Genomic DNA, 134,944 nt, shown 5'->3' on the forward strand with positions numbered 1-134,944 from the left:
ATCTTTAGTGCATTTAATGGCTCGCTGAAAACAGAGTCGTACTGCTTCCTCAGTAACTCGCTCATTTCTTTGTTGTCATCGGTGAAAGTTCCATCTCCCTTTCGCAGGGGCCCGATACTAGATGTGGTTTTTAATCTTGATTTTGCATAGGAGAAAAAATATTTCGGATTTCTCTCTATTTCACTGATGGCCTTTTGCTCTCTTTGCCTCTCCTGGGTTTTGTATGATTCTTGTAGCTTGAGTTCAATTGTTTCTGTTTCTCTACCTAACCTTCTTCGCCGTTCTTGAGATAGGGTGCGACTCTTAAGTTGTTCCGCGATTCGTTTTCTTCGCCTATATAGGGAACGACGTTCCCGTTCCAATCTGCATCTCTTTCTCTTTTTTCTTAGGGATATGCGGTTTGAACATATTTCTAGTGCTACTGAGCTTATTTTTTCCAGGCACTGGTTCATGTTTGCATTTTCTAGCTGTTCTTCCTAGTTTAGTTCTGTGAAGTCCTGGTATATTTGCTCCCAGTTTATCTGTTTATTATTGAAGTTGAATTTGCTGAAATCTCCGCCACCGGGAATCTGGACTGGTTTTGAAGGTCCATTCCCCATGGTTGTCAGAACTTCAATTAAGTTGTGATCTGAGTAACAGGTATTTGTAATCATTATGTTCCCGATCAATTCATCATTATTAGTGAAAATGAGATCCAGCGTGTTCTCCTTCCTAGTTGGTTCTACTATTTGCTGGTTTACGGCAAACCTATCGCACATCCGTTGCAGGTCATTTGCATGTGCCTGTTCATTTAGGTTACTTCCTGGTATTCTTTCTGATATTACTGTATTAGCCAGGTGCTTCCATTTCAGGTGCCGTAGGTTGAAGTCCCAAAGCAGGATGATGTTCGGAGCTGGATTTGTGAGGTTTTCCAAGCAGTGTTCTATTTTCATTAGTTGGTCTTTAAACTGCTGAGGGTTTGCCTCCGGTGACTTATATACAAGGACAACAACTACATTTAGGATCTCTATTTTCACTATCAGCACTTCCACCATATCATTTGAGGTGTTTAGCAGCTCAGTACAGATGAGTGTCTTTGATGGCTTCAGGGTGGCTGACCCCACCCTGAAGCCGGTGTTTCCTATCGCATCTTAAGAGATTGTACTCTGAGATCCATATTTCACCATCAAGGAAGTCCTTTGTGTGAGTTTCCGTTAGGGCTGCAAACACTGCATTTGCCTCATGAAGGAGACCATCTATAAAGTGAACTTTGTTGGATTTGCGTGTTTTTATACCCTGGATGTTGGCAAATATAAATGATGTTATCGTGTTAGTGGAAGTGCTGGATGCTGTACTTGGTGCTAGTATCTGAGGCTCTGGTAAGGTGGCCACTGTGTTTGCGTCCTCTCTAGCATTTGACCGAGTTGGTGGTAGAGTCTGGTCATTTTTAGCCAATCTTCTCCTCCTCTTGCTAAAAAATTATCCCGGTCGATGGAGTAGTGGCTGTTTTCATAGTGGTAGTCTGTCAGTTTTATTCGCCTCGTACCTCTTATATGAAAAGCTGGACATTCAGCATTAAAGCACTCTTTCCTGCCCAAAGAGTTCTTGCAAATTTCTGGGTGAAAGAATTCACAGCTTTTGGTACATTTACCTGTATTGAGGAGGTTTCTGCACTTTCTGGGGTGATCGTATGTACATGTTCCATTTGTTCTTCCCGATTCCCCATGCTTACAGGTTGCCCATTTGTAATACCAACAGATTTTGGGGCCTTGTTTTGTTTGTTTCCCTTTGCCAGGGACCGCACTCTGCTGCGGCGTCCCCGACACTGTGCCCTGCTCCGGTGCCTGTGACACCGCGTTTTGCTCCGGTGCCTGTGACACCGCGATCTGCTCCGGGGCCTGTGACACCGCGCTCTGCTCAGGGGTCCCCGACTTCGCGCCGTGCTCAGGTGTCCCCGACTCCGCGCCGTACTCAGGAGTCCTCGACTCCGCGCCCTTTTCAGACGTCCCCGACTCCGCGCCCTGCTCAGGCGTCCTCGACTCCGCGCTCTGCTCAGGCGTCCCCGACTCCGCGCCCTGGGTTCAGGGAGGGTAAATCTTGCCTTACATGCTTAATAGAACTCTACGATCAGGTGACAAAGATTAAGTAAGAAAGAGAAAGATGGGCGAACTGCATTTTTTTGGACTGACGGACAGCCTTTGACACAGTACCCCATAAATGGATGATGCATAAGCTGGAGAAACAGGCAGGAGTAAGTGGTAGGGCGCTCCAGTGGATGAGGGAGTACCTAACAAATAGGAAGCAGAGAGTTACAGTGAGGGATGAAACCTCAGATTGGTGTGAAGTCACCAGAGGAGTCCCCACATGGCTCTGTACTCGATCCTATCTTGTTTTTGATATATGTAAATGATATCCCGGAGGGTATAAATTCATTTCTCTCAATGCTTGCTGACGATGCCAAAATTATGAGAAGGATTTGGACAGAGGAGGACTGCTTGAGCCTTCAAGAAGACCTAGACAAGCTGAAGGAATGGTCGAACAAATGGTTGTTAGAGTTTAACCCAAGCAAATGTAATGTAATGAAGATAGATGTAGGGAGCAGGAGACCAGATACAAGGTATCATTTGGGAGATGAAATACTTCAAGAGTTAGAGAGAGAGAAAGACCTGGGGTTGATATCACGCCAGACCTGTCCCCTGAAGTCCATATCAAGAGGATAACATCAGCGGCATATGCCAGGTTGGCTAACATAAGAACAGCCTTTAGAAACTTGTGTAAGGAATCTTTCAGAACATTATATACCACATATGTCAGACCAATCCTGGAGTATATAGCTCCAGCATGGAGTCCATATCTAGTCAAGCATAAGACTAAACTGGAAAAGGTTCAAAGGTTTGCTACCAGACTAGTATCCGAGCTAAGAGGTATGAGCTACAAGGAGAGACTACGGAAATTAAACCTCACTTCGCTGGAAGACAGAAGAGTTAAGGGGACATGATCACCACATTCAAGACTCTCAAGGGAATTGATAGGGTAGATAAAGACAGGTTATATAACACAAGGGGCACACGCACTAGAGGACACAGGTGGAAACTGATTGCCCAAATGAGCCGCAGAGATATTAGAAAGAACTTTTTTTGTGTCAGAGTGGTTGATAAATGGAATGCATTAGAAAGTGATGTGGTGGAGGCTGACTCCATACACAGTTTCAAGTGTAGATATGATAGAGCCCAATAAACTCAAGAACCTGTACACCTGTTGATTGACAGTTGAGAGGCGGGACCAAAGAGCCAGAGCTCAACCCCCGCAAACACAACTAGGTGAGTACACACTCACACACACTCACAGGCAGCCAGGGAAGACACAAGTGTAGGACAGCGGTTCGTGAATTAGTTCAGTATTCTCGGGATATTTAAGTACCAGTGATCACAAAACATGGTTTTGGTCATATGAAGGGTACAGCAACGAAGTGATAGCGTATCATAATGAATTCTTTTAACGTTAAATAAGATTTTATTTTTTAAAAGAACGAGTTTGTGGCAAGACAGTGGCACCAGCGGGCTGAGAAGGGAAGAATTTGGACCTCTATAATAATAATAATAATAATAATAATAATAATCTTTATTTAGGTAAGGTACATACATAAAGAGATTTAGAGGAGAGGTCTATGTGGAGAGGAGCTCTGGCCTACAGGGACGTCAACAAATATTGCGGACATCGCTGCATAAATCACCTAGTTGTGCTTTGGGATGCTTACTTGGAGGTGAGTGCCTCTCAAAGTCAGCCATTCACGGTGTACAGTGTTCTTTATATAAGAATTAGCTTTGGATTTAAGTTAAAAACGAAAAAGTAGCTCGAGAATCTCAGCTTGGTACTAGTTTTTTCACACCTGTGTATTACATTACACCGCCACCGACTAGCCTAACCCCCCGTCCTCTCCATAACACGCTAATGTAAACACACACACACACACACACACACACACACACACACACACACACACACACACACACACACACACACACACACACACACGCACGCACGCACGTACGTACGCACGCACACACACACACACACACACACACACACACACACACACACACACACACACACACACACACACACACACACAAACACACACAAAGATTAAGATGACAAAGATTAAGATGACAAACATTAAGCAAGAAAGAGAGGGCTGGGCGGACTGCATTTTCTTGGATTGTCGGAAAGCCTTTGACACAGTACCGCATAAGAGGCTGGTACATAAGCTGGAGAGACAGGCAGGTGTAGCTGGTAAGGTACGCCAGTGGGTAAGGGAGTATCTAAGCAATAGGAAGCAGAGAGTTACGGTGAGGGGTGAGACCTCCGATTGGCGTGAAGTCACCAGTGGAGTCCCACAGGGCTCTGTACTCGGTTCTATCTTGTTTATGATATATGTAAATGATCTCCCAGAGGGTATCGATTCATTTCTCTCAATGTTTGCGGACGATGCTAAAATTATGAGAAGGATTAAAACAGAAGAGGACTGTTTGAGGCTTCAAGAAGACCTAGAGAAGCTGAAGGAATGGTCGAACAAATGGTTGTTAGAGTTTAACCCAACCAAATGTAATGTAATGAAGATAGGTGTAGGGAGCAGGAGGCCAGATACAAGGTATCATCTGGGAGAGGAAATTCTTCAGGAGTCAGAGAAGGAAAAAGACTTGGGGGTTGATATCACGCCAGACCTGTCTCCTGCTGCACATATCAAGCGGATAACATCAGCGGCATATGCCAGGCTGGCCAACATATGAACGGCATTCAGAAACTTGTGTAAAGAATCATTCAGAACTTTGTATACCACATATGTCAGGCCAATCCTGGAGTATGCAGCCCCAGCATGGAGTCCATATCTAGTCAAGGATAAGACTAAACTGGAAAAGGTTCAAAGGTTTGCCACCAGACTAGTACCCGAGCTGAGAGGTATGAGCTACGAGGAGAGACTACGGGAATTAAACCTCAATTCGCTGGAAGACAGAAGAGTTAGGGTGGACATGATCACCACATTCAAGATTCTGAAGGGAATTGATAGGGTAGATAAAGACAGTCTATTTAACACAAGGGGAACACGTTCAAGGGGACACAGGTGGAAACTGAGTGCCCAAATGAGCCACAGAGATATTAGAAAGAACTTTTTTAGTGTCAGAGTGGTTGACAAATGGAATGCATTAGGAAGTGATGTGGTGGAGGCTGACTCCATACACAGTTTCAAGTGTAGATATGATAGAGCCCGATAGGCTCAGGAATCTGTACACCTGTTGATTGACAGTTGAGAGGCGGGACCAAAGAGCCAGAGCTCAACCCCCGCAAACACAACTAGGTGAGTACAACTAGGTGAGTACACACACACACACACACACAGTTGACAGTTGACAACACTGGATGCAAATAAAGCTGTTGGACCAGACAAAGTATCACCGTGGATACTTAAAGAGGCAGCGCAGGCTCTCAGCATGCCTCTGGCAATGATTTTTAATGAGTCACTGATGTCGGGAGAATTGCCCAATTGCTGGAAGGAGGCAAATGTCGTACCGATTTTCAAGAAAGGTGATAGGGAGGAGGCACTTAACTACAGACCCGTATCACTGACAAGCATCCCCTGCAAAATACTTGAAAGAATAATTAGGCTAAGACTTGTTGAGCACCTGGAGAGCATTGGGTTTGTAAACAAGCACCAACATGGGTTCTGGACAGGGAAATCATGCCTAACAAACCTTTTAGAATTCTATGATAAAGTAACAAGGATAAGGCAGGACAGAGAAGGCTGGGCAGACTGCATATTTCTTGACTGCCAAAAGGCCTTTGATACAGTACCGCACATGAGACTGCTATACAAACTTGAGAGGCAGGCAGGAGTAAGCGGAAAGGCCCTAGTATGGGTGAAGAACTACCTAACAGGAAGGAGCCAGAGGGTAATGGTAAGGGGCAAGAAGTCGGACTGGCTAACAGTAACAAGTGGAGTACCTCAAGGATCGGTGCTGGGACCAATCCTCTTTCTAATTTACGTAAATGATATGTTTACAGGAGTGGAATCATACATGTCAATGTTTGCGGATGACGCAAAATTAATGAGAAGAGTTGTAACAGACGAGGATTGTAGGATCCTCCAAGAGGACTTAAACAGGTTGCAGAGATGGTCAGGGAAATGGCTACTGGAGTTTATCACCAGTAAATGTAAAGTTATGGAAATGGGATCAGGTGACAGGAGACCAAAGGGACAGTACACAATGAAGGGGAACAGCCTACCTGTAACGATTCGAGAAAGAGACCTGGGAGTGGATGTGACACCTAATCTAACTCCTGAGGCACATATAAATAGGATAACGACAGCAGCGTACTCTACACTGGCGAAAATTAGAACTTCATTCAGAAACCTAAATGAGGAGGCTTTTAGGGCGCTTTACACTGCCTACGTGAGACCCGTCTTAGAGTATGCCGAGCCATCATGGAGCCCCCACCTGAAGAAACGCATAAAGAAACTGGAGAAGGTTCAGAGGTTTGCGACGAGGCTTGTCCCAGAGTTACGAGGGATGGGATATGAAGAGCGTCTGAAGGAACTGAACCTTACGACACTAGAGAAAAGAAGGGAGAAAGGAGATATGATAGGGACATATACAATACTCAGGGGAATTGACAAAGTGGAAATAGATGAAATGTTCTCACGTAATAATAACAGAACGAGGGGACATGGGTGGAAACTGGAAACTCAGATGAGTCACAGAGATGTTAGGAAGTTTTCTTTTAGCGTGAGAGTAGTGGAAAAATGGAATGCACTTGTGGAACAGGTTGTGGAAGCAAATACTATTCATACTTTTAAAACTAGGTATGATAGGGAAATGGGACAGGAGTCATTGCTGTAAACAACCGATAGCTGGAAAGGCGGGATCCAAGAGTCAATGCTCGATCCTGCCAGCACAAATAGGTAAGTACAAATAGGTGAGTACACACACACACAAACCAGCCTACCGCCAACCTCACCCCACACCCCCGTGACTGACCCTCCGTCCACAAGCCTCCTTATTGCCCTCCTTCCTCTCTCCCTCGCTCTCCCTCTATCCCTAGCCCCCTGGCTCTCCCTCTCACTCCCTCTCCCTCTCTCCCCTCACTCCTTCTCTCTCACTCCCTTTCACTCCCTCTCCCTCCATCCCTCCACCGGTTAACCCCACCCCCTTACCGTGCCACCCCCCACAATAAACACAAACACACACACAGAGGTCAAGCGGGATGGTAAGACAACAGAATGAAGCTGGAGGAGAGGGACTGGACGAGTCACACATGGAGATGATTGCTAAGGCATGGAAAGAAATCAGTGGGGAATTGAAGGACCTGAGGGAAATTATATGTAAGCTGCAGATAGAACTAAGTGCAGCACAAGAGGAGACAAAGAGCCTAAAAACAGGCCCTCCTCAGACTCTGGCCCAGGAAACCAACCTCCAGGTACCAGGAGATGTAGCAATGGCAGGGACTCCTACAACTGGTCCAACCTTTGCTGAAATGCTGAAGAGCCCAGATGCTATGAGCACAGTCAGGGAAGTTGTAATGAAAGCAGTAACTTCACAGGAGGAAGCTAGGTGCACAAGCCAGCTAATGGAAAGGAAAAGAGCTGTAGTAGTGGTAGGTGTGAAGGAACAAGAGGGCTCCACAAGGGAGGAATGGAGGACTAAAGACAAAGCTGCAGTGGCAGTGATATTAAAGGAGATAGGAATGGAAGGGGCTGAACGAGACATAGAACAGTTTTTCCAGATTGGTCAGTACAACAGACAAAAAGAGAGTACTCAAGGTAGTATTCAAGAGCGAGGTCATCAAAGAGGACATCCTAGTAAGGAAGAGCAAACTGAGATAAGTAAGGAACTACAAAGAAGTATATCTCCAGAGGGACATGACCAGGGAAGAGGTAGTAAGGGCAGCAGATGCAAGGAAAAGGCGCAAGGAGAAGGAAGGGAGACAGGGAACCTCAGCCTCCAACCCAACAATCCCAGAAGGGAGTGGGTAACCCCAATCCAGCAACTCAGGAACCCCAGAGGGAACTGCAACACCCCAGCCCACGTCCCAATAGGGTCCCCCTTAACCCCCAGCACAAACCCTTCCCTGCCCCTGCACAATGCCCATCATATCACCCAAATCCTCAATCTCCCCTTACCCCGAGTATCCCCTGCTTTCCCAACCCCTGGTCTTCTTCCTGCTCCATGCAGGCCCAGGCAAGACCTAAGCCCTCCATCCCCCACTACACCTCCCCCTGAATCCCTGGCAACTACCTCACAAGAGGATAAGCCTACCCAAGTAGCAATGACCATGGAACAACTTCCTACACTTGTAAGCAGAGAGGGTGAAACTGGATATAAGAAAGTGAGCTTCAAGGTAATGTACTCAAACATTGATGGGATTACCAATAAAGCAAGTGATCTGGCAGAAAGGGTGCAAGAAGAAAACCCTGATGTAATAGGACTCATGGAAACAAAACTGTCAGGAGTCATAACAGATGCTGTGTTTTCAAAGGAATACTATACAGTAAGTAAAGAGAGGGAAGGGAGAGGAGATGGACGGGTGGCCCTGCTGATAAGGAAGGACTGGAGTTTTGATGAGATGGAAATTCCGGGCTGTGACGGGTTCAGAGAATACATAACAGGAACTATAACAATGGGTGGACCTAAGATAATATTGGCAGTCATTTACAACCCTCCCCTAAATGACAGAAGACCCAGACAGGAGTCTGATAGGAACAACATGGCAACCATTAATATAATAGAGAGAGCAATTTCAGTTGCCTGCAGGAATGGCTCAAGACTCTTAATCATGGGCGATTTCAACCATGGAAAGATAGACTGGGAGAATGGGGACCCACATGGTGGTGATGATACATGGAGAGCTGAACTCGTGGAAGTGGCAACAAGGAACTTTCTGAGCCAGCATGTCAGGAAACCCACAAGAGTGAGAGGCAATGATAAACCAGCTAGACTCGACCTGATATTCACGCTGAATGAGTCAGAAATAAGGAAAGTCAAAGTTGAAGCCCCCATAGGAATGAGTGACCACAGTGTACTGACTTTTGAGTACTTGGTGAAGGTAGGGATAACTTATCCAAGGATGGGATCGGAGGGGAAAAGACTAAATTTCCGAAGAGGAAAATATGATGAGATGAGGAACTTCCTAAGGGGAATACCATGGGAAACAGAACTTAGAGACAAGAATGTGCAGGACATGATGGATTTTGTCACCCAGAAGTGCCAGGAAGCTGCAGACAGGTTTATCCCGATCCAAAAGGAGATAAACGAAAAAAAAACAGAAAAACCCATGGTTCAACCAGGCATGTAAGGCAGCGAAGCAACTGAGTAAAAGAACATGGAGAAACTACAGAAATAACAGAGCACCGGAGAGCAGGGAGAGATACCAGAGGGCCAGAAATGAGTACCTCAGAGTGAGGAGGGAAGCAGAGAGACAGTATGAAAATGACATAGCAAGTAAAGCCAAGACCCAACCAAAGCTGCTCCACAGTCACATTAGGAGGAAAACAGCAGTGAAGGTTATCTTGAGGTTATCTTGAGATGATTTCGGGCCTTTAGTGTCCCCGCGGCCCGGTCCTCGACCAGGCCTCCACCCCCAGGAAGCAGCCCGTGACAGCGGACTAACACCCAGGTACCTATTTTACTGCTAGGTAACAGAGGCATAGGGTGAAAGAAACTCTGCCCATTGTTTCTCGCCGGCACCTGGGATCGAACCCCGGACCACAAGATCACAAGTCCAGCGTGCTATCCGCTCGACAGACCGGCTCCCTGAAGGAACAAGTGATGAAATTGAAAAAAGGGGAGAACAGATACACAGAGAATGACAAGGAGGTGTGTGAAGAACTCAACAAGAGATTCCAGGAGGTCTTCACAATAGAACAAGAAGCCCCTGCACTAAATGAGGAGGCAAACCAAGCAACCTTGGAGGAATTTGACCTCACCAGTGATGAGGTCAAAAGGTGGCTGATGGAGCTGAATGTGACAAAGACTGTTAGGCCTGACAGAAACTCACCGTGGATACTTTTGAAGAAGAAGGTGCACCTTCTTTTAGAAGGTGCAGAGGCACTAAATGAGCCACTCTCTATGTTGTATAACAGGTCACTTAAAAGAGGAGACCAACTGGAAAGTTGAAAGACATCTATTGTAGTCCCAATATACAAAAAGGGTGACAAGCAAGAGGCACTGAACTACAGGCCAGTTTCCATAACTTGTATACCATGCAAGGTGATGGAAAAGATCGTGAGAAATAGGCTCATAGGTTTAATAGAATTCTATGACCAAGCAAGAAAGAGAAGGGTGGGCAAACTGAATTTTCTTGGACTGTCAAGAAACCTTTGACACAGTACCCCATAAAAGGCTGTTACAAAAGTTGGAGCAACAGGCAGGAGTAAAAGGTAAGATGCTCTAGTGGATAAGGGAGTATCTAAGCAACAGGAAACTGTGAGTAACTGTGAGGGGAGAGACATCAAAGTGGCGAGATGTCACCAGCGGAGTCCCACAGGGCTCTGTACTTGGACCCATCCTGTTTCTAATATATGTAAATGATCTTCCAGAGGGTATAGACTCATTCCTCTCAATGTTTGCTGATGATGCAAAAATTATGAGAAGAATCAAGACAGGTGAAGATAGACAGAGACTACAGGATGACCTCGACAAACTGGAGGAATGGGCTTGAAAATGGCTGTTAAAGTTCAACTCTGGAAAGTGTAAAGTAATGAAATTAGGCGAAGGGAGCAGGAGGCTGAACACAAGGTACCATCTGGGAGGTGAAATCCTGCAAGAGTCAAATAGAGAGAAAGATCTGGGGGTTGATATCACACCGAACCTGTCCCCAGAGGCCCACATCAAAAGGATATCATCAGCGGCATATGCTAGACTGGCCAACATAAGAACTGCCTTTAGAAACTTGTGTAAGGAAGGGTGAAAGAAACTCTGCCCATTTATTTTCCGTCATCGTCGGGGATCGAACGCAGGTCCCCAGGATTACGAGTCCTGAGTGCTGTCCACTCAGCCACCAGGCGCCGCTTGTGAATGGAAGGTAATTATCGAGAGAAAAAGCCAAGCCATTACGACTATATAGCACTTGGAAAGGATCAGAATAAGGATATGGGATGGGACGAGGGGGAAAGGAATGGTGCCCAATCACTTGGACGGTCAGTAGGGGATTGAACGCCGACCTGCATGAAGCGAGACCGTCGCTCTACCGTCCAGGTCAACCTTGTGAAGGGAAACATAGTAAACGCTAACAGATAGTGACAGCTGCCAGAGACTGCCTCGCATATAAGTGCAGTTGACCCAGTTTATAACTCTTTTAATACAGCAGACATCACATGAGTCTGCTGGCGAGTGTCTGCTGCCACTGGAAAAATCCACTTTAACAGTTAATAAGATTTTCAGTGGTATAATTAAGGAAGCTACGTGTTTCTGTGTCCTGGTTACTGAGTGAAGCGTTACTAGTAGAAGGTCTGGAAATATTATATATTGTTACTAGTAGAAGGTCTGGAAATATTATATATTGTTACTAGTAGAAGGTCTGGAAATATTATATATTGTTACTAGTAGAAGGTCTGGAAATATTATATATTGTTACTAGTAGAAGGTCTGGAAATATTATATATTGTTACTAGTAGAAGGTCTGGAAATATTATATATTGTTACTAGTAGAAGGTCTGGAAATATTATATATTGTTACTAGTAGAAGGTCTGGAAATATTATATATTGTTACTAGTAGAAGGTCTGGAAATATTATATATTGTTACTAGTAGAAGGTCTGGAAATATTATATATTGTTACTAGTAGAAGGTCTGGAAATATTATATATTGTTACTAGTAGAAGGTCTGGAAATATTATATATTCATACACTTATGCTTGTGTGGAGTTGTCCCAAGCGTGGAGTGTTTATTTTTGTACTTTGTGAATAATAATAACGTATCGAGCAGCTTTTATGGTTAACTGAAGGGATTTTGTTTATTATGAGACTTAGAGTGAATATTAGATTAGTGACAATTAGAACAAGCCACTGATCACAGTGACTTGTTCACAGTAACAAAACCACTGTTCACAGTGGTTTGTTCACAGTAACAAGCCACTGTGAACAGTACTGTTAAAAATATATGTTCAGAAGGAGGTTGATAGTTCAGAGTAGCTTATCAACGATAACGTTGGAACGAGATACATTTTATACAACGAGATACATTGCGTGACAGTACTTATGTCATGCAACTTACAGGGAACATTCACTCATGGACCATCCCAAGTTCCTCAGTAATCAAGAGACTGATGACATCACCAGGTGTTACTGACGACACCAAACAACAGGTTGGTACGGCTCTTTACGTCGTAGAGTCACTAATTAACACATTGTGGAAGTGGGACGAGGACAACAATAGGACCACCAGTCCCATGGAGGAACGACACCCAGACGATGGCTGCTGCTGACACAAGGAGCATTAGGTTTCTCAGCTGGAATATTCGCAGTATCAACAAAACACTGAATGATCTAATTACACATGTTACCAGTAACAACATAGATATAATTGCTATACAGGAGCCCTACACGTCCAACATGATAAACAAAACCCCACCAAAGATCAGAGGGTATGCATCCTATAATAACAGTAACGCCACAGGCCTATTAACATACATCGGAAGTGATATACCGCACATTCTTGTGAGCACGTCACACAATGTACACACACAGTACCATCACTTTCATGTACAAACTACAGCAGGCCACTTCTCATTCCTCAACGTATATGCCAGAAGCCAGAAACTCAATGTAACATTGTTCCCAGATCTAGACAATCATGGGACAATATACATGGGAGATTTTAATGCTAGACATATTACGCTAGGAGACATTACTAACAACGATAATGGATGCAAATTTATCAAACAGATTAACTGTGTACACTACGGATACCCAAACTCCTTTATTGGGAGGCAGACTTGATTACGTAATGGGTAGAAACCTTGTGCAAGATAGGATGGAATGTTCGTTGGTAAATCACTTGGTTAGTGATCACTATGCAGTTTCTGCTTCCTATGAGGTACAGTGTGATGTACCTAATAGACATCAGAGACGGAAAATGAATATTCCATATGGTTTGCATGACCACTTTATTAGGTTTATTTCAAAATGGTATCAAGATTACACAATAACGAATGTACAACCTTTGTCCAGAGATCTCGTTGATGATCTACCACCTACTACGACACTTTTTTTTATTTATAAAAGAAACCACAATATACAAACAGAAAACCACATACAAATAAAAACAAGAGTACATACAGGATACGCAGAATACAATAATACAACATGTAAAGAACCTAAACACAAGAAGAAACAAAAGTTAGATACACATGATACAAAGCATACAGCTAACCCCAACACGGACACATAATACAGAACAAAAATCAGAACAGGACACATAACCAGGACAACAGAACCACACAGGGAACCGTAAGTATAAAAACAAAGTGTATAAAAAAAACACATGCAAACGACCCGAAGGCCGTAAGGACGCAAGTACATAATGTAAACTATCCCCACGCCAACCACACCAATATAGCAGCACAACCAGCCACGCAAAAGACACACAGGGCCGGAAGTATAAAACCACACAGAACATATACAGAAAGACACAGACACACACGCAAACCCACAAACAAAAAACCGGAACACGCAAGAACCGGAAAACCAAACCCGCCCCACCCCACAACCACGCACCCATCCGCAAGCACCACCACAACACACAGTAATCAATTTGGAAGATATTTCTCAGGGAACTTCCGCTTCTAAGCCACCCATATCAAATACTCCTGTTCGGCAGGGGAATGGCCCTCACGACACCGAGGGTACGTCATATACTCAGGGACCACCAAATCCGGCGGAAGCGTTAACCCCCAACCAGAGGACACTGAAGACGAAGAACTAGTCAGATGAGGCAGGAACACCGCCGTCGAGGAAGCAGGAGATAACGGAACAACGGGCGGAGGTTGCCGAGGCGGCAACACCGCCTCTAACAAAGCAGGAGACACAGAAGAAATGGCCGGAGACGAGTGGGACGGCAACACCGCCGCCGACGAAACAGGGGACGGGGGAAGGGGCACGGAATACTTAGAGCGAGCAATTTTCTTCGGCACCACCACCAGGTCGCCACGCCCACTCTCAACCTCGCAAGGGGAAACCACCCCCTACGAGGAACCGGAACCATCCGATGCCGGCGATGCACCCAAATCAAGAGTCACAGGCCCCACACCGGCCCCCACCCCTACAGCAAGAGCCACACCAGGGCCCCCACCATCCACCGGTAACACACCAGCATCAGATGCACCATCCTCGCACTCCACACTCCGCACAGGTCGCAGCAAATATCAACACATGCTGCATCCTCACATTCCTCTGACCAGGTACGAGAAGGCTAAGTACCCGTATTTGAACGCTTGGGGACAGGCCGTTGATCATCGGAGCTATCACCCTCTGAAGGAGGCACCCGAGAAGAGCCGGCGGCAGACTGCCCCCCAACCGGGGAAGCACGACCCCACAGAATGTCAGCCTCAACGACACGGGGGACGAGACCGCCACCCACAGAGGAGACAGGAGAAGGAACAGGTGCGGCCGGGGAAGGGGGAAGGGATCAACACAGATGAGGGAGCCTGCAGCGACGTCGAAGGCGACAGAGGCGCAGAGGCGGAAACAGGTGCAGAAGTTGTCGGAAGTAAAGAGACAGACTGCGGGGGCGGAGCCGCACACACCACCACCTCGTTGTGTACACCACCATCGACACATGCCGGGCCAGCAGCCGAGGAATGCAGAACCACCACCGGGTCAGCAGGCGGCGGGGAAACCTCCCCACCCACTCTAACCTAACCTAACCTAACCGTGGAGGGAACCAGGGACTTGAGTCTCAAGGCGAGAGTCCGTTTACCATAAGAGACCCCACGCCACCTGCCGGAAGAGACGGAGTTCATACGGAGGGATACCACTGTACCATATTGACCAAAGTATCTCCTAAGCAGGGCCTCCGAAAATTCGAAGGGCACACTATGCAATGCAACATAGGTAACAGAGCCGCAGCGGTCGGAAATGGCGACCGTACCGCCGTCCCCAGGGAGGGTCAATGTTCGTCCATCATAGCAGTCTACGAACTCCTTGTACACCGCCGCAGAGTTAAACTTCACTACTGCTCGGTGGGTCGTCAGGAGATGGAGCCCGTACACCTCGTTCACACGAACACGTAACATGTCCAACAACACAACTTCAAGAGCAAGGTATTAAGCACGTCCTGAAAACTCCAAATCAACGGTCTCCGTCCGGCGAACAGGGGGGTGGGGGGGTCCCCATGGCGCCGACACGCTAAACAGCATCCTCCCTCAGGCAGCTCCAGGCAACAACTCAGTTATTGACTTTTACATTCATTTCAGTTGTGCTACCATCGGGCTGGTAAACAATAACAGTACTTCTCACCCTCCGTTTAACTGAATCAGTGATCCATCGGTGTTAATGGGCTCTAAAGTCAATTTTAGGTGCAAGAGAATGTAATGACCGCAAAGCTATGAGATGTAAAAGTCTAGCAACTCTTAAAGAATTAGTGACTTAAATTTAAAGCCTCAAACTTAGAGCACAATTCAATTCAATTTCTTTATTATGCACCCCCATACCCATCCCATGGGCGGTGGAGTAAAGGGTTACAGAGGCACATAATTGGTTCAGGAACTGAACCCCTTAGTTCGTTTAGCTAAGCAAATAACAGTCTTTTGACGCTAGTTACACAATTATTAATGTTATATATACTCGTTCTCATACTCATACACACTTAGAACACTCCAGGACATTTGGCTACTCTTTTATTCAAACACAAGGTATTATTTGAGCGTTAGATTTACATTTCATCATTAGACAAGCAATACAAGTGCTTAGACAATACTTGTGTTTACAATAGACAAAAAGAACACAGTTTATGGAAAAGTGTTTGTTGAGTAAACAGTCCAATTTAAAATTGATGTTTGTTAGCGAATATGAACCCTCAAACTCACAGCGGTTATAGATAAGGGCATGGAAGGCGACCATGACTATTAAAAAAAAAATGAAAACACTGTTAGTCTATTGGTGTTCGACTTGATCCACACACACTTTATATTTCATTTTGTCTAGATCTCCATACAAGGTGACTGTCAGTGGGACCACATCTGGCTGTGTACTGATTTTGTTACTTGGCTCATACACAGGGGCCTCGTAGCCTGGTGGATAGCGCGCAGGACTCGTAATTCTGTGGCGCGGGTTCGATTCCCGCACGAGGCAGAAACAAATGGGCAAAGTTTCTTTCACCCTGAATGCCCCTGTTACCTAGCAGTAAATAGGTACCTGGGAGTTAGTCAGCTGTCACGGGCTGCTTCCTGGGGTGTGTGTGTGTGGTGTGGAAAAAAAAAGTAGTTAGTAAACAGTTGATTGACAGTTGAGAGGCGGGCCGAAAGAGCAGAGCTCAACCCCCGCAAAAACACAACTAGTAAACACAAGTGTTTTGTTTGATACATTTATGTTTTATATATATAATATCGGCTTGTTTTCTAAACCTATCGGCCTGTTAGCTCAGTTGGTTAGAGCGCCGTGCTAATAACGCGGATGTCGTGGGTTCGATCCCCATACATGCCAGAAGGTTTTCTCAAGGAAGTATTGTTTTACCTGATTAACCGGCTGTGAGTCATACGTCAGGCTGCAAGCAGTAGCCGCGTCAAACATTCTGGTTCACTACTCTAGCAACCATGAGGCCTGGTCGGGGACCAGGCCGCCGGGACGTTGAGCCCCGAAATCATTGCAAGGTAACCGTAAGGTGGTTCCTATTCACACTCCACTGCAGCTTGCTTTGGTTTCGTCTGAGAGTTCTTGTCTATAATGACACTTTATATATTTGATAGTGCAAGATTATGTGCAACATAATAGGGGGCCTCGTAGCCTGGTGGATAGCGCGCAGGACTCGTAATTCTGTGGCGCGGGTTCGATTCCCGCACGAGGCAGAAACAAATGGGCAAAGTTTCTTTCACCCTGAATGCCCTGTTACCTAGCAGTAAATAGGTACCTGGGTGTTAGTCAGCTGTCACGGGCTGCTTCCTGGGGGTGGAGGCCTGGTCAAGGACTGGGCCGCGGGGACACTAAAGCCCCGAAATCAACTCAAGATAACCTCAAGATAAGATAACATGTCTATATTTACTGCAAGCTTGCTTGACAAGAATATCAACTTTATTTTTATGTTCTTTGGATCTCAATCATGTGAGGGGAACCACAACAACTTGACTCTGACCCCTTTAGTTAAGTATGCACATTTCTGAGGTTGAGCGAAAAACAGAATAGGGAAAATAACTTTAATAATTAAGAAAATACGTAGAGTAAATAAGAGCTAATTAAACATATCATAAAATAAACTGCAGTGAAGAACACTAACTTATATGAGTAAATATATAAGTTAATCCTTGGTGACAATAATAAAGTAAAAGTAAACTGTAGTAAGTGGCCACATTAATTAACTTTAAAATAAAAGACTAGAACGTATATCTGTGTCTGGCTTCAAAGACAAGCAAGTTACAGTTTGATTGTAACTTATTAAGAGTTTGTAATGAGAAAAATAGGGAGAGAATTTGAGATAATTAAGCTTTCTACTGCAACATTTTCAGTCATTTTTCACATTAAGAAAAACCAACAGTTTAACGTGTTGGGTGGATGGATACCCAATCATTGACACATTGGTATTTGTGTTACTGTTGCGCTATGTTGCTGGATACTTTAGATTCTTGAAATCACGTCTTGCTTGTGTAATTCTTTATCAATTTTGTGGCCAAAGAATACAATTTAAAATAATATATAAATATAATTTACGCTAATTTTAACTTGTGCTGTAATAGAGTACAAACAGCGCTTCTGTTAATTACAATGCAGTAATTGTTATTCCAGAGCAATTGTACATGAAGTGTAAACTATAACGTAGAAATTGTAGTACTCTGATTTAAATGTTTTCATAAAACAAAGGGGCGCCCGGGATTGAACCAGGGACCTCTCGATCTGCAGTCGAATGCTCTACCACTGAGCTACACCCCCTATGGAGAGTAGTGTGTGTGTTGAGCTCAACGCATATAATAGTTACAAATTTATATATATATATATATATATATATATATATATATATATATATATATACATTTATATATATAAATAGTATATATATATATATATATATATACATATATATATATATATATATATATATATATATATATATATATATATATATATATATATATATATATATATATATATATATATTAGGGGTACCACCTCTAGTGCAATTGCAGGGACCAACATCCTCGAAGAAGAAAACAAAGTGCATTCAGAGAAGATCTTGTGGATTCTCACTGAATACTTTATTCTTTTCCTCTCATACCACCCTTATTATTTTTTTTGTATGTTTTGTTTCATTTTATTGCAGTGCTAGAGTTTACAGAGAACACACACACACACACACACAAATATATACCAATTAAACAATCAGCGTTCGAAGACCTCGTCCAGCTCCTCGGAGGTTGGGTGCGTACCCAGGATACAGCACGCATTTCCACTCTGAACTGCGACACTGAGGCGCTGGAACAGGAAACTAGCTGCTCGTGGGTCTCTAAGTTTTCCCAATGAGTTCCTCACCAACCTCCTTTAAAAACTTGAGTCCACATTTACCCCAGGCGCCCAGAGTCTCAGAGCCAATCGGCACGAACCTGTAATAACGTTCTAGGTCTCTGTACTTGTTGATTTTCTGGGTCTCCCTGAAGGTGGGTGCCCCACCTCCCTCCACTGAGCTGTAACGTAAATAGGTATCATCCAATGTAGATGCACAGGTGTAATCCCATACGACCTGTTTACCTTCCCTTTATGGCTGCAGGGTGACTCCATCTGGGCGTTTTGGGCTGTTGTCAGGTCTGCACAACTGGGGTTCCCTTTGTGCTGGCCACCCAGCTGTAGCCAAATTTCTCTTGATGATGTCATTGACTCCTTCATGTCTGGCAATCTTTCCCTGTGTCTTACGACAGATGAGACCATGGCTGCCGTATTGGTCTGCCCGTGCATGGCCGCAAATACACCGGTGTTCGGTGGAGATAGGGGCGGCAAGGCGCAGAGCAACACTAATACTTAGGGTCCGATGGTCCAGGCGGGTGCCCTAGGCGGAATTAGGGACTGCCAACAGGAAGTCCTCACCATGGGGGCCTTGCACAGCTAGCAGACGCGCTCTGTCCTTCTGAGAAGCTGCGTCCAGCAATGCTTTGGCAATGTTCTCCACTATGGGGCTATCCCATTTGGCCTGTTTACCGTCGTTTAGAAAAGTTGGTCGTATATATATATATATATATATATATATATATATATATATATATATATATATATATATATATATATATATATATATATATATATGTCGTACCTAGTAGCCAGAACTCACTTCTGAGCCTACTATGCAAGGCCCGATTTGCCTAATAAGCCAAGTTTTCATGAATTAATTGCTTTTCGACTACCTAACCTACCTAACCTAACCTAACCTAACTTTTTCGGCTACCTAACCTAACCTAACCTATAGAGATAGGTTAGGTTAGGTTAGGTAGGGTTGGTTAGGTTCGGTCATATATCTACGTTAATTTTAACTCCAATAAAAAAAAATTGACCTCTTACATAATGAAATGGGTTGCTTTATCATTTCATAAGAAAAAAATTAGAGAAAATATATTAATTCATGGAAACTTGGCTTATTAGGCAAATCGGGCCTTGCATTGTAGGCTGAAAAGTGAGTTCTGGCTACTAGGTACGACATATATATATATATATATATATATATATATATATATATATATATATATATATATATATATATATATATGAATGAAAACTCACACCCCAGAAGTGACTCGAACCCATACTCCCAGAAGCAACGCAACTGGTAACTACAGGGCGCCTTAATCCGCTTGACCATCACGGCCGTCAAAAGGAAGTGATAGCCGAGGCTATTTGAGCCACTTCCCCGACGGCAACTCGGATGGTAATCTTGGGCATAGCATTTCACCAAATCACCTCATTCTTTGGGGCACACGTGAGGAACATCATCATTATTCCGAGTTGCCGTCGGGGAAGTGGCTCAAATAGCCTCGGCTATCACTTCCTTTTGACGGCCGTGATGGTCAAGCGGATTAAGGCGCCCTGTAGTTACCAGTTGCGTTGCTTCTGGGAGTATGGGTTCGAGTCACTTCTGGGGTGTGAGTTTTCATTCGCATATAGTCCTGGGGACCATTCAGGCTTGTTCGCATATATATATATATATATGTCGTATCTAGTAGCCAGAACGCACTTCTCAGCCTACTATGCAAGGCCCGATTTGCCTAATAAGCTAAGTTTTCCTGAATTAATAGATTTCTCTCATTTTTTTCTTATGAAATGATAAAGCTACCCATTTCATTTTGTTTGAGGTCAATTTTTTTTTATTGGAGTTAAAATTAACGTAGATATATGACAGAACCTAACCAATCCTACCTAACCTAACCTAACCTATCTTTATAGGTTAGGTTAGGTTAGGTAACCGAAAAAGTTAGGTTAGGTTAGGTTAGGTACGTTAGGTAGTCGAAAAACAATTAATTCATGAAAACTTGGCTTATTAGGCAAATTGGGCCTTGCATAGTAGGCTTAGAAGTGCGTTCTGGCTATTAGGTACGACATATATATATATATATATATATATATATATATATATATATATATATATATATATATATATATATATATATATATATATATATATATATAACTGCATATATATATATATATATATATAACTGCATATATATATATAACTGGAGATGCATCATTATGTCCGGTCGTGATGGTCAAGTGGATTAAGGCGTCTTGTACATACCAGTTGCGTTGCTTCTGGGAGTATGGGTTCGAGTCACTTCTGGGGTGTGAGTTTTCAGTTGCATATTGTCCTGGGGACCATTCAGGCTTGTTCGCATATATATATATATATATATATATATATATATATATATATATATATATATATATATATATATATATATATATATATATATATATATATATTAGTATATTTTGGTAGCAGTCTTTCCTGTAGACATATATTATTAAATATGACCGAAAAAGTAAGATTAATAATTCTAACACGAATTTTCTCTATCTTTCTTACGTTTCTTTTCACTGTTGATGGTAATTCAAAGATCAATTCTCCAAAATTCATTTTTATTTCTAGTCTGACGCGACACTTGAGCGCGTTTCGTAAAATTTATTACATTTTCAAAGACTTTAGTTTACAAACTCACAACTGAAACTGTATTGTTACGCTAATCTCTTGAAGGAGATTAGATTTGGGAGAGAGATTTGGCCTATGAGAGCAAGGGCACCTGGTGTAACAACGACATGAGAGCAAGGGCCCCTTGTGTAACAACGACATGAGAGAATGGGGCCCCTTGTGTAACAACGACATGAGAGAATGGGGCCCCTTGTGTAACAACGACATGAGAGTTTGGGGCCCCGTTGTGTACAACGTCATGAGAGCAAGAGCCTCATGTGCAATAACGACATGAGAACAAGGGCCCCTTTTGTAACAAAGACATGAGAGCAAGGGCCCCTTGTGTAACAACGACATGAGAACAAGGGCCCCATTGAGTAACAACGACATGAGAGCAAGGGCCCCTTGTCTAACAACGACATGAGAGTAATTGCCACTTGTCTAACAACGACATGAGAGCAAGGGTCGCCCTTGTGTAACAACGACATGAGAGCCAGGGCCCCTTGTCTAACAACGACATGAGAGCAAGGGCCCCTTGTGTAACAACGACATGAGAGCCAGGGCCCCTTGTCTAACAAGGACATGAGAGCAGGGCCCCTTGTCTAACAACGACATGAGAGCAAGGGCCCCTTGTGTAACAACGACATGAGAGCCAGGGCCCCTTGTCTAACAACGACATGAGAGCAAGGGCCCCTTGTCTAACAACGACATGAGAGCAAGGCCCCTTGTGTAACAACGACATGAGAGCAAGGGTCGCCCTTGTGTAACTAGGACATGAGAGCAAGGGTCGCCCTTGTGTAACTAGGACATGAGAGCAAGGGTCGCCCTTGTGTAACTAGGACATGAGAGCAAGGGTCGCCCTTGTGTAACTAGGACATGAGAGCAAGGGTCGCCCTTGTGTAACTAGGACATGAGAGCAAGGGTCGCCCTTGTGTAACTAGGACATGAGAGCAAGGGTCGCCCTTGTGTAACTAGGACATGAGAGCAAGGGTCGCCCTTGTGTAACTAGGACATGAGAGCAAGGGTCGCCCTTGTGTAACTAGGACATGAGAGCAAGGGTCGCCCTTGTGTAACTAGGACATGAGAGCAAGGGTCGCCCTTGTGTAACTAGGACATGAGAGCAAGGGTCGCCCTTGTGTAACTAGGACATGAGAGCAAGGGTCGCCCTTGTGTAACTAGGACATGAGAGCAAGGGTCGCCCTTGTGTAACTAGGACATGAGAGCAAGGGTCGCCCTTGTGTAACTACGACATGAGAGCAAGAGCCCATTGTGTAACAACGATAAGAGAGCAAGAGCCCATTGTGTAACAACGACATGAGAGCAAGAGCCCATTGTGTAACAACGACATGAGAGCAAGGCCCATTGTCTAACAACGACATGAGAGCAAGGGTCGCCCTTGTGTAACTAGGACATGAGAGCAAGGGTCGCCCTTGTCTAACAACGACATGAGAGCAAGGGTCGCCCTTGTGTAACTAGGACATGAGGGCAAGGGCCTAATACTAATGCTGACTGGCCGAGTATTCGAGCTGATTGGCCGGATACTCAAGCTGACTGGCCGAGAATTCAAGCTAGCTGGCCGGGTACTTAAGCTGACAGGCCGATTACTCAAGCTGTCTGGCCGATTAATCAAGCTGATTGGCAGAGTACTGGAGCTGACTGGCTGAGTACTCAAGCTGAATGGCCGAGTACTCAAGCTGACTGTCCGAGTACTCAAGCTGACTGGCCGAGTACTCGAGCTGACTGGCTGAGTACTCGAGCTGACAGGCCGAGTACTCAAGCTGTCTGGCCGATTAATCAAGCTGACTGGCAGAGTACTGGAGCTGACTGGCTGAGTACTCGAGCTGACTGGCCGAGTACTCAAGCTGACTGGCCGAGTACTCAAGTTGACTGGCCGAGTAAGCGAGCTGTCTGGAAATGTACTCAAACTGACCGGCCGAGTACTCAAGCTGACTGTCCGAGTACTCGAACTGACTGGCCGAGTACTCGAGCTGACTGGCCGAGAACTCAAACTGACTGACCGAGTACTCAAACTGACTGCCCGAGTACTCAAGCTGACTGGCCGAGTACTCAAGCTGACTGGCCGAGTACTTAAACAAACTAGTCGAGTACTCAAGCTGAATGGCCGCGAGTACTCAAGCTGACTGGCCAAGTACTAATGCTGACTGACCGAGTATTCGAGCTGACTGACCGAGTACTCAAGCTGACTGGCAGAGTACTGGAGCTGACTGGCCGAGAACTCAAGCTGACTGTCCGAGTACTCAAGCTGACTGGCCGAGTACTCAAGCTGATTGACCGAGTACTCAAACTGACTGGCCGAATATATTAGGAATAGTACTTAGTTTTTCTCTTAAACTGGTTGAGACAGGTACAGCCGTTGTCATGATTGGGGGAGGTCATTCCACATTTTGGGTCCCTTGATTTGTTGAGTATTTCTAGTTTGATTAAGGTTCGCTCATGGAATATCAAATAGGAATTAGTTTCTGGTGTTGTGCCCATGGGTTCTGTTACAACCTCCTAGGAAACTGTTAAGGTCAGGATTGACATTACAGTTCTGAGTCTTAAATATATAGAGTACACATGAGAGGATGTGCAGTGACTTAATACCTAACATGTTCAAAGATTTGAGTAAGGGTACTGAGTGCTGTCTGGGGCCATAGTTAGATATTGTTCTAATAGCAGCTTTGTGTTGAGTAATTAGAGGACGTAGATGATTTTGTGTAGTAGAACCCGAAGCACAAATACCATAATTGAGATTGGGATAGATGAGAGAGTAATAGAGTAATACTACTGCAAACAGGATGGATATAGGGTCCAAAACGAGTCACACGATGCTCATGGGATCCAGTATACCTCCTAAAAGGATAGGTATTGGGCCATCTGCCACCTTTTGGATAGGTACGGGATCCACTACAACCCGCAGGACGTGTATGGGGCCCACTACCGCCCACAGAATTATTTTGGGGTCCATTACCGCCCACAAGATAGGATCTATGTCCTCACTCAGGATGGGTATGGGGTCCACTACCGCCTACAGTATGGGTATGGGATCACTACCACCCACAGGATGGGTATTGGGTCCATTAGCTACCCCCCCCCATAGGATGGGTATACACGGGACGCCTACTACCACCCACTGGATGGGTATGGGGTCTACTACCACCCACAGTAGGAGTATGGGGTTCACTACCACATACAGGATGGTGTATGGGGTATAGTACCACCCACAAGATGGATATGGGGCCCACTACCATTCGCAGGATGGGTATGGGGTCCAATAGCACCTACAAGATGGGTATGGGATTCACTACCACCCACACGATGGGAATGGGATCCACTACCACCCACAGGATAAGTATGGGTTCCATTATCACCTACAAGATGGGTATGGGGTTCACTACCACCCACAGGAGGGGTATGGGGTTCACTACTACACACAGGATGGGGTATGGGGTCCAGTACCACCCAGAAGATGAATATGGGGCTCACTATTACCCGCAGGATGGGTATGGGGTCCACTAGCACCTACAAGATGGGTATGGGGTACATTACCACCCATACGATGGGTATGAGGTCCACTACCACCCCCAGTATGGGTATAGGGTCCTCTACCACCCACAGAATAAGTATAGGGTCCACTACCACCCACAAAATGGGTATGGAGTCCACTGACGCCCATAGGATGAGTATGGGGTCTTCTACTACCTACAAGTTGGGTATGGGGGTCCACTACTACCTACAAGTTGGGTGTGGGGTCAATTACAGCTCAATGATAGATATATATTCCACTACTTCCTTCGGGGTGTTGATATTGGAAGTGGTGGCGTTGTTGGGAGTGGTTCGGAGTTATAAGTAGACTGTTGGATTTCAGGATAAAACAAGTATATACTATGCCTAAAGCACTAATTCGCACAGCGTTTTGGGGAAGATCTGGGAAAAACCTTAAAAACTAAGACTTAAGACTAACTGCGATAAACAGCATGAACTGAACTGTTTAGGAGATAAGGTAGGTTACAAGAAGTTGATTATGTAGTACTTAGTTGTTTTTCTCTTAAACTGGATGATAAAGAGGCAATCTTTAACGTGATTGGGAATACATATACACACACATACATACATACATACATACATACATACATACATACATACATACATACATACATACATACATACATACATACATACATACACGTCCAGTCAGCATATTGCTATTTCGGAACAAAATCCACTACAATTTATATTGGTGCACTGTGATGAGGAGTTTAAATATCACAGGAACTGTAGGTTAATGTATGACATAAGTGAGGTTAGATGAGGCATCTAGATAGAAGCACAAACCAGTAAATCTGTAAGATGGTACAACATGGTTGCAGCTGGTAATCCCAATCATTATGGACGAAGAGGAGGAGGACGCGAGAGAGAATCAGTAATAGCGAGAATCTGTCTTGGATACAAATATCCATGGAGATACGGAATGGAAACAACAGTTGATCAGCGAAGTTGCAGAATCTGTGATGAGAGTGATGGACACCGCCTTGACCACTATCTATGTGAATGTGAACATCTGAGAGACATTAGAAATATGTTTAAAATAATAAACCCCACATTGTTTGAATTAGGAAAACAATTTGTCAATTATTGATACTGTTCTTCTTTATTTATTTATTTATTATTATTTATTTATTTATCTATATACAAGAAGTTACGTTGGGGGTTAACAGAGGATATAGAAAATAAGGTGAATTAACATTCTTGTAAAGCCACTAGCACGCAGAGCGTTTCTTAAAAGATTTCCCCATTTTACACCCGCAAGATAGCGTAAGCTTTTAAAGGCTTGCAGATGTAAATCTTCTTGTTTGAGGAGCTGTTCACTTGAGACAGTTAAGCAAGTCCCAACTGTGTCCGGGTACAAGTGACAGGATGAACAACCCAGCGGGATTTCTTCCTTTTGGGGAGTGTTGTCCATACTGCTATTGCGATATGTCCACTCACTAGATGAGTGGCGCTGCCCAATAAACTCGCTCCTCGGGGTACAATCTAAAAAAAATGACGCATCTACAAGCATCAGATGTAGGCTGGGGGAGTGTTGTTGTGGAGTTTGCAGGTATTTTGCCCAGATGTTGGAGGGTGGTTTAGACCGTCCCACCACCCACGTTGACCACAGAACGTATTGGGTTACCTTCCATTCTCCCTTACCAAGGGAAAAACACACACACACACACACACGCTCACGCACGCATCAGATTCTTAACTTACAATATTTATGATTTACCAATTTATGTTATTACATAGACTCTCAATTTCATAATATTGTATAAACTTTAGAACTTAAAATTTGTCAATCTGTTTCATAAATTGATAACCTTGTTAATTATCAATTAATCATTAATTTATTCACTTAAATATTTTCACATTAATATTAGCGACTATATAGACTTTTTTGTTACAATATTCCAGCATTGTTAATGGACTCTGAAGCCTTAAGCTAGTACATCTGTGTCTCCAGTCAATATTTGTCTGTTCCAATTGTTTATTTTGCGGTAGTGGACCCCATACCCATCTTGCGGGTGGTAGTGGACCCCATACCCATCTTGTGGGTGGTAGTGGACCCCATACCCATCTTGTGGGTGGTAGTGAACCCCATACCCATCTTGTGGGTGGTAGTGGACCCAATACCCATCTTGTGGGTGGTAGTGGACCCCATACCCATCTTGTGGGTGGTAGTGGACCCCATACCCATCTTGTGGGTGGTAGTGGACCCCATACCCATCTTGTGGGTGGTAGTGGACCCCATACCCATCTTGTGGGTGGTAGTGGACCCAATACCCACCGTATGAGTAGTAGTGGACCCCATACCCATCTTGTAGGTGGTAGCGGACCCCATACCCATCTTGTGGGTGGTAATGGACCCCATACCCATCATGTGGGTAGTAGTGGACCCCATACCCATCATGTGGGTGGTAGTGGACCCAATACCCACCGTATGAGTAGTAGTGGACCCCATACCCATCATGTGGGTGGTAGCGCACCCCATACCCATCTTGTGGGTGGTAATGGACCCCTAACCCATCATGTGGGTAGTAGTGGACCCTATACCCATCATGTGGGTGGTAGCGGACCCCATACCCATCTTGTGGATGGTAGTGGACCCCATACCCATCATGTGTTCATTGCTGTGTTCTTTTATGTGCTAGCCATATGCTGTATTGTGCCTACTAATTTTCGTTAAACTACCTTTCAAGCTGTCATTGCAATCAATCTGAGCTACCAATGTGCTTTAATATACCTACAAATTTCTCTCATCTTTTATTTTTTTCTTGCTATGTACCTGTTATCATTTTAAAAAATTTTGCTAGTATCTACCTACTAAAAATTTTCTTAGATTAAGGACCTGCCCGAAACGCTGCGCGTACTAGTGGCTTTACAAGAATGTAATTATTATGCTATGTATCCTCACAATCCCAATGTACCTTCTTGTATGTATATATATATAAATAAATAAATAAATGTGAGTGGTAGTGGACCCCATACCCATCTTGTGGGTGGTAGTGGACCCCATACCCATCTTGTGGGTGGTAGTGGACCCCATACCCATCTTGTGGGTGGTAGCAGACCCCATACCCATCTTGTGGGTGGTAGTGGACCCCATACCCATCTTGTGGGTGGTAGCAGACCCCATACCCATCTTGTGGGTGGTAGTGGACCCCATACCCATCTTGTGGGTGATAGTGGCCCCCATACCCATCTTGTGGGTGGTAATGGACCCTATACGCATCATGTGGGTGGTAGCAGACCCCATACCCATCTTGTGGGTGGTAGTGGACTCCATACCCATCATGTGGGTGGTAGTGGACCCCATACCCATCTTGTGGGTGGTAGCAGACCCCATACCCATCTTGTGGGGTGGTAATTGTAAAGGGCCCCATACCCATCATGTGGGTGGTAGTGGACCCCATACCCATCTTGTGGGTGGTAGTGGACCCCATACCCATCTTGTGGGTGGTAGTGGACCCCATACCCATCTTGTGGGTGGTAGCAGACCCCATACCCATCTTGTGGGTGGTAGCAGACCCCATACCCATCTTGTGGGTGGTAGTGGACCCCATACCCATCTTGTGGGTGGTAATGGACCCTATACGCATCATGTGGGTGGTAGCAGACCCCATACCCATCTTGTGGGTGGTAGTGGACTCCATACCCATCATGTGGGTGGTAGCAGACCCCATACCCATCTTGTGGGTGGTAGCAGACCCCATACCCATCTTGTGGGTGGTAGTGGACCCCATACCCATCTTATGGGTGGTAGTGGACCCCATACCCATCTTGTGGGTGGTAGCAGACCCCATACCCATCTTGTGGGTGGTAGTGGACCCCATACCCATCTTGTGGGTGGTAGTGGACCCCATACCCATCTTGCGGGTGGTAGTGGACCCCATACCCATCTTGTGGGTGGTAGTGGACCCCATACCCATCTTGTGGGTGGTAGTGGACCCTATACCCATCTTGTGGGTGGTAGTGGACCCAATACCCATCTTGTGGGTGGTAGTGGACCCCATACCCATCTTGTGGGTGGTAGTGGACCCCATACCCATCTTGTGGGTGTTAGTGGACCCCATACCCATCTTGTGGGTGGTAGTGGACCCCATACCCATCTTGTGGGTGGTAGTGGACCCAATACCCACCGTATGAGTAGTAGTGGACCCCATACCCATCTTGTAGGTGGTAGCGGACCCCATACCCATCTTGTGGGTGGTAATGGACCCCATACCCATCATGTGGGTAGTAGTGGACCCTATACCCATCATGTGGGTGGTAGCGGACCCCATACCCACCTTGTGGGTGGTAGTGGACCCCATACCCATCTTGCGGGTGGTAGTGGACCCCATACCCACCGTATGGGTAGTAGTGGACCCCATACCCATCTTGTAGGTGGTAGCGGACCCCATACCCATCTTGTGGGTGGTAATGGACCCCTAACCCATCATGTGGGTAGTAGTGGACCCTATACCCATCATGTGGGTGGTAGCGGACCCCATACCCATCTTGTGGGTGGTAGCAGACCCCATACCCATCTTGTGGGGTGGTAATTGTAAAGGGCCCCATACCCATCATGTGGGTGGTAGTTGACCCCATACCCATCCTGGGGTGGTAATGGACGCCATACCCATCTTATGGATGGTAGTGGACCCCATGCTCATCATGTGGGTGGTAGTGGACTCCATACCCATCATGTGGGTGGTAGTGGACCCCATACCCATCCTGTAGGTGGTAGTGGACCCCATACCCATCTTGTGGGTGGTAATGGACACCATACCCATCATGAGAGTTGTAGTAAACCCCATACCCATCATGTGAGTGGTAGTGGACTTTATACCCATCTTGTGGGTAGTAGTGGACCCCATACCCATCATTTGGGTGGAAGTTGACCCCATACCCATTTTGTGGGTGGTAGTGGACCCCATTCCCATCTTGTGGGTGGTAGTGGATCCCATACCCATTATGTGGGTGGTAGTGAACCCTATACCCATCTTGTGGATGGTAGTGGACCCCCATACCCATCTTGTGGGTGGTAGTGGACTCCATTCCCATCATGTGGGTGGTAGTGGACCCCATACCCAACCTGTGGGTGGTTAGAGGACCCCATACCCATCTTGTGGGTGGTAGTGAATCACATACCCATCTTGTGGGTGGTAGTGGACCCCATACCCATCATGTGGGGTGGTAGTGGACCCCATACCTATCCTGTGGGTGGTAGTGGGGCCCCCCTTGCATACTCATCCTATAGGTGGTAGCTAATGGACCCCATTTCTATCCTATTGGTGGTAGTAATCCCATACCCATCCTGTAGGCGGTAGTGGACCCTATACCCACCCTGTGGGCGGGAATGGACCCAATAATAATTCTGTGGGCGGTAGTAGACCCCATACACATCCTGCAGGTTGTAGTGGACCCTATACCTATCCAAAAGGTGGTAGTGGAACCCATTCCTGTTCAAAAGATGATAGTGGACCCCATTCCTGTCCAAAAGGTGGCAGATGGCCCAATACATATCCTTTTAGGTGGTATAGTGGATCCCATGAGCATCGTGTGACTTGTATCGGACCCTATATCCATCCTGTTTACAGTAGTATTACTCCATTACTCTCTCATCTATCCTTATCTCAATTATGGTATTTGTGCTTGGGGTTCTACTACCCAAAATCACCTACGTCCTCTAATTACTCAACAAAAAGTTGCTATTAGAACAATATCTAACTATGGCCCCAGACAGCACTCGGTACCCCTACTCAAATCTTTGAACATGTTAGGTATTAAGTCACTGCACATCCTCTTATGTGTACTCTATATATTTAAGACTCAGAACTGTAATGTCAATCCTGACCTTAACAGTTTCCTAGAAGGTTGTAACAGAACCCATGGGCACAACACCAGAAACAAATTCCTATTTGACATTCCAAGAGCGCGCCTTAATCAAACTAGAAATGCTCAACAAATCAAGGGACCCAGAATGCGGAATGACCTCCCCCAATCATGTCAAAGACTGTACCTCTCGCAACCAGTTTAAGAGAAAAACTAAGTTCTATTCCTAATAAACACCATGTAACCTTCCTTACCCCCTAAATGTCAACCTATGTCTTGCTATTTTCAAACAATACTGTTTGTTGACCAAGTTGTATAATTGCTGATTTCTGCCTTGTTCCCCCTCCCCCCCCTTTTTGTCCTTATTTCAACACAATTTATACTTTTTTTTTTATTAACACATTAGGTACATCTTTTTTTTTTTGAGATATATACAAGAGTTGTTACATTCTTGTAGAGCCACTAGTACGCGTAGCGTTTCGGGCAAGTCCTTAATCCTATGGTCCCTAGAATACGATCCCCTGCCGCGAAGAATCGTTTTTTCATCCAAGTACTGTCACGTGGGGGTGGGCGGTCCGGGGCTCTGCTAACACTCGGCTGCTAGGGGCTCAAAGGGCCCAAATACTCAGCCCCTCCGACTCCCTGGATTCACCGGAGTCTCCTTGGTCACACAAGATAGGACCAACAATGCCCACCTCCGCAGGTCTTTGCTTCCACCACAAAGGGGTGCCACTGATTCACCCTGGAAGCCCTTCAGTCAACCACGGGGAAACTGCTGTTAACAGTTCCGGCCTAGACCCGTGGGGGAGTGAAGGAAGACTCAGGCTTACCTATAACCATAACCTCCCTGAGTCTTGCCTGCCAGACAAAAAAAGGTTGCAGGAACTCCTTTCCCGCCTGTCTTCTCTATCTTCCTCTTAGCAAGGTCGCCAGCTGGGTTATTATATCTGCACCCCAGCAATGCAGTTCAGTGGGTGTATCATATATCGTTTGTAGCCAGAAATGTATGCTCATAGAGAAATATCACAAATGGAGGCACACTCAAACACAGTAATAAAATGTGTGGATTTACTGACGCAAATTACATGAACACACACACACAATCACAAGTAATACATGAATATGGAATATGGATAATGAGTCTGGAGATCGTCAGCCTCTTCTTCCACGACCTCCAACTCTCCTTCAACTGGGCAGGAAGACAGGAGTCTCACACTCTCACAGGAGGGCCTCTTCACCACGTCGGCACCTCTTCTTCACTGTCCTGCCATCCATACACACTGTCTTCTCTGACAGTCCTGGACACAAGCTGCCTTGCAGCCTACTCTACTATTAAAGTAATAAAGTCTTGCTGCCACATACACGAGTAAATATTGTGGCCTAACTAGCCTACTCATACAAGGGGTAATGGGAGGGAAAAATGATCTACCTTACACTCCTGGCTCACGACGCCTGTCCCTCGATGGTGTGAGGTTCCCACGCTTCCTTGGGTCGATCCTCGACGATCCAGGGCGTTCCACAGGTCCTCAGGTGTCGTGAAGCCTTCGCGTCGTCGCCGTTCCAATCCCTGAGATTCAGCTGCCCCAATCCTGGTTCATCGATGGGCGCTGAGCTAATCACTATCTTTCCCCACACTCGCCTCTCCCACAGGGCGTCGCTCCTTGTCCTAGGCACGGTGTCGTCCTTCCAAGATTCTCAGTGGATGTGACCCCAGTCACAGCTAGCTTGCTCGCCCACCTTCCAGACCTCAACGTCCAGCCAGCGGCGCCGCCCAGCGTCGTCGCCGACTATTTTCCAAGTTTGGGCACTTCTCTGCTCACTGAACTTGGTTCCTCTTTGGCTTCCCAGAAGCGCAGGGTCTCCAATAACTATGGTGGCTGCGACAGCCAGCTCTATCCACTGAACAAGGCTTGCAGAGCCTCCAATCCCTGAGAGCAGACCGAGGCGCGTCCTGTCGCTTCCACGGTCAGTACAACTCTGACGTTGGCGCCGCCCGGGGCACTCGGTGACGTCATGGCGGGCCCTGATTTGTCGCCCGCGACCTACGTCGGCCAATCCGCGATCGGCTTGTCTCCCTTCCAAAAGGTCATATCTGCCGTAGGGGATACTGTTTCATTTTATAACAGGGCGCCAATTTTCCTTTATTTACAACTTATAATATAACCTCCTTCCATAAAATGGCAGCCGGTTTGGTCGCCACATATATCATTAGACTCCCTGAACCTCAGAGAATCAGTAGGGAGAGCTGATATGACTCTTTAAGCCGGCAAACGAAAGAAATAGGAGAGGGCACCGTAACATACCCCTCCCCGTTAAAATAAGTGTCATATCGGAAGAGCAGCACTCAAGAGGGCAATCTATACTCTTGCTCCCTCCGTTCCTGAAGTGTCACTCCTCCAGTTGGTGACGTGGCTCGTACCACCTTGCCAGTCACTTGCCTCATTGTATCTCCACCTCGCATAGTACCGGGTGTGATGGGTGTTCCCTGAACACCTACAAGAAATCCTCTCTCCGTGGCTACGAGTGTACTCCCACGGCTCGTTACCACTGTAAGATTCAGTGCATGCACCGCCTCCACCGCGTCGTGCACTCCGAGATAGTCTTGCATTTCCATTGCGTCCTACAGGTACTCCATGTTTCCTCCCATGATCTCCTCTTCGCCAATCTTCTCTCTTCTCGGTTCCTCTTCTCCCGTAGGTGCGTTGTCTCCTCACAGTGGCACTCGTAACCTGTACTCTATCCAGCAGCTTCCTCTCTTCCACACTAGGCTTTTGCGATGGCCCAATGCCCCTCTGGTTAGGCTGGCGCCTACCCTGGGTGTACCTATTCCCTGCTTTCTTCGTATTGCCTTTCCTATACCACTCGCTCCTTCGTTCCCGACGAACATCTTCACTCCTCCATGAGATTCTCTTCCCTGCAGACGTCTTCTTCGGTTCGTGGTTGGGCTCTTCCACCTCCCTGTGGCTCACCTCACCACGGTGGTTCATCTTGCACCTACCACTATTCATCTGCCCGGCATAGGGTGCCTTGCGTCGTGGCTCCTCCACTCTGCCCCTCACTGCCGTTCGCTCATCCACTGAGCTTACTTTATTCACGTTTCTGTATGGAGGGAGTGCGGTCTGCAGCCTCCTCACCGCCCCAGGCGTTTGTACAGCTGCTCCTCGCCACTCCTCCACACGCATCATCAGGCTTAGTCGGAGGTCCCCGTCGGGGTTTTCCACAACCTCCGACGACCTCTCTGCACTCTCGCCCTCGTTGTCGTCGTCTCTGGCGACGTTTCCCCTGGCGAAGTCGGCTTCCTCACTATTATTTGGAGCGACCGATACCTCACCTGGCAGGGTTGTACCGCTGCTTGCAACATAGGCACTCTTGGCCCAATCGGGTTGTATCCTGCCTCCTCCGAGGTCATTACCCAGCACCATCTGTACATGCTCTAGGGGTAACTTAGGGGCTACAGCTACTATAGCTTTCTCGACTCCGCAGTCGGCAATCAGCTGTACTTCGTGAAGTGGCAACCTGTATTCCTCCCCCACACTGCGTATCCTCACCACTCCCACAGGTGAATCATTAAATTCCTTGGGGAGAATACTCCTGGTCACCATACTTATGTCAGCACCCGTATCTCGAAGCACGGCAACCTCCACTGGGTCTGACTTTCCGAACTTCACGTTGGCCTCGAAAACGAAGGGATGTTCACCCAACTTCATTTCCCAACCATTCACGTTGGGTCCACTATAATATGGGGTGTGAACAAACACTCTCTCCTCTTCCAACATTAATCCTACATTCCTTTGGTGCTCCTCACACTCGCGGGCATAATGTCCTCTCACACCACAGTTGTAGCATCGGCCACCTCCCCTGGGTGACCACTCGCCAGTCACTCTGGCGGTACCACTTGCAGACGTCCCTTGGGTCCTCCTTGGACTCCCTGTCGTCGTATCCGGGACTGCAGCACTTGTTCCCGAGTTAGGTCCACTGCTCACAGCTTGGGGCTTCCTCCCCGCGTCTCTTGAGCTCTTGAACCACGTTACTTCATCGGGCACACTACTCTTGGGAGAGTCCCCACTCGTCCTCGCTCCTCCTGAACTCCTAAAGTTCCCTCCCGACCTGGGGTAAGGCGAGTGTCTGGGCGGCCCCTCCCTCCTGATATGTAGTGCCTCCTCCAGCATGTCGGCTCGGTCCGCTGCAGCCTTCAGGTCCTTAATACCTGCTTCTCTCACCCTCACTCGCAACTCAGGATGGAGCACTGACATAAACTTCTCCATCACTATCAGTCGTTTGATATCATCCACCGACTCCGCTTCCTCCGCCTTCAACCATCGTAGGAATTTCCGTTCCATATCCCTGGCGGTCTCGGCGTAAGTCTTTCCCGACGCTCTTGTACACTCTCTGAACCGCTTCCGGTACATCTCCGGAGTCAGCCGGAATGAGTGGAGAACCGCATTCTTAATCGCGTCATAACTAGTACACTCCTCTAGGTCCAGCATGTTATAGGCTTCCCGGGCCTCACCAGTCAACCTGCCCTGGACCAGAGCAGCCCAATCATCTTCCGGCCACTCCTTCAGAGTCGCTATCCGTTCAAAGTGTTCGAAGAACGCCTCAGCTTCTTGTGGTTCGAACGTAGGTAAGTCACGTTCCCTTACCTTGAGGTCATCCCGCCGTGCAGGTAGTGAGGGCAGACCACGTTCAACGCGACGCAATTCGACTTCTTTCTTTGCCTTTATCTCCTCCAGTCGCAGTTGTCTCTCTCCTTCTTCTCGCTGCAGCCGAGCTTCTCGCTCCTCTCGCTGCAGCTGCAGCCGTGCTTCTCGCTCACCTCGCTGCAGCTCAGCTGCACGTTCCTCTCGCTGCAGCTCAGCTGCACGTTCCTCTCGCTGCAGCTCAGCCGCACGTTCCTCTCGCTGCAGCTCAGCCGCACGTTCCTCTCGCTGCAGCTCAGCCGCACGTTCCTCTCGCTGCATTTGCGCTTCTCTCTCCTCTCGTCGCAGCTGGGCTTCCAGTTGCATCTTCATTATTTCCAGTTGCAGGCTCCTCTTACTACAGCTGGACCTTCCACTGCTCCCATGTTCACTGTGAATTCTCTCCACACTGGTAGGCGCTTGGGGAGGCCCTAGTCGGGACGGTTCACCTTGCGACGGCTCTCCTCGGGACAGCTCCTCTTGAGATGGCTCCTCTCCCGTCGCTTCCTCTCGAGCTGTGAGCTGTGCCATGATCTCTATCCTTCGCTCCGCTACCTTAGTCGTCCTCAACCTGATCCCAAAGTGGTTTGCCACTTGTTGGAGCTGGGCCTTGGTACACTCTTCCAAAATTCTCTCGTCCCTTGTGTCAATAAATTTCTTTACTTTGTCCTCCTCCATCTCTATATCATTGAGCATACACGACAGCACAGACAAGTTAGTAGGCACTAATTTCACCGTTTCAGTCCCTTAGCCGGTTGAGTAACAGTACCACCGAATTCACTGGCCACACTGTATTAGTACCCTGGCAACACTTGTCTTGAAATTTGGTCCACACTGTAGCTTGCTCCACGCTTCCTGGCGAGGTTCCCAGTTCTTGGCTACTGGGGTTCGAATCCTGGCAAGGTCGCCAGTTCTCTTGTCACGTGGGGGTGGGCGGTCCGGGGCTCTGCTAACACTCGGCTGCTAGGGGCTCAAAGGGCCCAAATACTCAGCCCCTCCGACTCCCTGGATTCACCGGAGTCTCCTTGGTCACACAAGATAGGACCAACAATGCCCACCTCCGCAGGTCTTTGCTTCCACCACAAAGGGGTGCCACTGATTCACCCTGGAAGCCCTTCAGTCAACCACGGGGAAACTGCTGTTAACAGTTCCGGCCTAGACCCGTGGGGGAGTGAAGGAAGACTCAGGCTTACCTATAACCATAACCTCCCTGAGTCTTGCCTGCCAGACAAAAAAAGGTTGCAGGAACTCCTTTCCCGCCTGTCTTCTCTATCTTCCTCTTAGCAAGGTCGCCAGCTGGGTTATTATATCTGCACCCCAGCAATGCAGTTCAGTGGGTGTATCATATATCGTTTGTAGCCAGAAATGTATGCTCATAGAGAAATATCACAAATGGAGGCACACTCAAACACAGTAATAAAATGTGTGGATTTACTGACGCAAATTACATGAACACACACACAATCACAAGTAATACATGAATATGGAATATGGATAATGAGTCTGGAGATCGTCAGCCTCTTCTTCCACGACCTCCAACTCTCCTTCAACTGGGCAGGAAGACAGGAGTCTCACACTCTCACAGGAGGGCCTCTTCACCACGTCGGCACCTCTTCTTCACTGTCCTGCCATCCATACACACTGTCCTCTCTGACAGTCCTGGACACAAGCTGCCTTGCAGCCTACTCTACTATTAAAGTAATAAAGTCTTGCTGCCACATACACGAGTAAATATTGTGGCCTAACTAGCCTATTCATACAAGGGGTAATGGGAGGGAAAAATGATCTACCTTACACTCCTGGCTCACGACGCCTGTCCCTCGATGGTGTGAGGTTCCCACGCTTCCTTGGGTCGATCCTCGACGATCCAGGGCGTTCCACAGGTCCTCAGGTGTCGTGAAGCCTTCGCGTCGTCGCCGTTCCAATCCCTGAGATTCAGCTGCCCCAATCCTGGTTCATCGATGGGCGCTGAGCTAATCACTATCTTTCCCCACACTCGCCTCTCCCACAGGGCGTCGCTCCTTGTCCTAGGCACGGTGTCGTCCTTCCAAGATTCTCAGTGGATGTGACCCCAGTCACAGCTAGCTTGCTCGCCCACCTTCCAGACCTCAACGTCCAGCCAGCGGCGCCGCCCAGCGTCGTCGCCGACTATTTTCCAAGTTTGGGCACTTCTCTGCTCACTGAACTTGGTTCCTCTTTGGCTTCCCAGAAGCGCAGGGTCTCCAATAACTATGGTGGCTGCGACAGCCAGCTCTATCCACTGAACAAGGCTTGCAGAGCCTCCAATCCCTGAGAGCAGACCGAGGCGCGTCCTGTCGCTTCCACGGTCAGTACAACTCTGACGTTGGCGCCGCCCGGGGCACTCGGTGACGTCATGGCGGGCCCTGATTTGTCGCCCGCGACCTACGTCGGCCAATCCGCGATCGGCTTGTCTCCCTTCCAAAAGGTCATATCTGCCGTAGGGGATACTGTTTCATTTTATAACAGGGCGCCAATTTTCCTTTATTTACAACTTATAATATAACCTCCTTCCATAAAATGGCAGCCGGTTTGGTCGCCACATATATCATTAGACTCCCTGAACCTCAGAGAATCAGTAGGGAGAGCTGATATGACTCTTTAAGCCGGCAAACGAAAGAAATAGGAGAGGGCACCGTAACAGTACACATTTTACTGTTGCGTTAAACAGAGGCTACAGTTAAGGAATTGCGCCCAGTAAATCCTCCCCGGCCAGGATACGAACCCATGACATAGCGCTCGCGGAACGCCAGGCGAGTGTCTTACCACTACACCACGGAGACTCTGCATTAGTGCAGCTACCCTAGACTATATGAAGTGGAGTATTTGGCCACTAAGCTGACAATAGTGTGTCAAAAAAGCTAACTAGGTGATGCTAAAAAATCCCCATCACACAGGATGGTTAGTCATACAATTTATACTTAATTCCAGAATTAATTTTTAGTCTAAGGGGATTTTCTCCCCACACCTTGCCCGAAACGCTGTGGGTATTAGAGGCTTTAGGGATTATATGTACTAACTTTATCAATATATCCAACATTATATTTGTAACTCGTCTTCTATGTATGTACTTCTACCAGAATAAACATTTTGATTTTGATTTCGATTTTGGTTTGATTTTAGAGTATCCCATAGACTTTCCAATTTAACATCGTTTTCTATTGACGTTCCTGCAATCCATTCTCTTTTTTCTTTTTAAAGCATACACTATTGTATATAATGTTGATTTGGGACGCACCATTATTTTATGTAATAACTATTTATTTATTTACATATATACAAGAATTGGGCCACATACCCATATCCTGACAATTGGGATTGTGAGGATACATAGCATAGTGATAACATTCTTGTAAAGCCACTAGTTCGCACAGCGTTTTGGGCAGGTCCTTAATCCAACAGAAAATTTTATGTACGTAAATATTAGCAAAATTTATAAAATGATAACAGGTACATTGGAAGAATAAAATGAGATGAGAGAGATTTGTATGTATATTAAACCACATAGGTTGCTCAGATGGACTGCGTTGACAGCTTGAATGGTAATTTAACAAAGATTAATAGGCACAATTCAGCATAATGCTAGCACATATAAGAAAACAACAATGATCATAATGGTAAAGTTGATTGGATTAAGTACATAAAGATTGGGAGATTAGGTAACACTAAATACAGAGAAATTTTAAAGCACAGATTAGGAAACTATTAAGATGAAATTAGGTATTTAATTATAATAATTAAGTATTAATAAATAATTTTTTTTTTTGTTTTGAGATATATACAAGAGTTGTTACATTCTTGTACAGCCTCTAGTACGCGTAGCGTTTCGGGCAGGTCCCTGGAATACGATCCCCTGCCGCGAAGAATCGTTGTTACAACCAAGTACACATTTTACTTTTGCGTTAAACAGAGGCTACAGTTAAGGAATTGCGCCCAGTAAATCCTCCCCGGCCAGGATACGAACCCATGACATAGCGCTCGCGGAACGCCAGGCGAGTGTCTTACCACTACACCACGGAGACTGTAAATCATTTACGTGGACCCTTTTTTTATTCAGGTAAGGTACATACATACAAAGTAAGATACAAAAGTTTATGGATTTATAGATAGAGCTAGTACATACAATGCCTAAAGCCACTATTACGCAAAGCGTTTCGGGCAGCTTTGAAGTAGTAACAAAAAACTTTATAAATAATAATAAACCTAATAAACTAATAGTGCTTATTATAATTATAAATCCCATACCCATCCTGTGGGCAGTTGTGGACCCAATATACTCATCCTGTTGGTGGAAGTGGACCCCTTGCCCGTCTTGTGCAGATACTTATCAGATACAGATAAAATTGCTGATATTTTACAACACATGATGTAAACAATGCATTAACACATAATCACAATATCTCTGTAATTAAATGGTGTCAGTCTCCGTGGTGTAGTGGTAAGACACTCGCCTGGCGTTCCGCGAGCGCTATGTCATGGGTTCGTATCCTGGCCGGGGAGGATTTACTGGGCGCAATTCCTTAACTGTAGCCTCTGTTTAACGCAACAGTAAAATGTGTACTTGGATGAAAAAACGATTCTTCGCGGCAGGGGATCGTATTCCAGGGACCATAGGATTAAGGACTTGCCCGAAACGCTACGCGTACTAGTGGCTGTACAAGAATGTAACAACTCTTGTATATATCTCAAAAAAAAAAAAAAAATCATTATATCACAATATCATTATCTCTGTAATGGAATCCTTGGAGTAGGGTGGAAGGAGTCGGGTGGAAGGAGTCGGGTGGGAGGAGTCACTGGAATCGGAGTGGGGGAAGCACTGGAGTCGGATAGGAGGAGTCACTGGAGTCGGGTGGGAGGAGTCACTGGAGTCGGGTGGGAGGAGTAACTGGAGGCGGGTTGGAGGAGTCATTGGAGTTGGGTGGAGGGAGTCATTGGAGTCGGGTGGGAGGAGTCACTGGAGTTGGGTGGGAGGAGTCACTGGAGTCGGGTGGGAGGAGTCACTGGAGTTGGGTGGAGGGAGTCATTGGAGTCGGGTGTAGGGAGTCACTGTAGTCGGGTGGGAGAAATCACTTGAGTCGGGTGGGAAGAGTCACTGGAGTCGGGTGGGAGGAGTCACTGGAGTCGGGAGGGAGGAGTCATTGGAGTCGGGTGGGAAAAGTCACTGGAGTCGGGTAGAAGGGGTCACTGGAGTCGGGAGGGAGGAGTCATTGGAGTCGGGTGGGAAAAGTCACTGGAGTCGGGTGGAAGGGGTCACTGGAGTCGTGTGAGGGAGTCACTGGAGGTGCGTGGAAGGAATCGGGTGCGAGGAGTCGGGTGCTAGGAGTCGGGTGGGAAGAGTCACTGGAGTCGGGTGTGGGGTATTCACTGGAGTCTTGTAGAAGGAGTCACTGTAGTTTGGGGGGGCGGTGTCACTGGAGTCGAGTAGGGGAGACAATGGAGTAGTATGGGAGGAGTCACTAGAGTTGGGTGGGAGGAGCCGGGTGGGAGGAGTCACTTGAGTCGGGTGCGAGGAGTCACTGGAGTCCGGAGAGGAGGAGTAACTGGTGTCGGGTGGGAGGAGTCACTGGAGTCAGGGGAAAGTCACTGAAGTCGGGTGCGAGGAGTCAATGGGGTCGGGTGGGAGAAGTCAATGGAGTCGGTTCGGAGGAGTCACTGGAGTCGGGTGGGAGGAGTCACTGGAGTCGGGTGGGAGGAGTCACTGGAGTTGGGTGGGAGGAGTCACTGGAGTCCGGAGAGGAGGAGTAACTGGTGTCGGGTGGGAGGAGTCACTGGAGTCAGGGGAAAGTCACTGAAGTCGGGTGGGAGGAGTCGGGTGGGAGGAATCACTAGAGTCGGGTGGGAGGAGTCACTGGAGTCATGTGGGAGGAGTCACTGGAGTCGGGTGGGAGGAGTCACTGGAGTCAGGGGGAGTCACTGAAGTCGGGTGTGAGGAGTCGGGTGGGAGGAGTCAGGTGGGAGCAGTCACTGGAGACGGGTGGTAGGAGTCACTGGATTCAGGTGGGAGGAGTCGGGTGTGGGGAGTCACTGGAGTCATAAGGGAGGAGTCACTGTAGTTGGGTGAGGGATGTTACTGGAGTCGGGTGGGGAACACAATGGAGTCGTATGGGAGGAGTCACTAGGGTCGGGTGGGAGTCACTAGAGTTGAGTGGGAGGAATCCTTGGAGTAGGGTGGAAGGAGTCGGGCGGGAGGAGTCACTGGAATCGGAGTGGGGGAAGCACTGGAGTCGGATAGGAGGAGTCACTGGAGGCGGGTTGGAGGAGTCATTGGAGTCGGGTGGGAGGAGTCACTTGAGTTGCGTGGGAGGAGTCACTGGAGTCGGATGGGAGGAGTCTCTGGAATCGGGTGGGACTAATCACTGGAGTCGAGTGGGAGGAGTGGAGGAGTCACTTGAGTCGGTTGGGAGGAAGTCACTGGATTCGGGTGGGAGGAGTCACTGGAGTCGGGTGGGGGGAGTCACTGAAGTCGGGTGGGAGGAGTCACTAGAGTCGGGTGGTAGGAGTCATTAGAGTCGGGTGGGAGGAGTCACTGGAGACGGGTTGAGATGAGTCACAGGAGTCGGGTGGAAGGAGTCACAGGATTCGGGTGGAGAGAGTCACTGGAATGGGGTGGGAGGAGTCGGGTGGGAGGAGTCACTGGATTTGGGTGGAGGGAGTCACTGGAATGGGGTGGGAGGAGTCGTGTGAGAGGAGTCGGATTGGAGTCGTCAGTGGAGTCGGGAGTGGGGAGTCACTGGAGTCGGGAGGGAGTAGTCACTGGAGTCGGTTGGGAGGAGTCACTGGAGTCGGGTGGGGGAATTCACTGGATTCGGGTAGGGGGAGTCACTGGAGTCGGGTGGGAGGAGTCGGATGGAAGGAGTAACTGGAGTCGGGTTGGAGGAGTCACTGGAGTCGGGTGCGAGGAGTCAGATGGAAGGAGTAACTGGAGTCGGGTTGGAGGAGTCACTGGAGTCGGGTGCGAGGAGTAACTGGAGTCGGGTGGGACGAGTAACTGGAGTCGGGTGGGAGAAGTCATTTGAGTCGGGTGGGAGGAGTCACTGGAGTCGGGTGGGAGGAGTCACTGGAGTCGGGTATGAAGTCGTCGGTGACTGTGGTAGCTGGTCTGGAGGTGACTCCTCCACTAAGATATGAGACACTTATCTCGTTTCACTCATATTTTTTCACTTGGTGCATATCTGTGAGGGACGGTTATGAGGGCATTATGTGACAGTATGTGAGTGACGGTTATGAGGGCATTATGTGACAGTGAATGACGGTAATGAGGACATTATGGAACAATATGTTAGTGACGGATATGAGGGCATTATGGGACAATATGTGAGTGACTGTTATGAGGGCATTATGGGACAGTGAATGACGGTAATGAGGACATTATGGAACAATATGTTAGTGACGGATATGAGGGCATTATGGGACAATATGTGAGTGACTGTTATGAGGGCATTATGGGACAGTGAATGACGGTAATGAGGACATTAAGGAACAATATGTTAGTGACGGATATGAGGGCATTATGGGACAATATGTGAGTGACTGTTATGAGGGTATTATGGGACAATATGTGAGTGACTGTTATGAGGGTATTATGGGACAATATGTGAGTGACTGTTATGAGGGTATTATGGGACAATATGTGAGTGACAGTTGTGAGGACATTTTGCAACAATATGTGAGTGACGGTTATAAGGGCATTATAGGACAGTGAGTGACGGTAATGAGGACATTATGGGACAGTCTGAGAGTGACGGTTATGAGGTCATTATGGGACAATATGTGAGTGACGGTGCTTCACAACGGTGTTCCTGGTGCCTCATGCACACAGGCGAGGTAAGTGAGGAGAAACCAGTGACGGTTAGTGAGAGAAGTCACTGTCACCAGTGGAAACAGTGAGGAACCAAGAGGGGAAATCAGTGACAACAATATGGTAATGGAGGGAACCGAGCGATCACAGTGAGGTGACGGGAAAAATAATTTTTTTGTAATAAAAATGTAATAATAATAATAATAATAATGATAAAAATAATAATAATGGCCCTTAAGCAGAAGATCGAAACATGTATGGATGCACCTGAGTGTGTATGTGAATAATACTGTCGGAAATCCGACACATAACACACGTACTAGTGGCTTTACAAGATTGTAATTACTATACTATGTATCCTCACAATCCCAATGTACCTTCTTGTATATATATAAGTAAATAAATAAATAAATAAATAAACTAATATATTAACATAGTTACCGCCATAAGATGTTGTTAATTTACTTTAGTTAGACAATAAATGAAAAGAGAATGGGTTATATGTGACGTCACGTCACAACACATCTCATATCTTTAAAACAACAGTCTAGTGATTAAAAATATTTAAAAAAGTGTTCACTATGACTGGATCTAATATAATTATCAATAAAAGTATAGGTTACCTCTTTATTGTCTTAAACGACAAATTAGGAACCGTATTTTCGGGACGCCTCGGGAGTTTACAAGAGTTTTACATTCTTGTAAAGCCACTATTACGCGTAGCGTTTCGGGCAAGGTCCTTAACCCTAATTTCCCCGGAATACGACCCCGCCGAATCGTTTAACAACCAGGTACCCATTCACTGCTGGGTGAACAGAGGCTACAGTTAAGGATTGGCGCCCGGTCAATCCTCCCCGGCCAGGATTGGGAGGAGGCAGCGAGTCGAGTCATTGAATGTAAACAAACCAAAAGCAACAAGACAGAGTGCAGCTCAAATTGTCACGAGCGGATCTCATACACTTCCCACAGCCCGTCCTCCAAACAAAGATCCAAAAGTGATTCCATCCACCCGCCAAACCCCCTGTTTATGAATGAAAAGCGGTTTACACACGACTCACAACTGATTTCGTTCGAACACTTCCGGAACAAGTGCTTCACTGACGAGTTTTGTTCGAACCACAACGCTATAAATGCTTCACCCACGTACTACAAATGCAAATAATCGCCAACCGAACCTAAACACCTAACCTAACCTAACCTATGCCTATATATGCACAATATCCTAATATATTATAATATTAATTTATATTTGAGAAAATTCTTGTTTTGAATGAACAGCATGTTAAAATTTATGAATGCGTCTGTGGGGACGACCGCTGGATGTAATGGACTTGAGTCGAGGACGGGTTGCTTCCCACGAGCTTCCACAAAGGAACCACTAAGTTTCCGATCAACCGAAGATCTCACTACCTTGGGAAGTATTGTATCCGGTCTACAAATAGAATATAATTTAACATAATATATTTTGGTCATTATAATTATAGTTATATGTCGTGTAGTCCGGTTATGATGAAAGAAAAAACAACCACAAGGGTAAGCCAGGTTTACTAATAACAAGTTGACGCCTTTGCTAAGGTTGCAGTAAATAAAGAAAGTATTGGACGGAATCTTGAGTTATCAAATAAGTCCTTTAAAAGTGTCATTAGACGAGAACTCCTGGATGAATTTGAAGAAAGTAGAACAGTGCAAACTGGAACTGGCAGGTCCATTGTTCATCACAATGAAATGTGTGAAGTAAAACATGTGTATGGGGAAAGTAACAAAGTAAGTAGACTAACAGATGTTGTCACAGTTCGTATAAGACTTGGCCACAAGTATCTCTGGCCGTTCGGCTTGTATAGGGATCTAGATGAAGTAAAGTGTAAAGTATGTGGACAAAGGCAGGGACACTACATCTTGGATTGTAGTAAAAATGAGCCATTTAGAGATAAATCTAAGCTCCCTCTGTATGATATGGCAACCTATCTGGATAATTTACCAGAAATCCTTGCACTGTATCCATATTTCGCTTCCAGTAGATAAACGACATATGAGATGAAGAAACAAGTAGTGTATTGTGAAGACTAATAATAAACAGAAGCTCCCCTATGACTCTGTAATATCTCCATTTGTCAAACTATTATGTATTAGCGATAAGACCTACCATTAATGTATAATGACTTACTGTAAATAACTGCTCTTCAAACAGCGCTTTCTCTGTAACTAGCTGACATTGTAACTATAAGGTGTGAAGGATAGATGAAATTGTTTAATTAATGATCTAAGATGAGGTCTGATAAAGACCTTTTGTGCCCTCGATAATACTTTTTGCACCACCGCTCACGAGTATGGGGTGCACAATAAACTAGTCGCCTCCGGCGGCAACAATCAAACAGAATCAAAATAAAGTTTCCTTGTTATATAACACATTTGTGGATGCAGTTTAGTACTCTATAATGATTTCCTGGTGTGATTCACGGGAGAGAAGTTACGAAGAGCTTTAACATCTACATAATTTGAACAGTCACCAGTAACCCCGCTCCTACCATTATCCCCGGTCCTACCATTAACCCCGGTCCTACCATTAACCCCGGTCCTACCATTAACCTCAGTTCTACCATTATCCCCGGTCCTACCATTAACCCCGGTCCTACCATTAACCCCAGTCCTACCATTAACCCCGGTCCTACCATTAACCCCGGTCCTACCATTAACCCCGGTCCTACCATTAACCCCGGTCCTACCATTAACCTCAGTTCTACCATTATCCCCGGTCCTACCATTAACCCCGGTCCTACCATTAACCCCGGTCCTACCATTAACCCCGGTCCTACCATTAACCTCAGTCCTACCATTAACCCTGGTCCTACCACTAACCTCGCTCCAACCATTAACCCCGGTCCTACCATTAACCCCGGTCCTACCATTAACCCCAGTCCTACCATTAACCCCGGTCCTACCATTATCCCCGGTCCTACCATTATCCCCGGTGCTACCATTAACCTCGGTCCTACCATTAACCCCGGTCCTACCATTATCCCCGGTGCTACCATTATCCCCGGTCCTACCATTAACCCCGGTCCTACCATTAACCCCGGTCCTACCATTAACCCCGCTACTACCATTAACCCCGCTACTACCATTAACCCCGCTCCTACCATTAACCCCGCTCCTACCATTAACCCCGCTCCTACCATTAACCCCGCTACTACCATTATCCCCGGTCCTACCATTAACCCCGGTCCTACCATTAACCCCGGTCCTACCATTAACCCCGGTCCTACCATTAACCCCGCTCCTACCATTAACCCCGCTACTACCATTAACCCCGCTACTACCATTAACCCCGCTCCTACCATTAACCCCGCTCCTACCATTAACCCCGCTCCTACCATTAACCCCGCTACTACCATTATCCCCGGTCCTACCATTAACCCCGGTCCTACCATTAACCCCGGTCCTACCATTAACCCCGCTACTACCATTAACCCCGCTCCTACCATTAACCCCGCTACTACCATTATCCCCGGTCCTACCATTAACCCCGGTCCTACCATTAACCCCGGTCCTACCATTAACCCCGCTACTACCATTAACCCCGCTACTACCATTAACCCCGCTACTACCATTAACCCCGCTCCTACCATTAACCCCGCTCCTACCATTAACCCCGCTACTACCATTAACCCCGCTACTACCATTAACCCCGCTCCTACCATTAACCCCGCTCCTACCATTAACCCCGCTCCTACCATTAACCCCGCTCCTACCATTAACCCCGCTACTACCATTAACCCCGCTACTACCATTAACCCCGCTCCTACCATTAACCCCGGTCCAACCATTAACCCCGGTCCTGGACCACGTGTGGCAACCACATCCTGGTGATGGAGGATCAGCTCTCACACATCTTGAGGTTATCTTGAGATGATTTCGGGGCTTTTTAGTGTCCCCGCGGCCCGGTCCTCGACCAGGCCTCCACCCCCAGGAAGCAGCCCGTGACAGCTGACTAACTCCCAGGTACCTATTTACTGCTAGGTAACAGGGGCATTCAGGGTGAAAGAAACTTTGCCCATTTGTTTCTGCCTCGTGCGGGAATCGAACCCGCGCCACAGAATTACGAGTCCTGCGCGCTATCCACCAGGCTACGAGGCCCCCCTTCCATACAGCCTATGATTAACTTTTACTAATCTAACCTTAACTTTTATACTAACTATAAATATACAATATAACATTATAATGTTACGATAGTACTAACATATTATACTGTAGTTTGCTTATGTCCACCAATTGTGGTATAAACTTTGTACCATTAACCATTAACCTGTAAAGGGAGCCGGTCGGCCGAGCGGACAGCACGCTGGACTTGTGATCCTGTGGTCCTGGGTTCGATCCCAGGCGCCGGCGAGAAACAATGGGTAGAGTTTCTTTCACCCTATGCCCCTGTTACCTAGCAGTAAAATAGGTACCTGGGTGTTAGTCAGCTGTCACGGGCTGCTTCCTGGGGGTGGAGGCCTGGTCGAGGACCGGGCCGCGGGGACACTAAAAGCCCCGAAATCATCTCAAGATAACCTCAAGATAACCTCCCCCCTACTTGTGTTCAGATAAAACACCTAGCAGGATAAATATTAAAATACAGTCCACCTTGAAGTAATAATTCAATATTGAAGAAAGTTCAATAAACTAAAATCAATAATTAAATTAAAAAACACATTACTGTCTGCTAGGAATTACCCCAGAGCTACACAGTATTCAGAAATTTACATCCGTATGAGTGCTGAAGTATGTAAGGAGCCTCACACTCACTCGCAGCTGCCTGACAAGAGACAGTAAGCTTAGCTACAACACACACACACATCGTGTCAGCAAGGCGGTCAGCCCGCCTCCTATCATTACTCTTACTTTATTTCTCATTTCTAAACTTCCCCTCCACCTGTGCCTCACCATCTTCTCTCCCTCCACTACCCTCCCATTGTCAATCCATCTTCCAAACACCACCTGTTGGGCTGTTTCACGTGAGCAGCAATATGTGAATGATATTGGATGAGTACCAGAGATGCAGCCTCACCCCACCACACACGGGGTGGATGAGTACCAGAGACGCAGCCTCACCCCACCTCACACGGGGTGGATGAGTACCAGAGACGCAGCCTTACCCCACCACACACGGGGTGGATGAGTACCAGAGACGCAGCCTCACCCCACCTCACACGGGGTGGATGAGTACCAGAGACGCAGCCTCACCCCACCTCACACGGGGTGGATGAGTACCAGAGACGCAGCCTCACCCCACCACACACGGGGTGGATGAGTACCAGAGACGCAGCCTCACCCCACCTCACACGGGGTGGATGAGTACCAGAGATGCAGCCTCACCCCACCACACACGGGGTGGATGAGTACCAGAGACGCAGCCTCACCCCACCACACACGGGGTGGATGAGTACCAGAGACGCAGCCTCACCCCACCACACACGGGGTGGATGAGTACCAGAGACGCAGCCTCACCCCACCACACACGGGGTGGATGAGTACCAGACACGCAGCCTCACCCCACCACACACGGGGTGGATGAGTACCGGAGACGCAGCCTCACCCCACCACACACAGGGTGGATGAGTACCAGAGACGCAGCCTCACCCCACCACACACGAGAGTGGTTCATACCGCTCCTCAGGAACCAGTTGATGAACTGGTTTACCAGTTTACAGTTCATCGAGAAGCGAAAACATATTTAATCATCAGTCATTACTGTTTTCATTACTTCATTATATACATTGAAGTAGAATAATGAAGAAAAGAAGAAGGGAACACCTGCGTTACCTGTTAATTAAAACCTGTTCCTGGAGGAGGCGAGGCTTGCTGCCAGACGTAAGAAGTCGGGAACTTGGTTCAAGTTGCCAGGACAATGGCCGCTTGCTGCCAGACGTAAGAAGTCGGGAACTTGGTTCAAGTTGCCAGGACAATGGCCGCTTGCTGCCAGACGTAAGAAGTCGGGAACTTGGTTCAAGTTGCCAGGACAATGGCCGCTTGCTGCCAGACGTAAGAAGTCGGGAACTTGGTTCAAGTTGCCAGGACAATGGCCGCTTGCTGCTTGGCTCTTGTCTTCTCCTGCTTCGTCCTCCTCCTCCTCCTCCTCTTCGTCTCCTTCTGTCTACATATTTTGTACCTTATTACTTTTAACTTTTTATTATTTTCTTCATAACCTAATGTTATTTTCGTAAATATTTATTTCACAATCACTACAAATGTACTCACACAACAAACAAACAAACACACACACACACACACACACACACACACACACACTCACACGCACACACACACACACACACACACACACACACACACACACACACACACACACACACACACACACACACGCACACACACACACCGGAGTCATTGCTATAAACAACCGATGTCTAGAAAGGCGGGATCCAAGAGTCAATGCTCGGTCCTACATGCACAAATAGGTGAACACAAATTGGTGAGAACACAATTTTGTTTGTACAAAATGGACGAGTACCGGAGACTCGTTGCTACATAACGGTGCTACCTAACATAGCTAGATTAGTTAATAAATGGAATGCATTAGGCAGTGATGTGGTGGAGGCTAACCCCATACACAGTTTCAAGTGTAGATATGATAGAGCCCAATAGGCTCAGGAATCTGTACACCAGTTGATTGACAGTTGAGAGACGGGCCCAAAGAGCCAGAGCTCATCCTCCGCAAGCACAACTAGGTGAGTACACACACACACACACAGATCCGAAAGGACAGCACTTTGGGGGGGGGGGGGGGGGGTTGTGGTCATCAGGGCCAGGGTTCGATTCCCAGCGGAGGCGGAAACAAATGAGCAGTTTCCTTCACCCTGATTTACCTGTTCACATAGCAGTAAATAGGTACCTAGGACTTAGACAGCAGCTACGGCTGCTTCCTGAGGATGTGTGGGTGCTAGAGAGAACTATATGTGGTGGATATAATAGGAGAAACATTTAGGTCGGGAAACGTAAATGTACGTGTGCGGCAGAGGAGGAAAAAGGGGAGAGAGAGAAAAAGCATTTTGTGTCTTCTAACCAAAGTCGGGCTCTCACCAGCCCTATCAAACCCCCCATACATTACGTCCTCCTATGATGGAGTGATAGACGGCCGACAGGCCTTAATAAAAACTTATACAACTCCTGGTGACATTAGTCCAGTCACCAGGAGTCACCAGGAGGCCTGGTCGACGACCGGGCAGCGGGGATGCTAAGCCCCGGAACTACCTCAAGGTAATGTAGTCAACTGGTGGTTAGAAAGATTACAAGAGTTAGGGGAGACATTATCACCACTTATAAAATTCTCAGATGAATTACCAGAATAGATAAAGATCAATTATTGAGCACTGGTTGTACGCTAACAAGGGGACACAGGTGAAAACTTAGTATCCAAATGAGCCAAAAAACATTAAAAAACTTTTTATGTGTCAGAGTAGTTAACAGATGGAATGCATTAGGAAATGATGTGGTGGAGGCAGACTCCATACACAGTTCCAAATGTAGATATGATAGAGCCCACTATGCTCAGGAACCTGTACACGAGATCATCGACAGTGGAGAGGCGGGACCAAAAAGGCGAAGCTCAACCCCCAGAAGCACAAATAGGTGAGTACAACTATGTGAGCACAAAGATTGACAAGTCAGGTAAGTGGAAAGTAATGAAATTAGGTGAAGGGAGCAGGAGGCTCAACACAAGGTATCATCTGGGAGGTGAAATCCCTGCAATAGTCAATAGAGAGAAAGATCTAGGGGGTTGATATCACACCGAATCTGTCCCCAGAAGTCCACATTAAAAGGATAGCATCAGTGGACATATGCTAGATTGGCCAACATAAGAACTGTCTTTAAAAACTTGAGAAAAGAATCATTCAGCACCTTGCATACCACTCGATGATCTATAATGAATCACGAAGGGAGAGTTTCTCAGTTGCTGGAAGAAGGGAAATGTGGTACCAATTTTCAAAAAAGGAGATAGGGAACCTACCTTGAGGTTACCTTGAGGTGCTTCCGGGGCTTAGCGTCCCCGCGGCCCGGTCGTCGACCAGGCCTCCTGGTTGCCGGACTGATCAACCAGGCTGTTGGACGCGGCTGCTCGCAGCTTGACGTATGAATCACAGCCTGGTTGATCAGGTATCAACCTGATATTAGAGGGGGAGGAGGCACTTAATTACAGACCAGTGTCACCGACAAGCATCCCCCTGTAACGTTCTGAAAGAATAATCAGGTTAAGACTGGTTACACATCTTGAGAACATTAGGTATGTAAACAAACATCAACATGGGTTCAGAGAAGGTAAATCATGCCTAACAAACCTTTTGGAATTATATGATAAAGTACCAAGAATAAAGCAGGACAGAGAAGCATGAGCAGACTGCAAATTTCTGGACTGCCAAAATGCCTTTGACACATTACCGCACAGGAGACTGCTATTCAAACTTAAGAGGCAGGCGGGAGTAAGCGGAAAAGCTCTAGCTTGGGAAAAGAATTACTTAACAGTCAGGGGCGAGAAGTCAGACTGACGCATCGCAACGAGTGGAGTACCTCAAGGATTGGTGCTGGGACCAGTTCTATTTTTAATATACGTGAATGACATCTTTACAGGAGTCGAGTTCTATATCTCGATGTTCGCGGATGACGCGAAATTAATGAGACGAGTTGTGACAGATGAGGATTGTATGATACTCTAAGAGGACTTGAACAAACTGCAGAGAGGGGCACAAAAATGGCTACTGGAGTTCAACACGAGCAAGTGCGAAATTATGGAAATGGGACTAGGTGACAGGAGACCAAAGGATCAGTACACAATAATGGGAAACTACCTTCCTGTGACGATTCGAAAAAGAGACCTGGGAGTGGACGTAACAACAAATCTAACTCCTGAGGCACATATAAATCGGATAAAGACAGCAGGATACTCTACGCTAGCAAAGGTTAGAACGTCATTCAGAAACTTAAGTAAGGAGGCATTCAGAGTGCTTTACACTGCCTACATGAGACCAGCCTAGGGTATGCAGCCCCATCATGACGCCCCCTTGGAAACACAAACGGTAACTGTCACTATTTTCCGCTTGTTACAACTTGTAATAAAGTTGTTCCATCTTGCCTTAACGTGTTTATGACGTATTAGAACGTTGTTACAACTTACTATATTGGTTGTTATAACTGGTTAGGTGTTAAAATTTGTTCGAACGTTGTAGCAACGTCGTAGTTTCGGTGTGTGTGTTTGGCGGGCCCCACCTTAAGAAACACATTAAGGAACTAGAGAAGGCTAAAAAAAAAAATGCGACGAGGCTAGTCTCGGAGTTGCACGGGATGGGTTATGAAGAGCGATTGAAGGAAAACGTTACAACGTTAGAAAAAGGGTGGGAGCGAGAGATATGATAGCAGCATTCTAAATACTTAGGGAGATTGACAGAGTGGAAATAGATTAAATATTCACACGGAATACCAACAGAACACGAGGAGATGGGTGGAAGCTGGAAACTCAGATGAGTCATAGAGATGTTAGATAGTTTTCTTTTAGCGTGAGAGTAGTGGGGCACTGGAATGTACTAGAGGAGCACGTTGTGGAAGCAAACACTATTCATAGCTTTAAAACTAGGTATGATAGAGAGGAAGGACAGGAGTCATTCCTTTAATCAACCGAAGGCTAGAAAGACGGGATCCAAGAGCTAATGCTTGATCCTGCAGGCGCAAGTAGGTGAGTACACACACACACACACACAATTGGAGGACAAAAAATTACAGAAGTAGTCATATATAACCCCCCTCCCCCCCCCCCCCCCACCACCAAATGACAAGACCCAGAAAGGAATATGATAGAAACAACTTGGCCACCATCAATATCATAGAGAGAGAAGCTTCTGTAGCTAGCAGGAACGGATCCAGACTACTAACCATGAGAGACTTCAACAACAGGAAGATAGATTGGGAGAACTGAGACCCACATGGAGGACTAGACACATGGAGAGCTAAGCTGCTGGACGTGGCAACAAGAAACTTTCTAAGCCAACACATCAGGGGGACCCACAAGAATGAGAGGAGAGGATGAACCAGCTATGCTTAATCTGATATTTACCCTAATTGAGTCGGATATAAGGGAAGTTAAGTTGGAAGCCCCCCCTTGGGAATGAATGATCACAGTGTATTGATCTTTGAGTATCTGGTAGAGTTAGGAATTATCTCCCCCAGAAAAGAACTGGGAAACAAAGGGCTGGCGTACCGAAAGGAAAATTATGAGGAGATGAGACAATTCCTAGGGGATATACCATGGATACAGAACTCAGAACTAAGTCCGTACAAGACATGATGGACTATGTCATCCAAAAGTGTCAGGAGGCAGTAAACAGGTTTATCATGGCCCAACAGGAAAAAAAATGAGAAGCAAAAGAAGAATCTGTGATTTAATAGGGCATGCATGACGACAAAGGAACTGAACACAAGGGAGTGGAGGAACTTCCGAAATAACAGAACACCAGACAGTAGAGAGAGAGAGACCAGGGAACCAGGAACGAGTTTGTCAGTGTGAGAAGAGAAGCTGAGAAAAAGTATGAAAATGATGTAGTAAATGAAAGCCAAGACCGAACCAAAGCAACTACACAGTCACATCAGTAGGAAAACAAACAATGAAGGAACAGGTGATGAAACTTAGAACGGGTGAGGACAGGTATAGAGAGAATGACAAAGAGGTGTGTGAAGAACTCAACAAGAGGTTCCAGGAGATCTTCACAATAGAACGAGGAGAGGTGACAGTAAACCCGGCGGCCTTGGAAGGGTTCGAAATTACAAGAGATGAGGTCAAGAGGCACCTGTTGGATCTGGACGTGAGAAAGGCAGTTGGCTCGGACGGAATCTCACCATGGGTATTGAAAGAGTGTGCAGGAGCGCTTTGCTTGCCACTCTCCATAGTGTATAGTAAGGTCACTGGAGACGGGAGACCTACCAGAAATATGGATGACGGCTAATGTAGTCTCAATATACAAAAAGAGTGACAGACGAGAGGCACTGAACTACAGGCCAGTGTCCTTAACTTGTATACCATGCAAGGTGATGGAGAAGATCGTGAGAAAAAAACTAGTAACACATCTGGAGAGAAGGGACTTCGTGACAACACATCAGCATGGGTTCAGGGAGGGTAAATCTTGCCTTACAGGACATAATAGAATGCTACGATCAGGTGACAAAGATTAAGCAAGAAAGAAAAGGATGGGCAGACTGCATTTATTTGGATTGTCAGAAAGCCTTTGACACAGTATCTCATAAAAGACTGATGCATAAGCTGGAGAAACAGGCAAGGGTAACTGGTAGGGCGCTCCAGTGGATAGAGATAGTTACTATCTCTATCCACTGATAGAGGATAGTAACTTCCAGATAGTTACAATGTAACTATCTGGAAGCAGATAGTTACATTGAGGGGTGAGACCTCAGATTGGCGTGAAGTCACCAGTAGAGTCCCACAGGGCTCTGTACTCGGACCTATCCTGTATCTAGATATACGTAAATGATTTCCCAGAGTGTATAGACTCATTCCTCTCAATGTTTGCTGACGACGCCAAAATTATGAGAAGGACTTAAGACAGAGGAGGACAGTTTGAGGCATCAAGAAGACCTGGATAAGCTGCAGCAATGGTCGAACAAATAGTTGTTAGAGTTTAACACAAGCAAATGCAATGTAATGAAGATAGATGTAGGTAGCAGTAGATCAGATACAAGGTATCATTTGGGAGATGAAATACTTCAAGAGTCTGAGAGAGAGAGAAACACCTGGGGGTTGATATCATGCCAGACCTGTCCCCTGAAGCTCATATGAAGAGGATAACATCAGCGGCATATGCCAAGTTGGCTAGCATAGGAACGGCCTTTAGAAACTTGTATAAGGAATCTTTCAGAACTTTGTATACCATATTGTTAGACCATTCCTGGAGTATGCGGCTCCAGCATGGAGTCCATATCTAGTCAAGCATAAGACTAAACTGGAAAAGGTTCAAAGGTTTGCCACCAGACTAGTACCCGAGCTGAGAGGTATGAGCTACGAGGAGAGACTACGGGAATTAAACCTCACTTCGTTGGAAGACAGAAGAGTTAGGGGGGGACATGAACACCACATTCAAGATTCTCAAGGGAATCGACAGGGTTGATAAAGACAGGCTATTTAACACAAGGGGCACACGCACTAGGGGGCACAGGTTAAAACTGAGTGCCCAAATGAGCCATAGAGACGTTAGAAAGAATTTTTTCAGTATCAGAGTAGTAGACAAATGGAATGCTTTAGGAAGTGATGTGGTGGAGGCTGACTCCATACACAGTTTCAAGTGTAGATATGATAGAGCCCAGTATGCTCAGGAACCTGTACTCCAGTTGATTGACAGTTGAGAGGCGGGACCAAAGAGCCAGAGCTTGGCCCCCCGCAAGCACAACTAGGTGAGTACAACTAGGTGAGTACACACACACACACACACACAAAGGTCAAGAACAGTTAAACTACAGAGAAGTATCACTAATAAGCATCTCCTGCAGGTTATAGAGAGACAGATCGGGAGGAGGCGACACGAACACTGAATTAACTCTCATATTATGTCTTAAAACACCAGCACTGTCGTAGTAATGTACAAGCATGCTTTATAAACTTATTGAAGTTCTACAGTAAGACAAAAGAAGACATACAAGAGAGAAAAGGATGGGCAGACTGCACATTCCACTACTATCAGAAAGCATTTAATACTGTCCCTGCTCTGGAAAGAAGGAAAGGGTTTCAACAAGAGCAGAGGTATGAGAATAGAGGTTTCGAATTAAGAACCACAAGAGTCGGTTTTAGAGTCAATTCTGTTTCTAATTTATGTCAACGACCTGACGGGATATTGCCTCCTTCATATAATTGTTTATAAGCGATTCAAAACTAATGAGAATAATCAGGAGAGCGAGAGACTGTGATTCCCTTCAAACTGCTTTGGTAACACTACAAAAATGGTCTCAAAAATTTATGGTACCTACGATAATTATGAGGAGACTGTACTAAGTCAGTGTGACTTTACAGCATTTGTAAGGAATGTGAGTACTTAGAGCCGGGATATTAGAACTTAACATAGCTAAGAGGAGTGGAACTGAGTGATAAGACGGGTATACCATAATAAAGTGAAGGGGGGTGATATTTTTGTATCAGTAAAGGCAAAGGACCAGACCTGACAGAAGGCTGCATGTACCTTATGCGATACCTGTACCTATTATTATTACCATAGTAATGTGAGCAACATTTACCATACTGGCCACAATACGTGCTCCTGTCAGAAACTGGCACATAAAGGCCTTCCGGGTCCTTTACTCCAACATGCGGCCCAGGCGTGCAACTCTCACATGAAAGACAACTAAAAATGTGACATGGAAAGATTGAGGGAACTAGACGTTACCGTAATGTAACAGAGGAGAGATAGAAGGACATGATAACGACGAGTTTGAAAGATAAATTGAAAAAAGTAAACAAAGCAGCAATGTTCAGAGCTAGAAACAACAAAACGAGGATCATAGATGAAAGTTCAATACATTAAATGTTCTGTCAAAATTACAAAAAATGAAATTCGGTGTCAGAGCCGACAAAAGGTGAATGCAAATTGTAGAAATAAATTTTACAAAGACGTGGGACCTTCATCACTGTAAGCACACCTCGGAGAGTACACACAGGGGCCTCGTAGCCTGGTGGATAGCGCGCAGGACTCGTAATTCTGTGGCGCGGGTTCGATTCCCGCACGAGGCAGAAACAAATGGGCAAAGTTTCTTTCACCCTAAGTGCCCCTGTTACCTAGCAGTAAATAGGTACCTGGGAGTTAGTTAGCTGTCACGGGCTGCTTCCTGGGGTGTGTGTGTGTGTGTGTGGTGTGGGGAAAAAAAAAAAAAAAAAAGTAGTAAACAGTTGATTGACAGTTGAGAGGCGGGCCGAAAGAGCAAAGCTCAACCCCCGCAAAAACACAACTAGTAAACACACACACACAGCCAGGAAGACCGTAGCCATCACTGTGGGACGACAAGATGAAGATACCACCACCTGCAGGGGAGCAGGTCGGGGTCCACAGCTACTTGAAGGTCACGAGACCCGGTGCCTCCGCCGGCCTCCTACCACCACCATGGAAAAAAACAGTAGAGTGGCAGAAGCACCAGGAGGACGGTGTGAGTGGACACCGGGAGAGAACATCATCTCAAGGAGAATTGTGGAACACCATTCGAGTAAGTTCTCTTGAACTAAATCACCCCATCATTCATTTATTTCTTGCCTCTGTTATGGCTTATAGTTAGGAAAGTGTCTATTTCTGTTTCTGACAGTGGTGGTGCTGTTGCTGACAGCGGTGGTGCTGTTTCTGACAGTGGTGGTGCTGTTGCTGACAGCGGTGGTGCTGTTGCTGACAGAGGTGGTGCTGTTGCTGACAGTGGTGGTGCTGTTGCTGACAGTGGTGGTGCTGTTGCTGACAGCGGTGGTGCTGTTTCTGACAGTGGTGGTGCTGTTGCTGACAGCGGTGGTGCTGTTGCTGACAGCGGTGGTGCTGTTTCTGACAGTGGTGGTGCTGTTGCTGACAGTGGTGGTGCTGTTGCTGACAGCGGTGGTGCTGTTTCTGACAGTGGTGGTGCTGTTGCTGACAGCGGTGGTGCTGTTTCTGACAGTGGTGGTGCTGTTGCTGACAGTGGTGGTGCTGTTTCTGACAGTGGTGGTGCTGTTGCTGACAGCGGTGGTGCTGTTGCTGACAGTGGTGGTGCTGTTGCTGACAGCGGTGGTGCTGTTTCTGACAGTGGTGGTGCTGTTGCTGACAGCGGTGGTGCTGTTTCTGACAGTGGTGGTGCTGTTGCTGACAGTGGTGGTGCTGTTTCTGACAGTGGTGGTGCTGTTGCTGACAGTGGTGGTGCTGTGTCTGACAGTGGTGGTGCTGTTTCTGACAGTGGTGGTGCTGTTTCTGACAGTGGTGGTGCTGTTTCTGACAGTGGTGGTGCTGTTTCTGACAGTGGTGGTACTGTTTCTGACAGTGGTGGTACTGTTTCTGACAGTGGTGGTACTGTTTCTGACAGTGGTGGTGCTGTTTCTGACAGTGGTGGTGCTGTTTCTGACAGTGGTGGTACTGTTTCTGACAGTGGTGGTACTGTTTCTGACAGTGGTGGTACTGTTTCTGACAGTGGTGGTACTGTTTCTGACAGTGGTGGTACTGTTTCTGACAGTGGTGGTGCTGTTTCTGACAGTGGTGGTACTGTTTCTGACAGTGGTGGTACTGTTTCTGACAGTGGTGGTACTGTTTCTGACAGTGGTGGTACTGTTTCTGACAGTGGTGGTACTGTTTCTGACAGTGGTGGTACTGTTTCTGACAGCGGTGGTGCTGTTTCTGACAGTGGTGGTACTGTTTCTGACAGTGGTGGTACTGTTTCTGACAGTGGTGGTACTGTTTCTGACAGTGGTGGTGCTGTTTCTGACAGTGGTGGTACTGTTTCTGTCAGTGGTGGTACTGTTTCTGACAGTGGTGGTACTGTTTCTGACAGTGGTGGTACTGTTTCTGACAGTGGTGGTACTGTTTCTGTCAGTGGTGGTACTGTTTCTGACAGTGGTGGTGCTGTTTCTGACAGTGGTGGTACTGTTTCTGACAGTGGTGGTACTGTTTCTGACAGTGGTGGTACTGTTTCTGACAGTGGTGGTACTGTTTCTGACAGTGGTGGTGCTGTTTCTGACAGTGGTGGTACTGTTTCTGACAGTGGTGGTACTGTTTCTGACAGTGGTGGTACTGTTTCTGACAGTGGTGGTACTGTTTCTGTCAGTGGTGGTACTGTTTCTGACAGTGGTGGTGCTGTTTCTGACAGTGGTGGTACTGTTTCTGTCAGTGGTGGTACTGTTTCTGACAGTGGTGGTGCTGTTTCTGACAGTGGTGGTACTGTTTCTGACAGTGGTGGTACTGTTTCTGACAGTGGTGGTACTGTTTCTGACAGTGGTGGTGCTGTTTCTGACAGTGGTGGTGCTGTTTCTGACAGTGGTGGTACTGTTTCTGACAGTGGTGGTACTGTTTCTGACAGTGGTGGTACTGTTTCTGTCAGTGGTGGTACTGTTTCTGACAGTGGTGGTACTGTTTCTGTCAGTGGTGGTACTGTTTCTGACAGTGGTGGTACTGTTTCTGACAGCGGTGGTGCTGTTTCTGACAGTGGTGGTACTGTTTCTGTCAGTGGTGGTACTGTTTCTGACAGTGGTGGTGCTGTTGCTGACAGCGGTGGTGCTGTTTCTGTCAGTGGTGGTACTGTTTCTGTCAGTGGTGGTGCTGTTGCTGACAGCGGTGGTGCTGTTTCTGACAGTGGTGGTGCTGTTTCTGTCAGTGGTGGTACTGTTTCTGACAGTGGTGGTGCTGTTGCTGACAGCGGTGGTGCTGTTTCTGACAGTGGTGGTGCTGTTTCTGACAGTGGTGGTACTGTTTCTGACAGTGGTGGTACTGTTTCTGTCAGTGGTGGTACTGTTTCTGACAGCGGTGGTACTGTTTCTGACAGCGGTGGTGCTGTTTCTGACAGCGGTGGTACTGTTTCTGACAGTGGTGGTGCTGTTTCTGACAGTGGTGGTACTGTTTCTGACAGCGGTGGTACTGTTTCTGACAGCGGTGGTGCTGTTTCTGACAGTGGTGGTACTGTTTCTGACAGTGGTGGTACTGTTTCTGACAGCGGTGGTGCTGTTTCTGACAGTGGTGGTACTGTTTCTGACAGTGGTGGTACTGTTTCTGACAGCGGTGGTGCTGTTTCTGACAGCGGTGGTGCTGTTTCTGACAGTGGTGGTACTGTTTCTGACAGTGGTGGTACTGTTTCTGTCAGTGGTGGTACTGTTTCTGTCAGTGGTGGTACTGTTTCTGACAGTGGTGGTACTGTTTCTGTCAGTGGTGGTACTGTTTCTGACAGTGGTGGTACTGTTTCTGTCAGTGGTGGTACTGTTTCTGACAGTGGTGGTGCTGTTTCTGATAGTGGTGGGGGTAATCTGGAGGAGGTGACTGAGGGGTGTCCCTTGTAGGGGAAGTTGGTTGGGGGCGTCTCTTTTGGTTGGTGATGGAGGTGATGGTGTGGGGAGGGATGGAAGGGGTGTCCATGGAGGGGAATGATTAAAAAAGTAACCCATGGTGGGAGGGGGGGAATAGAAAGGGGCACCCATTATGGGGGCAATGGAAGGGATGCCCATATTGGAGGAGGGGGGGGGGGTGATAGACGGGGGCCTTGACCCATGAATTTCCCCCATAGCGGGGGGAAATTCATGAGAAACCCATGGTGGGGGGCCATTTGATAGAGCGCTCATGGCGTGGTTGTTAGAGGGGGGGGGGGGCGCTCGTGTGTGAGGTGTTGGAGGGGGTTATCTTGAGGTTATCTTGAGTTGATTTCGGGGCTTTAGTGTCCCCGCGGCCCGGTCCTCGACCAGGACTCCACCCCCAGGAAGCAGCCCGTGAAGGCTGACTAACTCCCAGGTATCTATTTACTGCTAGTAACAGGAGCATAGGGTGAAAGAAACTCTGCCCATCGTTTCTTGCCGGCGCCCGGGATCGAACCCGGGACCACAGGATCACATGTCCAGCGTGCTTTTCGCTTGGCTGGGCCGGCCGGGGCGCCCATGGCGGGGGTGTTGGAGGGGGTGCCCATGGCGGGGGTGTAGGAGAAGGCGCTATTGGCGGGGGTGATGGAGGGGGCGCCCATGGCGGGGGTGTTGGAGAAGGCGCTATTGGCGTGGGTGTTGGAGGGGCGGCCATGGCCGAGGGGGAGGAGGAAGGGGGTTTGCGTCACTTGCGGTGGGAACACTCCAGCACTGTCATCCGCACCTTGCGCTCCTCCAAGCCAGTTCTGGGAGTCCACAAAGGTGTTCACATTCACCATCATCATTCATCAACAGCAGGAGCGTCTCGCAATATTAATATCATACAACAATTAACAGTTTAGTGAGTCTACCCTGCCACAGGGATGAAGAAAATGTAGAAATTAGCAAAGTGGCAAGTGAGCTGTGTGCTTGAGTGCGTGTAGTCGGCAACACAGTTGATCGAGCACAGCCCTGCAGTGAGGGTCCCGCTGCCTCACTCCCTCACACCTCACCCCTCACACCCTCACCCCTCACACCCTCACCACTAACACCCTCACCCCTCACACCTGCTCACTCCGTGACAATGTTTGACGTGTTCGGCACAATTCGTCAGTTACTGAAGCTGGACAAGGTTAAGATAGACAATGTGATCTTCTCCCTGCACTACAAAGTGACTATGGTGATCCTGGTGTCGTTTAGCTTGTTGGTGACTAACAAGCAATACTTCGGTGACCCCATCGACTGTATGGTGGACGCCCTCGACAGTCACACCATCGACATGTTCTGCTGGATACAGTCGACCTTCACCATACCGTCACTGACAGGTGCCGTGGTGGGGGAGGAGGTGGCCCACCCCGGGGTCGCTAACCGTAAAGCTTCGACGCTAAACGACCACCACCACGACGGAGAAGAGTTCGCCGTCCGCCACCACAAGTACTACCAGTGGGTCGTCCTCTTCCTCTTCCTGCAGGTCCGTCACAACACCTTTCACCATGTCTCAACCTTCTAGAATTGCCTGCATAAAATTTACATCCCAGTGATAACTTTAATATACACATCCAACTGTCGTTACGTCGCTTAGTGTATGTCTCAGACGCTAGTGCTACACTTAATACTAGTCGATCCCCTCCAAGTGTTTCCTGAACCACTGCTCTGAGGCAGGGAAGGACTCGGGTGACGCCGGGTGGTTCAATAACACCTGTTCAAACAAGACTTACATAAGTTGTTAGACAACTGCAGGATTTAAACAGGTTGGTTGATGCTTGACTACTTCTTAGACCCGGGTTAGAATTCCGATGTATATAGAATGTATAGAGACGCTTCCTTTGTCGAGTAGCTTAGAGATGTGGCAGCGTGGGGGAGCTTAGTGATGTGGCAGCGTGGGGGAGCTTAGTGATGTGGCAGCGTGGAGGAGCTTAGTGATGAGGCAGCGTGGGGGAGCTTAGTGATGAGGCAGCGTGGGGGAGCTTAGTGATGAGGCAGCGTGGGGGAGCTTAGTGATGTGGCAGCGTGGGGGAGCTTAGTGATGTGGCAGCGTGGGGGAGCTTAGTGATGTGGCAGCGTGGGGAGCTTAGTGATGTGGCAGCGTGGGGGAGCTTAGTGATGTGGGAGCGTGGGGGAGCTTAGTGATGTGGCAGCGTGGGGGAGCTTAGTGATGTGGCAGCGTGGGGGAGCTTAGTGATGTGGCAGCGTGGGGAGCTTAGTGATGTGGCAGCGTGGGGGAGCTTAGTGATGAGGCAGTGTGGGGGAGCTTAGTGATGAGGCAGCGTGGAGGAGCTTAGTGATGTGGCAGCGTGGGGAGCTTAGTGATGAGGCAGCGTGGGGGAGCTTAGTGATGAGGCAGCGTGGGGAGCTTAGTGATGTGGCAGCGTGGGGGAGCTTAGTGATGTGGCAGCGTGGAGGAGCTTAGTGATGAGGCAGCGTGGGGGAGCTTAGTGATGAGGCAGCGTGGGGGAGCTTAGTGATGAGGCAGCGTGGGGGAGCTTAGTGATGTGGCAGCGTGGGGGAGCTTAGTGATGTGGCAGCGTGGGGGAGCTTAGTGATGTGGCAGCGTGGGGGAGCTTAGTGATGAGGCAGCGTGGGGGAGCTTAGTGATGTGGCAGCGTGGAGGAGCTTAGTGATGTGGCAGCGTGGAGGAGCTCAGACGGATAACTATCCAGGTGCGTCATATAAGAGTGTCACGCATAGGAGCGCCTTGATGGAGCGTCATGCGGGGCGTCATGAGGGTTGTTATGTAGGGGTGTCATGAGGGGTGTTATGTTGGGGCGTCATGAGGGTTGTTATGTAGGGGTGCTATGAGGGGTGTTATGCTGGGGCATCAAGAGGCGGTGTTATGCTGGGGCATCAAGAGGCGGTGTTATGCTGGGGCGTCATGAGGGGTGTTATGCTGGGGCATCAAGAGGCGGTGTTATGCTGGGGCGTCATGAGGGGTGTTATGCTGGGGCGTCATGACGGGTTGTTATGTTGGGGCGTCATGAGGGTTGTTATGTAGGGGTGTCATGAGGGGCGTTATGCTGGGGCGTCATGAGGGGCGTTATGCTGGGGCGTCATGAGGGGCGTTATGCTGGGGCGTCATGAGGGGCGTTGTGCTGGGGCGCCATGACGGGTTGTTATGTTGGGGCGTCATGAGGGTTGTTATGTAGGGGTGTTATGCTGGGGCATCAAGAGGCGGTGTTATGCTGGGGCGTCATAAGGGGTGTTATGCTGGGGCGTCATGAGGCGGTGTTATGCTGGGGCGTCATGAGGCGGTGTTATGCTGGGGCGTCATGAGGGGTGTTATGCTGGGGCGTCATGAGACGGTGTTATGCTGGGGCGTCATGAGGGGGTGTTATGCAAGTGCGTCATGAGGGGTGTTATGCTGGGACGTCATGAGTGGGGTGTTATGCTGGGGCGTCATGAGGGGGTGTTATGCAGGAGGGTCATGAGGGGAGTTATGCTGGGGCGTCCTGAAGGAGTGTTATGAAGGGGCGTCATGGGGGGGGGGGGTGTTATGCTGGGGCATCGTGAGGGAGTGTTGCGAAGGGGCGTCATGAGGGGGGTGTTATGCTGGGGCGTCATGAGGCAGTGTTATGGAGGGGCGTCATGAGTGGTGTTATGCTGGGGCGTCACGAGTGGGGTGTTATGCTGGAGCGTCATGAGGCAGTGTTATGGAAGGGCGTCATGAGGGGTGTTATGCTGGGGCGTCATGAGGGAGTGTTATGAAGGGGCGTCATGAGGGGGTGTTATGCTGGGGCATCGTGAGGGAGTGTTATGAAGGGGCGTCATGAGGGGGGTGTTATGCTGGGGCATCGTGAGGCAGTGTTATGGAGGGGCGTCATGAGGGGTGTTATGCTGGGGCGTCATGAGAGGGTGTTATGCAGGGGCGTCATGAGTGGGTGTTATGCTGGGGAGTCATGAGGGTGTATCATGCTGGGGCGTCATGAGGTGTTATGCTGGGGCGTCATGAGGTGTTATGCTGGGGCGTCATAAGGGAGTGTTATGAAGGGGCGTCATGAGGGGGGGGTGTTATCCTGGGGCGTCATGAAGGGGTGTTATGCTGGGGCGTCATGAGGGAGTGTTATGCTGGGGCGTAATGAGCGTGTGTTATGCAGGGGAGTCATGAGGGGGTGTTATCCTGGAGCGTCATGAGGGGGTGTTATGCTGGGGCGTCATGACGCAGTGTTATGCTGGGGCGTCATGAGGCGGTGTTATGCTGGGGCTTCATGAGGGGATGTTATGCAGGGGGCGTCATGAGTTGTGTTATGCAGGGGCGTTATTAGGGGGTGTTATGCTGGGGCGTCATGAGGGGGTGTTATGCTGGGGCGTAATGAGGCGTTGGTCTGCTGGGGCGTCATGAGGTGGTGTTATGCTGGGGCGTCATGAGGGGTGTTATGCAGGGGCGTCATGAGGGGGTAGTTATGCAGGTGCGTCATAAGGGAGTGGTATGCTGGGACGTCATGAGGGGGTGTTATGCTAGTGAGTCATGAGGGGGTGTTGTGGTGGGGCGTCATGAAGGGGGTGTTTTGCTGGGGCGTCATGAGGGGGGGGTGTTATGCTGGGGCGTCATGAGGGGGGGTGTTATGCTGGGGCGTCATGAAGGGATGTTATGCTGGGGCATCATGAGTGGGGTGTTATGCTGGGGCGTTGTGAGGGGGGTGTTATGCTGGGGCATCATGAGTGGGGTGTTATGCTGGGGCGTCATGAGTGGGGTGTTATGCTGGGGCGTCATGAGGGGATGTTATGCTGGGGCATCATGAGTGGGGTGTTATGCTGGGGCGTCATGAGGGTGTGTTATGTTCGGGCGTCATGAGTGGAGTTATGCTGGGGCGTCATGAGGGGGTGTTATGCTGGTGCGTCATGAGGGGGTGTTATGCTGGTGCGTCATGAGGGGGTGTTATGCTTGGGCGTCATGAAGGGGGTGTTATGCTGGTGCGTCATGAGGGGTGTTATGCTGGGGCGTCATAAGGGTGTGTTATGCTGGTGCGTCATGAGGGGGTGTTATGCTGGTGCGTCATGAGGGGGTGTTATGCTGGTGCGTCATGAGGGGGTGTTATGCTGGTGCGTCATGAGGGGGTGTTATGCTTGAGCGTCATGAAGGGGGTGTTATGCAGTGGCATCATAAGGGTGTGTTATGCTGGGGCGTCATGAGGTGTTATGCTGGGGCCTCATGAGTGGGGTGTTATGCTTGGGCGTCATGAGGTGGGTGTTATGCAGGGGTGTCATGAGATGTTATGCTGATGCGTCATGAGGTTTTATGCTGGGGTGTCATGAGGTGTCATGTTGGGGCGTCATTAGGTGTTATGCTGGGGCGTCATGAGGTGTTATGCTGGGGCGTCATGAGGTGTTATGCAGAGGCGTCATGAGGGAGTGTTATGATCGGGCGTCATGAGCGGGTGTTATGCTGGGGCGTCATGAGGGGGGTGTTATGCAGTGGCGTCATAAGGGGGTGTTTTGCTGGGGCGTCATGAGCGGGTGTTATGCTGGTGCTTCATGAGGGGGTGTTATGCTGGTGCTTCATAAGGGGGTGTTATGCTGGGGCGTCATGACGTGGTGTTACGCTGGGGCGTCATGAGGCGGTGTTATGCTGGGGCGCCAAGAGCGGGTGTTATGCAGGGGCGTCATGAGTTGTGTTATGCAGGGGCGTTATTAGGGGGTGTTATGCAGGGGCGTCATGAGGGGGTGTTATGCTGGAGCGTCATGAGGGGATGTTATGTTGGGGTGTCATGTGGTGTCATGCTCGGGCGTTATGAGGTGTTATGTTCGGGCGTCATGAGGGTGTGGTATACAGGTGTGTCATGAGGGGGTGCTATGCTAAAGCTTCATGAGCGGGTGTTATGCTGGGGCATCATGAGTGGGTGTTATGCTGGGGCGCCAAGAGCGGGTGTTATGCAGGGGCGTCATGAGTTGTGTTATGCAGGGGCGTTATTAGGGGGTGTTATGCTGGGGCGTCATGAAGGGGTGTTATGCTGGGGCGTCATGAAGGGGGTGTTATGCAGGGGCGTCATAAGGGGGTGTTATGCTTCGGCGTCATGAGGGGGTGTTAAGCTTGGGCGTCATGAGTAGGTGTTATGCAGGGGCGTCATGAGGCGGTGTTATGCTGGGGTGTCATGAATCGGTGTTATGTTGGGGCGTTATGAGGGGGTGTTATGCTGGGGCGTCATGAGGGGTGTTATGCAGGGGCATCAGGAGTGGATGTTATGCTGGGGCGTCATGAGGGTGGTGGTATGCTGGGGCGTCATGAGGAGGTGTTATGCTGAGGCGTCATGAGGAGGTGTTATGCTGGGGCTTTATGAGGGGGTGTTATGCTGTGGCGTCATGAGGTGTTATGGTGGGGCGTCATGAAAGGGGTTTTATGCTGGTGCGTCATGAGGGGGTGTTATGCAAGGACATCATGATGGGGTGTTATGTAGAGGCGTCATGAGGTGTTATGAAGGGGCGTCATGAGGTGTTATACTGGGGCGTCATGAGGTTGTGTTATGCTGGGCGTCATGAAAGGGGTGTTACGCTGGTGCGCCATGAGGGTGTGTTATGCTGGTGCGTCATGAGGGGTGTTATGCAGGGGCATCATGAGGGGGTGTTGTGCAAGGGCGTCATGAGGGGGTGTTATGCAGAGGCGCCATGAGGGGGTGTTATGCAGGGGCGTCATGAGGGGGTGTAATGCAGGGACGTCATTAGGGGGTGTAATGCAGGGGCGTCATGAGGGGTGTTATGCAAGGGCGTCATGAGGGGGTTGTTATGCTGTGGTGTCATGTGGGGTTGTTATGCTGGTACGTTATGAGGTGGTGTTATGCTGGGGCGTCATGAGGAGGTTTTATGCTGGGGCGTCATGAGGGTGTGTTATGCAAGGAATTCATGAGGGGTGTTATGCAGTGGCGTCATGAGGGGGTGTGATGCTGGGGCGTCATAAGGGGGTGTTATGCTGGTGCGTTATGAAGGGGGGTTTATGCTGGGGCGTCATGAGGGGTGTTATGCTGGGGCGTCATGAGGGGTGTTATGCTGGGGCTTCATGAGGCGGTGTTATGCTGGGGCGTCAAGAAGGGGTGTTATGCTGGGGCGTCATGAGTGGGGGGTGTTATGCTGGGGCATCATGAGGGGTGTTATGCAAGGACGTCATGAGGGGTGTTATGCTGGGGCGTCATGAGGTGGTGGTATGCTAAGGCGTCATAAAGCTGTGTTATGCTGGAGCGTCATGAGGGTGTGTTATGCTGGGGCGTCATGAGGGTGTGTTATGCAAGGGCGTCATGAGGGTGTGTTATGCTGGGGCGTCATGAGGTGGTGTTATGCAGGGGCATCATGAGGGGGTGTTATGCAAGGGCGTCATGAGGGGGTGTTATGCAGGGGCGTCATGAGGGGGGTGTTATGCAGGGACGTCATGAAGTGTTATGCTAGGGCGTCATTAGGTGTTTTGCTGGGGCGTCATGAGGTGGTGTTATGCAGGGGCATCATGAGGGGGTGTTATGCTGGGGCGTCATGAGGTGGTGTTATGCAGGGGCATCATGAGGGGGTGTTATGCAGGGGCGTCATGAGGGGGTGTTAAGCTGGGGCGTCGATAGGGGGTGTTATGCTGGGGCGTCATGAGATGTTATGCTAGGGCGTCGTTAAGGTGTGTTATGCTGTGGCGTCATGAGGTGTTATGCAGAGGCGTCATGAGGTGTTATGCTGGGGCAACATGAGGGTGTGTTATGCTGGGGCGTCATGACGGGGTGTTATGCAGGGGTGTCATGAGGGGGTGTTATGCTGGGGCGACGTGAGTGGGTGTTATGCTGGGGCGTCATGAGGGAGTGTTATGCTGGGGCGTCATGACGGGGTGTTATGCTGGATCGTCATGAGAGGTGTTATGCTGGGGCCTCATTGGCAGTGTTATGCTAGGGCGTCATGCGGGGGTGTTATGCTCGGGCGTCATGAAGGGATGTTACGCTGGGGCGTCATGAAGGGTGTTATGCAGGGGCGTCATGAAGGGTGTTATGCTGGTGCATCATGAGGGGGTGTTATGCAGGGGTGTCATGAGGGGGTGTAATGCTCGGGCGTCATGATGGGGTGTTATGCAGGGGCGTCATGAGGGGGTGTAATGCTTTGGTGTCATGAGGGGTATGCTGGGCGTCATATGGGGTGTTATGCTGGGGCGTCATAAGGGGGGTGTTATACTGGGGCGTATTGAGGGTGTCTTATGTTTGGGCGTCATGAGATGTTATGCAGGGGCTTCATGAGGTGTTATGCTAGGGCGTCATGAGGTGTTATGCTGGGGCGTCATGAGGTGTTTTGCTAGGGCGTCATGAGGTGTTATGCTGGGGCGTCATGAGGTGTTTTGCTAGGGCGTCATGAGGTGTTATGCTGGGGGCGTCATGAGGTGTTATGCTGGGGCGTCATGAGGTGTTATGCAGGGGCGTCATGAGGTGTTATGCTGGGGCGTCATGAGGTGTTATGCTGGGGCGTCATAAGGTATTATGCTGGGGCGTCATGAGGTGTTTTGCTTGGGCGTCATGAGGTGTTATGCTGGGGGCGTCATGAGGTGTTTTGCTAGGGCGTTATGAGGTGTTATGCTGTGGGCGTCATGAGGTGTTATGCAGATGCGTCATGAGGTGTTATGCTAGAGCGTCATGAGGGGGTGTTATGCTGGGGCGTCATGAGGTGTTATGCTGGGGCGTCATGAAGTGCTATGCTTGGGCGTCATGAGGCGTTATGCTGGGGCGTTATGAGGTGTTATGCTGGGGCGTCATGAAATGTTATACAGAGGCGTCATGAGGTGTTATGCTTTGGCGTCATGAGAGAGTGTTATGCTGGAGCGTCATGAGGGGGTGTTTTGCTGGGGCGTCATGAAGGGGTGTTATGCAGGGGCGTTGTAAGGGGGTGTTATGCTGTGGAGTCATGAGGGGGTGTTATGCTGGTGCGTCATGAGGGTGTGTTATGCAGGGGCGTCATGAGCGGTGTTTTGCAGGGGCGTCATGAGGGTGTGTTATGCAGGGGCGTCATGAGCGGTGTTTTGCTGGGGCGTCATGAGGGGGTGTTATGCAGGGGCGTCATGAGCGGTGTTATGCTGGGACGTCATGGGGGGGTGTTATGCAGGGGCGTCATGAGGGGGTGTTATGCAGGGGCGTCATGAGCGGTGTTATGCTGGGACGTCATGAGGGGGTGTTATGCAGGGGCGTCATGAGGGGGTGTTATGCAGGGGTGTCATGAGGGTGTGTAATGCTTGGGTGTCATGAGGGGGTGATATGCAAGGGCGTCATGAGGTGTTATGCTTTGGCGTCATGAGGTGTTATGCAAGGGCGTCATGATGGGTGTTATGCTGGGGCGTCATGAGGTGTTATGCAGGGGCTTCATAAGGGGGTGTTATGCAGAGGGCGTCATGAGGTGTTTTGCAGGGGCGTCATGAAGTGTTTTGCTGGGGCGTCATGAGGTGTTATGCTGGGGCGTCATGAGGTGGTATGCTAGGGCGTCATGAGGTGTTATGCTAGAGCGTCATGAGGGGGGTGTTATGCAGGGGCGTCATTAGGGGGTGTTATGTTAGGCCGTCATGAGCGGGTGTTATGCTGGGGCTTCATGAGGGGTGTGTTATACTGCGGCGTCATGAGGGGGTGTTTTGCAGGGGAGTCATGAGGGGGTTTTATGCAGGGGAGTTATGAGGGTGTGTTATGCAGGGGCGTCCTGAGGGGGGTGTTATGCAGGGGCGTCATGAGGAGGGTCTTATACTGGGGCGTCATGAGGGGGATGTTATGCATGGGTGTCATGAGGGGGTGTTATGCAGGGGGAGGGTCATGAAGGGGGAGTTATGCTGGTGCGTCATGAGGGGGGTGTTATGCTGGTGCATCATGAGGGGGGTGTTATGCTGGGGCGTCATGAGGGTTTTTTATGCTGGGGCGTCATGAGGGGTGTTATGCTAGGGCGTCATGAAGGGAATGTTATGCTGGGGCGTCACGAGGGGGTGTTATGCTGGGGCGTCATGAGGGGTGTTATGCTGGGGCGTCACGAGGGGGTGTTATGCTGGGGCGTCATGAGGGGTGTTATGCTGGGGCGTCATGAGGGGTGTTATGCTAGGGGGTCATGAAGGGAATGTTATGCTGGGGCGTCACGAGGGGGTGTTATGCTGGGGCGTCATGAGGGGTGTTATGCTGGGGCGTCACGAGGGGGTGTTATGCTGGGGCGTCATGAGAGGTGTTATGCTGGGGCGTCATGAGGGGGTGGTATGCTGGGGCGTCATGAGGGGTGTTATGCTAGGGCGTCATGAAGGGGATGTTATGCTGGGGCGTCACGAGGGGGTGTTATGCTGGGGCGTCACGAGGGGGTGTTATGCTGGGGCTTCATGATGGGGTGTTATGCTGGGGCGTCACGAGGGGGTGTTATGCTGGGGCGTCATGAGGGGTGTTATGCTGGGGCGTCATGAGGGGTGTTATGCTGGGGCGTCACGAGGGGGTGTTATGCTGGGGCGTCATGAAGGGTGTTATGCTGGGGCGTCATGAAGGGTGTTATGCTGGGGCGTCATGAAGGGTGTTATGCTGGGGCTTCATGAAGGGTGTTATGCTGGGGCGTCATGAAGGGTGTTATGCTGGGGCGTCATGAAGGGTGTTATGCTGGGGCGTCATGAAGGGTGTTATGCTGGGGCGTCATGAAGGGTGTTATGCTGGGCCGTCATGAAGGGTGTTATGCTGGGGCGTCATGAAGGGTGTTATGCTGGGGCGTCATGAAGGGTGTTATGCTGGGGCGTCATGAAGGGTGTTATGCTGGGGCGTCATGAAGGGTGTTATGCTGGGGCGTCATGAAGGGTGTTATGCTGGGGCGTCATGAAGGGTGTTATGCTGGGGCGTCATGAAGGGTTTTATGCTCGGGCGTCATGAAGGGTGTTATGCTGGGGCGTCATGAAGGGTGTTATGCTGGGGCGTCATGAAGGGTGTTATGCTGGGGCGTCATGAAGGGTGTTATGCTGGGGCGTCACCGTAGTTTAAGTGTGGATGACTGTGAATATGGTGGAGTAGTATCGGTATTAGTGTGTGTACTTACCTAGTTGTACTTACCTAGTTGTGCTTGCGGGGGTTGAGCTCGGGCTCTTTGGTCCCGCCTCTCAACTGTCAACCAACTAATGTACACGTTCCTAAGCCTACTGGTCTCCTTTATATCTACACCTGAAGCTGTGTATGGAGTCAGCCTCCACCATATCACTTTCTAAATCATTCCATTTGTATGCTATTCTGACACTTAAAAAATCTTTTCAACGTCTCTATGGCTCATTTGGGCACTCAATTTTCCTCGTGTCCCCTAGGGCGTGTGCTTCTTGTCGTAAATAGCCTGTCTTTATATACCCTATCAATTCCTCTGAGAATCTTGTATGTGGTGATTATGTCCCCTCTAACTCTTCTGTCTCCCAGTGGCGTGAGGTTTAATTCCCGAAGTCTCTCCTCGTAGCTCATTCTCCTCAGTTCGGGTACTAGTCTGGTGGCAAATCTTTGAACGTTTTCCAGTTTAGTCTTATGCTTGACTAGATATGGACTTAATGCCGGAGCCACATACTCCAGGATTGGTCTGACATATGTGGTATACAAAGTTTTGAAAGATTCCTTACACAAGTTTCTAAAGGCCGTTCTTATGCTAGCCAACCTGGCATATGCTGCTGATATTTTCCTCTTGATATGAGCTTCAGGGGACAGGACTGGCGTGATATCAACCCCCAGGTCTTTCTCTCTCTCTCTGACTCTTAAAGAATTCCATCTCCCAAATTATACCTTGTATCTGTTTCCTGCTCTCTACACTTATCTTCATTACGTTGCATTTGCTTGGGTTAAATTCTAACAACCATGTGTTCGACCATTCCTGCAGCTTGTCCAGGTCTTCTTGAAGCATCAAGCTGTCCTCCTCTGTCTTAACCCTTCTCATAATTGTGGCGTCGTCAGAAAACAATTTTAGGAATGAGTCTATACCCTCTGGGAGATCATTTACGTATATCAGAAACAGGATAGGTTGGAGTACAGAGCCCTGTGGGACTCCATTAGTGACTTTATGCCAATCCGAGATCTCACCTCTTACTGTAACTCTCTGCTACCTATTTCTTAGGTACTCCCTTATGCACTGGAGCGCCCTACCAGTTACTCTTGCCTGTTTCTCCAGATTATGCATCAGCTTTTTATGGGGACCGTGCCAAAGACTTTCTGACAATCCAAAAATATGCAATCCGCCCATCCTTTTCTCTCTTGCTTAATCTTTGTCACCTAATTGTAGCATTCTATTATGTCTGTAAGGCAAGATTTACCCTCCCTGAACCCATGTTGATGGGTTGTCACGAAGTGTCTTCTTTCCAGATGTGTTACTAGGTTTTTCTCACGATCTTCTCCATCACCTTGCATGGTATACAAGTTAAGGACACTGGCCTGTAGTTCAGTGCATCTTGTCTGTCACTTTTTTGTATATTGGGACTACATTAGCAGTCTTCCATATTTCTGGTAGGTCTCCCATTTCCAGTGACCTACTATACACTATGGAAAGTGGCAAGCAGAGCGATCCTTCACACTTTCAATACCCATGGTGAAATTCCGCCCGGGCCAACTGCCTTTCTCACGTCCAGATCCAACAGATGCCTCTTGACCTCATCTCTTGTAATTACGAATCCTTCCAAGGTCGCCTGGTTTACTGCCACCTCTTCTCGTTCTATTGTGAAGACCTCCTGGAACCTCTTGTTGAGTTCCTCACATACCTCTTTGTCATTCTCTCTGTACCTGTCTTCACCCGTTCTAAGTTTCATCACCTGTTCCTTCACTGTTGTTTTCCTCCTGATATGTGTAGTAGCTTTGGTTCGGTCTTGGCTTTATTATCTATATCATTTTCATACTTTTTCTTAGCTTCACTTCTCACACTAACATACTCGTTCCTGGTTCTTCGGTATCTTCTCTCTGCTTTCTGGTGTTCTGATATTTCGGACGTTCCTCCACGCCCTTTTGTTCAGTTCCTTTGCTTTCATACATGCCCTATTAAACCACGGATTATTTTTGAGATATATACAAGAGTTGTTACATTCTTGTACAGCCACTAGTACGCGTAGCGTTTCGGGCAAGTCCTTAATCCTATGGTCCCTGGAATACGATCCCCTGCCGCGAAGAATCGTTTTTTCATCCAAGTACACATTTTTACTGTTGCGTTAAACAGAGGCTTCAGTTAAGGAATTGCGCCCAGTAAATCCTCCCCGGCCAGGATACGAACCCATGACATAGCGCTCGCGGAACGCCAGGCGAGTGTCTTACCACTACACCACGGAGACTATTCTTTTTGCTTCTCTTTTTTTTTCCTGTCGGGCCGGGATAAACCTGTTTACTGCCTCCTGACACTTTTGAGTGACATATTCCATCATGTCTTGTATGGACTTAGTTGTGAGTTCTGTGTCCCATGGTATATTCCCTAAGAATTTTCTCATCTCCTCATAATTTCCCTTTCGGTACTCCAGCCCTTTGTTTCCCAGTTCTTTTTTTGGGGGGAGATAGTTCCTAGCTCTACCAGGTGCTCAAAGATCAATACACTGTGATCACTCATTCTCAAGGGGGGGCTTCCAACTTAACTTCCCTTATATCCGACTCATTTAGGGTAAATATCAGATCAAGCATAGCTGGTTCATCCTCTCCTCTCATTCTTGTGGGTCCTCAGATGCGGCTTAGAAAGTTTCTTGCTGCTACGTCCAGCAGCTTAGCTCTCCATGTGTCCGGTCCTCCATGTGAGTCTCCGTTCTCCCAATCTATCTTCCCGTGGTTGAAATCCCTCATGATTAGTAGTCTGGATCCATTCCTGCTAGCTACAGAAGCTGCTCTCGCTATTGTATTGATGGTGGCCAAGTTGTTTCTATCATATTCCTGGCTGGGTCTTCTGTCATTTGGTGTGGGGTTATATATGATTACTATTATAATTTTTGTCCTCCAATTGCTCTGGTACCTGTTATGTAGTCACTGAAATCTTCACAGCCCTGAACAACCACCTCTTCAAAACTCCAACCTTTTCTTATCAGCATAGCTACACCACCTCCTCCTCTTCCTTCTCTCTCTTTCCTCACTACATAGTAGTGTGTGTGTGTGTGTGTGTGTGTGTGTGTGTGTGTGTGTGTGTGTGTGTGTGTGTGTGTGTGTGTGTGTGTGTGTGTGTGTGTACTCACCTAGTTGTGTTTGCGGGGGTTGAGCTCTGGCTATTTGGTCCCGCCTCTCTACCGTCAATCAACAGGTGTACAGGTTCCTGAGCCTATTGGGCTCTATCATATCTACACTTGAAACTGTGTATGGAGTCAGCCTCCACCACATTACTTCCTAATGCATTCCATTTCTCAACCACTCTGACACTAAAAAAGTTCTTTCTAATATCTCTGTGGCTCATTTGGGCACTCAGTTTCCACCTGTGTCCCCTTGTGCGTATGCCCCTTGTGTTAAATAGCCTGTCTTTATCAATCCTGTCGATTCCCTTGAAAATCTTGAATGTGGTGATCATGTCCCCCCTAAGTCTTCTGTCTTCCAATGAAGTGAGGTTCAATTCCCGTAGTCTCTCCTCGTAGCTCATACCTCTCAGCTCGGGTACTAGTCTGGTGGCAAACCTTTGAACCTTTTCCAGTTTAATCTTATGCTTGACTAGATATGGTGTGTGTGTGTGTGTACTCATCTATTTGTGCTTGCGGTGGTTGAACTCTGGCTCTTTGGTCCTGCCTCTCAACCGTCAATCAACAGGTGTACAGGTTCCTGAGCCTATTGGTCTCTATCATATCTACACTTGAAACTGTGTATGGAGTCAGCCTCCACCACACTACTTCCTAATGCATTCCATTTGTCAACCACTCTGACACTAAAAAAGTTCTTTCTAATATCTCTGTGGCTCATTTGGGCACTCAGTTTCCACCTTGTGTCCCCTTGTGCGTGTTCCCCTTGTGTTAAATAGCCTGTCTTTATCTACCCTGTCACACCCTGTGTGCGTGTGTGTGTGTTGTATGCACCTAGTTGTATTCACCTAGTTATGCATGCGGAGGTTAAGCTTTGCTTTTTCGGCCCGCCTCTCAACTGTCAATCAACTTTTAATAACTTCTAACTAATAATTCCCCCCCCCCAGGAAGCAGCTCCGTAACAGCTGTCTAACACCCAGGTACTTATTTACTGCTAGGTAACAGGGGCATTCAGGGTGAAAGAAACTTTGCCCATTTGTTTCTGCCTGGTCCGGGAATCGAACCCGGGCCACAGAATTACGAGTCCTGCGTTCTGTCCACTCAGCTACCAGACCCTCGGGCGGGGTAGGGGGGAGTGAGTGTGTATGTGTGTGAACTCACCTCACCTAATTGTGCTTGCGGGGGTTGAGCTATGTCTCTTTGGTCCCGCAGGTGTGTGTGTGTGTGTGTGTGTGTGTGTGCGTGTGTGCGTGTGTGTGTGTGTGTGTGTGTGTGTGTGTGTGTGTGTGTGTGTGTGTGTGTGTGTGTGTGTGTGTGTGTGTGTGTGTGTGTGTGTGCTCTCACCGAGTTGTACTCACCGAGTTGTGCTTGCGGGGGGTTGAGCTTTGGCTCTTTGGTCCCGCCTCTCACCCGTCAATCAACTGGTGTACAGATTTCTGAGCCTACTGCGCTCTATCATATCTACATATGAAACGGTGTATGGAGTCTGCCTCTACCACATCATTGCCTAATGCATTCCACCTGTTAACTTCTCTGACACTGAAAAAGTTCTTTAAAATACGTCCCTGTGGCTCATTTGTATACTCAGTTCCACCTGTGTCCCCTTGTTCGCGTACCACCCACGTTAGTTTATTCTTATCAACCCCTCAATTCCTCTGAGAATTTTGTAGGTGGTGATCATGTCTCCCCTTACTCTTCGGTCTTCCAGTGACGTAAGGTGCATTTCACGCAGCCTTTCCTCGTAACTCATGCCTCTTAGTTCTGGGACTAGCCTAGTAGCATACCTCTGAGCTTTTTCCAGCTTCGTCTTGTGTTTGGCCTCCTGTTTCCACCGCCTAGTTTCATGACCTTGCATTTACTCGGGTTAAACTTTAGTAGCCATTTGTTGGACGATTCATTCAGTCTATCTAGGTCATCTTGTAGGCTCCTACTATCATCTTCAGTTTTAATCCTCCTCATAATTTTAACATCACCAGCGAACAATGAGAGGAACGATTCTATACCCTCTGGGAGATCATTTACATATATCAGAAACAGTATAGTTCCAAGGACTGAACCCTGCGGGACTCCAGTGGTGACGTCTCGCCAATCTGAGGCCTCACTCCTCACAGTGACTTGCTGTCTTCTGTTGCTTAGATACTCCCTTATCCAATGGAGTACCTTCCATTTCACTCCTGCCTGCATCTCCAGCATTTTCCCTAGCCCCTTGTGTGGCACTGTATCAAAGGCTTTCTGGCAATCCAAAAATAGGCATTCTGCTCACCCCTCTCTTTCTTGCCTGGTTTCTGTTGCCTGGTCATAGACTTCAATTAATTCTGTGAGACAAGACGTGCCATCCCTGAATCTATGTTGATGCTGTGTTACAATGTTCTTTCGCTCCAGATGTCCCACAGCTTTTTTCGCACAATCTTCTCCATCAATCAGCTTGCATGGTATGCAAGTTAGGGACACTTGCCTGTAGTTCAGTGCTTCCTGTCTATCCCCCTTCTTATAAATCGGGACTACATTAGCAGTCTTCCAAATTTTTGTCAATTCCCTTGTTACCAGTGATTTGTTATACACTATGGAGAGTGGCAGGTACCGTGCTTCTGCTCCTTCCTTTAGTATCCAAGGGGAGATTCCATCCGGGCCTGTAGCCTTTGTCACATCCAACTCTAGCAAGAGCTTCCTTACTGCCCCACTGTAATCTCAAACTCTTCTAGTGGTGCCTGGTTACTGTGTGTGCTACTTCCTGTGTGTGTGTGTGTGTGTGTGTGTGTGTGTGTGTGTGTGTGTGTGTGTGTGTGTGTGTGTGTGTGTGTGTGTGTGTACTCACCTAGTTGTACTCACCTAGTTGTGTTTGCGGGGATTAAGCTCTGGCTCTTTGGTCCCGCCTCTCAACTGTCAATGAACAGGTGTACAGATTCCTGAGCCTATCGGGCTCTATCATATCTACACTTGAAACTGTGTATGGAGTCAGCCTCCACCACATCACTTCCAAATGCATTCCATTGGCGCCCCCGGGTGGGCGTGTGTGTGTGTGTGTGTGTGTGTGTGTGTGTGTGTGTGTGTGTGTGTGTGTGTGTGTGTGTGTGTGTGTATGTGTGTGTGTGCGCGCGCGCGCGAGCGTACGACAGAGAGGTCCCGTGCAGGAGCGTGAGAGGTGAGGAAGGGCTCAGCCGGAAAGACAGGTACCGACATACCACAAGAAGGTCAAGTGGCAGCCCACGCCCGACCCCCCCCCCCCACGCTCCCCCCCACGCTCCCCCCCCCCCCACGCTCCCCCCCCCACTCCGCACCCACCTTCCCAAGGTGTCACGTCATGATAGCATAAAAGTGTCTAGAATATATATCACGATAACATGTTATTAAAGGTATTGATAATATAATTATTTCTTTTTATTTTATGTTGTGCCTTGTTTTAATTTTGACATTTGAGACGGAAATATTGATAAAGACATTGTTATTATATTGAATTTTTGGTTGAAACTTTTATGTGTACGTAAATACTATAGGCCTACAATAATGTCACCATCGACATAGGTTCTCCAGCCGAACTCGGCTTTAATTTTCGAAGATACCTTGAGGTTACCTTGAGGTGCTTCCGGGGCTTAGCGTCCCCGCTGCCCGGTCGTCGACCAGGCCTCCTGGTTGCTGGACTGATTCATTAAATTATTCATTATTAGAATAATTATATTAGAATATTATTAGAATAATAATATAATTATTCATTATTAAACTGATTCATTATTAGATTCATTAAAATTCACGTCGTCTGAGCAAGGCGGCCTCATTCCTCGTTAATCGATCGGCGGCACCAAACAAATGTTTACAAATGTTACAAATATATCTTCCTGGCCAGCTACATCTTCCTGACCAGGGAGCCGGTCGGCCGAGCGGACAGCACGCGGGACTTGTGATCCTGTGGTCCTGGGTTCGATCCCAGGCGCCGGCGAGAAACAATGGGCAGAGTTTCTTTCACCCTATGCCCCTGTTACCTAGCAGTAAAATAGGTACCTGGGTGTTAGTCAGCTGTCACGGGCTGCTTCCTGGGGGTGGAGGCCTGGTCGAGGACCGGGCCGCGGGGACACTAAAAAAAAAAGCCCCGAAATCATCTCAAGATAACCTCAAGATACTCTCACAACCAACCTACTCTCACTCAAACGGCCAGAAACTCCCAACACCAATCCTCGTCTGAGCCAACACCACTATATAACGGGATCAAAATCTTGGGTAAAACCTCCCACACGGAGGAAACATCGGGCTGCCACCCGCCAAACACACACCGAAACTACGACGTTGGTACAACGTTCGAACAAGTTTTAACACCACCTAACCAATTATAACAACCAATATAGCAAGTTGTAACAACGTTCTAATACGTCATAAACACGTTAAGCCAAGATGTAACAAGTTTATTACAAGTTGTAGCAAGTGGAAAATAGAGACAGTTTGGGTTTGTGTTTCCAGGGCAGTGACCAGCGTCTGGTCCAACTCCTCGCCGGTATATTCTCTTAAAGCATACAATCAAGATTAGCAGGTTAACCACCGAATTAAGAATGTTAAGAGCAAAATTAAGTTAGTTTAGTTCATTTATTATGCACCTCATCCCTATCTAGTGCGCGGTAGCGACCACAGAGGCGCATAATGGGCTCAAGAACCCAGCCCCAAAATTCATTTACCTTAGCAAGTTAGTGTCTCGTTAAGCTAGTTATACATGTTTAATGAATTATATCAACAAGGGGTTCGAGAACGACCACAAGTAGTCTTAAGCTAAGCAACTTATAACTGCGGTGAGGTAGTTTCATAATATGCTGTGTGACGAGCGCTGAAGCTTCCCTGGAAACACAAACCGAAACTGTCTCTATTTTCCGCTTGTTACAACTTGTAATAAAGTTGTTACATCTTGGCTTAACGTGTTTATGACGTATTAGAACGTTGTTACAACTTGATATATTGGTTGTTATAACAGGTTAGGAGGTGTTAAAACTTGTTCGAACGTTGTTGCGACGTCGTAGTTTCGGTGTGTGTTTGGCGGGTTATAATCTCTCTTCAGGTATTGCGCGAGGGAAGATATGATGGAAGTGAATGAAAGGTCTTAATAAAGACTATATAAATATGTTGAAACTTTCAAAACTAAACTCGAAATATCGGTTTCATATTAGACAAATACAGATTTGAAAGGATTTTTTAAGGACATTGCTAAAGAGAGACAACAGGTAACAAAAGTACCACAAACAAGTGGTTTCACCTGACAAAGTACGTCAGCAAAGTAAATAGTTTGGTTGAATCTAAAATCACGAAAATGGGATTTATGAGTGAAATCCCAAAGAAGTAAACTGGGCTTGTTCGCGCGGGCCAGTAGGTCTACACACAGAGATCACACTAACGTGATGCATCAAACGAACAAATCCACAAGGGCCGTGACGAGGATTCGAACCTGCGTCCGGGAGCATCCCAGACACTGCCTTAATCAACTGAGCTACGACAGGGTAAAGGAGTTGAAACCGAAGTTCTACTGAACTTACTAGATCCCGTAGCCTCTCCGAGGCACAAACCTCGGAGTTTGGACACAGGCATCCCGGACGCAGGTTCGAATCCTCGTCACGGCCCTTGTGGATTTGTTCATTTGATGCATCACGTTAGTGTGATCTCTGTGTGTGATGATGTAAGGGCGAAGAGGGAAAACGGCCTATTGACATAGCTCAGGTGCAGGGGGGAGTTGTGTAAAATCCTGGTTTGTGCCTCGGAGAGGCTACGGGATCCAGTAAGTTCAGTAGAACTTCGGTTTCAACTCTTTTTACCCTGTCGTAGCTCAGTCGATTAAGACAGTGTCTGGGATGCTCCCGGACGTAGGCTCGAATCCTCGTCACGGCCCTTGTGGATTTGTTCAGTAGGTCTACCAGTGCGGGCCAGTAGGCCTACCAGTGCGGGCCAGTAGGCCTACCAGTGCGGGCCAGTAGGCGTACCAGTGTTCCCATCGTTGTATACTCTTGTGACTTTAGCCCTGAGTTTGCTATGCTCACATACTAGAGAGTGTATGCGTAATATCAACATAAGATAAACGGCTGTGAATATTTATTGAGAATACACCACACTTGCCTAACTGCAAGTGCAATACTCCAACCCGTTCTCGCAAATTCGTAAAGTCAATATTGACTTATTAACTACGTGCATAGGTGATATACTTAACATAATAGATACCCTTAAAAAGAGTCATAGAAAACACCGACCTTACCTAACCTTGTTAGTATCTTAAGATAAGCATCTTATTGCTTCGTAATTACAATTATTACTTAACCTATACCTATTATAGGTAAGGTAATAATTGTAATTACGAAGCAATAAGATGCTTATCTTAACATACTAAGTAGGTTAGGTAAGGTCTGTGTTTTCTATGAATCTTTTTAAGGGTATCTATTATGTTAAGTATGTCACCTATGCACATATTTAATAAGTCAATATTGACTTATTAAATTTGCGAGAACGGGTTGAATACTCAGACCTCCAAATACTGATATACTGAATGGGGTGAGAATAGCTTGAGCTACCTCATCCCTTTGTGTGTATTTTACCTCAATAAACTTATTTCAATTTCAATTTCAATACTGATATAGAATTAGTCTCAGCAGACATAGCTACAATCACCTTCCATAGTATATCATACTATGCGCATTTGATAAATAATTCTCGTAACTACCAAACTACCTATAATAAATGAGACAAGTAAAAACTCGAGCTTATTTATATAAACCCAATAATTTTAGGTGTCCACTAACAGAAGAACTGATCACTACCCATCCTTCCTGTTCAAGATAACCCCTGACAGAACAACTGATCTGTTCTTCAGCATTTTCCCTGACAGAAAAACTGACCTGTTCTTCAGCATAACCCCTGACAGAACAGTTGACCTTTTCTTCAGCACAACCCCTGACAGAACAACTGGCTTGTTCTTCAGCACAACCCCTGACAGAACAACTGGCTCGTTCTTCAGCACAACCCCTGACAGAACAACTGGCTTGTTATTCAACATAACACCTGACAGAACAACTGGCTTGTTATTCAACATAACACCTGACAGAACAACTGGCTTGTTATTCAACATAACACCTGACAGAACAACTGGCTTGTTATTCAACATAACACCTGACAGAACAACTGGCTTGTTATTCAACATAACCCTTGACAGAACAACTGGCTTGTTATTCAACATAACCCCTGACAGAACAACTGACCTGTTCTTCAGCATAACCCTTGACAGAACAGCTGACCTGTTCTTCAACATAATTCCTGACAGAACAACTGACCTGTTCTTCAGCATAACCCCTGACAGAACAGTTGACCTTTTCTTCAGCATAACCCATGAGAGAACTGACCTGTTCTTCAACATAACCCCTGACAGAACAACTGACCTGCTCTTCAACATAACCCCTGACAGAACAACTGACCTGTTCTTCAGCATAACCAATGACAGAACAACTGACCTGTTCTTCAGCATAACCCCTGATAGAACAACTGACCAGTTCTTCAATATAACCCTTGACAGAACAACTGACCACAACGAAATCTTTTGTTCTTCAACGTGACCAATAACAGAACAACCTCTACTGCAGACTGTAACAACACCCTTACAATACAATTGAAATAACACACCCCACGTACAATATAATAATTATTATACTGTAACGTACCTACTGCCTTAATGGTCCCTTGTACGACTTATGTGACATCAATAACCACACAATATGAGGGTTATCTAAGTTGTGTTATCTTTTAATTAGATAAGATGTTATAACAGTTTTGCTCCGTAACTCAAAATGAATCCTGTTTAGCTGTAAGCTATCAGTGTTCGCAACATTTGAATTTACTGTATCATAGAATTTCATGAAATTCATCGCTAATTCCAACTCTTTAAATATATATATATTTTTTTAATCAGGTCATTGGTGAGGTAAAGTTGTATAGTGTCCAGTGTTGGTGTGGGGAAGAGGTTTGTCACAGAGCCCAACAAACATTCCAAACTGTTCTTGATGTGAGATCTATGGAGTTGAGAAAATCAAAGAATGGAAGATTTGTTCACATGATGACTGGAGAATGGAAATAAACAATCATGTACAGATGCACAATCATTAAGCAATACACGTTCATATACAGATGCACAATCATTAAGCAATACACGTTCATATACAGATGCACAATCATTAAACAATACACGTTCATGTACAGATGCACAATCATCAAGCAATATACAATCAAGTACAGATGCACAATCATCAACCAATACACCAATATGTACCTGCAGACGATGAGTCACAATAACGGGGCTTGAAGATAACTAAATACGTATCTGAATTTACCCGAGGGCCACTATCTCTCCAGTGGCTTCGACGAGGATAGGAAGCCGGCGGATTGTCAAAGGTCCCCCATTTGTCCTGAGCATTTTATCGAGCTGAATTTTGAAATTCTTCAGTGTTTTCACCATTACGGCTTCGGCAGGTAGGCAGCTCCAGGCGTTTAAAACCCTATGGGTGTAAAAGCCTCTCCTGTTTTCTGTCCAACATTGTGGCTTGTTGAACTTCAAACTATTGCTCCTTGTTCGTGCTTCATCTGACCTTTTAAAGAAGTGATTTAGATCAATATTCTCCAAACTGGTCAGTATTATAAAATTCTCGATGATTTCAGCCCTGTCATATCTGGTTATCAACGCCCCTCAGCCGTTCTTGGCATGCATGTCGGCTTAGTCATGGAATTATTTTTCTCGTCCGGTGCTGAACTTTTCCGAAACCGAAACAGAAACAGAAACAGATATGTCTTTCTGAAGATGAGATTTATGTGCTTGGATACAATAATCCAAGTGGGGGCCCACAAGAGATTTATACCTAACTTCTATTCCTTAAAGTCAAATTTTACTAGACTGAAGTCTAGTAAAATGAAGTTCATTTTACTATTCCTAGTGTTTGGTTGGATATTTTATTGCAGCTCCCACATGTGCAACTGACAGATTTTGACTCCAAGTTTCTTTTCTTCATCAATCTGGTACAAGGTAATTTTGATTTGTTAGTTGAGATGAGCATTGTTATGCCTCATATGCAAGGTTTTGCATTTCTCGATTTTGAAACGCATTTTTCAGTCTTCCGACCATTTGTGGAGCTCATGTAGATCTCTTTGTTAGGCCTCAATTTCGTTTTCACCTCCAACTTTATTATAGATATTAAGTGTCATCTTGATCTGATCTTTGTAATATTCTCATCTATGTCACTGACGTATATGACAGAAAGGGTTGGAATCAAAATGGAACCTTGTGGTACCCCCACTCATCACCGCTTCAGTTAGATTCATTTTCGTTTAGGACTCCCCTTTGCTTTCTTCGTTGAATAATCCATTCAAGTATTCTACCATTAATTCGAAATGCTTGTAATTTTCTTGCTAGTCTTTCATGTGGTACCTTATCAAAAACTTTGGTGAACTCCATGTATACACAATCATCAACCGATTCACAGTGATGCACAGATACACAATCATTAACAGATACACTGTCATCATCAGATACACAATCAACACACAAAAAATACAAAAAACAGCAACCATGCACAGATGCACAATAATGCATACACACAATCGACATTATATATGAAATCATGCATAAATACAAGATTATGAAAAGAATATGAGTGGCAAAATACCATATGTGCAAATATGCACTAAAAACAAAAACACCAATTCCAAAAATACATCTCTTCTGACACGAGAACTTATGAGGTAGCGAAGAGAGCATCACACAAACGCTATAAATGGTCTACCTTACAGGCCGGGATGTTCTACGTTCCTCGGTACATGTGGAAGAGCTGGGAGGGCGGGCGAGTTCGAGGCTTGGTCGGGGAGCTCTGCCTGCCCATCTCCAGCCCGGACCTGAGGAAGGAACGCATTAACATGGCCGTCAACTACTTCGACAAGAACCTCCACCACCACAACCTCTACGCTTACCAGTTCTTCGTCTGCGAGCTGCTTAACTTTGTGAACGTGGTGGGCCAGTTTTATTTCACCGACAGGTATGATTACGTGTCATCGCACGAGTATTCTTATTATTTTTTATTTCCAGTCTTAATTTTCCTTTTTTCCAAGGCTTTTTCCTATTTTTAATTATCCTTGTTTCCTTGTGCATTAATTTCATGATTGCATTCTTATAATTTTGATTTGTATTTTACTTGTGATTTGTATTTAATATATATATATATATATATATATATATATATATATATATATATATATATATATATATATATATATATATATATATATATATATATATATATATGTCGTACCTAGTAGCCAGAACGCACTTCTATGCCTACTATGCAAGGCCCGATTTGTCTAATAAGCCAAGTTTTCTTGAATTAATATATTTTCTCTAATTTTTTTCTTATGAAATGATAAAGCTACCCATTTCATTGTGTATGAGGTCAATTTTTTTTATTGGAGTTAAAATTAACATAGATATATGACCGAACCTAACCAACCCTACCTAACCTAACCTAACCTATCTTTATAGGTTAGGTTAGGTTAGGTAGCCGAAAAAGTTAGGTTAGGTTAGGTAGACAAAAAACAATTAATTCATGAAAACTTGGCTTATTAGGCAAATCGGGCCTTGCATATTAGGCTGAGAAGTGCGTTCTGGCTACTAGGTAAAATCATTATATATATATATTATATATATATATATATATATATATATATATATATATATATATATATATATATGTATATGTATATATATGTTATGATCGCCATCTATTTCAGTCCATTCTAACAGCAAGAGTCAATTATTACCATATTAGTGGTAATATTTTAGTGTAAAATTTGGTTTTAAGGCATTGGCTGAAGGGAGGAAGCAGCAAGGGGCTAAATAAAATGGCGCCGGGAGTCGCTACCAGAGGGCGAGTCCCCACCTAGTGCAGTGGCACTGGCCTAGAGACTAATCAGCGAAAGGACTGATTGGGTGGAGGTGCAAAGTTGCAGCCAAAGAGCAGGAGTCTCTCAGTGACGTCACCAGCAAGTCCCAATAGGGACGTCAGACTGGCGAGCTGGGTCACTGACCACGCGGACTTGACTAAGTGTAGACGTATGCGTCAGTGCTCTAAGAGTTTACCACCAGTTCGCGGTCGAGCGACAAGTTGAGCTTACCAGAGGGAGTAAGGATACTTCCCAGCAATGAGAGGAGCAGCTGGTTAGCCTTGCGGACAAGGTGGAAATGCACCTTGACTGTGACTGTGAAGAACACTGTTATTACTCAGACTTAGCAGGGCGCCCACGGTGAAAATAGAGGAGTGATTACGTCACCCTCTGTCGTTGGTGTGTAATAAGAAGAGTGAGAGTCACCCGTCAAATGCCCATGACAGTTCAGACTTAGCAAGTTATCGGTAAGTTGATCCAGAGAAGTTGTCCACAGGAGCAGCCACGATAGGAAGAGGCTTGTGACGGGTAATTGCACTGACAAATAATCCCTTCGCCTAGGAGCAAGGCCCGTGATTACTGTGAGTGTTTTAGCTGCCAGACTGAAAGGACACTAATCTCCAGTGACAGTTCATGTGATAAATGTTTGCCCAACTAGCTGAGGCAGTGGTCCTGTGACTCCAAGCCATCGCAGTTTATCTAAAACCTAAGGAGAGACGCGAGGGCCTGTAGAGCGACAAACACGACCTTATGGGCGTATAGTACAGAAGGAGGCGGTGGAGCACCCGTGAACGAGACCCAACTCGCTCTAGAGTAACTAAGGCAATTGTAAACTTCATATGGGAAGAACCCTCGTGAGAGATCAACGACAACATCGAGGTTATGTGTGAGGAAGAAAAGACGTCCAGGAGACACGTCTGACGTCATAAATCAGCTGGTGGAGAAGTGACGTCATGGAAACAGCAGCAGCAACAGCGAGGTAGAGTGACCGGAGTGAATCCCGACGTTCCTGTTGAATGCATCAGCTGTCTAGCCAAGTAATCTTCCCTACTAATTCCCCTCTTTGGTTAGGCATTCCTTAAGGAACCGTTAGGGTATTACGTTATTATAATTCATGTACTAAGACAAATATATATAAATATAGGGATGTGTGTGAATATATATTATGGTGTGAAGGAATACTTAGTAAAGCATAACTTCCACAGTGAAGGGAAGCCTAGTGCTATCTTGAGGTTATCTTGAGATGATTTCGGGGCTTTAGTGTCCCCGTGGCCCGGTCCTCGACCAGGCCTCCACCCCCAGGAAGCAGCCCGTGACAGCTGACTAACTCCCAGGTACCTATTTACTGCTAGGTAACAGGGGCATTCAGGGTGAAAGAAACTTTGCCCATTTGTTTCTGCCTCGTGCGGGAATCGAACCCGCGCCACAGAATTACGAGTCCTGCGCGCTATCCACCAGGCTACGAGGCCCCTGCTAGGAGATTATTCACCAGTGATTATTATGTAGCAGAATTTAAAATAAGATTTGATTTTCAGGCCTCCTAATTTCTTAACAAAATAAATTAATGTGCCAATGTTAAAGCTGCCAGAATTGTTACAGTAAAGTAACGTTAATCTGGTTAGAGCCGTGAGTGGCCGTTAAGCTTGACAACGGATGACGCTAGTGCTTAAAAGTTATTATTTTAAATTTATATATTATTCTTAAGTAAATGTTGGTATCAGTTTTAAACTCTGTGTTTCCATGCACCTCTATTCGAACTACACCATGACCGGATTTACGTAAAAACTTTACACTTTTGACAAATTTTGGTGTGGACGAAAGTAAGGCTATGTCAACTGAAGGCGGTCGTCAATGACCCGCCCTTCAACACCTGTCTGTACCCCGTCCCACCCGTCCTCCCATGTATAGGACAGCCAGTTTTTAAAACCTTTGCGTAAAACTATGAATATAAGAGGAATCTTGGTCCTATGCTTAACAGTAGTCGTGCCACCTGTACTAATCAGGCAAAACTAAGTCAGAGCGCAGATGGAAGACTTCGGAGTCTGACACTCAAAGTGAAAATGAAAATAAGAGCCTATATGGTGAGAAGTGCCCGAGAAGGAGGTGCTCCATGGTGGCTACGTGTTCCGTCCTCTCCACGTGTCACAATGACACAAAAATATTGTACTGAATTACCCAAACCTAACCTATCTGAGGACCCACCAATAGAAAACGATACAATCCGTCAGTTTTCCGAGCCACTATGTTTTATGGTACTTCATATTTCGTCTAATGATGATTTATACGCCAACATACGACGTATTATTTTAGAGGTCATCGGCAGTGATGATTGTATGTGGTGCCAGCAGGCTCTTATATATTGTGTATACTCTTATTTTAGTGAAAACGGAAATATGTAATGCGTATACTTCCAGAGAAGTTTCATTCAATTGCATCACTGAGTAGAGAATTCTACATATTTTAGATAAATTCTGTGAAACTGCCTCTGATTCTTTCTCATATATGAATGTTCTTTACTAAAGGAAATTCAGAGAGAATAATGACATTATATTTCAAGAAACATTAAAAACCGAGATCGATGAGATTCATATCCAGGCAACCCTTTTTCACAGCTCGTAAAGGCAACTTTTGTTTTATTCCAAAGTCGTATGATATTTTGTAGTTAGCAGGACTCAGCATCTGTTCTGTGATTTCGCAACAAGACAAAACTGCTGTATGGAAGTTCAATATTCTTACATTGCACTGGCTTAAGACCTGACTATTATTTCATATATTTACTCAGTGTTGAGTGACCTAGCTCGAATGAACTAGAGGTTCATTCGGAGTTCAATATATATAATCGAATGATACTCGACCTCGTGCTGTGGATATGTATCGGCCCGTCATCACCACCCAGCCCGTCCTCATCACCCAGCCCGTCCTCATCACCCAGCCCGTCCTCATCACCCAGCCCGTCCTCATCACCCAGCCCGTCCTCATCACCCAGCCCGTCCTCATCAACCAGCCCGTCCTCATCACCCAGCCCGTGCTCATCACCCAGACTGTCCTCATCACCCAGCCCGTCCTCATCACCCAGCCCGTCCTCATCACCCAGCCCGTCCTCATCACCCAGCCCGTCCTCATCACCCAGCCCGTCCTCATCAACCAGCCCGTCCTCATCACCCAGCCCGTGCTCATCACCCAGACCGTCCTCATCACCCAGACCGTCCACATCAACCAGACCGTTCTCATCAACCAGACCGTCCTCATCAACCAGCCCGTCCTCATCAACCAGGCCGTCCTCATCAACCAGGCCATCCTCATCAACCAGCCCGTCCTCATCAACCAGCCCGTCCTCATCAACCAGAGCGTCCTCATCAACCAGAGCGTCCTCATCAACCAGAGCGTCCTCATCAACCAGAGCGTCCTCATCAACCAGCCCGTCCTCATCAACCAGCCCGTCCTCATCAACCAGACCGTCCTCATCAACCAGCCCGTCCTCATCAACCAGACCGTCCTCATCAACCAGACCGTCCTCATCAACCAGAGCGTCCTCATCAACCAGAGCGTCCTCATCATCCAGAGCGTCCTCATCAACCAGAGCGTCCTCATCATCCAGAGCGTCCTCATCAACCAGAGCGTCCTCATCATCCAGAGCGTCCTCATCAACCAGAGCGTCCTCATCATCCAGAGCGTCCTCATCAACCAGCCCGTCCTCATCATCCAGAGCGTCCTCATCAACCAGAGCGTCCTCATCAACCAGAGCGTCCTCATCATCCAGAGCGTCCTCATCAACCAGCCCGTCCTCATCATCCAGAGCGTCCTCATCAACCAGAGCGTCCTCATCAACCAGCCCGTCCTCATCAACCAGCCCGTTGTCGTGACGCTGAACCCCGGTTCATTCCGAACACAGCAATTACACAACACATAACACCTTGCCTCAGCAACCGTTACTACCACCGTGTACTCCTACACACACCAGACCCTTGAGGCGTACCACTAGGTTTGTACTGGAACACAATGAGTGGACATATGGAAGGTATTTAAAGGCCGTCGGGTTTTGTCATTTAATTACAAAGAATAGACTCTGACAAATAATACTATATTAATTAACATACTCTATTAGGTCAATACACTTCCAATACCCATAGACCACTTGACCTCCGCGATCACCCCCCACACTCGTAACTTCCGCCTAAGTCCCTAATACGGAATGATTACTACAACGCTCCACACCCGGTTAGTCTTACATTCAATACTCACATACTGCAGACTTAACTTGGTCACTAAGATCACAACAGGCTCTCGCATAGCTGTCTGCTACACTTCGCTGCTGCCGCAAACGGAGAGGCGGAGGACTCCCCAGTTCCACTCCCACAATCAGACTGACTCCAGTCAGCCATCTCCCTCAACCATTTCACCCCACCTCTCAAGGAAGGTATAATCCGATTAACCTTATCCCTAGAGAGGTAATCTTGTTCCTAGAAGCCTGACGAAGAATAATTCCTCTTTCCAGGAATTAATCATTTGGCTAAACAGCTTCGGTTTTAATCCATTGAGCTTTCTTAGATATGTGATCCATAGTCTGTCTACTTACATGAACTTCCAATCATCATTCGTTAAGTGTTGTAGTAATGATCCTCTAGCTAATAATTCCTACTAACTTGTGGATTACAACACCACTCCCCTCCTTAAACACGCATATGTCCCCATATGCATCATTGCAATGGTTCCATTAGTGTAAGGACCTGGAGGATGCACCCACCATATGTGTACAACTAAAAAATCATCCAATAAGTTCATCATACACACGATGAACTAAATTAAAATTTTCCCCGACATGACTCACAACACTTCTCCAACATATACATTATATTCACATCATAGCACAGGTAAAATAGTCTGTAATAATTTTTCCCATCTCCAACAATGCACATATACCTAAACTGCTGACATATAATTACATACAAACATAACCATAAAATTACATGGACCAGAATGCTGGCACTTAAACAGAAATGACACTAGTCATTAATATATACACAACACATATATATCTAAGGTTCTTCATCCTTAGTAATTATAATTTAACATCTTGCCCTGTACTGTTGACATAAGGGCTTACAATGATCACACAATGTTTCACTGGCCTCCTCCACAATTGGCAGCATCACTTCTCTTGTCTTTGTGTCCCATGGTTGCTAGGTCATAGATCCTCCATGACCCAGACAAAACCCAGGCTGTCCAGCCTGGTGAATGTTGTTAATGTCCCATCGTTGCTCTGAGGTAACGTGATCCTGGCCTCCAGAGCAACGGAGATTCCTACCCCAGGGTCATGTCCCCTTGGGTCTGTGCTGACGTCTCGTTCCAGGGCACCAATCCCAGAACGCTGTAGATCCCTCACAGCTCTCTGGACTAGGCCCATCCGCCCAGAGTGTGTCCACCTGTATTCACACCTTCCCGACCGCTGTACCTGCAAAATATTCCCTCAGAGCCCCCTGGCTCGATCCCATTATTACATAACCCCCTCGGCTCCTTACTCTCTCCCCGTATATAGCCTGAGCGCAGCTGCAAAACCATTGCAGCTGGCCCTTATCCCTGCTTTGATGTCAGGGGGCGAATTTCGCCTATAACGTCACGTTGGCTTCACTTCCACCCCCCTTTTTTTCTAGAATAACTGAGTGTAGCCTCATAGCTTCCCTTCTACTCTACCTGAAGCTCTGTGACATGATCCCGGGGGACCTTCTCAAGCCTAACACTCAGTAATGGTGCCGATGAGGAATATACAGTATATACATACACATACATTATCACAATAAATACCTCATTAAAATAATTTCACACTTATGTCACTAAAACATCATACTGCCACTGGCTCGCCTCCAGCGAGATTCCTGTAACAACTTAATACGAAATTAGTATATCTACTTCGCTCGTCCACTGCAACCACCAACACCTGAAATTTTGAAATTCTACATTGTAATCTTATCCCTAAGACTTACCCACTCCGACACAATTAATGAAAATTTTAATGAGAATAATGAATTTTTATTAGTCTTTTATGAGTGTTGCTAGATATATCGACTTGGCTCGCCTAGTGCAGCCACCAACTCCTGCAATTATCCACATTTCATCTTATCCATAAGACTTACCCACTCCGACACACCATTACCACTGGTCATTCCAACCACTGATGACCTCAATATAACGCCACACATCCCCACAACCACTTCCTGCGTCCTAACGCACCGACCTTGCTACGCCAATACTCACCTTACCGACCACTACCTGGCGCCCCTGCGCCACCATATACTCCACAACACCACACTCCATACCAGGCATCCAAACGCCACTACACTACACCACCCAATGGCGTCCCCAACGCCCTCAACACAACACACGGCGTCCCCAACGCCCTCAACACAACACACGGCGTCCCCAACGCCCTCAACACAACACACGGCGTCCCCAACGCCCTCAACACAACACCCGGCGTCACCAACGCCATCAACACACCACCCGGCGTCCCCAACGCCATCAACACAACACCCGGCGTCCCCAACGCCATCAACACACCACCCGGCGTCACCAACGCCATCAACACAACACCCGGCGTCCCCAACGCCATCAACACACCACCCGGCGTCCCCAACGCCATCAACACAACACCCGGCGTCACCAACGCCATCAACACACCACCCGGCGTCCCCAACGCCATTACCACCACAGGCATATGCCTTGCGCCAGAGCGCATCAAAACACCACGAGACGTCACCACCAATATCACCACCAATAAGTAACCAGACGCCACACACACTCCCTTCTCTCTCGTAATCCGTTAATTACCTGACCAACACTCGTCAGGCATAATTTCTTGTGTAGTGGCCACCCGCCACACACTACCACCTGCGTTAACATACTTCAACGCTAATGTCTACAATACACCCGGTGTTACAACAACCAGTTATGCTACACATGCTACACCTTGGCGCTACAATGCCAACAATGTCATGCACTATACTACATCCATGATATCCACAGTGAAAACATGCACATTTCACTACAGTAAATACTATGCATTACGCTGGCGTCTAATAAGCCACTACACATGCATTACACTACACACCACATGCATTACACTACACACCACATGCATTACACTACACACCCCGGCGTACAAACACCAATACACAACCATGCACTACACCCGGCGCCACACACCCCCACCAACGGGACACGCTCCCCGTGTCCCACGGTAACACTCTCCATAATGCTACCTGCACCCACAAAAAAATCTCCATGGCCCTCTCCAGGGTACAGTAGACGGCGAACCCCAGACGTCAAATTACGCGTCGCTCGCTATGCCAAGGCGTCCATAATTCACTGCGCCTATTTTCTGTATCTACACCTGACAACGCCGGAACTCGCACAGTACTTTAGGTAATATTTCATTATCCTTAAAATATTCGATTTACACGTTATATGAAATTTAATTAACTTTAAATTACGTAGTTTACACGATTAATTTCACCTTAGCAACGGTTTCTCACTATTTCCGCCTTACCAACGATATAAAACAAGCTCCAAGGTGCGGCTCGCTTGGCCCACCCATCGCTTGGCCCGCACATGGCCCACGTTCACCCGCGCTAGTTTACCTCGCAACACTGTATAATCCGCACTACGAACACTGCGCTTGTTTTGGATCGCGATGCTTCAGTGGTCCAGACTTGCCTCTTAGCCGTCTCTCGTTGCGGGAATCTGGAAAGAAAGAAATAAACCCCACATGTGCCCCACAATTACCTAGTCCCTTTAATTAACTAACTCCTCTGGCCTGGTCTCACCTGACCCTTCTTTCCTCCGTCTAGTAACCACCATTCTCACCACAACCCGACGTCTACCATTTCCCGAACATTCCCTCACCAACTAAACCAGTAACACACTTCCTTCATCTCGCAAAGTGTTCCAAAACCTGTTTGCGCTGCCACCAAATATGTCGTCTACCAATTCCCTAACATCCCCTCACCAACCAAACCAGGAACACTATGAAGGGACATATCGAAAGGTCTTTAAAGGCCGTCGGGTTTTGTCATTTAATTACAAAGAATAGACTCTGACAAATAATACTATATTAATTAACATACTCTATTAGGTCAATACACTTCCAATACCCATAGACCACTTGACCTCCGCGATCACCCCCCCACACTCGTAACTTCCGCCTAAGTCCCTAATACGGAATGATTACTACAACGCTCCACACCCGGTTAGTCTTACATTCAATACTCACATACTGCAGACTTAACTTGGTCACTAAGATCACAACAGGCTCTCGCATAGCTGTCTGCTACACTTCGCTGCTGCCGCAAACGGAGAGGCGGAGGACTCCCCAGTTCCACTCCCACAATCAGACTGACTCCAGTCAGCCATCTCCCTCAACCATTTCACCCCACCTCTCAAGGAAGGTATAATCCGATTAACCTTATCCCTAGAGAGGTAATCTTGTTCCTAGAAGCCTGACGAAGAATAATTCCTCTTTCCAGGAATTAATCATTTGGCTAAACAGCTTCGGTCTTAATCCATTGAGCTTTCTTAGATATGTGATCCATAGTCTGTCTACTTACATGAACTTCCAATCATCATTCGTTAAGTGTTGTAGTAATGATCCTCTAGCTAATAATTCCTACTAACTTGTGGATTACAACACCGTCCTCATCAACCAGCCCGTCCTCATCAACCAGCCCGTCCTCATCAACCAGCCCATCCTCATCAACCAGCCCGTCCTTATTAACCAGCCCATCCTCATCAACCAGCCCGTCCTCATCAACCAGCCCGTCCTCATCAACCAGTGTCCTCATCAACCAGAGCGTCCTCATCAACCAGAGCGTCCTCATCAACCAGCGTGTCCTCATCAACCAGAGCGTCCTCATCAACCAGCCCGTCCTCATCAACCAGCGTGTCCTCATCAACCAGCGCGTCCTCATCAACCAGCGCGTTCTCATCAACCAGCCCGTCCTCACCAACCAGCCCATCCTCATCAACCAGCCCGTCCTCATCAACCAGCCCGTCCTCATCAACCAGAGCGTCCTCATCAACCAGCCCGTCCTCATCAACCAGCGTGTCCTCATCAACCAGCGCGTCCTCATCAACCAGCGCGTTCTCATCAACCAGCCCGTCCTCACCAACCAGCCCATCCTCATCAACCAGCCCGTCCTCATCAACCAGCCCGTCCTCATCAACCAGCCCATCCTTATTAACCAGCCCATCCTCATCAACCAGCCCATCCTCATCAACCAGCCCGTCCTTATTAACCAGCCCATCCTCATCAACCAGCCCGTCCTCATCAACCAGCCCGTCCTCATCAACCAGCCCGTCCTCATCAACCAGCCCGTTCTCATCAACCAGCCCGTCCTCATCAACCAGCGCGTCCTCACCAACCAGCGCGTTCTCATCAACCAGCCCGTCCTCATCAACCAGCCCATCCTTATTAACCAGCCCGTCCTAACCAGCAAAGGCCAAATGAAAAGTAATCCTGCCACCAAACCCTCCCCCCCCCCCACTGGTTTATGAATGAAAATATGTTTACACGCTACTCACAACTGATGACGTCCCAACACTTCCGGTGTAACTAACTAGGTTTTGTTGTAAGAAATTATTCAATATAGATTCTCAGTCATAGACATGGGAACTGCGTGGTCTTGACAGTTTGGAGTAAGAGGGTAGTCGACCTGACTCTGGAGAGAAAGGTCATCCCTCCAGGGATTAAAGGGATTAGCGTTTAAGATTACAAGATGGTTGTTCTCTGTATTAATGGAACATATAATGAATATTTCAACAAAACACAGTAAATACAGTAATTAACTATTTTGGCTTATGTATGTATGTAAGGTTTACATGTATGTAGTGTGGGAAAAACCTGTCGAGATTGATATGAGAGGAGACTACCAGGGACTTGTACTGAACTAAATTAAAAATAACTGTCTGCAAATTAATTCAACTAAAATCTCTAGCTAGGGTCGTAAATCCTAGCTACTCTTTTCCTAATGACAGATTGTGGGCTGTAAGGGCCAGGAGGGGTGAATGAATTAGTTGATAGGTTGATTGAAGATCCACAGTCCACCTGCCAACAGGTATCTCACATCAGCTTGTATTTTATATAAGGATAAGATTTAATAAATTCAGTTATATGACTGAACACTGGCTCTGTTTAAATCAGAGATTTAAACATGTACATAGTCTAGCCTAGCACCATAACTGTTAACAGCCAATATATTCTTATACTATAAACAACAATTTAAATTGTAAAAGTATAATAAATTACTTTAAATGTAGTCTAAGTACTGTTACTAAGTACAAGAAATTATATTCAATTAAATGAACTTATATGATAACTTAAAAAATAACTAAGCAAGCAATTGTTAACTTAATTCATATATTCAAGTATATATGCAATGTATTTATATTTAATTTATATGATTAGGTACAGTCAGCCTGACTGAATCTTTTCCCACACCATAGACACTTATGAGATTTTGGTTATTTATCGTGACTGAATCTTTTCTTACACAATGGACACTCATGAGTTCTAGTGCTTGGATAAGATTCTACTGCTGCACTACAATATTAATAAACTTACTGAGATATGAGGTGTTGCCTCGCTTTATAACCGACAGACAGACTTATAGGATATTAAAGTCATACAAGCATACAATTGGCCAATTAATACTCAATAACCCTCAATATACTTCTCTGAAAGCCGGGTGCCTGTCTGACAATGTGCCAGACTGGATAACTCTTGTTGCGAGTTTAGGCACGATATTTTATATAACAGCTTTGCTGTAGATTGTTGTTGTAGCGTTGCTACATGATTTTACTTTAACTGCGTTGCAGAAGGATGATAGTGGTGAAGGTGGAGACAAGAGTCACTGTGTGCTCCACTCTACACTTATAGATATAAATGTTCTAGGGATTTTCCTTGTAGATATATTGTCCAGGTACTCCCCCAGTTGTAGAAAGTGTTCACTGGTGATAAAATTAATTAGATAAGGTGTCCTAAGCCAAGTAATGTTTGCTAAGGATCCGTCACTGTTCACTTAGTTGTAAACAAACGCGAAGTGCCGCTGGGTATGGGCGCTTCTTATTCCCGAGATGCTCCTCCCTCTTCCTTGAGAGGGGTAACTTTCAATGAATATTGATTGATTATTTTTACTGTCTAGACTTATGATTGAGATAAGATGTGATTATAATATAATTAGATATAGGATTTAAAGATTATAAGTAGTACTTGATAGTACCACTGATTCTTATTAAGGATTCGATTTATAATCCCTACCGGAAGCGATTAATGTTCCAATAGTTTTTTAATTAAGAAATCCTTCTAGAAGCTTCTGGATCCTTGAGAGATCATGCACAAAGTCACGTAGGCACCTATAGGGCCCTATGGCATATGTGATCATAGTGGCATTGTCATTTAGGATCAAGATGTATAATGAATCTATAATGATTTTGATATATAGATATGATATAGAAATAATATAGAAATTATACATTTCTTAGATGATAATATAGGTAGGTGGGTGAAATTTTCCATATGTAGAATGAAGGTTGAGATCAGGGTTGTATACTGTCACAGAAAAAGGGCGTCATGTGGAGGGGCTAGTTTGTGGTCCGGATGACTCCCCATGTCAAGGTCACGTGGCCCAGAGAGTGACCACATTAGTAATTCATAAAATTATAAAAGCAGGTCACTAGACAATGTGGTAATTGGAAATAGCTTTTCCCTAAGATGCCTGTACAATTACCATTAGTTTAATAGGAGTTTAACTATTTCAGTTGTTCAGTAAATTTAAGATTAGTTTGTTAAATTGAACCTTGCATGGTAATTGATAACTAGGTGGAGGAATACTAGGACAGCTCTCTCGGCTTGAGAGAGGAGTAGAAACAGTGGTTTTGGGCAACAGGTGAAGAGGTCAACCATTCTCACCTTTCCAGAGACCAGAACTCCATCGGCTGGTTTTGTAGTTCAAGGTAAAAGTTGCTGAGTTTTGGTATAGGAAAATAATTTCATTCTTGCCTCAGTAGGGAATAATTAAGTTTTAGGAAACTAAGTCATTTAGGGAGTGCTAAGTCAGGGATTGATTTTTTATTAGCTGCTTTTTATAGATTTGCATAAATAAACTGATTAGATTGTTCCTCTGTATTTTATTATTTCCATGAAAGATTTTACATGTGATGGTCCAATAGTTAATTAATTGGCCCAAACCCTGATTAATTTTCTTTTAAATTCGTTTGGTGGTGGCAGGCAGAAGTTCTTTGAGTTTGCTAGAAAGCCTGGTGTCAACATCACGTGTCTGTAGAATCTTAGACGATCGAACGTCTAAGACCACATGGCGTGGGATTTAGCTGAGAGTTAGCTCTGGGATCTTGGAGTTGAAGTTTTAATTACGAGCAGGGTAAAAGACAAAAGAGAGCCGAAAACTCCGTCCCATGTTACACCGGAACAAGTGCTTCGCTGACGACTTATATTCGAACCACAACGCTGTAATTGCTTCACCCACGTACTACAAATAATCGCCAATAGAACCTAAACACCGAACCTAACCAGTACTTAAATATGCAGAATATGCTAATTGTATTATTAATTTATATATGAGAAAAATTCCTGTTTTGAATGAACAGCATATTAAAATTGATGAATGCGTCTTTCGGGTCGACCACTGGACGGAATAGACTTGGTCAGAGGTCGGGTTAGTTGACGAGGTCTATACGAATCGAATCGCAACTCTGTTAATGCTTCATTCACATACTTCAAAGACAAATAAATGCGACTGAATCTAAACACTTAACCTATGCCTAACTATACATTGAACTTTAATATATATACTAATATTAATGTATCTATGAGAAAAGCTTATTTTTAATGCACAATAGGCAAAAATTTGTGAATGTCTCTAACGAGCCTGGCCTGAGGACAGGTTGCAGCGCAATGTATTCTGTAAAGTCATTAAAGGTTTTGAATGAGATCCTGTCAAAATTGTCTGACATTCACATATTCTATGAATAGCCCATACGTGTATCTCTAGGTGCTTCGGACTCTTAAAATAAGGTTCGCTGGCCACTTTTCAGAGCTACTTGGATTTCAAGGAACTCCACTTAAAATCAATTTTTTTCCCCGCAGGTTCCTGGATTTCGGGTTCACTAAGTACGGCCCGCGAGTACTGGACTACAGCCAGGACTCGAGCAGCGGCCATGACCCCATGGACGAGATCTTCCCCAAGGTGGCCAAGTGCACCTTCCACAGATTCGGTCCATCAGGGACCATCATGCGACACGACGCTCTCTGCGTCCTCCCGCTCAACATCCTCAACCAGAAGATCTTCGTCTTTCTCTGGTTCTGGTGAGTGGTGAAGGGTTGTGGTTGGTGTGACCTGATAGGTGTACAGCGTAGTGCAGCCGAGGACCCAGTGGGCTGCTTCCCCAAGGATCTGTCCTGGCACCACTACTGTTCCTAATTAATGTCATTGTTCTACCCAATAGAGTGAGCTCGTACATGTCAAATGTTTGCAGACGATGCCAAGATAATGAGCAAAAGTAAAAACAGAGGTGGACTTCAAGAACCTAATAAACTCTAGGAGTGGACAAACAAATGGCTGCTGGAGTTCAGTCCTAATAAGTGTAAGGTAATGAAGATAAGCAAAGGAGAAAGACGACCAGAAGGTATCTACACCATTAATGGATAGTAATTGCAGGAATCTGTGAGAGATTAACTAACACTTGAAGAACACCAATCGGTCCTCTTTATAGCACGTCGCATTTTGACGTTTACTTTACCTAAGGTCAAAAACTATCGTACTAGAAAACGTTAGCTGCTCGCGAAATTTACATAATGTCAGGTTTTCTGTTCGTGGGTCCTGTGGTAGGTTAAAATAGGGCTTTTTAGTACGACAGTTTCTTAACGTTGGGGAAGCTAGCGAGAACGGGTTGGGAACATACAGGCGGGGGTGAGGTATGCATCACAGGGGACGCTGGCAAACATTAGAACATCGTTTAGAAACCTGAGTGAGGACGCTCTCAGGGGAACTTGCACAGGTTGTGTTACAACAATACTGGAGTATGCAGCACCTGCTTGGAATCCATACCTTGCAAAATACAAAACAAAAACAGAAAAAAGTGCAGAGGTTTGAAGCTAGATTAGTGCCAGAGTTCAGAGGGTTACGTTAGGTAGATAGGCTGAAGGAACTGGACCTTACAGCATTGGATGACAGAAAAAATAAAGGAGATATGATAACAACGTACCAAATACTGAGGGGGAATACACAAGGTGGACAAGGACAGCCTCTTTAAGTTGAGAGAGAGTAGGACAAGAGGACACAAGTGGAAACAGGAATCGCAAATGAGCTAAAGAAGTGTGAGGTAATACTCGTACCTTGTACGGGTGGTCAACTAGAAGAATGCACTAAGAGAAGAACTTGTGGAAGCTTTTACACAACTTTAAGGAAACTTTCGATAATGATTTTGAACGTTAGAATAGGGAAGCTTTAACGCAACAGGTACAACATTGGTAGTAGGCGGGTACCTAATAGATAAGGTGAACACCTAGTGCACCTACCAACTCACTTGTGCTTCAGTTTCACTACCCTGTACACCTACCAGCCCACTGACGCCTCGGCTATACTCTTTCGCCACCTTCCCTACCCTTCGCCACCTTCCCTACCCTTCACCACCTTCCCTACCCTTCACCATCTTCCCTACCTTTCACCACCTTCCCTACCCTTCACCACCTTCCCTACCCTTCACCACCTTCCCTACCCTTCACCATCTTCCCTACCTTTCACCACCTTCCCTACCCTTCAGCACCTTCCCTACCCTTCACCACCTTCCCTACCCTTCACCACATGACCTACCCTTCACCACATGACCTACCCTTCACCACCTTCCCTACCCTTCACCACCTTCCCTACCCTTCACCACCTTCCCTACCCTTCACCACCTTCCCTACCCTTCACCACCTTCCCTACCCTTCACCTTTGCTATTCGTTCAACAACCACATAAAATACTACCCACTTTTCAGGTCAATTGATCCAGATTTAATCAATCACGTGTGGTCTCCCTTGGATATGGCGCGACTCACTTAGAAATGTTCCCACTGTGGCTCCAAGAAGAGGCACTTTGACGAACATTTCCTGATCTCTATGAGAGGTCAGCGTCTGCAAGTACTGGACGACCCGGAGAGTTATTAAAATCACCACGCAGGGGATTACACAATTCAAAGTTTCTAAGTGCAGAAAACACAACCCCGGGATCCTTTACTCTCAGTTCTCCCATGCAGAATTTGAGGTACACAAAGCCTTATCGCCCGTGGCAGTCGTAGATGACATAGCGGACTGCAGTACATTCCCTTATCTCCCTTATCTTCCCTTAGGGAGGTTATCTCAAGATAACCTCCCTTAGTGGTGTTCTCACCTCGTTTAGCGATGGCTGCTTCCGGCGAGGGAGTTTCTCACGCTAATTAAAGTGGCTGGTTCACCCTCCAGCCCCACGCTCTCCAGTCCACTCACTCTCCATCCCTCAAGGTCACACTTGTGTGGGAGAGACTGGTTGTGACTCGAGTGAATTATCCATTTATCTCGCCACTCATGCTATAGTGACTTGAGCACCGTCACTCAGATGGTAATAACACCGTCACTCAGATGGTAGTAACACCGTCACTCAGATGGTAGTAACACCGTCACTCAGATGGTGGTAACACCGTCACTCAGATGGTAGTAACACCGTCACTCAGATGGTAGTAACACCGTCACTCAGATGGTGGTAACACCGTCACTCAGATGGTAATAACACCGTCACTCAGATGGTGGTAACACCGTCACACAGATGGTAGTAACACCGTCACTCAGATGGTGGTAACACCGTCACTCAGATGGTGGTAACACCGTCACTCAGATGGTGGTAACACCGTCACTCAGATGGTAGTAACACCGTCACTCAATAGTAACACCGTCACTCAGATGGTAATAACACCGTCACTCAGATGGTGGTAACACCGTCACTCAGATGGTGGTAACACCGTCACTCAGATGGTGGTAACACCGTCACTCAGATAGTAGTAACACCGTCACTCAGATGGTAATAACACCGTCACTCAGATGGTGGTAACACCGTCACTCAGATAATAGTAACACCGTCACTCAGATGGTGGTAACACCGTCACTCAGATGGTGGTAACACCGTCACTCAGATGGTGGTAACACCGTCACTCAGATGGTAATAACACCGTCACTCAGATGGTGGTAACACCGTCACTCAGATGGTGGTAACACCGTCACTCAGATGGTAGTAACACCGTCACTCAGATAGTAGTAACACCGTCACTCAGATGGTAATAACACCGTCACTCAGATGGTGGTAACACCGTCACTCAGATGGTAATAACACCGTCACTCAGATGGTAATAACACCGTCACTCAGATGGTGGTAACACCGTCACTCAGATGGTAATAACACCGTCACTCGGATGGTAATAACACCGTCACTCAGATGGTAGTAACACCGTCACTCAGATGGTAGTAACACCGTCACTCAGATGGTAGTAACACCGTCACTCAGATGGTAATAACACCGTCACTCAGATGGTAGTAACACCGTCACTCAGATGGTGGTAACACCGTCACTCAGATGGTAATAACACCGTCACTCAGATGGTGGTAACACCGTCACTCAGATGGTAATAACACCGTCACTCAGATGGTAATAACACCGTCACTCAGATGGTGGTAACACCGTCACTCAGATGGTAGTAACACCGTCACTCAGATGGTAGTAACACCGTCACTCAGATGGTAGTAACACCGTCACTCAGATGGTAGTAACACCGTCACTCAGATGGTAGTAACACCGTCACCCACACATGTGACACCATCTGCCTCACTAAACAATGGCGTCAGCGTGTCCTCTGTGTGCTTAATCTTAGCATTAATCACTTCATGTCTTCTAAATACGCCAATTAGTAACTGAAGATGTGGTCCCGGTGACTTGATAGGCTTACTGAAACTATCCGTTAAGTTCAGCTAAACGACATGCTGAACTTAACGAGTTCAGCATGTAAGCTGAACTCGTATTTGGTGTCTCGAAAACTACGAGACACAAAATACGAAATTAATAGAATCGTATATAGGGAAGTTACCCATTCCAGACAGTTGCAAGCAAATCTTCATACACAATATTGAACTGGAAATATCCCCCCCCCCCCTCTCTTAATCCATCTTCCGTATTTTTCGTTATCATTCACCACCTTCATTATCATTCACCACCTTCATTATCATTCACCACCTTCATTATCATTCACCACCTTCATTATCATTCACCACCTTCATTATCATTCACCACCTTCATTATCATTCACCACCTTCGTTATCATTCACCACCTTCGTTATCATTCACCACCTTCATTATCATTCACCACCTTCATTATCATTTACCACCTTCATTATCATTCACCACCTTCATTATCATTCACCACCTTCGTTATCATTCACCACCTTCGTTATCATTCACCACCTTCGTTATCATTCACCACCTTCGTTATCATTCACCACCTTCGTTATCATTCACCACCTTCGTTATCATTCACCACCTTCATTATCATTCACCACCTTCATTATCATTCACCACCTTCATTATCATTCACCACCTTCATTATCATTCACCACCTTCCCTACCGTTCACCTTAGTAGACGGAACGAAGCCAAATCCGAAATTTTTCGTGTTTAGGGCATTAGTCCGAATTTGACTTCACTCCTTTTCATGGTCCGTCACGTGTCAGGGCTGAGTTCCCGATCAGACTTCAGGCCTCAATAGAGTCCATCTTGAATCTGTCAAGGTCGGATATTAGCTCTCGGGCTCGCCTCTAGATATCGTCAGTCGTAATTTCGTAAATATTTAACCGATTTAAATTAAAAATTAAACAGTGGCATATCAGACGGAGTCAAGGGAGAGAAGATAGTCCTTGGGCTCCACCTCTCGTTCCAAGTCCTTGTTTTCACTCGCATTTTCGTAAATATTCAACAGATTTAAATGAAATTTAAAACATAGTCACCGTGGACCAAAACAAACAAGAACATATAGTTCTTATAATCCAGCTCTCGTTCCAAGTCGTAGTTCGTCCCTTTATTGGAAATCTTCCCGCTGAGAATATTGCTATTGTTCTTGGGAAAATTATTCATCCAACAGGGATCACATTATGTGAACCGACTCAGATATCCACATCATCATCAGTTACACGACCATGGCAGGTTCTCTCTGTTCCAGGACATACATATTATGCTGTTAATGCGAATTAACATAATAAGTCTGGCCTCCTTATTGTGCAGAAAAGGGCAGTGCACTGCTGCTCCCCATTCACTGGTGTCAAGTGATAAGACACTCGTCTGGCATTTGGCGAGCGTTTTGGCCTGGGTTCGTATCTTGGCCGGGAAGGATTTACTGGGCGCCAACACTTAACTGTAGCCTCTGTTTACCCAACAGTAAAATGGGTATCTAGTTGTTACACGATTTGGAGGGTCGTGTTCCGGGGAATATTAGGATTAAGGACTTGCCCGAAACGATATGCGTGCTAGTGGGTGTACAAGAATGTAAGAACCCTTGTATATGTATTATTTATTTATATATATATATATATATATATATATATATATATATATATATATATATATATATATATATATATATATATATATATATATGTCGTACCTAGTAGCCAGAACGTACTTCTCAGCCTACTATGCAAGGCCCGATTTGCCTAATAAGCCAAGTTTTCTTGAATTAATATATTTTCTCTAATTTTTTTCTTATGAAATGATAAAGCTACCCATTTCATTATGTAGGAGGTCAATTTTTTTTATTGGAGTTAGAATTACCGTAGATATATGACCGAACCTAACCAACCCTACCTAACCTAACCTAACCTATCTTTATAGGTTAGGTTAGGTTAGGTAGCCGAAAAAGTTTAGTTAAGTTAGGTTAGGTAGGTTAGGTAGTCGAAAAAACATTAATTCATGAAAACTTGGGTTATTAGGTAAATCGGGCCTTGCATAGTAGGCTGAGAAGTGCGTTCTGGCTACTAGGTACGACATATATATATATATATATATATATATATATATATATATATATATATATATATATATATATATATATATATATATATATATATATTTATATATATATATATATTTATAATACATAAAAATATAATACATTTAAATATGACCGAAAAAGTAAGATTAATAATTCTAACACGAATTTTCTCAATATTTCTTATGGTTCTTTTCACTGTCGATGGTAATTGAAAAATCAGTTCTCCAAAATTCATTTTTATTTCTAGTCTGACGCGACACTTGAACGCGTTTCGTAATAACTTATTACTTTTTCAAAGACTTTAGTTTACACACACACAACTATAACCTGCAAACACTAAAACAGCTTTCTTACTATGCTATAATTCAAACGGCTTTTAATTTTATATACCTGCATTTGGGTGAGGTGAGGGAGATCACAATCAAATACTAGCTGCTGCTTTGAGCTCGGGGGACAGCATGGTGTTTCTTAAGCAGAACTTATCGCAGAAGGACGAAAGAATCGAGGCAACTACAGAAGCACTATACTGTCCCCCGAGCTCAAAGCGGCAGCTAAGAGCCTTCATGAGAACAAGGAGATAGTCGTCAGGAGAGGTGACAAGTCGCCAATATACGTCATTCTTAAAAAAGACGAATATCTGGCGAAAATGAACCTCATACTCTCTGACCAAACTAAATTCCAAAGGGTAACGAAGGACACTACAGCCGAATTGAAAGCAAAGGTCAACAAATTGATCGAAACTGTGAATGCCAAGAAATCCAGACTCCACCTGCTAAAGATTATTGGGGAATACAAACCTGGATACGCGTATGGAAATGTCAAGACACGAGCCTGGAAACCCACTTCGGCCAATCATCAGCCAAATACCCACACCTACGTACAGACTGGCGAAGCGACTCAACGGCTTGCTGACTCCTTATGTCCCTTGCGCCTTCAGCCTGCAGTCTCCAAAGGAATTTGTTGACTTACTGCGGGGAACACGGGCCACAGGGATAAGAGCCTCATTGGACGTAGAATCACTGTTTAGCAACGTACCTGTGGATGAAACAATCGGGATGATAGCAGACAGAGTGTATCGTGATCCGGCCTTTACTCCTCTTGACATACCAGAAAACATTCTAAGGAAACTACTCCAAGCTTGTACTAAAAAGGCACCCTTCTTGAGCCCGGATGGGCACATGTATAAACAAGTAGATGGGGTCGCCATGGGTTCTCCCCTAGGTGTCCTGTTTGCGAACTTCTACATGGGTACCATCGAACAAAAGATCTTAGTCGACATGAACTTGAAACCGGCCATATACTGCAGGTATGTTGACGACATTTTTACATGGGTACCTGATGTCAGACATCTGCAGGAGCCGAAGGAGGCATTTGAGCGGAATTCTGTGTTGCGTTTCACTTACGAGATGGAGAAGGATGGGAAGCTGCCCTTTCTAGATGTAACAGTCATGGAAAGGAGCGGAGGTTTCCACACTACAGTCTACACTAAGGAAACATAGGAATGTGCCTCAATGCCAACAGTGACTGCCCAGACAAGTACAAGAGGAGTGTTGTTAACGCTTATGTCGACCGTGCTCTCAGCCACAGCTCAGGATGGAAGCAAGTCGATGAAGAACTCTGTAGGGTAAGGCAGGTCCTAGTCAACAACGGCTTCTCCAATGGTTTCATTGAAGACATCATAAGAAGGAAGGTGAAACGCCATGCAACCTCTGAAGAGACAACTAACACAACACCTGTACCCCCTATTAGACTATTTTACAGGAACTTCTTGTCCACAGCTCATAAAACGGAGGAAAGGGTCCTGAAAGATATTGTTAATAGAAACGTTATCCCTACAGACAAAAATCAGAAGATACAATGGCCGATTTACTATATAACCAAGGAAACTGCGAACCTACCCATGAGAAACTCCAGACACAAAGCAGAACACTTTGAAAGAGACCAATGTTGTCTATGCCTTCAAATGCCCACTTGGGGACTGTAAGCCTCAAAGAACTCAGTATATAGGCAAGACAACAACATCTCTTTCCAGGCGATTAACAATGCATAAGCAACAGGGCTCCATTAAGGAACATATAATCTCTTCCCACAACCAGATCATCACCAGAGAAGTCTTAACAAAAAACACGGAAATCATCGATAGATACAACGATAGCAGGCGGCTTGATATCTGCGAGGCACTACACATTAAGAAGTCAACACCAGCAATCAACAGCCAATTAATGCACAACTATATTCTACCCACTTCAAGTCTCCGCACCAATAGAGAAGCATCAAGAAATATGGGCCAATAGGCCCTTTGCATTTACTTCCATTCTTCCCCTTTAACTTTACCCAATATTACCCAATATTTCGTGTTCTATTTTGTGTTGAAAGTTTGTTTTCACCTCATCCAAAACTGTTGTAACATATCACCTCACACAAATGCAGGTATATAAAATGAAAAGCCGTTTGAATTATAGCATAGTAAGAAATCTGTTTTAGTGTTTGCAGGTTATAGTTGTGTGTGTGTAAACTAAAGTCTTTGAAAATGTAATAAGTTATTACGAAACGCGTTCAAGTGTCGCATCAGACTAGAAATAAAAATGAATTTTGGAGAACTGATTTTTCAATTACCATCGACAGTGAAAAGAACCATAAGAAATATTGAGAAAATTCGTGTTAGAATTATTAATCTTACTTTTTCGGTCATATTTAATAATATATGTCTACAGGAAAGACTGCTAAATATACTATTATATATATATATATATATATATATATATATATATATATATATATATATATTAGTTAAATATGACCTAAAAAGTAAGAGTAATAATTCCAACGAATTTTCTCAATATTTCTTATGTTTCTTTTTACTGTCGATGGTAATTGAAAAATCAATTCTCCAAAATTCATTTTTATTTCTAGTCTGACGCGACGCTTGAACGCGTTTCGTAATAACTTATTACATTTTCAAAGACTTTCGTTTACACACACAACTATAACCTGCAGACACTACAACAGATTTCACCCGGGACCCCCTGTCCCCCCCCCCCCCCCAAAAAAAAAAACTTCGGTTCCCGGGACTTGACGCTTGGCGACCCCACCTTCCCCGGATAAACCTAGTCACTTATACTGGTGACAGTCCGGGGTGACGTTGTTACCCGGACTGTCTTCCTCGACGTCACAGCACTTGCCTTCGTTTATGATGTGACGTTGATAAGGTGTCATTAATTACACACTAAATATGACAACAATGGAAAAAGGAGGAAATTGTTACTTAACTTATAATTGGTGGATTTCTGTCCCACGATGATCAATTAATAATTTACCTGTAAATGCATGAAAAATAATTATTTATATTATTGTTGACAATTTTATACATTAAACGTATCATATTCCACATGAATATTTATATTTTATTCTAAATATATAAGCAACGCAGGTAAATGTGACGCATGTGCATCGAGGTTGTTGTTGTTGATTTAGGGGCGACGACGATCATGGGATCAGATGCGCCCCAGCGTACCCGTTAAGGGTGAATTGCGAAGCCAAAAAGGGTGAAACGCCAAGCCAAAACGCGAAACGAGTGACGCCAAGCACTAGAAACTGACATGCCCTATGGCAAAGAAACGCACAAAGGGAGAGACACGAGCACAGAATATAACATTACATATAGCAAATACACAGGAAATCGGTGGACATACTTGCCCGGGAACCTGGCCCGCGGGAACTGTACACTGAATGCTTCCAGGAGTACCACGGGTACCACGAGCCGGATGAAGCGACGCCCGACACAGAACGACTGCAGCATCTACCACAGGGGAAACCGGGCCACACACAGCAGGAGGCTCCGTAGCCACCCCAGCACCCAGCACATCTGGGACCCGAGTCACGGACACAGGGCCAGGCGCAGCATCCGAAGACGAGGGAGAAGACGGCGACGTCACACAGGGAGCACCAGGAAGGCCCACTGGAGCATATTGGACAGTGACAGGATCAGGCAGACCAACCGACGGTACCGCAATACCCGGAGGAGGGTCGGCAACAACCAGAGGAACGTCAGGCATCGCCGGGGGAGCTTACAGCAGCGAACAGGACGCGCACCACCTCATCATCACCGGAGACAGCTTCCAGTGGGAGCGGCGGGAAATCCTCTTCCCGGAACAAATTGGCAGAAGCAGCTGGGGCCTCAGAGCACCCGGCAGCCTGATGCCCCAACAGGCCACACCGGAAACAGGTACGAGGCTGCCGGGCATAATACACCCAGACGTAGTATCCCATAAGCCGGACAGAAGAAGGTATATCCGACCGCAGGTGCATTCCCAATGTGCGAATGTTTGTTCGCCTCCCAGCATACCGCCCCAAGGAGAGCTTGTTCACCCGCACGCTGACAACGGCACCAAACCTCCCGAAGTAACGTCGGAGGAGGTCTGCAGGGATCTCCAAGGGCGCACCATGGACACTGACATAAGTCAGGGCACCACTGCGGTATGAAATCGCCACAGAGCCGGCATCATCCGGCAACGGCAACGTACACCCCTTTTACAGACGGAGGAAGTCCCGGTACTCCCCCTCCCCCACGAACTTGACAACAACAGGGTGGGCTGGAACAAGCTCTACACCGTAGACAGCCTCCACCGGGATACGAAGCATGTCACACAACACCATCTCGATGGTCGTATATCCAGCCTGACAAGTGAACTCCAGGCCCACGGAGTTCACACGCACAACAGGAGGAAGACGGCCCCCCATGTCAGAACCGCCACGTCAACACGCAGCCAGGCAGGCAACAAAACTAGGAGGGCAGAGACGCCCACACCACCTGGCGACCAAAATGGCAAACAACCCCAACAGCCACGGAGGGTCGGTAAACGTCCTCACTCCACAGCTGCTAGCAGTCCGTGCATCGAGGTGTTACATTTGCCTGGAGGATGATGGAGCAGGAGTACGACGTCTCGCTGAACGAGGGCGCTGGAGTGCCTCGTCCAGTGAGATCAGGCTGGGACAAAGGGTTGACAACACTGTTAGCGACGTGATCACTCACACAAATTTATCAAGACAACATAATATTTTAGCCTATGACGGAATATACCGCACGGAAGATTACAGGTACTGACACATATTTATAATTTTTTAACAGCAGTTAAGGCATGTCGTCGTCTAATACTTCTTGTGAAACACTAAACTATCCCGAGTCAGCACTTCGCTAGCTACGTACAGCAGCACCTGCGTTTTCTTCCCTGATGTCTGACTGTTTCCTCACCGATATGTACAATGTACTTACTACTAGAGAACGACTAGTTGAAGTACCTGCATCCATTATAAAAACAATTTTAGTTTACGTCAAGAAACTGTTCACAGCACGAATAGTTTGCCATTATTACAATATTCAGACAAGTGAACTCTCTATAACTAAATGCTCACTTTTTATATTTTCCAACAGTTATGTTTAAGTTCATCATGAAGATTTTCCATACTTTCGTCACCCTCACTTCAGTACGTCCATACACAACACTATACTGAACTGACGAGCGGAAGTAAAGAATTCAGGGACAAATCTGTCGTCGGACCAAGTCCATTCCATCCAGCGGTCGACCCTAAAGACGCATTCATCAATTTTAACATGCTGTTCATACAAAACGAATTTTATCATATAAAAATTTATATTATTTAATATTAGCATATTGTACATATTTAGGCAATGGTTTCGTTAGGTTAGGTGTTTAGGTTCTGTTCGGGATTATTTGTATTTGCAGGACATGGGTGAAGCATTTACAACCCGTCCTCGACTCAAGTCCATTACCTCCAGCGGTCTACCAAACAGACACATTCATACATTTCAACATGCTGCTCATTCAAAACATGAATTTTCTCATATATAAATTAATATTATAATATATGAGGATATTGTGCATATATAGGCATAGGTTAGGTTAGGTGTTTAGGTTCTGTTGGTGGTTATTTGTATTTGTAGTACGTGGGTGAAGCATTTACAGCGTTGTTGTTCGAACAAAATTCGTCAGTGAAGCACTTGTTCCGGAAGTGTTCGAACGAAATCAGTTGAGTCGTGTGTAAACCGCTTTTCATTCATAAACAGGGGGTTTGGCCAGCCCGTCCTCCAAACAAAGACCCAAAAGTGATTCCATGCACCCGCCAAACCCCCCTGTTTATGAATGAAAATGGTTTACACACGACTCTCAACTTATTTCGTTCGAACACTTCCGGAACAAGTGCTTCACTGACGAATTGTGTTCGAACCACAACACTGTAAAGGCTTCACCCACGTACTACAAATACAAATAATCGCCAACAGAACCTAAACACCTAACCTAACCTAACCTATGCCTATATATGCACAATATCCTAATATATTATAATATTAATTTATATTGGAGAAAATTCCTATTCAGAGTGAACAGCATGTTAAAATTTATTAATGCGTGTGTGGGGGTCGACCGCTGGATGTAATGAACTTGAGTCGAGGACGGTTTGCAGCGAGAAAACACAAATACTGACTAGTAGATTTAAAAAAGTTAGTATATGATAAATGCTCTGTGATTTTTTGTTTTGCTGCTAAGCTGTGAAAATATTGTCCAAATGTATTTAGACATCTTTAAATACTTCACGCCACTCTGTAAATAAAAGTAACCGCTAACAGAACCTAAATAACTAACCTAACTGAACCGACGCCTAACTGTACACAGAAATGTAATATATATATACAATAGTATATTAAAATTAATGAAGGCGTCTAGGGGGTAAGAGGGTGCACCTGCTTGCCGCTCCGCTAACAAGCCTGGATGAAGGACTGGTTGGGTCAGTGAGTGTTGGGCTGGGGCATGCTGTGCTGTGCTGTGCTGTGCTGTGCTGTGGTGAGCTTTAGTGAGTATGACGGAAATACGCAACGTTTATCTGAAATATTTCATCGCTTCTGATTGATAATAGAAACACCTGTTTGGTGAATGTGATTTACTGGCACTTTAATTAGAATTATTATTGTCTACCACAGACGTGGCCACACATTTACAATGCTAGCCACCATATGTACATTTTCGTCTGCCCTCCACGAACAAAGTTAGAGATCTGTTAAACATTTACTTAAGTGATTTATTGAGCAATCAACCACAAAAAGCGAGTGTAGTTCTTTTAAAAATGCTAATCTAACCTACATACCTAAATACACAGATTTACGTTTGTCCCACATAAACAGTGTTTGTTGTGTCTTTTAACGTAGTGTCATTAATGTGCGTTTACAAAGATGACTGGATGTTGTAGGGTTAATGTCTGATTGTGTACATTACAATTATGATGTTTTAAAGAAGCATGTACCTTCATTATTAGATCCTTGTCTGGTAAATGTACTGAAAGTGTACTGAAGTTTACAATGTGCGAGAAACCAGCACATAAAACGCCGCTACTGTGTCGTGTTGCGAAGTGTTGACTCGGGATCGTTTAATGTTTTACAGGAAATATTACACGACGACACGCCTTAACTGCTCTTGAAAAATTATACATTCGTGTCGTCTCGGTACCTGTTCGTTCAGTGTTTCTCGTCTTGTGCTGAAATATTACGTCGTCTTGTGTATGTAGCTGTGTCGCTAGCAGTGTTGTCAACCACATGTCTCAGCCTCGCTGGACCAGGCACTCCTGCGAACCTCCATATCCCCCCTCGTCCTCCAGGCACAAGTAACACCTCGATGCACAGGCGTCACATTGACCCGAGCTGGTTATATATTTGGATTAAATAATAAATAGGCTTATGGTATATGAGGATTTTTATATATAAAAACTTGTCAACAAAGATATAAATAATTCGTTTGCATGCCATATCAGGTAATTGTTGAAGATCATCGTAGGACAGACATCCACCAATCTTAAGGTCCGTAGCAATTTCTGTTTTTCCATTGTTACCTTAATATGGGAACTCGGTCCACCCTCATGAGCGTTCACAACATCATTAAACTGATGTACTAAATGCCCGAACCTAACTTAACCGAAGACTCACGATTCGAAAACGGAACCTCACGTCAACTGCAAACCACTGTGATTTTTAGTGAATCAGTTTTTGGTCTAGGAAGATTTATAGGTTGAAATACGATGTACTGTTAGAGAGGACGAGTTGGATAATTAATCAAAACTAAGAAAAGTCGGACAACAATGTCACTTCATAAACGAAGGCAGGTGCTGTGACGTCAAGGATGACAGTCTGGGTGACAATGTCACCCAGACGTCGCCATAGTTATAAACCCATGGAACCGCCAACCCGCCAAATTCGTAAGTACCAAAGGCTGCTGAATTTCCAAATACAGTGGGACAGAATCATCAGAACAAATGAGTGTCCATTCGAAAAGCCGCCGACTACTTGTCCTCTTTGAGGCCACTAAAGAGATAGTGGCCCTCAGGTAAATCGGATATATCGGGTATGCTTCTTATACTCAATATATATTAGCTAATATAATTCTCTTATGTTTCCCCGTACATACTGAATGTATGTACTTCAGGTATATACTCAGTTGAAGAATGTATTTTACTGCTTATAATAATGAATGACTCTTGTATGGCAGGTTCGTGGTGGTGGCGGTGATCTCGGCCTTCGGTCTCCTCTACCGCCTGGCAACCTTCCTCCCAGGCTTCAGGCACCTCCTCCTGCGGGGCCGCTCGCGCCTGGCCTCCGCCGAGAAGGTGGAGGCCATCTCCACCAAGTGCCACATAGGAGACTGGTTCATTTTGTACCTCGTGGGTAAGTTGACACTCCCTGAGGTCGTTACTCTGGTCATATGTGCTGGATGTTACCTGAAGCACCAACACTTGTTATTTGAAAATACAAGTCATAATTATTCCTATTGTGCTCGTATTCATGTGTGGCACTTTTATGTTTGTGTTTATGTGGGAGTCGAGTTTCAGCTCTTGGAGACTGCCTCTTATAAATCAACCGTCATGCCACCGACTCATTACCGAGGTTATCGGTAATGAGTTCTAAAGGCAGTTCTTATGTTAGCCTATCTAGCACATGCCGCTGATGATATCCTTATGATGTGGGCTTCTAGGGACAGGTTCGGTGTGATATCAACCCCCAGATCTTTCACACTATTTTACTCTTGCAGGATTTCACCTCCCAGATTGTATATTGTGTTCAGCCTTCTGCTGCCTTCGCCTAATTTCAGATTCCAGATTCCTTTATACTTTACAGATTCCTGAGTTGAACTTTAGTAGCCATTTTCTAGACCATTCCTCCAGTTTGTCCAGATCGTTCTGTGGTCTCTGTTTTGATTCTTCTCATTATTTTTGCATAATCAGCAAACATTGAGAATAATGAGTCTATACCTTCTGGAAGATCGTTTACATATATTAAAAACAGGATGGGTCCAGATACAGAGACCTGTGGGACTCCGCTGGTGACATCTCGCTACTCTGATGTCTCCTCCCCTCTCAGTTGTTCGCTGTTTCCTGTTGCTTAGATACTCTCACTGAAGCACCTTACCTTTCACTCCTGCCTGGTGCTCCAACTTCTGTAACAGTATTTTGTGAGATACTGTGTCAAAGGCTTTCTGAGATTCCAAGAAAATGCAGTCTGCCCACCCGTTTCTTTTTTGCCTAATTTTTGTTGCTTGGTCATAGAATTCTATTAAACCTGTGAGGCACGATTTACCATCTCTGAACCCAATTTAGTAGTGTGTTACAAAACTATTTCCCTCCAGATGCTCTACGAGCTTTTTCCGCACGATCTTCTCCACAACCTTGCTATGGTATACAAGTTAAGAGAAACTGGCCTGTAGTTCAGTGCCTCTTGCCTGTCACCCATTTTGTATATTAGGACTACATTGGCTGCCTTCCAGCTTTCCGGTAGGTCTCCTGTTTCCAGTGGCCTGTTATACACCATAGAGTGGGGCACACTTAGTGCTTCTGGACCTGCCTTTAGTATCCACGGTGAGATTCTGTCAGGCCCAAAAGCGTTTGTCACGTTCAGCTCCAACAGACTCTTTTTGACCTCGTCACCAGTGAGGTCAAATTCCTCCAAGGTTGCTTGAACATCTTTCTTCACGGTCAATCCCTGCAGGTATTATGTCTGCAGTCATGTCTTGCCTCGTGTCTCTCCCCTCTTTTCTAGCGACGTAATGTCTAGCTTTTCCATTCTTTCTTCATAACCCAACCATCGCAGTTTTGGAATACACCGCGTTGCAAACCGCTGAATCTTTTCTAGATTCTTGTGTACTTTTTGAGATGGGGGGGCTCCACGATGGCGCTGCATTCTCCACAGCTGGTCTCACGTAAGTGATATACACTGATCTCAATGCCTCCTTATTTAGGTTCCTGAACGATGTTATAATTTTGGGCAATGCTGAAACACTTACTGGTATTGAAATCCACAAGCCTCGTACCAAATTTGCAGCTCATTTATATAATTTTGGAATATCTTGCAATTTTCATTAGTCTCGACTCTTCTCTTTAATTTTGCATCACTGAAAACATAAAAACATATAGAACTCAACACGAATCCTTGAGGTACTCCGCTTGTTACTGTAAACAGTCCTTACATCTCACCCCTCACTATGATACTCGTACCCATGTTCCGTGCTCTCCCACTTACTCCCGCCGGCCTCTCCAGTTTGTGTTCTAGTCTCTGGTGTAGAACTGTTGGAAAAGCTTGTCGAGAAATAAGCAACCTGTTCAACCTCCTCTGTATTTCCTGACCTTTCCTGAAAGTGGGTTCGTTTGGCATGATTTTTCTTCCTTGAAGCTTTCTTGCTGCTTGTTTAAAATCGCAACCCACTTAAGTTATTTAAATATTAATATCAATATTCTTTTGAGTACCCTGTAGGGAATGATTGCCTGTGATACTGGGCTGAAGTTAAGTTCTCCCTCTATATTCCTTTCTTGTATATTGGTAACGTAATCTTCCAGCAGTTGGGCAAAACTTCCTTTGAACTTGAATCATTAATAAAGAACAGCAGTAGAGGTGTGCCGAGGGCCTTTGTGTGTGACATTCAAGGTGATGTGTTGTCTGTGCCAACAGTTTGTTTCATCAAGTCATGCCGGTTGTCTCATTACTTCCTCTGTTGTTACCTCAATATTTGTTAGTCTCTCCTCTAGGGTTCCCAACTCTCCTGCCACTTGGAGTTCGTCCGGTTTAGTTGTCAACACTCAGACGAACCTAGCTTTCAGCTACTTGTAAATCTTCCTTGTAATTCCCTGTATTTTCTCCTCTTACGTGATCTACTTATTTGGATATGCGCTATAATTTTCCTTCATACATAACTATGTAGTATCTTTAGTTGTTTCTTTGCTTTGGATGCAATGAAATTTCCATAGTTTTTCCGATACTCTTTTTATGTTTGTGTTCGTTCTTAGATCTTACAGCTACTTCGGTTCTCTTTGTCTTCTATTAACTGTGTTTTCTACACTATCTCCAGCGAGTCGTTTTATCTTCTTGGTGTTGCCTCTTCACTAAGGGTTTATTTTCCTGTTTACTGTTTTTACTTTTACTTTCCTCGAACTATTTTTTTACTATTGTTATGTATATTTCACTCTTTATTGTGCATCTCATACTCATCCTGTGAGCGGTAGTTTATTGTGCACCCCATACTCATCCTGTGAGCGGTAGTTTGTGCATCTCATAATCATCATTGTGAGCGGTAATTTATTGTGCATCTCATACTCATCCTGTGAGCGGTAGTTTATAGTGCACCCCATACTCATCCTGTGAGTGGTAGTTTATTGTGCATCTCATACTCATCCTGTGAGCGGTAGTTTATTGTGCATCTCATACTCATCCTGTGAGCGGTAATTTATTGTGCATCTCATACTCATCCTGTGAGCGGTAGTTTATTGTGCACCCCATACTCATCCTGTGAGCGGTAGTTTATTGTGCACCCCATACTCATCCTGTGAGCGATAGTTTATTGTGCACCCCATACTCATCCTGTGAGCGATAGTTTATTGTGCACCCCATACTCATCCTGTGAGCGGTAGTTTATAGTGCACCCTATACTCATCCTGTGAGCGGTAGTTTATTGTGCACCCTATACTCATCCTGTGAGCGGTAGTTTATTGTGCACCCTATACTCATCCTGTGAGCGGTAGTTTATTGTGCACCCTATACTCATCCTGTGAGCGGTAGTTTATTGTGCACCCCATACTCATCCTGTGAGCGGTAGTTTATTGTGCACCCCATACTCATCCTGTGAGTGGTAGTTTATTGTGCATCTCATACTCATCCTGTGAGCGGTAGTTTATTGTGCATCTCATACTCATCCTGTGAGCGGTAGTTTATTGTGCACCCCATACTCATCCTGTGAGTGGTAGTTTATTGTGCATCTCATACTCATCCTGTGAGCGGTAGTTTATTGTGCATCTCATACTCATCCTGTGAGCGGTAGTTTATAGTGCACCCCATACTCATCCTGTGAGCGGTAGTTTATTGTGCACCCTATACTCATCCTGTGAGCGGTAGTTTATTGTGCACCCTATACTCATCCTGTGAGCGGTAGTTTATTGTGCACCCCATACTCATCCTGTGAGCGGTAGTTTATTGTGCACCCCATACTCATCCTGTGAGCGGTAGTTTATTGTGCACCCCATACTCATCCTGTGAGTGGTAGTTTATTGTGCACCCCATACTCATCCTGTGAGCAGCAGCGCAAAGACAGGATCACAGAGTGCACAAAAGGTCTTAATCAGACCTCGGCGGAGATTTTTATAATAAAAAAATTATCTAACGTGCACACACTATAATTATAATATGTGCTAGTTCAAAAAGTTTTTTCATTACAATGTACATAATTTATTGTAAATACATTGATGGAGATCATAGGCTAATATGTAAACTTTACATATTTAATATTACAGGAGCACAGAAGAGCTGTTGTCTATTATTCTTAATGTTTACACTACACCTCGTGTTCCTTAGTCTCATATATGCCATATTTCTACTGGACGCAAAATAAAGATAGTGCAAGGATTTCAGATATTTTATAATTGGTAATACGGTGATTTGTCATTTCATGCCGCATGAGGTAAGATTTACCTCAAAATGGCTAAGTTTTTTCAGTCTAAGATGTAATGCTCTAGTGTGTGTGTATCACTTTGTCCACACACACTCATTACATTTTACGTTATCTAGATCCATATACAAGCCGAATTGCCAGAGATAGTTGTAGCAGAGTCGTATTCGAGCTGTGACAATGTTAGTCTACTGATTTTGTTACTTGCGACATACAGATGATTTGTTTGACTCGTCTCATTGTGTTAAACAAGGGATCTGCTAGTTTCTGTATGCACTATTCTACTACAAATTCATGCAATAGATCTCGTCTAAGAATACTTTTAATGGATCTGTTTGATACTCGATAAGATTACATTCAACATTGTCTTCATTTACTGCAAGATTATCAAGGACATCAGAGTTAGCATGTTCCTGCAGTTCAGTGTGTGTGTGTGTGTGTGTGTGTGTGTGTGTGTGTGTGTGTGTGTGTGTGTGTGTGTGTGTGTGTGTGTGTGTACTCACCTAGTTGTACTCACCTAGTTGTGTTTGCGGGGGTTGAGCTCTGGCTCTTTGGTCCCGCCTCTCAACCGTCAATCAACAGGTGTACAGATTCCTGAGCCTATCGGGCTCTGTCATATCTACACTTGAAACTGTGTATGGAGTCAGCCTCCACCACATCACTTCCTAATGCATTCCATTTGTCAACCACTCTGACACTAAAAAAGTTCTTTCTAATATCTCTGTGGCTCATTTGGGCACTCAGTTTCCACCTGTGTCCCCTTGTGCGTGTTCCCCTTGTGTTAAATTGACTGTCTTTATCTACCCTATCAATCCCCTTCAGAATCTGCGTGTGTGTGTGTGTGTGTGTGTGTGTGTGTGTGTGTGTGTGTGTGTGTGTGTGTGTGTGTGTGTGTGTGTGTGTGCGCGTGTGTACTCACCTAGTTGTGTTTGCGGGGGTTGAGCTCTGCCTCTTTAGTCCTGCGTCTCAACTGTCAATCAACTGGTGTACTGATTCCTAAGCCTATTGGGCTCTATCATATCTACATTTGAAACTGTGTATGGAGTCTGCCTCCACCACAACACTACTTAATGTATTTCATTTGTTAACTACTCTAACGCTAGAAAAAATTCTTTCTAACGTCTCTGTGGCTCATATGGGTACTAAGTTTCCACCTTTGTCCCCTTGTTCGTGCTCCACCCGCGCTAAAGAGTTTGTCTTTGTCCACCCTGTCAATTCCCCTGAGAATTTTGTAGGTGGTCATCATGTCTCCCCTTACTCTTCTGTTTTCCAGGGTTGTGAGGTTCGGTTCCCTTAGCCTTTCCTCGTAACTCATTCCTCTCAGTTCCGGGACCAGTCTGGTGGCACACCTCTGAATCTTCTCTAACTTCATCTTGTGTTTAACTAGGTATGGACTCCAGGCTGGAGCTGCATACTTCAGGATTGGTCTTACATAAGTGGTATACAGGGTCCTGAACGATTCCTTACACAAGTTTCTAAAGGCAGTTCTTACATTGGCCAGTCTAGCATATGCCGCTGATGATATCCTTTTGATGTGGGCCTTTGGGGACAAGTTCGGTGTGATATCGACCCCCAGATCTTTCTCTCTATTTGACTCTTGTAGGATTTCACCTCCCAGATGGTACCTTGTGTTCAGCCTTCTGCTCCCTTCGCTTAATTTCATTACTTTACACTTTCCTGAGTTAAACTTTAGCAGCCATTTTCTAGACCATTCCTTCAGTTTGTCCAGGTCCTCTTGTAGTCTCTGTGTATCTTCATCTGTTTTGATTCTTCTCATAATTTTTGCGACATCAGCAAACATTGAGAGGAATGAGTCTATATCCTCTGGAAGGTCGTTTACATATACTAGAAACATGATGGGTCCGAGAACAGAGTCCTGTGGAACCCCACTGGTGATATCTCGCCTCTCTGATGCCTCCCCCCTCACCGTTACTCGCTGTTTCCTACTCCTTAGATACTCCCTTATCCACTGGAGCACCTTACCTTTGACTCCTGCCTGCTGCTCCAACTTTTGTAACATCCTTTTGTGAGGTTTTGTGTCAAAGGCTTTCTGACAGTCCAAGAAAATGCAGTCTGCCCACCCTTCTCTTTCCTACCTAATTTGTGTTGCTTGGTCATAGAATTCTATTAGGCATGTGAGGCACGATTTACCATCTCTAAACCCATGCTGGTGGTGTGTTACAAAGCTGTTTCCCTCCAGATGCTATACGAGCCTTTTCCTCACGATCTTCTCCATCACCTTGCATGGTATACAAGTTAGGGAAACTGGCCTGTAGTTCAGTGCCTCTTGTCTGTCACCCTTTTTGTAAATTGGGACTACATTAGTTGTCTTCCAGCTTACCAGAAGGTATCCCAGTTTCCAGTGACCTGTTATACACCATAGAGAGTGGCACACTTAATGCTTCTGCACCTTCTTTTAGAATCCACGGCGAGATTCTATCAGGCCCAACTAGCTTTTGACACATTCAGTTCCAACAGATTCCTTTTGACCTCATCACTGGCGAGGTAAATTTCCTCCAAGGTTCTTCGGTTTGCCTCCTCATTTAGTACAAGGACCTCTCCTTGTTCTATTGTGAAGACCTGCTGGAATCTCTTGTTGAGTTCTTCACACACCACTTTGTCGTTCTCTGTGTATATGTTCTCCTCTTTTCTCATTTTCATCACTTGTTCTTTCACTGCTGTTTTCCTCCTGATGTGGCTGTGAAGCAGTTTTGGTTGGTTGAAGCAGTTAGCTTTACTCGCGATATCATTATCGCACTGCCTTTCTGCATCTCTCCTCACTCTGATGTATTCATTTCTGGCCCTCTGGTATCTCTCCCTGCTCTCTGGTTTTCTGTTGTTCCTGTAGTTTCGCCATGTTCTTTTACTCAATTGCTTTGCTGCCGCACATTCCTGGTTGAACCACGGATTCTTCTGTTACTTTTCATTTTTTTGGACTGGGATAAACCAGTCTGCAGGTATCTCTCTCTTTGTGTGTGCGCGCGCGCTCATTTTTTCACTATAAATTCGATGTGCAATAATTGTAGTCAAATCAAAATAAGGTAATAGCAAATTTATGTAAATTAACTTGTATTCTTTTTCAGCGAGGAATATGGACCCTTACGTATTCAAGGAATTTATTAACTGACCTGACATTTGTTATGGTCGACAAGGAGCACATCTCGTAGTGTGGTGATCTACAACTGTCTGTGATACGCTGGTGTACGTCTGCAAGACTTCAGTCTTCCGTCATCAACTCAGCTTCCACATGATTGAGCTTTATACACCATTAAAAACTCATGTTTAAATCATCTCGTAATAAAGCTGTGGCTGCCTTACTGCCCACTTTGTTAATTTTGTCATACTTCACTTTTATCATCTTGCGTTGATTTGTTCTGAAGTAGTTCACCAGCATTAACCTCTGATACTCCTTCTAATCACTTGATCATTTTCATGACAAATTAGATTGCTTGATGGAATGTACCTTCCCGAGTCGTTTCTGAAGCAGTATTAACATAACTACTTTTCATTTTATAAATGAGAAATTACTGGGGCGATTTTTGGTTGCTCGGCAATCAAAGATCGCCACGGATAAATGGTAATTGGACTTTGAATATGATGAGAACATCTTTGGCGCAGGTTGGGGTTCGAACCATCGTCCTGAGTAACCCCAGACGCGCACTTTAACCCGTCATGGCTCAAAAAAAATTCATTGATATATTATGTTATTGCGATTTCATTGTGTGAATGACTCGTATAATGTTTGCACGAGAAATAACAGTGGAAAATTAACACATGTTTTAACTCAAAATATAATTAGGTTTGTATTCGTACTTGCAAATAATGTCTCAATAGAAATTTAGTTCTGTAGTGAATATTAACTTGACCAGCTGTTTGAGATAAAACAATACAAGTTTCAATAATAATATATTAACTTGAAATGTGCCTTTGGAATAATCTGACTCAAGATATTAAGTTGAAGCAGGTTCAGAATTTTCATTAGTTCCTGAACAGAGTTCATACTCGCTTTCATTACAATAAATATGAATATATTATCAGGTGATGGGGGTTTTATAAACTGCATACTGCACTTAACTCATATTTCACTTTATGGCGAACAGAGACCCCAACCACTTCCTGATAAAATAATATCGCCTATGGCAGCAACACTGCTGCTGTCGTTAATCAGTCAGCAATGGACACTGGAGTGCATTTAATAAGTTGGGAGATCACCCCTGTAATCGCTGTATACTCTGAGAGGGTTTCAACGTCCCTTTTATTTGAGAGAGCGGCTCCAATCTGTCCTTTTGTTCATGAATACCCTGGAAACATAAACCGAAACTGTCTCTATTTTCCGCTTGTTACAACTTGTAATAAAGTTGTTACATCTTGGCTTAACGTGTTTATGACGTATTAGAACGTTGTTACAACTTGCTATATTGGATTGTTATAACTGGTTAGGTGTTAAAACTTGTTCGAACGTTGTACCAACAGTCGTAGTTTCGCTGTGTGTTTGCTGGGTACACACCCTCTCGAGCTACCGTGACTCCCCCCCCCCCACACTCTCCTTATTATGGGATGATTCCCTTTTATGCTGTTCTGATCCTCTGTCAACAAATCTGCAGCCGTTTCTCTCACTATCTAGGAAGCTTCACCAGGATAGGAGCAAATATCATCTGTCAACAGACAAATATTTATTACATGAAAACACATACAAAGAATATATATAATATTACAGTACAGCACTCTAGGTTACTAACCGGTAACACTCCAATATCATATCGGTTTCATCAAAATAAACTGTATAAGGCTGCTAATCTATTTTCGGCCCATAACCTACTGTATCCTCACTACTTGGAGTTAAATACCTGGCACATAAAAATATCTCCAACAGGAAAAGAAATAAATTTCTCACCTTACACTGCGCCTTTCATGCCAATATGCAATCAAGCACTCCCTCATACACATCAAGGTGTCCATACGCAACCCGTTCTCGCAAATTTAATAAGTCAATATTGACTTATTAAATATGTGCATAGGTGACATACTTAACATAATAGATACCCTTAAAAAGATTCATAGAAAACACCGACCTTACCTAACCTTGTTAGTACCTTAAGATAAGCATCTTATTGCTTCGTAATTACAATTATTACCTAACCTATAATAGGTATAGGTTAAGTAATAATTGTAATTACGAAGCAATAAGATGCTTATCTTAAGATACTAACAAGGTTAGGTAAGGTCGGTGTTTTCTATGAATCTTTTAAAGGGTATCAATTATGTTTAGTATATCACATATGCACGTAGTTAATAAGTCAATATTGACTTTACGAATTTGCGAGAACGGGTTGGCCATACGAGTCTCTGTTCTACGTCCTGAGGCCCACCACTGAGAACATCTGTCTGAGTCCTCAAAATCACGTAGGTACTCGTGCAGTCCTTTCAATATCTGCTGCACCTGAAGTTCCTTTATGCGGGTTAACAAAAGAGACGTGTAGCTTCCCTTCACTCGAAGTTCAACTCTACCAATGGAGTTCAGCTCCACACTTGAAGTTCACCATAATCTTCCACAGACCGAAGCTTCTCCACTAACATCTCCCATACAAACCTGTAATTCCATTACCAATCCATTAATAAAGTGTTTTCCTAATAAAATACATATCTTTACACCAAAATAAATTCCTCCTTCCGATATCCCTTCTGCACACTGGCTCAGCCACGGTGGGTACTCCCCAAGATCAGACGAGTTCTCCCCAAAATCAACCACCGACCCGTCGCTCGGGGGCTCAGCCCCTCAGTCACTCACTTACCTCAGGCGAGTGAGCAGCCCGTCCTCCAAACAAAGATCCAAAAGTGATTCCATGCACCCGCCAAACCCCCTGTTTATGAATGAAAAGCGGTTTACACACGACTCACAACTGCTGACGTTCGAACATATCCGGAACAAGTGCTTCACTGACGAATTTTGTTCGAATCACAACGCTAGTAAATGCTTCACCCACGTACTACAAATACAAATAATCGCCAAAAGAACCTAAACACCTAACCTAACCTAACCTATGCCTATATATACACAATATGCTAATATATTATAATATAAATTTATACTTGAGAAAATTCCCGTTTTGAGTGAACAGTATGTTAAAATTTATGATTGCGTCTGTGGGGTTGACCGCTGGATGTAATGGACTTGAGTCGAGGACGGGTTGAGTGAGGATGTGTCACTCCCTCCACAATGTCTAATCAATTTTAACTCTGTATATCTGTTCACTATCTTTATAAAATCTTTAACCAATATACATAAAAGTTTTCAACAATTGCTAGGCACACGGTCAATTACTAATAAACAATCTATCAACTAATTAAGTGAGCTTATCACAAAATTTTATGACATGACACTTATCATCTGACCTCCGACATGGTGCTACTCTTGGTCGTTCAACAAAATCCTTTACGACTCTCTCTCCAAGCTTCTTTCAGTCCTCACTTGAGCACACTTAGTCGCCTGGCAGGCTTCACACAGCTTACATTCCTCCACTCAAGGAATATCTCACATTAGAGTCCACACAGGACACTACCGCCCTCTAGGCTTCAGGTCGCCTCTAATATCTTCACAATCACTGAGAAATAATGCACGACGTCCCTGCAGCTTCCTCACATTTGAAAACAAGTAGCTTTCACACAACTACTAAACAGGGAACTATATTCCTCTTTCCAGGTCAACGACATACGTCCATTTCTGACGACTGTAGTAACTCGAATGCCCTTCGTTACGCCCTCTGTCTGCGTCACGTCAAGTCACAAAATGTTGACATCTCATTCCAGTATAACTTTTACAAGATTCTCATCCTCTGGTTGTCTCTATTTAATCATTCACTAACGTTTACGTACTAAATTTCCTTTATCTGACATCTTAATCTCTGATCAAGTGTGCAGAATAACTCTCACCTGGTAGACTGAATTCACCAGGCTACCTGGGGTTCATAACAATATGCATGTCAAACAGTTTTTTTTTACTTCATTTAAATTAATGTTTTGGAACTGCCCAAGATCATCATGTATAATACTAAATAGTTTGTCCGTCTAAATGAGTTTGAGGAATTAACTTCAACATATTATTAAATAATCCTCATGGAGACTGGATGAGGTTATATAATCCTTCTCACTTCATATTTTTATGACAGAGGCTTGGTGGCAGCAGTCATTAGCCCATCAGAGCAGGTGTGGTCATGGGCAGCTTGGTGGCAGCAGTCATGTAGCCCATCTGAGCAGGTGTGGTCATGGGCAGCTTGGTGGCAGCAGTCATTAATCCATCAGAGCAGGTGTGGTCATGGGCAGCTTGGTGGCAGCAGTCATTAATCTATCAGAGCAGGTGTGGTCATGGGAAGCTTGGTGGCAGCAGTCATTAATCCATCAGAGCAGGTGTGGTCATGGGAAGCTTGGTGGCAGCAGTCATGTAGCCCATCTGAGCAGGTGTGGTCAAGGGCAGCTTGGTGGCAGCAGTCATTAATCCATCAGAGCAGGTGTGGTCAAGGGCAGCTTGGTGGCAGCAGTCATTAATCCTATCAGAGCAGGTGTGGTCATGGGAAGCTTGGTGGCAGCAGTCATTAGCCCATCAGAGCAGGTGTGGTCATGGGAAGCTTGGTGGCAGCAGTCATGTAATCCATCATGAGCAGGTGTGGTCAATGGGCAGCTTGGTGGCAGCAGTCATTAAGCCATCAGAGCAGGTGTGGTCAATGGGAAGCTTGGTGGCAGCAGTCATGTAGCCCATCTGAGCAGGTGTGGTCAAGGGCAGCTTGGTGGCAGCAGTCATTAGTCCATCAGAGCAGGTGTGGTCATGGGCAGCTTGGTGGCAGCAGTCATTAGCCCATCAGAGCAGGTGTGGTCATGGGCAGCATTGGTGGCAGCAGTCATGTAGCCCATCATGAGCAGGTGTGGATCAGGTCAGCTTGGTGGCAGCAGTCAGTAGTCCATCAGAGCAGGTCTGATCATGGGCAGCTTGGTGGCAGCAGTCATTAGCCCATCAGAGCAGGTGTGGTCATGGGCAGCTTGGTGGCAGCAGTCATTAATCCATCAGAGCAGGTGTGGTCATGGGCAGCTTGGTGGCAGCAGTCATTAATCCATCAGAGCAGGTGTGGTCATGGGCAGCTTGGTGGCAGCAGTCATGTAGCCCATCAGAGCAGGTGTGGTCATGGGCAGCTTGGTGGTAGCAGTCATTAGCCCATCAGAGCAGGTGTGATCATGGGCAGCTTGGTGGCAGCAGTCATTAGTCCATCAGAGCAGGTGTGGTCATGGGAAGCTTGTGGGAACCGACCTGTGAGATTTATATTTATTTAATTTATATACTTCGATAGCAATTTGTATAATGATAAGTGGACTGTATTTCTGCAATAATCTCATAATCTCAAAAATCGATCCTCTACACATTAGGGGGGTTTATATTAATTGAATATATATGCAGCCAATCAAACTACAGTAATAGACTACATACATTGAAAAGGTTCCTTATCTTATAGTACAGCTGGTTAGTCCACCAGGTATAACTAGGGTGTAGACACCAAATTATCCTCTTTGAGGTAGCTTCCATCACCCAGTAACTGATGCACAAAGCCTTCCTCGTCTTGACCTTTAGTATGAGGCGATTTCGTGATCTAACCGGCTAACCCTACCCAATGACATTAATGGCCACTAATGATAGATAATGGGTTTCGGAAAGAACACTTAACTTGAGCTGATGACAGCGCGCTGGAGATGGTACACCCCTGGTCTCCATAACACTACGTCCAAGTAAAATTAACAGGAGCCAAATTTGCTCCCGTGTGAGCCTCTGGTCTAGTATCAACAATGGCAATGTCTAACACTCCATACTATTGACGCTACTGGCCGACATTGTCCAGATATAATAGGAGCCAAATTTGCTCCACACGTCTCGGAGGTGACACAACAATGGTAGCCCTCCTTCCTCACTCTGACGCCTGGCTTACATTGTCCACATGACAGAAAGTGATAGAAGGGTCACATTTACTCTACTTTAATATTGATAATTAAGTTAATTTATGTAAGATGTTTTTATGATGGTAAAGTCCAAAGACTAATGTATTTAAGAATAATTCCCACCATAATAGGTGGTGAATTATAATAGTGTGTGGTGATGATATCCCGTTTTCTATAGACGGTAATTCCACTACAAGTTACGTTTTCTATGGGTAACTTGTCGGTAATACAGCAGCAATTATTATCTGTCTGTATGATATATTAAATGGTGTCGGATTTTCCGACAAAGCTTGGTGGCAGCAGTCATTAATCCATCAGAGCAGGTGTGGTCATGGGCAGCTTGGTGGTAGCAGTCATTAGCCCATCAGAGCAGGTGTGGTCATGGGCAGCTTGGTGGCAGCAGTCATTAGTCCATCAGAGCAGGTGTGGTCATGGGCAGCTTGGTGGCAGCAGTCATTAGCCCATCAGAGCAGGTGTGGTCATGGGCAGCTGGGTGGCAGCAGTCATTAGCCCATCAGAGCAGGTGTGGTCAATGGGCAGCTTGGTGGCAGCAGTCATTAGCCCATCAGAGCAGGTGTGGTCAAGGGCAGCTTGGTGGCAGCAGTCAGTAGCCCATCAGAGCAGGTGTGGTCAAGGGCAGCTTGGTGGCAGCAGTCAGTAGCCCATCAGAGCAGGTGTGGTCAAGGGCAGCTTGGTGGCAGCAGTCAGTAGCCCATCAGAGCAGGTGTGGTCAAGGGCAGCTTGGTGGCAGCAGTCAGTAGCCCATCAGGAGCAGGTGTGGTCAAGGGACAGCTTGGTGGCAGCAGTCAGTAGCCCATCAGAGCAGGTGTGGTCATGGACAGCTTGGTGGCAGCAGTCAGTAGCCCATCAGAGCAGGTGTGGTCATGGACAGCTTGGTGGCAGCAGTCAGTAGCCCATCAGAGCAGGTGTGGTCAAGGGCAGCTTGGTGGCAGCAGTCAGTAGCCCATCAGAGCAGGTGTGGTCATGGACAGCTTGATCTCTAATAGCGTGCTTGAGAGACCAAGGGTAACCGGAACAGCCGACGATGTCAGAATTTAAAAGAAAAATATTATGGATGTAGTTATTATTGACATCAATGCATTCAAAGATAATACTCATTAAAAATATATATATAATAATAAAATGGCTAAATATGCCTGCATTGCTGGCATTCTTGATCTTATAGTATGAGGTTTCTATGCTTCTACGTTCTTACTCTCGGGATTTAGAAGAACAATAAAGTTAACGAAATTCGTTGTGAAGGTAACTTGTGAAAGGCGCTGTCAGAGAGAACTAGGTAGAGATGTCATTATCCGGTGCTGTATCAACCCGTACTCTTAAAAATAACGTCGCTTTTCGCTCGTATGTGCGATATGGCCAAAGTGGACGTAATTTGAAATGAAATCGACTCACAAAAGTGACGTTCTGTCCCGTTTTCTGTTTAAGTCGTCCGGCTTACTCGGAAAGATTAGGAGGGGAAACATTCAATTAACATTTTTCATACAAATTTGAAACTTTGAGAATTTCCTGCCCACCTAACCTACCAAAGGACCCTTAACTTACTGTTGATGAAAAAAAAAAATCCCAAATTCATTTTCATTTTTTTTCATTCTCAAATTACGTCCACTTTCGGCCATACGGGCAAACGGTCAAAAGCGACGTTATTTTTAAGAGTACAGGTTGCTGTATGGTGATGTTTGGATTTGAGCATAGGCAAGGTGTCGAAGTCGATAATTATTATATTTAGGGTGGGACTCGTTTTATTTTATGAGCTGTATCGAGGATATGCAGACTTCTTTGGTCGGTGGTGGATGTCACGATAGTTGAATTTTCTACAAGAATGTGAGTGTTGTGTCATGTACTCTTTGTATATGACACAATATTGTCATATACAAGTCAATATTGACTTATTAACTACGTGCATAAGTGATATACTAAACATAATAGATACCCTTAAAAAGATTCATAGAAAACACCGACCTTACCTAACCTTGTTAGTATCTTAAGATAAGCATCTTATTGCTTCGTAATTACAATTATTACTTAACCTATACCTATTATAGGTTAGGTAATATTTGTAATTACGAAGCAATAAAATGCTTATCTTAAGATACTAACAAGGTTAGGTAAGGTCGGTGTTTTCTATGAATCTTTTTAAAGGTATCTATTATGTTAAGTATGTCACCTATGCACATATTTAATAAGTCAATATTGACTTATTAAATTTGCGAGAACGGGTTGCAACATGGTGTCTAGGGGCAGCAGCTTGTAGATGGCAGGTCAGTCTTCTCGAAAGCTTTGTGGTGGTTATACCAATATTAGTAGATCGAAGGTAACATCCTTCACTGGGGCATGCAAATTGGTATACCAATTTAGATTTATGGAGAGGGTTGTATTGTTTATTGGAGCTATTCTTAATTGTTAAATGAGCAATTGTTTTTTGTCTTTTAGTAAATAATGAATTTCAGTCTTTGGTCTAGGGCTCTCGATTTCACTCCATTTGAAATTATATTTTTAATTGTTTTTGCGAGGGGTTGTTTGCTATTGCAGCTGCTCTTCTGTTGTACCATTTTTCTAATTATCTTTTGATATGGGTGTTGACTTCTCTATCTCTATACCCGTGTTTTATTAATAGTTGAAGGCTTCTGTCCAGTTCCTCCTGGATATTATGCCACTCGGAACAATGAATAAGGGTTTTGTGTATAAAGAGTTTATCACACTAGTCGTTATCTGTCTGGGTATTTGGAGTGACTATTCATACACATGCCAATGTTGGTGGGTTTAGTATGAACTTCTGTAGTGAAACTGTTGCCTTTGGTTCTCACGTAGACATAGAGGAAAGGGAGTGCACCATCGAGGCCTAGTTTATGGGTAAAGTTAAGCATTGAGTTTTGGGTAAATAGATCCTTTAGTTTCGATTTTTTTTTAACACATAACACTTTCACATGTTTAATTAAGATAATTTTGCATCTTGTATATGCATTCCTTACCTGAAAATGTTCGAGAGTGGCACGAAGCGTTGTTTGGAAAAATAAGCCCTTCAATAATTACTCAATAAGTCACTTAAGTAACTTATTGAATTCTTAATAAGATACCTTAACTTAACTTAATAAGTTCAATAAGTTACTTTTCCATGAATTTCGGTAACTTGATTGTTCTTTCTCTCGGGACTAAGAAGAGCATAGAAGCATGGGAAGCTTATACTATTACTATAAGATTAACAACTTCAGCACTTAATCACCAAGAACTCTATTGACCCGACCATGATTCGAACCTCCCCCCCCCCCCCCCCGTTCCCCTTGGCATAGAGTGTACTGTAAAGGATCAATAGAGCTCTTGATGAATAATATATATGTATATATATATATATATATATATATATATATATATATATATATATATATATATATATATATATATATATATATATATATATATATATATATATATATATATATATATATATATATATATATATATGTCGTACCTAGTAGCCAGAACGCACTTCTCAACCTACTATGCAAGGCCCGATTTGGCTAATAAGCCTAGTTTTCATGAATTAATGTTTTTTCGACTACCTAACCTACCTAACCTAACCTAACCTAACTTTTTTGGCAACCTAACCTAACCTAACCTATAAAGATAGGTTAGGTTAGGTTAGGTAGGGTTGGTTAGGTTCGGTCATATATCTACGTTAATTTTAACTCCAATAAAAAAAAATTGACCTCATACATAATGAAATGGGTAGCTTTATCATTTCATAAGAAAAAAATTAGAGAAAATGTATTAATTCAGGAAAACTTGGCTTATTAGGCAAATCGGGCCTTGCATAGTAGGCCGAGAAGTGCGTTCTGGCTACTAGGTACGACATATATATATATATATATATATATATATATATGTCGTACCTAGTAGCCAGAACTCACTTCTGAGCCTACTATGCAAGGCCCGATTTGCCTAATAAGCCAAGTTTTCATGAATTAATTGCTTTTCGACTACCTAACCTACCTAACCTAACCTAACCTAACTTTTTCGGCTACCTAACCTAACCTAACCTATAAAGATAGGTTAGGTTAGGTTAGGTAGGGTTGGTTAGGTTCGGTCATATATCTACGTTAATTTTAACTCCAATAAAAAAAAATTCACCTCTTACATAATGAAATGGGTTGCTTTATCATTTCATAAGAAAAAAATTAGAGAAAATATATTATATCATGAAAACTTGGCTTATTAGGCAAATCGGGCCTTGCATTGTAGGCTGAAAAGTGAGTTCTGGCTACTAGGTACGACATATATATATATATATATATATATATATATATATATATATATATATATATATATATATATATATATATATATATATATGTCGTACCTAATAGCCAGAACGCACTTCTCAGCCTACTATTCAAGGCCCGATTTGCCTAATAAGCCAAGTTTTCATGAATTAATGTTTTTTCGTCTACCTAACCTACCTAACCTAACCTAACCTAGCTTTTTTTGGCTACCTAACCTAACCTTACCTATAAATATAGGTTAGGTTAGGTTAGGTAGGGTTGGTTAGGTTCGGTCATATATCTACGTTAATTTTAACTCCAATAAAAAAAAATTGACCTCATACATAGAGAAAAGGGTTGCTTTATCATTTCATAAGAAAAAAATTATAGTAAATATATTAATTCAGGAAAACTTGGCTTATTAGGCAAATCGGGCCTTGAATAGTAGGCTGAGAAGTGAGTTCTGGCTACTAGGTACGACATATATATATATTTATATATATATATATATATATATGTCGTACCTAGTAGCCAGAACTCACTTCTCAGCCTACTATTCAAGGCCCGATTTGCCTAATAAGCCAAGTTTTCCTGAATTAATATGTTTACAATAATTTTTTTCTTATGAAATGATAAAGCAACCCTTTTCTCTATGTATGAGGTCAATTTTTTTTATTACAGTTAAAATTAACGTAGATATATGACCGAACCTAACCAACCCTACCTAACCTAACCTAACCTATATTTATAGGTAAGGTTAGGTTAGGTAGCCAAAAAAAGCTAGGTTAGGTTAGGTTAGGTAGGTTAGGTAGACGAAAAAACATTAATTCATGAAAACTTGGCTTATTAGGCAAATCGGGCCTTGAATAGTAGGCTGAGAAGTGCGTTCTGGCTATTAGGTACGACATATATATATATATATATATATATATATATGTATATATATATGCGAACAAGCCTGAATGGTCCCCAGGACAATATGCAACTGAAAACTCACACCCCAGAAGTGACTCGAACCCATACTCCCAGGTGCAACGCAACTGGTATGTACAAGACGCCTTAATCCACTTGACCTTCACGACCGGACATAATGAGGTGATAGCCGAGGCTATTTGAACCACCCCACCGCCGGCACTCGGATAGTAATCTTGGGCATAGCATTTTACCAAATCACCTCATTCTTTGGGGCACACGTGAGGAACACAAATGCGAACAAGCCTGAATGGTCCCCAGGACAATATGCAACTGAAAACTCACACCCCAGAAGTGACTCGAACCCATACTCCCAGGTGCAACGCAACTGGTATGTACAAGACGCCTTAATCCACTTGACCATCACGACCGGACATAATGAGGTGATAGCCGAGGCTATTTGAACCACCCCACCGCCGGCACTCGGATAGTAATCTTGGGCATAGCATTTTACCAAATCACCTCAAGTTATGCCCAAGATTACTATCCGAGTGCCGGCGGTGGGGTGGTTCAAATAGCCTCGGCTATCACCTCATTATGTCCGGTCGTGATGGTCAAGTGGATTAAGGCGTCTTGTACATACCAGTTGCGTTGCACCTGGGAGTATGGGTTCGAGTCACTTCTGGGGTGTGAGTTTTCAGTTGCATATTGTCCTGGGGACCATTCAGGCTTGTTCGCATTTGTGTTCCTCACGTGTGCCCCAAAGAATGAGGTGATTTGGTAAAATGCTATGCCCAAGATTACTATCCGAGTGCCGGCGGTGGGGTGGTTCAAATAGCCTCGGCTATCACCTCATTATGTCCGGTCGTGATGGTCAAGTGGATTAAGGCGTCTTGTACATACCAGTTGCGTTGCACCTGGGAGTATGGGTTCGAGTCACTTCTGGGGTGTGAGTTTTCAGTTGCATATTGTCCTGGGGACCATTCAGGCTTGTTCGCATTTGTGTTCCTCACGTGTGCCCCAAAGAATGAGGTGATTTGGTAAAATGCTATGCCCAAGATTACTATCCGAGTGCCGGCGGTGGGGTGGTTCAAATAGCCTCGGCTATCACCTCATTATGTCCGGTCGTGATGGTCAAGTGGATTAAGGCGTCTTGTACATACCAGTTGCGTTGCACCTGGGAGTATGGGTTCGAGTCACTTCTGGGGTGTGAGTTTTCAGTTATATATATATATATATATATATATATATATATATATATATATATATATATATATATATATATATATATATATATATATATATATGTCGTACCTAGTAGCCAGAACGCACTTCTCGGCCTACTATGCAAGGCCTGATTTGCCTAATAAGCCAAGTTTTCATGAATTAATATATTTTCTCAAATTTTTTTCTTATGAAATGATAAATCTACCCATTTCATTATGCATGAGGCCAATTTTTTTTATTGAAGGTAAAATTAACGTTGATATATGACCGAACCTAACCTAACCTAACCTATCTTGATAGGTTACCGAAATTCATGGAAAAGTAACTTTAGTAATTATTGAAGGGCTTATTTTTCCAAACAACGCTTCGTGCCACACTACCAGAGCAAAACCACCACAACACTACCAGTGCCACCATCACTACCACTACAGTATCAATGCCACCACCACAACTCCAGTACCAGTACACCCACCATCACTACAGTACCAGTGCCACCACCACTTTTATAATACCAGTGCCACCACCATCACTACAGTACCTTTACAACCACCAACACTACAGTACTAGTGCCACCACCACCACTACAGTACCAGTGTCAAATACACCACTACACTACCAGTGCCACCACCATCACTACACTACCAGTGCCACCACCACGACTACACTACCAGTGCCACCACCACCACTACACTACCAGTGCCACCACCACCTCTACACTACCAGTGCCACCACCACCTCTACACTACCAGTGTCACCACCACTACTACAGTACCAGTGCCACCACCATCACTACACTACCAGTACCACTACCACCACTACACTACCAGTGCCACCACCACCACTACACTACCAGTGCCACCACCACTACTACAGTACCAGTGCCACCACCTCCACTACAGTACCAGTGCCTCCACCTCCACTACAGTATCAGTGCCACCACCACCACCACTACAGTACCAGTGCCACCACCACTACAGTACCAGTGCCACCACCACTACAGTACCAGTGCCACCACCACCATCACCAATACAGTACCAGTTCCACCACCACCACTACAGTACCAGTGCCACCACCACCACCACTACAGTACCAGTGCCACCACCACTACAGTACCAGTGCCACCACCACCACCACCAATACAGTACCAGTGTCACCACCACCACTACAGTACCAGTTCCACCACCACCACTACAGTACCAGTGCCACCACCACCACCACCAATACAGTACCAGTTCCACCACCACCACTACATTACCAGTGCCACCACCACCACTGCAGTACCAGTACCACCACCACCACTACACTACCAGTATCACCACCACCACCACCACCACCACTACAGTACCAGTGCCACCACCACCACCACCAATACAGTACCAGTACCACCACCACTACACTACCAGTGCCACCACCACCTCTGCAGTACCAGTACCACAACCACCACTACACTACCAGTACTACCACCACCACTACACTTCCAGTGCCACCTCCACAACTACACTTCCAGTGCCAACACCACCACTACGCTACCAATGCCACCACCACTACAGTACCAGTACCACCACCACCACTACACTACCAGTACCACCACCACCACTACAGTACCAGTACCACCACCATCACTACACTATCAGTGCCACCACCACCAGTACACTACCAGTACCACCACCACCACTACACTACCAATGCCACCACCACTACAGTACCAGTACCACCACCATCACTACACTATCAGTGCCACCACCACAACTACACTACCAGTACCACCACCACCACTACACTATCAGTGCCACCACCACCACTACACTACCAGTGCCACCACCACAACTACACTACCAGTACCACCACCACCACTACACTACCAGTGCCACCACCACCACTACACTACCATTGCCACCACCACTACAGTACCAGTACCACCACCATCACTACACTATCAGTGCCACCACCACCACTACACTACCAGTACCACCACCACCACTACACTACCAGTGCCACCACCACAACTACACTACCAGTACCACCACCACCACTACACTACCAGTGCCACCACCACCACTACACTACCATTGCCACCACCACTACAGTACCAGTACCACCACCATCACTACACTATCAGTGCCACCACCACCACTACACTACCAGTGCCACCACCACAACTACACTACC

The 134,944-nt window shown here is 45.7% G+C and overlaps 2 protein-coding genes and 2 non-coding genes across 4 annotated transcripts; 2 read left to right on the plus strand and 2 right to left on the minus strand.

The window, feature by feature from the left end:
* Nucleotides 1-16,599: 16,599 nt before the first annotated feature.
* Nucleotides 16,600-16,673, plus strand: TRNAI-AAU (transfer RNA isoleucine (anticodon AAU)). The gene has a single exon. It is a non-coding gene; the product is annotated as a tRNA-Ile (tRNA).
* A 1,365-nt stretch (nt 16,674-18,038) lies between these two features.
* On the minus strand, nt 18,039-18,110 carry TRNAC-GCA (transfer RNA cysteine (anticodon GCA)). The gene has a single exon. It is a non-coding gene; the product is annotated as a tRNA-Cys (tRNA).
* Nucleotides 18,111-23,135: 5,025 nt separating this feature from the next.
* Nucleotides 23,136-51,627, minus strand: LOC123768833 (collagen alpha chain-like). The gene is made up of 3 exons (XM_069316449.1): nt 51,531-51,627; nt 46,054-47,057; nt 23,136-23,459 (listed from the first exon to the last, which is right to left on the minus strand). The coding sequence occupies exons 1-3, from the start codon at nt 51,625-51,627 to the stop codon at nt 23,136-23,138; spliced, it is 1,425 nt and encodes a 474-aa protein (XP_069172550.1).
* Nucleotides 51,628-60,986: 9,359 nt separating this feature from the next.
* On the plus strand, nt 60,987-121,348 carry LOC123768769 (innexin inx2). The gene is made up of 5 exons (XM_045759553.2): nt 60,987-61,739; nt 84,141-84,382; nt 98,437-98,655; nt 112,947-113,122; nt 120,467-121,348. Exons 1-5 carry the CDS (start codon nt 61,353-61,355, stop codon nt 120,508-120,510), a joined length of 1,068 nt encoding a protein of 355 aa, XP_045615509.2. The 5' UTR covers nt 60,987-61,352; the 3' UTR covers nt 120,511-121,348.
* Nucleotides 121,349-134,944: the final 13,596 nt, after the last annotated feature.

The sequence above is a fragment of the Procambarus clarkii genome, chromosome 83 (genome assembly GCF_040958095.1).
Source record: "Procambarus clarkii isolate CNS0578487 chromosome 83, FALCON_Pclarkii_2.0, whole genome shotgun sequence".
Lineage (NCBI taxonomy): Eukaryota > Metazoa > Arthropoda > Malacostraca > Decapoda > Cambaridae > Procambarus > Procambarus clarkii.

Excerpts from the sequence above, each read along its gene's own strand:
- LOC123768833 (XM_069316449.1), bottom strand. The coding sequence starts at position 51,627 with ATGTGTCAAAGGCATTTTGGCAGTCCAGAAATTTGCAGTCTGCTCATG. Across the intron at positions 47,058-51,530 it reads TTATCATATAATTCCAAAAG|GATGTGGTTGCCACACGTGG; the intron begins GTTTGTTAGGCA and ends CTCCATCACCAG. Across the intron at positions 23,460-46,053 it reads GGGTTAATGGTTGGAGCGAG|CTTGAGTACTCGACTAGTTT; the intron begins GTTAGTGGTAGG and ends GCGGCCATTCAG.
- LOC123768769 (XM_045759553.2), top strand. The coding sequence starts at position 61,353 with ATGTTTGACGTGTTCGGCACAATTCGTCAGTTACTGAAGCTGGACAAG. Across the intron at positions 84,383-98,436 it reads CAGTTTTATTTCACCGACAG|GTTCCTGGATTTCGGGTTCA; the intron begins GTATGATTACGT and ends TTTTCCCCGCAG. Across the intron at positions 113,123-120,466 it reads GTTCATTTTGTACCTCGTGG|CGAGGAATATGGACCCTTAC; the intron begins GTAAGTTGACAC and ends ATTCTTTTTCAG.